Below are 137,113 nucleotides of genomic sequence, written 5' to 3' on the forward strand. Positions count from 1 at the left end.
TGGAAATCCCATAGCGCTGAATTTTTTACATGCATACATGTGCGGCACGGTGTCGAAAGCTTTTGAAAAATCGACGTAGATGGAGTCGACCTGATGACGAGCTTCGACTTCACGAAACAATGTATTTGTGTAGCAAAGCAGATTCGCTGTTGTGGACCGATGCTGGACGAAACCATGCTGGAACTCCGATATGAGTGGATGCACCACATTGTACAAAGCGTTGTGCACTAACTTTTCGAAGACTTTACTGAAGCAGCAGAGAAGTGATATTCCACGGTAGTTCTTCACGTGATTCCGATTACCCGCTTTGTGAATTGGTACTATTGAGGCCTTTTTCCAAACGGTGGGAAAAATTCTTTCCCTCAACGAGCGGTTGAATATGCAAGAGACGGGAAAAGCGAGTGAGTGAGCACAGTGTTTCAGCAGAGATGGAGGAATGCCATCGACTCCAGGCCCTTTTGATGCATCTAGATCACGCAAGGCTTTCAAGACTTCGTCCGGAGAAAAATTGAACGTTGGCATATTAAGATTGTGCTCCTGTATGCGATCGAAGCTTGCACCGTGCAGAGGCGGTGAAGTTGAATTGTACACTGTCTGGAAGAAACTCGCAAACAGATTAGCGACATCACCAGGAGAGCTGGCAGTGATTCCATCGAACTCCATTGTATCCGGGATGCGATTGCCTGTGCGATACGATTTCACGTAATTCCAAAATGCCGATGGGTTTCGCTTAAGATTTGCTTGAGTTCGTTGTATATATTCTCCGTACCTGGACCTCAATAATGCGTTGTAATTTGAGAAACACCGTACCAAGTGCGATCGACCGGATTCGGCGGACAATCTCGTCGGTTGTGATACCTGCGAGACGTGGATGCATTTTGGGTGCGCGGGAGTAACGGATTCCATTGCAGATGCTAATCGTAGTCTTTCCGGCATGGGTAATGATAACGGAGGCTGGTTGTGCTGTGCGACTGAATGAGCACCGATGGTTGAACGACTGCTGACCACTGATGGTTGAGCGGACTGCTTAGCCGCCAGCTGCATCCGCAGGGAGTTCATCCTTGCCTGGAGCTCGAACAGTTGCTTTGTCAATTCTTCTGACGTCGGCGTTGCGGAAATATTGAAGTCCACCACAGTTGGTCGATTACGATGATCGGAAGAGATGTCATGCGAACCGGTAGTGTTTCGTTTCGCTGTTTCGTTGATCACTTGTACTGTAGACGTCATGGTCGAAGTTGGCATACTCGAAATTTGACGATTCGCTTCTACGTTACTCGTCGGATTGCATACTATTTCATTCGTAGTTGGTATTTGTGATGATCTACTATCGGTGAGTGTGGGAAGTGCCTGGCGATCCGGTGATTTCATCGTAGTGTGCGGAATCGGTGTTCTAGCGATACCGGATCGATCCTCGGGTCTGGTGATAGTGTTGCTAGTCGATCTATGCTGTGCTGGTACTAGAGGAGTTTCCTTTGGTATTGCACCAGTCCGCGACGGTAAACATACGGGGATTTGCGACATCCCGGTATTGATGCTCGTAGTCGTAATTGCCTTGTTCATTACCCAATCTTGGGTCCTCTGCGTACTGCGACGTGAGCGGCGACTCTTTACACTACCTCCTTCTCCTACCTCATCCAGTTGGCCTTGTAGTATATCATATTTTTTCCCTATGTAATTTCTCTCCAGTTGACGCTCTTTTTCAAGGCGTTGAAGTTCGTGCCCTTGCTGCTCTACAGCTTGATGTGCTTGATTTACCGCATCTGGAACCGGCGACTGTCGGTGCACGATCGTTACAGCGCACACAAACGAAATGGTGATCATCGTCCGCAATGCTCTCGCCAACGTTTGCACAACCGAAGTGGTAGAAGAATAAACACCGCTCGCACTGAATCATATTGGTTTCGGCTTCATCCGGGCGTCCGCATGCAGGACACAAAGTAGCCACTGTGTTTTCGTTCGAAACCTGTTGCGACATTTCAATTGTCCGGTAGATTTATCGATAAAAATCTTGAAGATTATATTACGGAGACGTTCACGATTCGGACTCTCAAAAGCAAACTCGTGTGTTTGTTTGTAGTAAGCTTCAAGCTGAAATTAGTATTATTCAGAAATTCATAATTGCATGACATAGTTTTAGGTTTCTTACATTTTTAGTCTTCACGTAAACTGTCCGTATTGATTATTGATATAAATTGTAGGTAAAAAAACAATAGTTTGCCAAAGAAAATCTACAATGAATTCAGCGCGAGTACTTTATAAAGTTTTTATTTTGATACAATGTAACTGTCTAGCAAAGCTGACAGTTGACATGACAGTTACGCTACTCAGTGTAACGTGCTTATTTCGAGGGGGTTTCGAAGGTAGATGGATTAACAATTTCGCTACCGTTACTTGCTGACCGGTTGTCGATCGTAACAAGCAGCATTGATCATCACGAAGGATTGGCGACCGGTCAAGTAGGAAAAGGTCCAATCAACCACCCAACTTGGAAATCCCATAGCGCTGAATTTTTTACATGCATACATGTGCGGCACGGTGTCGAAAGCTTTTGAAAAATCGACGTAGATGGAGTCGACCTGATGACGAGCTTCGACTTCACGAAACAATGTATTTGTGTAGCAAAGCAGATTCGCTGTTGTGGACCGATGCTGGACGAAACCATGCTGGAACTCCGATATGAGTGGATGCACCACATTGTACAAAGCGTTGTGCACTAACTTTTCGAAGACTTTACTGAAGCAGCAGAGAAGTGATATTCCACGGTAGTTCTTCACGTGATTCCGATTACCCGCTTTGTGAATTGGTACTATTGAGGCCTTTTTCCAAACGGTGGGAAAAATTCTTTCCCTCAACGAGCGGTTGAATATGCAAGAGACGGGAAAAGCGAGTGAGTGAGCACAGTGTTTCAGCAGAGATGGAGGAATGCCATCGACTCCAGGCCCTTTTGATGCATCTAGATCACGCAAGGCTTTCAAGACTTCGTCCGGAGAAAAATTGAACGTTGGCATATTAAGATTGTGCTCCTGTATGCGATCGAAGCTTGCACCGTGCAGAGGCGGTGAAGTTGAATTGTACACTGTCTGGAAGAAACTCGCAAACAGATTAGCGACATCACCAGGAGAGCTGGCAGTGATTCCATCGAACTCCATTGTATCCGGGATGCGATTGCCTGTGCGATACGATTTCACGTAATTCCAAAATGCCGATGGGTTTCGCTTAAGATTTGCTTGAGTTCGTTGTATATATTCTCCGTACCTGGACCTCAATAATGCGTTGTAATTTGAGAAACACCGTACCAAGTGCGATCGACCGGATTCGGCGGACAATCTCGTCGGTTGTGATACCTGCGAGACGTGGATGCATTTTGGGTGCGCGGGAGTAACGGATTCCATTGCAGATGCTAATCGTAGTTGGAAATGCGATCAATGCCGCATCGAGGATACCATGACCCAGTCTCGAGTGTCAACCGGTCGCTCCGGATCCAGTAAACGCTCTTCACGGGTGGAGTTGAGCCTGCAAATGATGGAGGAGCAGAAAGCCTTGCGGATGAAGAGGATAATGGAGGAGGCCGCTGTACAACGAAAACTTGCCGAGGAGGAGGAAAAGTTTTTAAAACAGAAATACGAGCTGCTTATTGCCGAAGCAGATAATGCGGAAGAAGAAAGTAGTAGGAAGACTGAATTGAGTAGTAGAGCTAGTCGAGCGAAAGTTCAATCGTGGCTGAGTAAACACCAAGCCGGCGCAGCCCAGCAAGTAGCAGCTGTGCCGTCCAGTAACGTGTTGCCATCGGTAATTGGAAAAGCTCACCAGTTTAGTTTTTCCAGATCTCTTCCCATTGCTGAATCGACGATGAATAAGACTGCGATTCTGGCGTCGGATGTGTTAGAACCAGAGATTCCACGTACAAAGATGATTCTAACGTTACCCTCGGTACAAACCACCAGTCAATGTGGTGGGTATACAGGATTGGGCAGTGTGTCTTATTCCATTGTCGTCCCAACGCCGTTAGTTTCCAATCAAATCACATCAGTGACTGGGGGTATTTCTGCGTTGCGTATTTCTACTGCTAAACCGATGCAGGAATCGCAGTATCCGATCTGTAAGCAAGGATTTAGCGGGATGCAGCAAGTGATGACAAATCCTACTTCGTCAAATGCAGTTATGGGTGTGCCGACAGAGAGTCTAGTTCCATCTTGGATAAACCGGAACCCCATTTCTTCATCAATCCAGACTCAACCAATCAACAACATTACAGGTGGTCCAGCGAACATCTACCCTTCGGTGTCATCTGGCGCGCAACAGGATAATGGAAACGTGAAGCTGCCGACAGGAATTTCTAGCTACACAACAGTGCAACCAGTCAGTCAAGTGGGTCATTCAGTGCCGGTACGAGGTCTTGGTCCATCAGGAGAGCAACTGGCTGCGAGGCAAGTAATGCCTAGGGAACTTCCAAGCTTTTCTGGAAACCCTCAAGAATGGCCGCTGTTCTATAGTTCATTCTGTAATTCAACGGAGGCATGCGGTTACTCTGACGATGTTTGAAGGGGTATGCACTGGAAGCAGTCAGAATCAGGTTGTTGATGCCACAGTCGGTACCATTTGTGATTGATACGTTGCAAAGGTTGTATTGTAGACCGGAAATACTAATTCACTCGCTTCTTCAAAAGCTGCGTACAGTCCCGTCTCCGAAAGTCGACAATCTTCACTCGTTGATCACATTTGGACTTGCAGTACAGAACGTAGTCGATCACATGTGCGTTGCAAATTTAAATGACCATTTGTGGAATCCGACCTTGCTTCATGATCTGGTGGAAAAACTTCCTCCTCAGCTCAAAATGGAGTGGTCTCGTTTCAAAAGAAGTAGCACTAGTGTCAATATGACGACATTCAGCACATTCATGTCCGAACTAGTCGTGATGGCTTCAGATGTCATGCTTCCCATGGATGTTTTGAGGACACAGAACACGTCCAACAAAACTGGACGAGAAAAGCAGAAGTTGTTTGTACATTCCGAGGATGTGCAGACTGGGAACGTGGAAATCCAGGAGAAGAAACAGTCAATAGATTCGGTGAAGAAGACCTGTACGTATTGCAGTAACGAAAATCACCTAATCGTGAACTGCGTAAAGTTCGAAGCGCTTAACATGGATGAAAGGTGGAAAGCCATTAGACAGAAGAATTTGTGCAGAAGCTGTCTCATACCGCATCGAAAGTGGCCTTGCCGTTCCAACAAGGAGTGTGGCATCGACGGTTGTAGAGTACGTCATCACAAGTTACTACATTCGATTAGGAACCCTTCGCAGAATAGAATGGAAACAGCTAGCACATCGCAGTCTTCGAATAGTGTCAAGAGCGTCGTCCACCAGAATCTTCACTCTTCAGTTGCGTACTCGTTGTTCCGATATTTACCTGTGACAATTCATGGCAATAGTCAGCAAATCAGTACCTTTGCTTTCCTAGATGACGGGTCAACGTCTACTCTACTCGAATCTGGTATTGCATCGGCGCTAGGTATCACTGGACCAACAGATGATTTTTGTTTGAACTGGACAGGTAATATATCGAGAGAAGAGAGGGGATCGCAACGTGTTACTGTGGTCATTGCCGGGGATAGAGGGAAGTTCAAGCTCAACAACGTGCGAACAGTGCAAGAGCTTCGATTACCGAGTCAGACAATGCAGTACGATCAGTTGCAGAATACCTATCCTCATCTAAAAGGATTGCCGGTTTGCAGTTATGAGGGAGCTACACCGGGCATCATTATCGGGTTAGAACATGTGCGACTTATAACTTCTTTGCGAGTACGAGAGGGCGGAGAAAATGAGCCTGTGGCAGCAAAGACACGCCTAGGTTGGTGTGTCTATGGAAAGAACTCTGACAACGGAATCATGGTGGAACAGTTAAATTTACATCTGGTTGCTGATTCGGAAATTCGAGAGTTACACGATTTGATGAAGCAGTATTTCGTCGTCGAGGAATAGAGCGTGACCATTAAGCCGGAAGCTGAAGAGGACAAACATGCGTGGGCAATAATGGAGACTACAACTCGTCGAGTGAAGATGTCTTTCGAAACAGGGTTGTTATGGAAGTATGATCACTTTTCATTCCCGGACAGCTATCCAATGGCGGTACGAATGATGGCCTTAGAAACGCGATTGAGTAGAGATCATGTCCTTGAAGCTAAAGTGAAGGAGACGATTGCACAGTATGAAGCAAAGGGATATGCACACCGGATCACCCCTGAAGAACTCCAAACGACAGATTCAAGTAAGGTATGGTACTTGCCACTAGGAGTGGTGCAAAATCCGAAGAAACCAAATAAAATTCGGCTTATTTGGGATGCTAAAGCGCGAACGGGAGGAGTCTCTTTCAACGACATGTTGATGAAAGGACCAGATCTGTTGGTGGCATTGTTGTCCGTAGTTCTCCGCTTTAGGCAAAGAAATATTGCGGTGGTAGGGGACATAAAAGAGATGTTCCACCAGATATTTATTAGGTGTGCGGATAAGCAGTCTCAAAGGTTTCTGTTTCGAAAGTCTCCAGAGTTGTCTCCTCAGATCTACGTAATGGACGTAGCCACATTCGGTGCAACCTGCTCGCCTAGTCTGGCGCAGAACGTTAAGAATAATAACGCAGCAGAGTTCACCGAAAGATTTCCAAGGGCGGCGAAAGCTATTATAGAGAACCATTATGTAGATGATTTCCTGGACAGCGTAGATTCAGAAGCGGAAGCAGTACAGCTGGTCAACGAAGTAAAGTACGTGCACTCACAAGCGGGGTTTGAGATCCGAAACTTTTCTTCCAACTCCGTTGAAGTTCTGGCTGAAATCGGAGAGCAAAGAGCGCCACAAACGGTGTCCCTGAATCTGGAGAAATCCTCAGAAATGGAGAGAGTGTTGGGTATGGTTTGGAGGCCGACCGAGGACATCTTTACCTTCGACCTAAGTACAATGAAGGACGAGGTTAGAGCGCTGATTGCAGGTTCAGTTACACCAACCAAACGACAAGTTCTGAAGGTCATAATGTCGCTATTTGACCCATTGGGGCTTATTTCCCATTTTGTCGTCCGAGGGAAAATTTTGATGCAGCTAATCTGGAGATCCGGAACGGATTGGGATGAACTGATATCGGAAGACCTTCGAGAAAAGTGGGATTGTTGGTGTCGTTCTATGCAGAATCTGGACGAGGTGGCGGTGCCTCGGTGTTATTTTAAAGGAATTCACAGTTCTCATCTTGGTAATATAGAGACCCACATGTTTGTTGATGCGAGCGAACTAGCATGTGCTGCAGTTCTTTACCTCCGAATTGCTGATAGTGGTCAACCTCGTTGCGCACTAGTAGCGGCGAAAACAAAAGTCGCCCCGTTGAAGCCTCTGTCAGTGCCTCGTCTTGAGTTACAAGCTGCGATGATTGGAACGAGATTATTGAGTAGTGTTCTGACATCCCTGGATCTTCCTGTGTCGAGGCGATTCCTGTGGTGCGACTCGTCAACCGTACTTTCGTGGTTGAGATCTGACAGTCGTCGGTATCACCAGTTTGTGGCCTTCCGAGTAGGGGAAATTCTTACGTCGACCAGCATGGATGAGTGGAACTATGTGCCCTCCAAACTCAATGTGGCTGATACCGCTACCAAGTGGAAATATGCGCCCAGTTTCGATAGTAAGAGTTCTTGGTACAACGCGCCAGATTTCCTGTACAAGTCACCGGAATACTGGCCATCGAAACCTTCGCCAATTAAGTTGGAGACAGATGTTGAACTTCGTGCAGTGTTCATGTTACACGGTACAATACAGCCACCGCTGATAGACATTTCTAGATTTTCGAACTGGAACCGACTGTTAAGAGCCACAGCATACGTTATACGAGGTGTTCATCGTTTCAAGGGTGAGCAAAGTCCGAAACCAGTTATATTGACTCAGCAGGAACTCAAGAATGCTGAAAACTTACTGTGGAGACAGATACAAGCTGATGCTTATCCCGACGAAGTAGCGATTCTGAAACGTAATCGAACGTTTCCGGAAAGTGCAGTATCAATTCCGAAATCGAGTCCGATATATCGTTTTTCGCCGTTCCTGGATGAGGAGGAAATCATTCGGATGAACAGCAGAATTACAGCGGCGCCGGGGGTTCCATTAGAAGCAAAGTTACCAGTTTTGTTGCCGAAGAAGCATTCGGCGACGGTTCGTCTTGTGGATCAATATCATAGGCGGTTCCTACACGGAAATGGAGAGACGGTGTGTAATGAGTTGCGTCAACGCTTCTGTATTCCAGGTCTACGAGGTTTGATCCGAGAAGTATCCGGAACCAACTCTAAAACCAGATGGCACTTCAACCCACCTTCAGCACCACACATGGGTGGATCATGGGAGCGGATGGTACGCTCCATGAAGACTGCCATGTTAGCAATAGCCGATCATCCACACCATCCGAGCGACGAAGTTCTGGAGACAGTACTCCTAGAAGTTGAAGCTATTGTCAATTCCAGGCCGCTCACGTACATACCGCTGGAGTTTGCAGAGCAAGAATCATTAACACCAAACCACTTCCTGCTCTTCGGTACAAAAGGTATTTCGCAAAACGAGATGGCGATCAACTTAGGTGGTAGTGCATTATGGAATAGCTGGCGTCTTGCGCAAAATTTGGTGCATCACTTCTGGACACGTTGGATTCGTGAGTACCTTCCAACAATCAGCAGGCGCACCAAGTGGTTCGAACCAACGAAGCCACACGAACCTGGAGATTTGGTTTTAGTCGTCGATGAAGGAAAACGATATGGGTGGCTCAGAGGTCAGGTCGTAGATGTGATCAAAGCAGCTGACGGACAAGTACGGCGAGCGGTGGTGCAGACGAAGAACGGGCTAGTGACTCGACCAGCTGTAAAGCTGGCTCCCCTGGATCTCAAAGTATCTGGGTCCTCCGGAACTACACGGGTGGGGGAATGTAACGAAACCACAGGGCAGTCTCGTTTGACAGCTGGGTGAGTTCCGCACAACCCTGTTTTTTCATGCCAAACGTCAAGCGGAGCTTAGCAGAAAACTTCATTTGAAACGTGACAAAGTGCAGATAGAGTTTGAAAACGTGTTACGACTTGATTTGGAAAAAAAATTCGCCTTTGAAAATTCGCAAGTTCAGTTAATTTATTTTGTTTGTGGTAAACTTAAAGTAAAGTCAAGTTAAAATCAGTATAGGTAAACATTGAGCCTCAAACGTTAAAATAACAATCAAGTAGAGTCAATCTATACTAATTCTTATTTATTTATGTTCAGTTATCATCATTTACAAGATAATAGATAGTCAGTGAGGTTTCGGGTAGATTATCGAAAAAAGAACACGACAATGTTCTTTATCGTTATCGTTATCGTTATCGATTGGTACATGTTATCGAAAAAAACATGAAACCAATCCAAATATACTTTCAGCTTTGAAGCTGCATAAAAGCTGCTATCAGAACGTCTTTTCGTCTGCCTGAAAACCTATCCGAACACCGGTTTTAAGGAAAAACTTAAATATGTATTTTCTATCGGTATGTTCCACAATCTTTCGTCAATTTATGTGTGTTACTCACTGAATATAGATTTCTTTCGTCAGTTTATGTATGTTACTCACAGAATATAGAATTCAATGAAGAAGATCAACGATCTGAGAGAAGTATGGATGTCCGATCGACATTATCAGAGCCTCTTTACACAGTACCAACAACTGCGGAATTGGTCGAATCAATTAGAAACGAGAAACTTACAGATCAGACTAATGTATTCAAATAATCATTTTACGTGTCCACGTGGAAATTATCTCTACCCCCTCCCCCCTCACCGTGGACAAGCGTGGACAGTTTCGTAACCCCTACCCCCCTAAAGTTGTCCACGTGGGCATGTGGACAGTCCCTTATCATTTGAGGGGCTTAAAAGGAAAGGGGTGTAAGTGACTTGATCGATTCTCTCTTCATCAACTTTTTCTTTTGTTAATAACTCTGCTGCAAAAACTTTCCAATTTGAGTTTACTATAGAATCCGATAGAAGAGGTTCTAACCTATTGTCCAATATGTAAAATGTTACGATCGCGGTTCAAGAAAAAATAAATCTGTAGAATATCATCATGTATATCAACATGACTTTTTAGAAAAACTTTTACAAAATTTCATTTGTAATTTATAAGAGTTTTTCGTAATAAAGGGCTGTCCACATACCACGTGGTTAGCTTTAGGGAGGATAGGGAATACGAAAATGTCCACACTTGTCCACGGTGAGGGCGGAGGGGGTAGAGATAATTTCCACGTGGACACGTTAAGTAAATATTCAATCAATCTAGAATAGAAAATAGGCGCAATAGAATCATTTCCTTGATTTTTTTAATGGAAAATGCCCACATGGTTTACAGAGGGAGGGTAATAGTAATTGTTCACGCTAATCCAAGAAAAGAGAGGGGGAATCTAAAATCGTACCTTTTATGTCCACGTGCCTACCAATATCTTTGCTTGCTGCACCTTTCTACAGTTACTTATTACCACCTTTTTTTTATTGATTAGCAATCTTTACCCAGCACACATTAAATCGTATAAAATGCAATTATTTGAAACGATATACATACATCCAAGCCACATTTGGGTAATATATGATACGTATAACTGGCATATACATGCAAAAGTGGGGGCGATATACGATACTTGCTGCTCTTCTATGCGATTTAACCGGACAATGTCATATAAAATGAATATATAATCGTATATATTACCGCACATCGCGATATTAGGATGAATGTCTCACCGATGTACGCCTTAATCCATCAATGATATAGAAAATCGTGTTTCCGCATTTTATGCGATTTTAGATATACATGATGATTGATATTTTATACTATTGTAATTTTGTAAAATACGAATTTGTATGCGGCCTAGCATGTGCAAAAGTTATACGATTCAATGGGTAGTTTCATCAAGTTCATCCAAGTAGTTTCATCAAGTTCATTCAATTTTCGACAGATCTAAACGCCTCAGTAGCTGGCATTTCGATTTCCTCGCAATTTTCTCCAGTTACCGTTAATACAATGTCGCCAGCGAAGCCAGTAATGTCTACTCCCCTCAGGAACTTAAATGTCAGGGACACCCATTCTGTGCAGGGAATTGGCTATAGCACTTAGTTTCTGCTATAGCTAGCCTTAGCAGCTGTTGAATGTTTTACAGTGGTTGAGGTTTATCTGGGTTACCTCCATCTGGGTTTTTGATGCCAACGCCGCTTTTAAAACTGGACAATTTGAGCCTCCCGTAACGTGGTCATATCTCGGTAGTGCATAGCATGATTTTGGTGACTTGTTGCATTCTCTAGGTAAGTGTCCGTTTTCCCTACATCTTCAGTAGAGCTTCGATCTATCTACGCTCTGACAATTCCTGGCTTAGTGACCAAAATCCATGCATCTGAAGCACCTCACAACTTGGAGGGTGGGTCACCAAGTCACCGTTTCACCTAGTGATTTCTCAACGAGGTCTTTAAATATCGAACATTTGATAGCCAGGTTCTTTTTTTAGCTCAAATACCATTTTTCTGTTCTAGGTGCGCCTCACAAGATGGTTTAATTGAACATCCTGAAACGTAACTTGCAGCCTCCCGTGCAGAAATTAGGTTCCTCTTGTGATTACTACTTTCAACAGGATAACGACCCGAAGCAAACTGATCTCATCGTGTGGGAGTGCCTGCTCTGTAATCTCCCAATTAACTCAAAACATCTCCGCAATCACTTGAACACCATTGAGCATATATGGTGGGAAATCAAGAGCCGTCTGAAGAATAAAAACTCAGGGAACAAAGTGGAACACAAAACGATTGAGGAGATCTGGAAGAACATTCCGTCTGCAGTGACCAGAAATCTCGCCTCGGGGCTTGCAGGCAGTGCTGGACGTTAAAGGGGGCCATACCAAATAATAGAGCAGGGGTTTTCTGATTTTTTTTATGGCAGAGCACTTTTTATAGCAAAAACATTTGACGGAGCACCTGTATTTTTTAATCAATAGAAGAAATCCTATTTGCATCGACATAAACCAACTGGGAACAACTCTATTTTGCGCGTCGTAGTTAAACGACATCTAACCCGGAGTAAACAAGATAAATCGCTCTATGCCCAGTGAAATTCAATTGAAGAATGTTTTCTTCAATGTGGGTTTTTCAAGTGGGTGTATTTGCTATAACTTTGCGAAGCTCAAAATTTCCCGCGGAGCACCATTTGAAAACCTCTGTATTAGAGGATTGATTTTTTGACGTAGAACTACGTCTTTCATTAAGGGTGCCAAATCAGAAAACAGATCACGTTTTTATGAAATAAAGTTATTTTTAATAACTATTTTTGCCGCGAACGGATTTTGGCGATTTACATACTAAAGGAATCGGAAATTCCGTAAGATTTGTTTAATGTGCCAAACATTAGAATCCCTTAGTTTGTAAATGGTTAAAATTCATGAAAACTTTAAGCGTTTCCATTTTCCCATACATTTGTTCTATCCATTTGTGTGCTTTCCCGAACAGAGCTGTCAATAACGAGCAACTTATCGACGACCAACGGAGGGGAAATCGTAGGATTCAAAGTCTCCGTGAGCAAACGAAAAGTAGAAGAATGAAGGGGAATACTTGCCTAGAGTATAAACAGCGGATCTCGCTGAGACAAACTTTCATTCGGCATCGGACTGTTGAGCAATCCAGTTCACTTTGCTTTCGCTGCGCTTCTATCTAAGATTGGACCCCACCAGTGGTAATCCAACTTGGATATCGTCCTCTGGTTTTTCTGTTTCTGTTTTTCTGTTTATCGCGTTATTCGTATCGTGTTTTTTTCCGCGTAATAAATTGGACGCTTCGCGTAGTGTGTGATGAGTAAGAAGAAGAGGAATGCAGGCTCGAGCCCTGCAAAAAACGAACGCATTGCCAGGGGCAATAAAATGTCGAGGCAAGCGTCATCTAATGATGCACGCAATGTTGGTGCAGTGAAAAGCGCTCGCACTGAACCGAGCCCTCGCGAGTGGGACACCGCATCGAATAACAGCGGAGTAGGCGATTTCGGCGCGTCGGTCGTAGATGTAAACGCCGTTACCCAGGCAGCAACCAAAATCAAGCCCCCCCGCTGGTGGTGAAGGCGGTCGTTCTTGACAAACTCATCAGCGAATTCGCCTTGATGGGTGTTACAGCAGAATACAAGCTGTGTGGCATAATTCAGTCTTTTTTCCAAGCAGTTAACATAGTTTGTTTTCCGTCATCATAAGGGCTTCGTTGGTGCCTTTGAGAATGCATCAATGCATAAAACTGACATTATGGCGAAGCAAGCGTTAAGGTTGTGCGCCAAAAAATTATTTGGGGAATACCAAGCATCTTGAATGTCTTACTGGAATGTTATAAGTTATTTGGGTTCGCGTGCCAGTCGCAAAACAGCCCCCTCACCGTGGACAAGCGTGGACAGTTTCGTAACCCCTACCCCCCTAAAGTTGTCCACGTGGGCATGTGGACAGTCCCTTATCATTTGAGGGGCTTAAAAGGAAAGGGGTGTAAGTGACTTGATCGATTCTCTCTTCATCAACTTTTTCTTTTGTTAATAACTCTGCTGCAAAAACTTTCCAATTTGAGTTTACTATAGAATCCGATAGAAGAGGTTCTAACCTATTGTCCAATATGTAAAATGTTACGATCGCGGTTCAAGAAAAAATAAATCTGTAGAATATCATCATGTATATCAACATGACTTTTTAGAAAAACTTTTACAAAATTTCATTTGTAATTTATAAGAGTTTTTCGTAATAAAGGGCTGTCCACATACCACGTGGTTAGCTTTAGGGAGGATAGGGAATACGAAAATGTCCACACTTGTCCACGGTGAGGGCGGAGGGGGTAGAGATAATTTCCACGTGGACACGTTAAGTAAATATTCAATCAATCTAGAATAGAAAATAGGCGCAATAGAATCATTTCCTTGATTTTTTTAATGGAAAATGCCCACATGGTTTACAGAGGGAGGGTAATAGTAATTGTTCACGCTAATCCAAGAAAAGAGAGGGGGAATCTAAAATCGTACCTTTTATGTCCACGTGCCTACCAATATCTTTGCTTGCTGCACCTTTCTACAGTTACTTATTACCACCTTTTTTTTATTGATTAGCAATCTTTACCCAGCACACATTAAATCGTATAAAATGCAATTATTTGAAACGATATACATACATCCAAGCCACATTTGGGTAATATATGATACGTATAACTGGCATATACATGCAAAAGTGGGGGCGATATACGATACTTGCTGCTCTTCTATGCGATTTGACCGGACAATGTCATATAAAATGAATATATAATCGTATATATTACCGCACATCGCGATATTAGGATGAATGTCTCACCGATGTACGCCTTAATCCATCAATGATATAGAAAATCGTGTTTCCGCATTTTATGCGATTTTAGATATACATGATGATTGATATTTTATACTATTGTAATTTTGTAAAATACGAATTTGTATGCGGCCTAGCATGTGCAAAAGTTATACGATTCAATGGGTAGTTTCATCAAGTTCATCCAAGTAGTTTCATCAAGTTCATTCAATTTTCGACAGATCTAAACGCCTCAGTAGCTGGCATTTCGATTTCCTCGCAATTTTCTCCAGTTACCGTTAATACAATGTCGCCAGCGAAGCCAGTAATGTCTACTCCCCTCAGGAACTTAAATGTCAGGGACACCCATTCTGTGCAGGGAATTGGCTATAGCACTTAGTTTCTGCTATAGCTAGCCTTAGCAGCTGTTGAATGTTTTACAGTGGTTGAGGTTTATCTGGGTTACCTCCATCTGGGTTTTTGATGCCAACGCCGCTTTTAAAACTGGACAATTTGAGCCTCCCGTAACGTGGTCATATCTCGGTAGTGCATAGCATGATTTTGGTGACTTGTTGCATTCTCTAGGTAAGTGTCCGTTTTCCCTACATCTTCAGTAGAGCTTCGATCTATCTACGCTCTGACAATTCCTGGCTTAGTGACCAAAATCCATGCATCTGAAGCACCTCACAACTTGGAGGGTGGGTCACCAAGTCACCGTTTCACCTAGTGATTTCTCAACGAGGTCTTTAAATATCGAACATTTGATAGCCAGGTTCTTTTTTTAGCTCAAATACCATTTTTCTGTTCTAGGTGCGCCTCACAAGATGGTTTAATTGAACATCCTGAAACGTAACTTGCAGCCTCCCGTGCAGAAATTAGGTTCCTCTTGTGATTACTACTTTCAACAGGATAACGACCCGAAGCAAACTGATCTCATCGTGTGGGAGTGCCTGCTCTGTAATCTCCCAATTAACTCAAAACATCTCCGCAATCACTTGAACACCATTGAGCATATATGGTGGGAAATCAAGAGCCGTCTGAAGAATAAAAACTCAGGGAACAAAGTGGAACACAAAACGATTGAGGAGATCTGGAAGAACATTCCGTCTGCAGTGACCAGAAATCTCGCCTCGGGGCTTGCAGGCAGTGCTGGACGTTAAAGGGGGCCATACCAAATAATAGAGCAGGGGTTTTCTGATTTTTTTTATGGCAGAGCACTTTTTATAGCAAAAACATTTGACGGAGCACCTGTATTTTTTAATCAATAGAAGAAATCCTATTTGCATCGACATAAACCAACTGGGAACAACTCTATTTTGCGCGTCGTAGTTAAACGACATCTAACCCGGAGTAAACAAGATAAATCGCTCTATGCCCAGTGAAATTCAATTGAAGAATGTTTTCTTCAATGTGGGTTTTTCAAGTGGGTGTATTTGCTATAACTTTGCGAAGCTCAAAATTTCCCGCGGAGCACCATTTGAAAACCTCTGTATTAGAGGATTGATTTTTTGACGTAGAACTACGTCTTTCATTAAGGGTGCCAAATCAGAAAACAGATCACGTTTTTATGAAATAAAGTTATTTTTAATAACTATTTTTGCCGCGAACGGATTTTGGCGATTTACATACTAAAGGAATCGGAAATTCCGTAAGATTTGTTTAATGTGCCAAACATTAGAATCCCTTAGTTTGTAAATGGTTAAAATTCATGAAAACTTTAAGCGTTTCCATTTTCCCATACATTTGTTCTATCCATTTGTGTGCTTTCCCGAACAGAGCTGTCAATAACGAGCAACTTATCGACGACCAACGGAGGGGAAATCGTAGGATTCAAAGTCTCCGTGAGCAAACGAAAAGTAGAAGAATGAAGGGGAATACTTGCCTAGAGTATAAACAGCGGATCTCGCTGAGACAAACTTTCATTCGGCATCGGACTGTTGAGCAATCCAGTTCACTTTGCTTTCGCTGCGCTTCTATCTAAGATTGGACCCCACCAGTGGTAATCCAACTTGGATATCGTCCTCTGGTTTTTCTGTTTCTGTTTTTCTGTTTATCGCGTTATTCGTATCGTGTTTTTTTCCGCGTAATAAATTGGACGCTTCGCGTAGTGTGTGATGAGTAAGAAGAAGAGGAATGCAGGCTCGAGCCCTGCAAAAAACGAACGCATTGCCAGGGGCAATAAAATGTCGAGGCAAGCGTCATCTAATGATGCACGCAATGTTGGTGCAGTGAAAAGCGCTCGCACTGAACCGAGCCCTCGCGAGTGGGACACCGCATCGAATAACAGCGGAGTAGGCGATTTCGGCGCGTCGGTCGTAGATGTAAACGCCGTTACCCAGGCAGCAACCAAAATCAAGCCCCCCCGCTGGTGGTGAAGGCGGTCGTTCTTGACAAACTCATCAGCGAATTCGCCTTGATGGGTGTTACAGCAGAATACAAGCTGTGTGGCATAATTCAGTCTTTTTTCCAAGCAGTTAACATAGTTTGTTTTCCGTCATCATAAGGGCTTCGTTGGTGCCTTTGAGAATGCATCAATGCATAAAACTGACATTATGGCGAAGCAAGCGTTAAGGTTGTGCGCCAAAAAATTATTTGGGGAATACCAAGCATCTTGAATGTCTTACTGGAATGTTATAAGTTATTTGGGTTCGCGTGCCAGTCGCAAAACAGCCTTCAACTAGGATTGCATTTGCGCTAATATTGACCATAATGGAGCATTACCACTGCTACTACTCGAAAAGGTTGTTATTAACAAAAAGAGTTCATTTCACTTGTTTAGTCACCAAGAAAGTGAATGACGTTCTGGAATTTTGCATGTGATTAGGTTTCGCTTGCCAGTAGCAAAACTTCCTCCACTAAGGGTGACAGCTGCGCTTCTCTCGAGCATGAGAAAGTAATGCAACTTTTTTCGATGCCAGTAATATTAACAGAAGCGTTTCTTTTGAGAATAGCGTAAAATGATGAGAAGTATTTATATTCCTAGTAGTTTCAAGCCACCAATGTATGGCTCTGTATGCATGCTATGGCGAACGCTTGTTTGGTGCTTGGTTTACGTTGTACGAACGATGCATAGAGGTGCGAGTCCTTTGAGGCAATGGGCCTGATTCTCGAATACACTTCGAATACACTTCACGGTGGAAACGGAATGAAACGTATCCGCGATGACAACGGGACGGTGTCGACATCTGGATACGAGATTAGTTTCCCACTAAACTTATCATTATAATATCAAATTATCTTCAGATGAAATTTTTGTATGAGTTTATTATATCACATGAAGAAAACAAAGTTTTCCACTCAGTTCAATGGCGTGCCGTTTATTTCGTTTCCACCGTGAAGTGTATTCGAGAATCAGGCCCAATACTAAATAACATGTAGCATGATATTCGATACTTGCAAGTGTTGTTATTGTTGTCGTTTCCATGCGGTGCCAAAGACATATTGATGTAATTATGAGATGTGGAATAATGGTGCTGGTGCAACATGTATATAATCGAGTCTATTTCAATTGCGAAAAAGGCCACCGGAATAGCGTTCGAGGTATGAAATAAATTGCGACATACGGTCAGCTAGTATATTGTTTTGCGAGGGCATGAATGAATCATCAATCAATTATCATCAACTGATTCTACAATGAAAAATTCATTTCAGAGATTATTCTACTAAGCAGTTGTTTCTAAAATTTCACAACATTATAGAATAATATCCGAAGGTATGAACAAGCGACCCAGCAAACATTAGATCGTATAATTTTGCACGTGCCAAGTCTTACAAGAAATCCGAATAAATCAGAATCGCATATAATATCAATCAAAGTATGTATAGTGTATATTTGAAATCGCATAAAATGTAAAAACTCGATTTTATATACCAATATCAAATTAAGTCGCAATTCGGTATAATAAACATCAATTTTATGATGTATATTGTCGTAAAATATATTTAATCCGCATCACATGCGTATATTACGCTGATGCAGTTTATGTATCGTATAAGCGTATAATTTAAATCGATTCAGTACTGTAGTAAATCGTGTTGCATGCTGAAGAAAATCATGAAACAGTAATCATATTAGATCCTAATAAAGAACATATTACATCATATTGAAATGTCAATGAAATGCTGATGCACTCGAAAGTTTTAACCGCTGTTGAATTAAATTTCAGATAGCCGCGCGAGATAGCTAGTGGATGATAATCCAGACGACCGGAGTTCGAACCCACATCGGAGCAGCTTCCACCAAACATCAATCTGTGTCATTTTAAACATTCATATTCCACTCCCAACATAAGTCAATCAATCAATTATTATTTCTACGAACATAAATACTCATATATAAAAATGACGATTCGAGAGGTTATAATAAACATTTCACGAAAATATTTTGCGCCATTTGTTTTTTTTTTCTATGTCTGTAATAAATCGTATATGAGTATGGCAAAAGGCGTATTTGGTGCTTTGACAATTCATGAATATATTCATATTAGATCGCAATTCAATTCCAACATAATCGCTATTATAGCCGGTCAAAGTTGCATATTCATCCAAACAAATTCGGTAAGCATTTGCATGTATGTATATGGCCTCCACTTTTGCATGCATATGCCAGTTAGGCGCATTATATGCCAACCAAATTTTAGGGCATATGACGTTATATATACGCTTGTTATGCGATTTAATGTTTGCTGGGGACTTATATAAAATAACAGTGTAGTTCTACGTCAACAATGCGGTCGTATCTTGGACACAACCTCCTATAATTTTTTTTATCTGTTAACATTTCTGAACTGATTTCGATTTTTTTTAGAAAAACTTGAACTGTACCAAAATTTTGCCTCGTCTGAATTGGAGATTTTTTGTTTGTTTTTTAAACATGAAGTAGAAATGTGAACATTTTAATTTTTTTCTTATCACGAAGAGGCGATCTGGCGTAGTAGTAAAATCCATATTTCTCACGCTAAAGAACACGAGCTCAATTCTCATTCCCGACATTCTTCCGACATGGAAGTAAAAGCGACGAACCAGCCAGAAGTGTTGAAAGTCACTATAATTCAGACAGAAAAAAAGTTGATGGGTCTGAGCCTAGGGGGACGGACGGGATCTTGACATAGGACATAGGGGTGTGTAGTAATTGCATTGAAATTGAGTTTTTAATTGTTCAAAATCTGTATTTTTTTCTCTTCTGATACATCAAATGGATGCCCTGGAAAAACCGTTTCCTGTATGTGCTTGTATCCTTTAAACGGGTTAGATGACATAACATGGTAGAATTCGGTACCGCATTCTGTTCAAAAATGTACACAAAAATACCATTAAAGCCATTACTACCCTTTTCTTCTGTTTATTCAAATATGCAGAAGAAGACAAAGAGTCATCATGTATCATTTTTAAACACAAGTCTAAATAGTTAAGACCTACATAAATACAAGACTGAGTCAAATAAATCTATGACCACAAAAATATATTATATATAAAAATAGCATTATCTCCTTCGTTACCACGTTGTCCGGAACATTGTTTGTAATAACTTTATAGCCCTGTAAGATATCGACTACTCAAGCTATCATAATCTGATTTACGTGGGTATATCCTTTCGATCTTCTAAATCAGCAGCCATTTAAATTCATTCATTGCATGTTTACATAACCAAACAACATACTCGATATTATGACATACTGAACCACAATTACACAAATTGTTAGTAGTGAGACCTACACGATAAAAACATGAATTGAGCACAAATTGATTAGACAACATACAGTATAATACAAAATTAATGCCTATTATCGGTAAATGGAGAATAATTCATTTTACGCATCAACTCACATTGGGCCTGATTCTCGAATACACTACGAATACACTCCACGGTGGAAACGGAATGAAACGTATTCGCGATGACAACGGTACGGTGTCGACATCTGGATACGAGATTAGTTTCCCACTAAACTTATCATTATAATATCAAATTATATTCAGATGACATTTTTGTATGAGATTATCATATCACATGAAGAAAACAAAGTTTTACACTCACATTGAATACTAGTTTGATACGAAGAAGTTAATTTTCATTAATGATTTTTTATTTGAAAAGTGCTCATTCTGCCTGAAAACTCATCATTATCTTTGACACTTCACTAACTCGTAAAACGTAGTTTTATGGCGTGCGGTTTATTTCGTTTCCACCGTGAAGTGTATTCGAGAATCAGGGCCAATATGAGCTAACGCCCGAAATTAGGCAAAAAGTTTGCGTTGCGTCGGGTAGGAAGCGAGTGGATAGTGCAATCGAAAGAAAACATACCCAATTAAATCGTCAAATTGTTAAGTTTTATTAGTATATTCACTGTTCATGTTTCAAGCAAAAAAATGTGGATAAATTTCCTGTCTAATGATATATAACACAACATATGTCACAATAACCGTTATGCGTTTTACGTTAATATGCGTTTGAAAACTCTTAATGATTCGTTACATTTTACGTAGAGTGACCCCCCTATATAAAAATCAAAGACATAGTCCTATGTCAAAAAATCTTATCACTACATGAGAGTAAAAATATTAGTTTTACGGTGAAGTCGCTTAAATCATTTACTTTTTACCCCGACAAACTCAAAACTATCAAATCAACACGAGGTGTACACTCAATTTCGCGATTGACTATATATAAATTCATAGATATGTATGAGCGATGACTTGTAACTTCAAAAATACTATATTTTTTATACTTTTAAAATATTATCAACGAAATTACAGAGTTTCACAAATCAATGCTAAATTTCGATGTGGCGCTTTGCTCCCCTCATTTTATGTCAAGTGTATTTTTAAAATCATGTCCTACCAATCTTCTTGTAGTGTGTATTTAAGAAGTATACAAGGGGCTTTGATAGATACTTTTTTTTTTTGTTTTGTATACGATACGTCAAATGGTGCAAATTTCTTCTGCGCGATCTTGTTGGTGACATTGGAATTAGAATATTAATTTCATAAAAAAATCTAGAAAAACTATACAACAATGACCGAGGTGTTGAGCAATAGCACTACCGATAAGGTATCGGCGCTAGTAAAAGAGGCGGAGGCATTGAAAGCCAAACTTGAAGAAGAAAGACAGAAATTGAATGATGTTACTTGTAAGCCCTTAAAAACTACAATTGGAATACTTTTTTTTAATCATGAATGTTATTTTTAGTGTCTTCCGTGGCAGAGCGACTCGAAGTGATCCCATATCTCAATATAAAGCCACGACGAGTACTGAAAGGCCATCAAGCTAAAGTGCTTTGTTCTGATTGGTCCCCGGACAAAAGGCACATTGTATCTTCTTCCCAAGACGGGAAACTAATTATCTGGGATGCTTTTACCAATTACAAGGAACATGCAGTCACAATGCCTACCACCTGGGTGATGGGATGCTCGTACGCTCCATCTGGCAATCTTGTTGCCTGCGGGTATGTCGAATTGGATTGCGTAAAGTAGCGTTAAGTGTGTACTTTTTTTATTTTGGCTTTCAGAGGTTTAGATAATAAAGTTACCGTATATCCGTTAACAATGGATGAGGACATATCGTCACGGAAGAAAACTGTCGGAACCCACACGAGCTACATGTCATGTTGCATTTTCCCAAACTCGGACCAACAAATTCTGACCGGAAGCGGAGATTCTACGTGCGCCTTGTGGGATGTCGAATCCGGACAACTATTGCAAAGTTTCCACGGTCACACCGGCGATGTTATGTCAATCGACTTAGCTCCAAATGAAACGGGCAATACGTTCGTTTCCGGCAGCTGTGACAAAATGGCTTTTATTTGGGACATGCGATCCGGTCACGTTGTGCAATCTTTTGAAGGTCATCAATCGGATGTGAACAGTGTGAAATTTCATCCTAGCGGGGATGCCATCAGCACTGGTTCTGACGATAGTACTGTAAGTATAGTGCGAATTTTCTCGTGTATTTGTTTTTGTAATTTTTGTGAAAATTGAACTCTGTTTACACCATTTAAGAGATGTATGCTTAAGTAGGGGATGATTGGGTATAGAACATGTATAAAACTTTGACGGTAATTAGTCATTGTCATTGAAGCAATAACACCTAATGTGGCGCAATATATAAATATCAAATATTCAACTTGCAGTGCCGTTTATTCGACATGAGAGCTGATAAGGAAGTGGCTGTTTTCTGTAAGGATAGCATAATCTTTGGAGTCAATTCAGTCGATTTTTCGGTCAGCGGAAGACTGTTGTTCGCCGGATACAACGATTATACTGTAAATGTTTGGGATACTTTGAAAGCACAACGCGTGTGCTTGCTATACGGACATGAGAACAAAGTATCATGCTTGCAAGTATCACCTGATGGGACAGCTCTATCAACTGGAAGTTGGGATTTCACTTTAAGAGTAAGTTAACAACAAACTCATTTTTTCGCCAGTAAAAAATGTATTCTTTCCTTCTCAGATATGGGCTTAAGTAACCAATGTGCATCTCTATTTCATTATAACCAAAGAACTGTTTATAAAGTCATTAAAGCATTTTAGTATTTCTGAGGTATAAAATGTAACAAGTGAATTAAATGTGCACCCAAAGGGTTGAAATCTATTTATCATAGTCGAAAACTTGATGTGCTTCTCAGTAGATTTTAGCATTCCGCATGTATCGTTCGAAAATAAGGCAGTGCCATATTCATAGTGTAAATGTATTTGATCGAAGAGTAAAACGTGTTTAATAAGTCACAAACATAAAACAATTTCACAAATATCATAGCATAACGTACATCTATCGCGAGTGTATTTACTTCCTGGTATTTATTACCGGGTTAGATTAACTATTTTATTGCTTTCGGTGCCATATTAAATTAAAACAGCACATTTATTTCTACAGTATTATACTAAAAAATAGCGAAACTAACGTATGTCATACTTGAAATTGTTTTACTTTGTTATCTACCAAATTAGTTAAAAACTGTTCTCTTTTATTAAATAAAATAAATCATAAATAGTAAATTACTGAATATCATTAGAAGGCCCGTATTTTTCATGAAAAACTGTGTAGCTGGGAAATAAAAACATTTCTTTAAATGTTCGTTTGTGAAATCGAAAAAGGTTGGCTTTACGGAATCATTCATTGGGGGCATGATCACGAACGCCACTTCACAGTTAAAACGAAATGGAATATATATAACCCTCCATACAGGGTCTTTCAGATTAACCCTCTAACGGGTACTGGCAATTATATTGCCACCAACGATTTTATTTTTTTCTCTTCTTTAACAATAAATTATCACTTCTAACCTTATGTGGTAACCTGTTCTGATATCTAGCAACATGCCTGATTTTCTTGAGCGTGAACAAATCAAAAACTATTCATTTTGGAGCCATTTTTGTGTTAACAACAACAAGACAACACGAGCAGCATGAGCAAATTTCGAGTTCTTTACTCTTATTCGTCCAGTATTAAAATTTATTCAATATAACGTTTGCATTAAAAAAATAACTTTTTTCGGATGGTGATAAAAAAAACTAAAACAGATAATTGAATTTGATAAATTTCCCAAGGAAGGAAATTCTATTAGGTCACTTGCAAAAAAAATGTACGCCTTTGCGAGCAGCCTTTCGGCAGTTAATCAGAACATTCGCCATGATGGGCGAAAACATGCGTGTAGGCGTGTTTTTGAGTTCTTTTTTCGTTTTATTTATCAATTCCTTCTCAGTTTTCGCGGAGTTGTTGGAGTAGATCTTACGCTACAGGTTTGCCCAGAAATTCTCGATGGTACGCAGCTGAGGAACGTTGGGCGGGTTTGTCGACTTGGGTACCACATCAATATTCAATAGCTCCATCTCCTCTAAGGATCGATTTGAGTAGTTGAAAGTATAGAGATCTAAAAAAAATACTCTGTTTATATTTACAGCCCTATTCTGTATTCCGACGGATTTCCATTTCGATCGAAACCGTTATTTCGTTCGAGTTATAATTTCACTTTTCCTATTTCGAACGTTTTGTCCATTTAATGTTCGAAGAGAAACAGATCGAACGAAATGCAAAAACAACTCGAATGGAATACAGAATGAAATTTTATCAAGTCGTTCGAAATATTTCGAATCGGTCGAAATACAGAATAGGGGTGTTAATATAATTATTTATATTCCGACTTTGTATTCGGTACAACAGTTCACTTTCGGTCACATCAAGGCGCGTAGAAGTATATCCTAAGGTGGGCCAACTTGCTAAAACCACTCTTCAGCCATCTTGGAAATCTACTGTGTTTTGTTTGTAAACAAAACACAATACGCTTGTGCCGGAGCTCGCTTGTGATCAGTCTGTCTCTTTCACGCTTCAAGGAAATAATTCCCCTTCTGCTTTCTTCCGTACTGTTTTCATATACCGCTCCCCTAACCAACTTAGTGACGAAACGGCCTCACCTAGTACCATAGATCCGTCTTGGGTCACATCTCTTTTTCTGCCCGCTCATCTATCTCGTCCGCATATCTCCCTCTCGCTAACTGTCATTCATGCTTCCCCGCCTGAATCAAGGTTCGTCCAATTATTCAAGGTACGTCAATAGGCAAAACCCTACATCCCTACTTTTCCCACAATTGAAAGAAACATAATAGCACTCTCAGTATCTTATAAAATCCTTTAGCCGACTGGAATCAATTCGAGGTCTTCTAGACATTGCGATTGAGCTTTCCTTTTGAAGAAGTGTTTTCGAATGATTCCACTGCCTCGGGTGAGTCTTTTTGGCCACTAAGGCCATCAGCATTCTGGTTCAAATGGCATTCCTGGCAGAGCTGCGATTTGTCGTGAGAATCTAATGATGGTACTCACACAAAGATAATCAACAAAATTTGTATTACGATTATCTTTGGTGACCATCCCAAAGCCAGCCCAATAGTGTGAGAAAAGTATTATCACAACACTAACACATGGTGAACTTCTTTGTAGTACTTTCTAGGTGAACGCCATATTCATCACAGAAGGCTTTGAACTCCCCTGAAGAAAACAGGGCCATTATCCGCATGTATGGATTCAGGTACTCCATAACGTGAGAAAATGGTTAGAAGTTCCTTAATAGTTGATGTTGATGTTATTTCGTTCATTTCGACAACCCCCATCAATTGGCTATAGTAGTCGATACGCACTAATCAATTTTCGCCATCCGGAAGAGGACCTAAAAAGTCTACAGCGATGTGTTCCCATAGTCGGCAAGGAAGTGTCTTTCTGTCTTTATTAGGAGCAGAAACAAATATACAACCACGGCATGTCTTCACGTATTTTTCAACGTCCTGATCCATCTTTGGCCACCACACGTTAGTACGCAGATAACTTTCCATAATCCGGATACCCGGATGCCCCTCGTGTGCAATCTGTAAGGGTGGGTTTAGACTAGTGATATATTCATGTGAAGAAATATGATGAGATTTATAGAAATCGCATCAACAGTTTACACTAGCGTGAACTTCTATAATGAATATATTCATATTTTTGGTGAATTTATTCACCTGAAGTAGAACTGCATCCAACTTTAGTGATTTCTCACCAGTGAGAAATTCACAAGCGTTTACATATGCTGAATTTATTCAAGTTATATATACCTCGAATAAGTGTATTATATTTATTCTCACCCGTTTACACCTATATTCACGTGAATAAATCCATCTATAGCTATAGATCTCCCTAATGTAAACCCGCCATAAGACTCGTTTTCGGAGACATTCGGGAATTACAATACGGTCCATTCTCAGCAAAACATCATCTAAACGACAAAGCTCTGTCGATATCATTTTGAAAGACAAAGGAATGTCTTCCTCCGTCCCTGACTCAAGAGCTCCAATTACCTGTTGTATTTCGGCAACGTCTCGACTAGCGCATTCTATTTCATTACACTTCAAAGTCATTGTCGTTGCTAAAGATTATACAATTTCTCTCACTGTCAATTCTTCTGCTTCATCAAACGGTTGGGGTACCAGTCTGGAAAGTCGAGACAAAACATTCGCTATGTTATACTTATGACAGACATACAGCTGTACTACCGTTGTACTTCGAAAATTGTATGTCTGTCACCATGTACAGCGCTAGAACCATGCAAGCAACTCGGTACAAACGCTGTACCTGTACCGACCTGTTTTACTGCTGTACATGGCTACAGTTGTACTGTGCGCAGCGCCATAGACGGCTAGTGGTCGGTAGCATGAACAAATCGAATCAAAACACTTGGTAAACATTATTTTCACTGACTTTCTCTTGAGTTAATAACTCAGATTGGAAACATATTTGTTGTGTTTGATAGTTTAGACGCTAAATAAAAACCTTTTTCATTGAAATATGTGGTGAAATTTGGAAAAAATTCTGATTGTCAGTTTGACATATGGTACAATGTACAACTAAAGTATGTCTGTCATGGTACGATAGTACCTGTACAACGCTGTACCCTTACAGCGCAAGTACAGCTGTATGTCTGTCCCTGGTATTAGACTGCCCTGAAATATGAGTAATTTTGTACTGGAAACTCTGTAGCCTTAGTACCCATCTCGATACGAGCGCATGATCGTGATGTTGGAGCAAATAAGAAAGTCAATGCTTTACAGTCCATGAGAAGGTTGAATTCACGACCGATCAAATATACTGGAAACTTTTCAACGCTCCAGACCAGTGCTAGCGCTTCCTTCTTCGTTTGGCAATATCTTTTCTCGGTGTCCGCTTATAATTTAGATGAAAAACTGATTATTCTAGATATTCCTTCGCTATTCGTTTGGTTAAGAACTGCTCTTAAGGCAAACGGACTTGCATCTGCCAAGACCGAAGTTTTATCTTTTAGTTTGTAAAACCCAGCATTCGCCATGCTCTCTTTAATTGTCCAAAATGCTATCTCTTCCGGTTCCTCCCAGCAAAATTTGACTTCCTTTCTGCGTTAACTTCCTCAAAGGAACCTCAACGGCCGCTAGATAAGGGATGAACTTACCCATATAATTAGCAAGTCCCAAGAAACTGCGCACCTCGCTTTCATTTGTAGGAAGACGGAACGTAATCACAGCATTTCGTTTTTCATCGGAAGGCTTAATTCCTCCAGAATTTATCTTATATCCAAGAAAATCAAACTCCGTGACGCGTATCTTGCATTTTTCCCAATTGAGGACTACTCCCTGGTCTTTAAGTTTTTTTAGAACCTATAATCATGGAGAATTCAGAAATGTATATGTAAAAAGAAGACACAAAAAGAAGAAAAAGTAGACCCACCTTTGATTATTTATTAACACCGTTTAATAGAATTGTATCAAAAATATACCTCACATAATCGTTTGTCGTGCTCCTCTAAAGTCCTGACTTCAACTCCTACGTCATCTAAATATCAATATGCGCCAGCACAATCCAGTAGAATCTCGTCCATAGTACGTTGGAAAATTTCTGGCGGAGATACCAGACCAAACGGGAGTCGTTTGAACCTGTATAAGCCTCGATGCATGATAAAGACTGTGGCATCTCGAGATTGTTTCTCTAACTCCAGTTGGAAGAAAGCGTCCTTCACATCCAGTACACTCCATACGTTTCCTTTCCCAATCTTAGTAAGCACATCGTCAATTACTGGCATCGGGTGCCGATCACGAATTCTAGGTTTGTGGTCGACCAACACTCCGAGGATCTTTAATATTTTTCGGTGTACGTTAATATACGGTGTACAAATCCGTTCCATGTAGGCCATATGAAACGGATAGAACGAGTCCAAAAGCATTTTATTCGTTATGCTCTTCGGAATCTCAACTGGAGGGACCAACCTGCCAGCGTATGAAAGCCGTTGTATGCTGATTGACCTGCCAACACTAGCGAGCAGACGAGTTCTTCTTCAACGACTACTCGTCTTTGATATCTTGACAGACCACATCGACTGCGAAGATATATTAGCGAAACTTCGCTTCAACACAACAATCCACTGGACGTCTGCTGTAGTAAGTTCAAGGAAGTGTCTGATATGTTTGACTTCGGTGTATCAAAAAATGTGTTTAGGCTTAGATTTAGTAGGTAAAAATGTCTGTACGATTTTTTATGTCGAAATAATAAATAAATAAATATCCATATGCTGATGGTTCATGTTGGCTTCGACTATCCGCGAAATAGATGTTGGTGCCCATTCCAGACCGGAAGGCGAACTGCCGATAGTCCAATTTCCTGTTTTCGGACAGAAAGGTAACTATGGCTGTTCGCCATTCTTTCTAGTATCTTGGATGAACAAGAGATTGAGGAAATTGGACCGTAGCCTTTGACGTTGTTGCTGCTTTGGCCGATCTTAGGTATGTATATTACTAGGCTGTGTCTCCAACCCTCGGGATAGTCGTGTGTACTGAGGTCGCTGAGGAATCTACCGTCCACTTGAAAAATAGGGTTGTGTAGTCTCTTTCCGTTCAGCGCGTTAATTCTGCGCCAAAGATCCGTCGAGGACTGGTTCCCGTTGATGGACTTCAGAAAACGAGTCCAACTGTCAATTTCGCCTTCCGGATTAACCGCCGTACCCTGATGTGTTACGCTCGATAACTGTTCATGGCAGTCTCCTTCGTAGGGCCTCCGAGTGGTAGTCGTTTTTAGAGGCGAATGAACTGCAAAGTTTAAAGCCTCTTAAAAACAAAGAAAGAAAGGAGAAGTCGTTCAGCCGCACGGAGGAACTTCCTCCGGTTCCTGACCTCCCCTTTGATATCCTCGGCCACCAATGCAGTGCTTTTTTGCCCGAGTGGTTTCCGTTCTTAGGATGAAGGCTTCGGCCGCCTCCATGATGATTTTGTTGAAAGTGACGAAGGTGGTCGGGCTGTCGCTATTTAGCAGGAAATCGGAGGTTATTTGATAAGCTGCCCAGACAGCCCTTTCGAAGATTCATCTGAGTCTTCCGAGTCGTTAGCGGGGGCGGGTCGTTGAAGCTAACGGTTATCAGGTTCCACCCATCTATTCACCAAGTTCAGACTGGCTGCTGAAACATTAATGGCTGTATTGTTGGTGCCTCTACGGCAGATTTTTTCTAGAAAATGCAATTTATTTTTTCGACGCTGAAAAAGTCCTTTCTATATTCAAATAATGTTACTCGATTGGTTTATTTGTAAAGATTTCATCTTATTTGTACTATTCATAAATTGTGTAAAAATTCCAATGACAACATGAATAAAATTACAATTTTCTCCAAAAATGTAAACAATTAGACTGAATGGTTCATCGATAAAGCTTGTTTCATCAGGCATTTAGTAAAGACACTTGGCAGCGAATCTAGGCAATGTAAATGCACATTTATGGATCTCAGTAGAATAATAGCGCATTTTCATTGCGTCCAATTCCTCAGTTGTGAATGTCTTCAATGGTTCGTTGAATTTTGTGCTCTACAAAAAAAATAAGTCAGCGTTCCAGTATTGAAATTGTTTCTAGGCTAATAGTTACCTCGTTCAAGCTCGCCACATAAAAGCCAATTTGACCAGAGGGATACGAAGGGATCGATACTAAACCATACTTCACCACTGGGAAATGTTTTCTGCAGTGATCAAGTGTGTCTTTCACGTGTTTCATATCTATCCAAAATGTGCCACCTTGAGAGCAAATTATTCCGTTCGGTTTTAATGCTTTCTTCACCAGACCAAAATAAGATTCTTGGAAAAGAGATTCTGCTGGACCTATCGGATCACTGCTATCCGTGATGATAACATCGAATTCCCCCTCACGTTGTTTCATATATTCGAAACCATCACCAATTGTGAGTTTTAATTTGGGGGAATCAAAGCCACAGGCCATGAATGGAAGATATTTTTTGGAAAGCTCAACAACTCGGTCGTCAATTTCAACCTGATGAATTTCCTCGACCAGAGGATGTTTCGCCACTTCACGAGCCACTCCTCCATCTCCACCGCCTACAATCAGCACTTTTTTCGGATTTGGGTGACTGCATAGGGGCAGAAACGAAATCATTTCCTGATACGCAAACTCATCACGTTCCGTACACTGAATGATTCCATCCAATACCAAAACAGTTCCATGGGAAACACTGAAAAATGCATGATTCTCATTAAAATAAGTATAAAATCAACGAAGAATCTACACTCAACGCGTGGCATAGGAATAAAATCTTGTTGTTAGCGGTACTTATTCATTTTCTTTAGCGGCGAGCTGCAAGTCTACACATCAATTAATGCAACACAATATAAAATCCTGCGCTATTTATCTCTAAATAATACAAATAATACATGCACCTTATAGATTTATTATTACAAAAAAAAAACATGTAAGTTGTTGATGACTACAAATAGTTGGTTATTATTTGGACATCGTTATGTAGATTTTTTTTTTCTTATCAACTGTAGCGTTATCTACAAGATTACATATGTACCACATTATTCTGGGCAAGTTTTCCTACATTTTGACGCCAAATATCTTGAGGTCATTAAAATGAGGGAAATACTTACGTGTCAAGTACCTTGATGTCTTGATATTTTGAGCTCTCCTCGTGCAAAACTTTCTTCACTTTAAGTGAAAAACATTGGCCTGGCCACAACTGTTCAGAGATTTCACTGAACCATTCGGAAGAATCCATTGTTCTATGGAATTTCTGTGAAATAGAAACAAAATTGTTGAATAATCATGAACAAAGTTTGCACAAAAAAAAATCTAGTATTCAATCATTAAACGATCATTACCTATGGAATGTCACGTTTCAACAAAATATTATACTTTACTGGTCGACGGAATTCGGTTGACTAATTGATTGCAAGACGATTACAGAGAGTTTCGAATAAGTATATGAATGATATACGAGTAGTAGTGATATTTGGTGTTATTACATGGATGAAAACAAAACCGAGTAGTAAAAAATAAACATAACATCAGTGCTCATATTGAACGCTAATATTCTCAACACATTCGCACTTGTACTCAATGTTTAGAAAACATGCTTTATGGTTTTATTTTAATTAATATAAACATACGAGCGCATTAACATCGACAAACAAAATCTACAGGCATAATTTTTGAGTATAAACACAAAACATAAGTGTTGACAATTTGAAGTAGTATTTGACATATGTTGTGATCCATCAACGTAAGTAAAATAACAGGTATATAACATTGTCTGTGTCGAAGAAGAAAAAGGAGTTAACTCATTCCCGTATTATTTAATACGTCACACATCAAGTGATTTCACTACCCAGCAAACATTAAATCGCATAACAAGCGTATATATAACATCATATGCCCTAAAATTTGGTTGGCATATAATGCGCCTAACTGCCCAGCAAACATTAGATCGTATAATTTTGCACGTGCCAAGTCTTACAAGAAATCCGAATAAATCAGAATCGCATATATTCGCAGTTAGGCGCATTATATGCCAACCAAATTTTAGGGCATATGATGTTATATATACGCTTGTTATGCGATTTAATATTTGCTGGGTGGCATATGCATGCAAAAGTGGAGGTCATATACATACATGGCAAATGCTTACCGAATTTGTTTGGATGAATATGCAACTTTGACCGGCTATAATAGCGATTATGTTGGAATTGAATAGCGATGTAATATGAATATATTCATGAATTGTCAAAGCACCAAATACGACTTTTACCATACTCATATACGATTTATTACAGACATAGAAAAAAAACAAATGGCGCAAAATATTTTCGTGAAATGTTTATTATAACCTCTCGAATCGTCATTTTTATATATGAGTATTTATGTTCGTAGAAATAATAATTGATTGATTGACTTATGTTGGAAGTGGAATATGAATGTTTAAAATGGCACAGATTGTTGTTTGGTGGAAACTGCTCCGATGTGGGTTCGAACTCCGGTCGTCTAAATTGTCATCCACCAGTTATCTCGCGCGGCTATCTGAAATTTAATTTAACAGTGGTTAAAACTTTCGAGTGCATCAGCATTTCATTGACATTTCAATATGATGTAATATGTTCTTTATTAGGATCTAATATGATTACTGTTTCATGACTTTCTTCAGCATGCAACACGATTTACTACAGTACTGAATCGATTTAAATTATACGCTTATACGACACATAAACTGCATCAGCGTAATATACGCATACGATGCGGATTAAATATATTTTACGACAATATACATCATAAAATTGATGTTTATTATACCGAATTGCGACTTAATTTGATATTGGTATATAAAATCGAGTTTTTACATTTTATGCGATTTCAAATATACACGATACATACTTTGATTGATATTATATGCGATTCTGATTTATTCGGATTTCTTGTAAGACTTGGCACGTGCAAAATTATACGATCTAATGTTTGCTGGGTAATTGAAGTTGATCCGACGACAAATACGATAGTGTATCGGATTTTCATTTTAGGTAAGGTTTTATGTCATCTTTCATCAATACTATTGTGATCCCTTTTTGTTTACTTTCAGCAAAATGTCGAGATGCAACGTCCCGCATTGCCGAAAAAAGGGCAGAACTGAAAGTGATAAAGGAAGCAGGATATCTTTTCATCTTTTTCCAACAGTAAGTCGTTCAAATGAAAATAGCAAATGTTTTTTTATACAAAAGTCCTCTTTAACGATGAGATAAATACAGCAATTTACATTTAGTACGACATTTTGCTAATTGGACAGATCTGTAATGCGATACGTTTAATTCGACATTTTTACCTCTAATTGGACATTGTTGTAAATGTCGAGTTCGGGGCCCAAATTATGGCCCCACATTGGAAGTCGCCACCGAACATTGACACTGTACCACTCTCATCAAAAACGTTCAATTACCTGGTGTCTCGGCATGTCGCATTAAATGTAAATTGCTGTATGATATTTATAATTTTAGAATGATTGGGTAAACTGTTGTTTTACCTATTCGAAGAATATTTAGGAAAATTTTTTTGAGTTACTATTAAAAAATATGATCAAATAACCATGATCAAATATACATGCATTCAATCAATGGTCTCAAAATATTTTTTTGCTTTTTTTCTATGCCTACTATTGCATGCACAAAGTGCGGAAGATTATACCTGTTATTTTTCTTACGTTGAACGACGTTTACCAAGTTGTCGCAGAGCAGGAGGTACTTGTCGGTATACGAAAAAATCGTGTCGTGTCGTTATTTTTTAGATTTTCAATCATTTTCCTTTTTTAAATTTTTACTTTTTTAAAGTGAAAAACCCTTGTGATGTGTTTGTTGATATGTCCAATTACAGGCCACAATCGCCTATGATGCGACACTGAGTGGTATTAGTGAACTTGAATAGTAATCTAAGGGGTTGTCCACATACCACGTGGACACAAAAAGTACAATTTTAGACTCCCCCCTCCCTCTCTGTGGAAACTCGTGGACATTGATAAAGCCCCTCCCCCTATTATTATCGTGGATATTCTTGGATTTTTTTGACGTAGAACTACGTCTTTCATTAAGGGTGCCAAATCAGAAAACAGGTCACGTTTTTATGAAATAAAGTTAACTTTAATAATTTTTTTTTGTCGCGAACGGATTCTGGCGATTTACATACTGAACGAATCGGAAATTCCGTAAGATTTGTTTAATATGCTATACATTAGAATCCACTGGTTTGTAAATGGTTAAAATTCATGAAAACTTTAAGCGTTTCCATTTTCCCATACATTTGTTCTGCCCATTTGTGTGCTTTCCCGAACAGAGCTGTCGATAACGAGCAACTTATCGACGACCAACGGAGGGGAAACCGTAGGATTTAAAGTTTTCGTGAACAAAGCAAAAGTAGGAGAATGAAGGGGAATACTTGACTAGAGTATAAACAGCGGATCTCGCTGAGACAAACTTTCATTCGGTATCGGACTGTTGAGCAATCCAGTTCACTTTGCTTTCGCTGCGCTTCGATCTAAGATAGGCCCCACCAGTGGTAATCCAACTTGGATATCGTCGTTTGATTTTTCTGTTTGTTTCGCGTTATTCGTATCGTGTGTTTTTCTCTTCGCGTCATAAATTGGACGCTGTGTGATGAGCAAGAAGAAGAGGAAGGCAGACTCGACCCCTGCAAAAAACGAACGTATTGCCAGGTGCAATAAAATTTCGAGGCAAGCGTCATCTAATGGTGCACGCGATGTTAGTGCAGTGAAAAGCGCTCGCACTGAACCTAGCCTTCGCGAGTGGTGACACCGCATCGAACAACAGCGAAGTAGGCGATTTCGGCGTGTCAGTCAGAAAATGTAAACACCGTTACCCAGGCAGCAACCAAAATCAAGCTTCCCCCGCTGGTGGTGAAGGCGGTCGCTCTTGACAAACTGATCAGCGAATTCGCATCGATGGGTGTTACAGCAGAGTACAAGCTGTGTGGCATAATTCAGTCTTTTTCCAAGCAGTCAACATTGTTTGTTTTCCGTCATAATAAGGGCTTCTTTTGTGCCTTTGAGAATGCATCAATGCATTAAACTGACGTTATGGCGAAACAGGCGTTAAGGTTGTGCGCCAAAAAATTATTTGGGAAATTTTGTATTGCATTTGCGCTTATATTGATCATAATGGAGCAATGCTACTGTTTTCGAGGTTGTTATTAACAAAAAGAGTTTATTTCGCTTGTTTAGTCACCAAGAAATAAATGTCGTTCTGAGATTTTGTATGTGATTAGGTTTCGCTTGCCAGTAGCAAAACCTCCTCCACTAATGGTGACAGCTGCGCTTTTCTCGAGCATGAGAAAGTAATGCAACTTTTTTTGAGGCCAGTAATATTAGGCTGTCAAAAAAGTCCTACGGTATTTTTTTTTAATTTTCATTTGTTCATAAAATTAGTTACAATCATCTGTTTTAAGTCAATGTGCGCCGTTTTGTTCGATGACTTGTTCCCAACGAGATGCCAACTTCATAATACCCCTGTTATAGAAGCTCGCTTCCTTATTGGCAAAAAACTCGGATAGCCAATTTTCACAGGCCTCTTTTGTGGCTAACTTCTGACTACCTAGCTCGTTCGCCATGGACAAAAACAGGTGGTAGTCATTTGGTGCAAGGTCCGGACTATACGGCGGATGCAAAAGAACCTCCCATCCGAGCTCCCGGAGCTTCTGGCGCGTCACCAAAGAAGTGTGTGGCCTGGCGTTGTCCTGATGGAAGACAATGCGGCCTCTGTTTATCAAAGATGGCCTCTTCTTCATGAGTGCTACCTTCAAGCGGTCCAGTTGTTGGCATTACAGGTCCGAATTGAGCGTTTGGCCATAGGGAAGCAGCTCATAATAGATTATTCTTTGACAATCCCACCAAATACACAGCAGAACCTTCCTGGCCGTTAATGAGGGCTTGGCCACCGTCTGAGCCGCTTCAGCGGGTTTCGACCACAACCGTTTGCGCTTCACGTTGTCGTAAGTGACCCACTTTTCATCGCCAGTCACCATCCGCTTCAGAAACGGGTCGATTTTGTTGCGATTCAGCAGCGATTCACATGCGTCGATACGGTCAAAGATGGTTTTTTGCGTCAACGTGTGTGGCACCCATACATCGAGCTTCTTTGTGAATCCAAGCTTCTTCAAATGGTTAATAACGGTTTGATGACTTATCCCCAGCTCTTGGCCGATGCCACGGCTGCTACTATGCCGGTCTTTCTCGGCTAATTCAGCGATTTTGTCGCAATTTTCGACAACAGGCCTTCCGGAGCGTGGCGCATCTTCGACGACCTCTACACCAGAACGAAAACGTTGAAACCATCGTTGTGCGGTGGAAATGGAAACTGTATCGGGTCCATAAACTGCACAAATTTTATTGGCAGCTTGAGATGCATTTTTGCCTTCGTCATAGTTGTACTGTAAAATATGTCGGATTTTCTCTTTATTGTTCCATATTTGCGACACTATAACTCACGAACGACTTAACCAAACAAAACACTGTCAAGGACTATATTATAGCGCTAGGACTATAAAATACCTTTCCAACAAGCTATAGTATGACTCGATACAATGAATACAACTAGAACTACGCGCTTACAACGACACCTCGCGGAAATACCGCAGGACTTTTTTGACAGCCTAATATAAACAGAAGCGTTTCTTTTGAGAATAGCGCAAAATTATGAGAAGTGTTTATATTCCTAGTAGTTTCAAGCCACCAACGTGTGGCGACTTATATAAAATAACAGTGTAGTTCTACGGTCGCGGTCGTATCTTGGACACAACCTCTTATAATTTTTTTAATTAAAAATCACTAAGTAAAAACATCGATTGCACTCTTATTTTATTTTAAGTTTATTTCATGTTAGATTTTGTTTCTTTATTTACGAAAAGAAAAGAAATTTAAGGAAATACATTTTGGGAAGAACTTTCTCAGAAAGACTTGTTTCAAATGTCTTTTCTATTACAACGAATAAGAAGTCCGGAGTGCAAGGAAGTATTCCTGAATCATTTACTGCCTTTTTTGCATCGAAACCACCGTGATGCTTGGTTATTCCAACAAAATAAGGCATCATCTCATAAAAGTCGGAAGTCCTTTACATGGTTCACTAGACTGGGGCTTCAATTTCTGGACTATCATGCTTATTTACTAGCTCAAACCCCAATCGATAACTTATTACGAGTGATCGTACGAAGAATAGATACAGCTAACAGGCAGTATGGGATTTTTATGGAGCTTAAACGTGCAGTTTCCTCTGCGTGGAGCGAGATTCAAATTTCCGCGTGCCGTAGCTGGAATTCTTTTTTTTACGTGATTGATGCGTGCGTGCAAAAAAATGATAACCACACTCGCAGGATTTCTTTTCTTCTCTTTCTCTTCCCAACGGAGCGATGATAGGCATTGCCAAATCGCGTAATTTCAAGAAAATCACTTAAAAAAATCGTGCTATTTCAAGTAAATCACGTAATTTCAAGAGATTCGCGTAAAAAAAGAATTCATTGTACATTGTTTAAATTGATTGAGAACTGAGGATTGCCTACAAATTATAAACTTGTTGTGATTTATGCAAAATTTGTTGTTAATTTTGTAACTTAGCGATAGTTTTCTATCTAGTTCTATAGTTATGAAACACTGGTATTTTCGTTTTTCGGATGTTTCGCTCCTGAAAAAACAAGAGAGTTAAAATATGCCAATCTTATAAACGAAGATAGGTATCATACCCTACTCTATATACATCTTTCCAATCGTGCTCTTACATATCTCTGGAAACTCAAAAAATCGAGTGGTTCTAACGTTTTAACACGTAATGTATTAATTTTTTTTAAAGTTGCTCAATTTGCAATACCTCACGAAAGTGTACGTTTTTGGTAAAAGTAATGTAAAAGGAAAATTAACTCTTCGTCGTATGTCTGCTATCTCCCCCTAATTTATTTTACTGTGTGTATGGTTCGTATGGTGGATCTCAGTCATCATAGAAAAGAACTATAATCAAAAATAAGGACTGCATGTTAAGAGGCTTGTTTCGAAAGACGTAGGAGAGCTATAGAATTTTTTTTATATAAAAACAGCAAATTAAAACAGCGGCCGACCAGTTTGCCGGAATCGGTCACACCAGACCGTTCTTCACTCGGGATGTGCCGCTTGACGATGTGAAGTTGTGGATCACCAACTCTTTCCGCACCTTTTGGACCGAAAGGTGGTTTGCAGAGAGGGGGCAATTCCTCAGAAAAGTCAAGGGCACGATTGTCAGGTTTGACGATGTTAAAGGAATGAGAGAACAACGAATCCTGTCCAGATTGAGGACCGGTCACTGCTCGGTCTCACACGGATTCAATAGAGGACCCTTCCATCTACTCTGCGACCTCTGCCAAATCCACAACTCCGTCGAGCACTTCTTGTGTGGTTGCCCGAAATTCGATGATCTGCGAAACCTGCATGGAATCAGCGGGAGTGTAAGAGACATCTTGAAGGACGATCCAGCAAGAGTAGCAGCGCTTGTCTGCTACCTAAAAGATGCCGAACTATTTTTTAAGATCTAGCGTCTGAACAATGGATCAGTCAAGAAGATCCTTGTTCCTTTCCCTCCACGATGAAGGGGAATAAGAACACGTCGGCATCTTCAACGGCACGGCTTCCTCTCCACTGGCCTGGAGCCATGGTCCGAGGACATCCATGCCATCTGGTCCAACAAGCAAACAGCAAGTTCTTTGTTAAGTCATGTCTCGCAAAAGGATTTATATGTGTTTAATTTTTACGTCCAATTTTTATGTGATAATTTTATGTGCAATCTGTTCCCAACGAAACCTTGCGGCAATGCCGTCGATAAAGAGGCGAACCAGCCCAGGAGGCTGAAAACCTCTCAAATAAAGAATAAAAAAAAGCACATTAAAACACATCTTATTTAGCAGATACATATCTAAAGTTCACAAATAATTGAAAAAATCTTGTTTATCTTTCATAATCATACAAATGATGTATCACTGCTCTTTCAAGTAAAAATAATTCCGCCCAGCAGGACATGTCCATGTCCAAAAAATACGACTGCAAATGGTTAACACGCAACTGTATATCTATGTGTAAATATTATCATTTCTTTGACATTTTTATACAATATTGGTACATAGTCATGATTTGCAGCTAGAGTATGCATTTTGCATGATTTAATTTTAGATGAGACACCAAAAACTGAGTAAAACGGTTCAAGGAAAATGTTGACGGTAGATGACGGTCCAGGATGAGGAACTCCAGCCATCTCACGCACCAACGCAAATGTCGATCGCCTTCACCAAGAAGTTACTAGAATGTTTTTTGCGGATGTCCTAAGGCGTTTGTGATTCCGATACAGCTTAATCTTGCATCATGACAACTTGCCGGCCAATTCTTTCTCCTTATGAGCGAATTTATTTATGCGAAAAAAAAGAACGAGATGCCTTTTTTTCGCATCAAACTTACCACATCCTCCCTATATTCCCGATATCGTTAATGTTGTTATGAATCTGTGGAATAGTTAAATGAACAGCATAAGAAATTGGACACTGTCTAATGAATATGCGTTTGAGTGGCAATTCGGGTACGTTGAACGATCCGATTCTAGCAATACATTACAACATTCTTACAATTCGAACAGCGCTTTTCTGCAAAAAAAACTGGAGAAATGTCCACGTGGACAACAGGAAGAGGGGTATAAGGAATGTTCACGCTTGTCCATGGAGGGGGAGAGGGGTGTCTAAAATCATGATTTTTCTGTCCACGTGGTATGTGGGCGGCCCATAGTCTTATTTATTCGTCATTTTTCTGAGTGTAGAATTGAGTTAATACCGAGGACTTAAAAGATGATCAATGTGAATTCACCGTGTATGTGCTGTTGACAGTTCAGCGCGTGATATGAAATGTAGCAGTATTTGATGATTGTTTACAACGAAGTTAAATAGTGTTGAAAACGTTGCAGTTTACCGTGAGCATAATAAAATTTCAGAATAAAATGGAAACGGACACGGCATGCAGTTCGAAACGCAAGCCGATTTGCCTAATTGTTCTCGGAATGGCCGGCTCTGGAAAAACAACTTTTGTTCGCAAGTTGGCTCAATACAAACAAGATGAAAACAATCCGTATCTCATCAACTTGGATCCCGCCTGTCGAGAGGTTCCATATCCTGCAAATATAGGTAATTATCGCAAAATAAGATACGCCTGTATGATGAAATTCGAAACATAAAATACCTTCCAGATGTACGAGATACTATCAACTACAAAGAAGTCATGAAGCAGTACAAACTTGGACCAAATGGTGGAATCGTTACAGCTTTGAATTTGTTTTCTACTAAATTTGGCAAAGTAATTGAGTTGGTGGAGCGAACGGAAGAGAAGCATAAGTATTGCGTAATTGACACGCCTGGTCAGATTGAGGTCTTCACCTGGTCTGCTTCTGGAACGATTATAACGGAAGCACTCGCTACAGCGTTCCCCACTGTCGTTGTTTATGTAATGGACATTGTAAGATCAACAAGTCCCACGACTTTCATGTCTAACATGCTGTACGCGTGTTCCATCCTTTACAAAGCCCGTCTTCCATTCATCATCGTGTTGAACAAGATCGATGTCCAGGACTTTTCCTTTGCGATTGAATGGATGCAAGATTTCGAGTCTTTCCAGGAAGCCCTTGAGAATGAGACATCGTACGCGAGTAATCTAACCCGAACAATGTCACTCACTCTGGATGAGTTTTACCGGGATCTGAAAGCTTGTGGCGTTTCATCGAAAACTGGTATTGGGTTTGGGAAATTTTTCGAGCTTGTCGAGGAAGCCGCGAAAGAGTATGTGACGGATTACAAGGCTGAGTATGATAAGCTAAGGTTGGAGAAAATGGCTGAACAGAAAAAGAAGGAAGCAGAAGACATGATGAAAATAAATCAGCAGGAAAAGGGACAGGAAGTACCATTGGTAAATGAAATCAGTAGTGGTCGTGAAATGGCAGATATTTATCTTAAACATCCTGGCAACGAAAGTTCTGAAGACGAAGAAGGCCACGAAGACAACGCTACAGTGTGTCCAGGTTAGTATATAGAATAATTCGACAAATGACAAAACATGAGATTTTTTGATTCGAATGAAAGTTTGTATTCCGTTTGGGTTGCAGGAAATATGAGTTTTCCACAGAAATTGGGAATTTTTCGACTCAAGTATAACTTTTGAAAAGATCGTATCGATTTTAGTGAAAGAAATCTTTGATAATTTCTATCTCAAAAACTATGAGTCGTACCAAAATAGTGTCTTAGAAAGAGTTATAGGGTATTGATGTTAAAACGTGAAAAAAATTAATACTCTTTGTTTATTTACTCTAATTTACTTTAATTTGCAATATCTGAAATATGTATTTTTTTTTATTTCTCCATATAAAATAGAAGTCATGTAGAAAATTTTAAAAATGAGTCCAAGATGATAAAACTATTTTTGACAAACATCAAATTTTTATGATTTTTCGAAACTTCAAATTTTTGAATGTTAATAATCTTTTTTAGGCACAAATTATGAATCCTGATGTGATTTAAAACAACAAAGCTCTTTATCAATCTCCTTCTAAATGCAGCCATTCTCGAGATATTCAAAAAAATATTTGTAACTAGCTGACCCGGCGAACTTCGTTCCGCCCAAAATTATTGTTTTGATACGAGTTCTTTAGAACAAATTTCTAAACTTTTTCTATTCATAACATTGTTCTATGGGTCGAATACAACAAAAACAACAAAATGAAGATGGCTCAAAACGGACCTTTCCTTCTTCGGATTTTGCGATTAGCAATACGTTTGGTCTTCCTTTTTTATTTATATAGATAGGAGTGCGTTATTCCGCCTGAAAATCCATTTCCACCTTCAAACAAAGATCAATTATATTGTCGCAAACATTGAATGGACTACCAACGCTTATCATGATGTAATTTTCGAGCATATGGGTATTCAAATTGTGTGCTCCCACATCGGGTTCGATTCCCGTTCTGGCCGGGAGATGTTTCGTCAAAGAAATTTCTTCCGACTTGCACTGTGGTCACGCGTATTCTAGAACTTGCCACTCCAGAATGCATCCAAGGCGTGTTATTCAGCATAGAAATCTCAACTAAGTAGTACTAATAAAAATGACGCAAGTATTACTTACGATGAGAAGGCAAAAGTTCCACTGGGAACGTTAATGCCATCTAAGAAGGGTATACAATTCACCGAATTGTCCGAAATTCCTTTAGAGTTTTCCGAAAATTTTTCAATTTTTCCCTCCATTACATTGAACTACGGGCAGAGACGAATACATCAAAATAAAGATGGCTTAAATCGGACGATTCCTTCTTTGGGTTTCCCGCTTAGCAACACATTCGGCCTTACATTTTTATTTATATAGATTTATTGTCATTTTTATAGTAAATAGGCTATTATAATATACTTGTCGTGTTCATGAATTTTATTAATTTGCTTATAATTTTCAACAACTTTTCCAAATACATCATTATGGTAAAATATATATGTTTAGGAGTCACTCATGTTATGTCAATAAATCGGAAATTCGTTTGCATCAATTGATAGGAAATATTTCTACGCGTCTATCACAATTAGATAGAAATAAACAGTTGAACAAATGTAAATTGTCAAGCGTTATCTAAACGTTCTAACTGCCAAATTTTGATTGGTCCGATTTGCGGACTTCTAAATCAATGTACCTGTGGGAATCCGCTCTGCAAATACATGCAAGTCGGGGGTATTTTTGTTCACACCAAAATGTGTTTCCCTAACACGAACTTTCAAATCAATGTGCCTGGGGGGATTCGCTTCGCAAATACATGCAAGTAGGGGGTATTTATGTTTATTCCCTAAGATGGATTTCAAAACAAAGATGCCTAGGGAATTCCCATTGCAAATACATGCAAGCTGCGAGTAATTTCATACTCGCTTGTCTTTGTGTAGACCGGAATATGGTTTCTCCAAAACGTACTCCTAAACTTAGAAGCCTGGGAAAATCATCAATTCAGATACTAGAGGTGAATGAACTTTCGCGGTTCGAGAACTACGTAAACATGAGAGATGTATAATTTCAGAAGGAAAAGTAAAATACAAAGATCGTTTGACAATTTTTCCGTTCACATATTTTGGTAGTCCTCGGCATCATATCAAACGTAAAAGGACGGTTATCAAATTTATTTGTAACGAAGAACATAATCTATTACAATGCATGAATTGATCCTACATGGCAACTGTTCAAACTTTTTACTTACAAAACAAATCTGTTGAATTCAATTCAATTGGAAAAATTATTTCATTCAATCGATAATTTAATCAATACAAATAAATGCTCACTAAGACAACATAGTAGTCCCACGTCAACCTTTGCGGTTATATCATAGATATTACCATCCCATTTTTTCTCTCTATTATAGTGGCTTTGAACACTTTTGGCTGGTTCGTCACTTTTTTATTTCTATTTTTGGAAGAATGTCGGGAGTGAGAATTGAACTCGTGACCTTTGCGTGAGAGGTATGGGTGTTACCACTACGCCAGATCGCCAGATGTTTTTCAACGTAAGTCCTAAACATATATTTTTTACCATAATGATGTATTGGAAAAGTTGTTGAAAATTCTAAGCAAATACATAAAATTCCATGAATATGCAATCGGCACTCAACCGGCGAAGTGTTCAGTCGCAAAATCGAAGAGATCGCTATTGTTCAAACAAAAAGTAAACCAAAGTCGTTTTTTGAGGGGTCTAAAGCTTGTCCCTGGGATCAAGCCCCCAACAGCAACCATGGATTCGTTGAGGGAGCGCAATTTCTTCATCGACATTCGTGGAATTCGCAAGTTGAGGGATGAAAACATTTTCAACTTCATCGCAAAAAACCTAAAACTAACACCGATCGATGTACCATACAAATTGATAGGATCGAAGGGAAGGTGTTTGTGGAGATGAAGACGGAAGAAGCAGTTCAAAGAGTGGTTGAAGAGTTCGATAACAAGTACTCATTAAACAACAACGGAACAACTCACCGTATACGTCTGTACGTTGAGGATGGAGGTACTGATGTTAAGCTCCATCATCTACCACCAAACATGCCAGAGGAGTGGATCATCGAATACCTTTCGAACTACGGGAACATCATTTCCATCAAACACGAGATGTGTCATTCGCAATTCTTTTCGCAAACACCAAGTGGAATCCGTATTGTTCGTATTCGGATGACGAGTCCCATTCCTTCATTTGTGAACATCAAAGGGTACAGCTCACACGTCACATACACCAACCAAATTCAGACATGTCAAATTCAGACATGTTTGGAGTCAGCTGTTCGGAGAACCGTGCAAAACTTTCACTACAAAACAAATCATCGCTATACTCCAGAGTACTAGCGCAAACGGGAAGCTCGGATAGGCCTGGGGAGCGACCAGCATCCATACCATCATCAGCACCTTCATCAACACAATCATCATCACAATCACAATCTTCGTCGCAGATCCAACCGTCAATACAATCGCAAACCGCAACACAACACTTCAAACGACCGGCCTCACCGCATGATGCAGAACTCAGAGAAAAAGCAGTAAAGACCTCATCGACCGACGTAGGAGAGCCTACTGTTGAAGCAGCACCGGATAAAACAACGAAGGGATACGATGGAGTGAGCACCATAAGTGACCGCTCACGCATCACACCGACCAACAGCAGATCAAACTCTCTCAACAGAAAATCAGAAAAAACAATGGAGATATCGGATGATGAGTCTTCGGCGCAAGATTGCATGCGAGTTCGACGTCATACGAGGAGCAAATAAGAGGGCAAGTAAAAGTTTTAACTGAAATGGATCCAAGGAATACTGTAACGAACTTTACTTACACTTTCGCAACTATAAACTTGAATGGTATAAGCAACACAAACAAAATCAATTCGTTAAGATCATTCGTGCGCACACTAGACTTAGACATAATAGCAATGCAAGAGGTGGTTAACGATAGTATCTGTATCCCTGGATATGATATGATAGTAAATATTGATGAATCAGAGCGGGGTACTGCAATAGCCGTACGAAATGGAATCGAAGTTAAACAGATACAAAGGAGCTTGGACTCAAGGGTCATATGCATTGATCTGGGAAATGATGAAAATAGAGTAAGAATAATTAATTTGTACGCACCATCAGGCTCGAACAACAGATCTGTTAGAGAAGATTTCTTTAATCACAATATCTCCTTATTTTTACAAAATCATCCTCCTCACACAATAATGTTGGGAGATTTCAACGCGGTCACTGATTACAATGATGCGACAGGTATTTCAAACATGAGCCCAATGTTGAAAAGACTGTGCAATAGCATAAATCTTAAGGATATATGGAAACATTTCAATCAGCGAATTGAGTATACTTTCGTTCGAGGTCGGTCAATGTCTCGAATTGACAGGATATATGTTACCCCAGTATGTCTCCCAAATGTACGATACTGCAGGCTAGAATCAAACTGTTTCAGTGACCATAGATCTGTTATTTCCCGGATAGTCCTTCCATTACGTACTCAAACAATCGAGCGCCCTTTCTGGAAGATAAACAATCATCTACTGACCGAACAAAATTTGACGGAACTGCGAGAAAGGTGGAATTTTTGGTCCCGCCAAAAACGAAATTACAATTCGTGGGTTGACTGGTGGTCTTTGTATGCAAAAAGGAAAATCGCTTCTTTTTTTCGTTGGAAAAACTCAATCTGTGTAAAAAAATTCAACGACACAATGGGGTTTTATCACTTTTGTTTGAACCAAACAAATGAACAACATAAGAACCGCGACTGTACCACCGAAATCAACAAAATAAAAGCAATAATGCTACAAAAACAGAAGAAATTTTCCGAATCAAAAAAAAATAAGAACTCTACTTTTCTGGGAGGGGAAGACATTTCAATCTTCCAAATTGCGGACCGAGTTAACCGGCAACGAGACACAACTATCGCATCCCTAGATATCAATGGTCAGCGGACTATGGACAAGGAGCAAATAAGTCGACATGTACAGCGACATTATCAAAACCTTTTCGACGAACAGGACACTGAAGCGGATAACCGCTTCAATCCAAGACGATCGCTAGAAGAAAATGATGAGGAGAACAGTCGACTCATGGATGACCTGACATACGACGAAGTTTTTGCGGCTATCAAAGGTTCGGCAGCAAACAAATCCCCGGGCAAGGACGGCCTTTCAAAAGAATTTTATCAGAAATGCTGGGAAATAATCAAACAACAGTTTCTGCTGGTGCTGAACGAGATCAAGAACGGGCGTGTAACAGAGGATCTACAGGATGGTGTGATTGTGTTGGTTCGAAAAAAAGGAGTGGGGAATGGTATAAACTCTCTTCGGCCAATAACATTGTTGAACGTAGATTACAAAATATTCAGCAGAGTGATGAAGCAAAGGGCTGAAAAAATATCAACGGCGGTTCTTTCTTCTCATCAAAAATGTAGCAATGGAAGTCACACAACCTTTGAAGCCACGTGTGTAATTAGAGATCATATTGCAATTTCTAAACAAGAATCAACGGGTGGAATCGTAATTGCATGCGATCTCAGTAATGCGTTCGACCGCGTCAGTCACACATACCTGTTATCGAGCATGAGAAGAATGGGTTTCAATACACGTTTTGTGAGTCTGCTGGCAACTCTCTCAGTACGCGCCAAGTCTCAATTAATAATCAATGGACACATCACTCAACATATTCACATAAAACGATCGGTTAGACAAGGTGACCCATTAAGCATGCTGTTGTTTGTACTGTACCTGCAACCTCTACTAGACAACTTGGCCGAAATATGCAACGATCCGGGAGAATGTGTTGTTGCGTATGCAGACGACATAACAATTATAGTCCGAAGTCCTGAGAAAATTCAACAAATTTTGCAGTGTTTTGAACAATTTGGTTTGGCAGCAGGGGCAAAGCTGAACATGGAGAAGACCGTTGCTATGGAGATCGGTGCTCAGCTTCCTGCATGGACAGGAATAATAAAAAAGGACATCATCAAGATACTTGGTGTCCTTTTTAAGAACAGCATAAAGGATACAGTCGCACAGAACTGGGAAGCCGTGTATCGTAGTGTGAACGGCCTTCTACAATTAAATCGTCCACGCATAGTCAACATAAAACAAAAGGTTATGCTTCTCAACACATTTATATGCTCCAAGTTATGGTACTTATCCTCAATTCTCCCAATGCCAAATAAGTACGTAGCTTTGTTCACAAAGCAAATAGGGTTCTTTCTGTGGAATGGTGTGCCCGCACAAAGAGTCAAAATGATTGATATTATTCGCCCAAATACGAAAGGAGGATTGGGTTTACATTTGATTGTTCTCAAAACGAAGGCCCTGTTAGTAAATCGTTATCTTAGAACATTGAACGAGGGACCATCTCTAGACTACTATATGCAACTTCCTCAAACACCTTCAGACCTTATCCACATCAAAACTATTAAGGCTGCTCTTCAAGAAATCCCTGATCATATACAGCAAGAACCGAAGGCAAATATTATTTATCATCATTTCCTTAATCAGCTGCCAGCGGTTGGAGTCACCACACGTTGCACTAGAAATTGGAAGCTGATATGGAAGGATATAAACAACAAAAAGTTATCTTCTGACGAAAAATCAATGTATTATCTGCTGGTTCATGGCAAACTACACCACAATGAGCTACTTTACAGACAGGAGAGAAGAGATGACCCGAATTGCCAGGTGTGCGGACAATGCGAAACGATAGAACATAAATTTTCTGGGTGCCAAAATGTGAACATTTTGTGGCAAGAAATTATAAGAAATATTCATGCAATAAGTCAGCAGCAAAATTTGATCTTCGAGAATCTACATTTTCCTAACATAAACTGTGAAAGAAACATAAAATATAAAATTTTGAAAATTTTTATAAGATACATTATGTACAATTTAGAAGCTTCTGACGTAAATAGAAGTACTAATTCATTAAGGAATTATATAGCAATGTACATATAAAACTGTAAATAAAGCACTTTCTAACAAAAAAAAAAAAAAAATATGACGGTATAACACGACAAACATATTAACCCTTTTAGTACCGGCGAAAAGACGTGCCTAAGCGAAGAATACCGGGCCGAATCGGCGAATTTGCAGAGGTTTGCGAAAATGCTCGTAAAAACATATACAGATCCGCGGCACTAATCAGCATAAAATATAATAAAAAGACGTCCGGTACTAAAAGAGTTAAAAAAGCCTATTTACTATGCAAAAGACAATAAATTAGAAATATTTTTTAAAATATCTCGAGAATGGCTACATTTAGAAGGAGATTGATAAAAAGCTTGTTTATTTTAAATCACATCAGGATTCATATTTTTTGGCTAAAAATAATTGTTAACACACAAAAATTCTAAGTTTCAAAAATTCATAAAAATTCGATGTTCCACAAAGTTCGCCAAAAATAGTTTTACCATTTTGGACCGATTTTTAAAATTTTCTACATTACTTCTATTTTATATGAATATTGCAAATTAATTATATATTATATTGCAAAATTTGTTACGACCCACCACAGGCACTGTTCCAGACAAGGATAATACCGAAGAGGCAACGAAGGAATAACTTATTTTTTTTTTATATTGCACTGTAGTTTTAGCTAATTAGACTTAAGTTAATAATTATGTAGTTATAATATATTCAAATAGTTTTAAAATGTATTGCTTGATGGTGGCTCTTTATCCACTTGAGCCTAATTAAATCAATAAAGGGAAATAAAATATATTGCAAATTATTTTTTTTAAATAAAAAAAGAGTATTATTTTTTTTCTCAGTGTATAGTTTTTCATGTTTTAACATCAATACTCTATAACTTTTTCTAAGACACTATTTCGGTACGGCTCATAGTTTTTACGATATAAATTATCAAAGATTTCTCTCACTAAAATCGATACACCCTTTTCAAAAGTTACGCTTGAGTAAAAAAATCCCCTTTGCTGTGGAGAACTCATATTTTCTCTAACCCAAACGGAATACAAACTTTCATTGGAATGAAAAATGTATGTTTTTAAAATCTGCATTCTTAGGACGATTTCATTTGGAATTACTCTATAGTTCAATGTCGCGTCGCCGACCAGTATTATAAATTTTATAAATGAGTCGTTCAGTACACTTTTGAGTATTTGAAGTTGCTGACTTTCTTCTATTATTTTTCAGGTGATGACGAAGTCGAGGAAGCCAACTTTAGTTCCTTTGTAAGAAAGCACAAGCAAATACAACAGATCGCAAAAGAACAAATGGCCAAGAATCAAGAGGAATAAAGTAAAAATACATTTTGACAAACATTTAGCAAATTTTATTTGAACATTTAGCACTAGTCCTAAAAAAGATGAATATCTCCGTTCACTACACACAAAAAATGTGTCAAAATTGAATTTTTGTAACTGGAAAGACTTTAAGCGTTTTCCCGAAATTGTCTATATTGGTAATGAAATTTTCCTTCTGGCTGTCTGAAGTGAGAAACAGAATTTTCAAATCTCTATGCAAGTCTTTTATATTAGCACTATCATCCCTATTTTCAACCTTATTGCATTTTTCTGACTTATGACTACATCCCACGACTTGGATGGAAAGTTTCCGCCTCTGCTCGACTTGCAGTTGCCTGTAAAAATGTTGTATATCAGTTTTGGTTAGTTTAGCTATATGCTCCATCTCTAGTTTGTTCCGATCGAATATGTATTCTTCAGTCGTAATTTCAGCCCAATTTCTGGACATTTCGTTCTTCAATTCAGTGTCCACGATTTGTTTATGTTTCAAAAGTGAATTTTTTATCAACTCAAAATCGGTTTCCGGCATATTGTACAGAATTTGCACAAATCTACTGTTGAAATCTTCGATTCTTTCCTCAATATGTTGATAATTGAACTTATCCTCCTGTGAGTGCACAGTGATGGAATAGCCGAGGATTCCAAAGTTATCACGCATTGTTACCGACACATCGTAGCCCAGTTGCTCCTTTGTGCGAAGAATATCGAACAGTGGTTCTTCGAGGAGCATCTCCAACAGTTCAAGTTGTGCATTGAGTGCTGGAGTAACGGGACCTGCTTGGTAGAAATTCGTGGTCACCGTATTCACGTCGTTCTTGCGGAAGGATTGCATTGTGACATGGTTGTTGCCTAGCGGAATTTCCCGTGCTCTCGAATCAATAAGTAATTTCTGCAATGAAAAGATCATGTTATGTTCACTAATGATATTTTCCATGAGACTGACTTACGTCTGCAATTCTTCCACCTCCTAGATTCACCAACACTTTGGACATTACGTCTATTGCATCCTCCTTCAATATGTTGCCTTGGATTAACGCTTGAATTTTAATTTGTTGGAAAAACTCCTTAGAGAACAGTTTGAGATCATTGACTGTTAGATTTAAAAGATCATTTAAACGGTCCAATACAGTCCAGTGTGTCTCCTGTACAATTTTTAATCGAACATCTCTGCGAATAAAAGTATTTTGCATTACACTTACATAGAGCTATGTACTCAAAGTAATTCACCTGCTGAATTTGCTCGCTTTAATAATGTCATTGTAATAGTGTTTGAATAACTTCTCTTTGATAATATTAAATTCATCGGAAACCACATTCTTCTCGAACTCTTTCATAGCTTTTGTTAATTCGTCGACAATAAGAGGCAGTTTCTCATTATATCCGTCAAACTACGGATACCAATTTATATAATTACAAAATCATTTAACATATTGGAATGTTACCTTAAGTACAATACCCTTCTCAGCGGAATGGACTTCAAAATTCAGACCAGCTGCTTCTGCAGGGTACAAGGCTTCAGATATTTGGAACTTCAACAATGATACGTACAAGTTAGATAAGGTGGCACTGAAACCGGATGTTGAAAATCATTATTCTGCGATTCACAAATAAGCAACGCTTTCAATGTACCTTTGTGGATCTCTCAACGGTAGTGGAGAAATTAAATAGAAGTACATTAACGCCGATGGCAGGTTGAATTTACTATCCAAGCGATACCACAATTCACAGATTTCGTTGTCCATTACTTTTTCGGGGAACTGCGGAATTTCATTAGTTTGTGAACCATCGTGCGAAGTTGCTAATATGGTGAAATTAGTGCTTATATAATTGTTTTTCTCTTGCAATTTCAGCTCGGGAATGTCCGTTGTGTTTTCCCACAAGTTTTTCCACTTTTGTGGCATATCTGTAAGTACAATGGGCGGTTTTCAATCCGTTATTTCTCATAATGATGATATGTTGTTTGTTATTTGATATGTTGCAGTAATTTAATGAGAATCGGTATATTTATTATTTTCTTCTAAATGAAGTTCGAGAAGTTTGAAAAGTTCGTGCATAGATAGAGAGATGGCACTACTGGCGCGTATCAAGGTTAGGTTTAGTTATTAGTACCTCTCGGAAACATACAAACCATCTTTCAGCCAGATCGGTCTGTTTCTTTGTGTTTGACATTAGTTTGAATCGAGGATTTTTTCTTCATCACGATAACGCACCCGCTCACGCCTCAGTGGATGTGATTGCAAAATTAATGTAAATAAGGTTCTGCAAAATTTGCAGTTCGAGGGAGCCAAGTTCGGAGAATAGAGGGAATGTGAAACGAGTTGGTTGTTTTATATCATCGTTATGTTTGTGGTAAAAGAATGTATAGGCATTATAATGCAGCTTATGCCTTACCTTCGATACTGACAGAGAAAAACAATCTCGTACTGTTATATACTCTCTAGAGAACATATTGTGATTGCGTCCCCACGGTATTGGAAAGGCGTTGATATGTCAAACTTTTGCGCGAACTACATCCCGTAGACGAGTCATCGGATTTGTTCTGAAATGCCCTTCCGGTAATCACTGCCGTACCCGACGAATAGTTTATTTCGAGACGTCGATATTATTAATTTTGTACTGACCTTAGTCTACAGGATGCACCAACTAACGTTTGTAATCTAGCAACTAGCAACAAATTTACTGTTGATGCAGCTATTCGGTTCTACCATTTTGAGAATCCCTGCTCTAAACGATATGCGGGTGCGTCCCATGAAGTTCCTTTTGCTTCCATGATGTTGGGCCTGATCACGAACACCACATCACGGTGAAAACGAAATGAAATGCATACAAATTGCGTACAATTCATTTCGTTTTCACCGTGAAGTGGCGTTTGTGATCAGGCCCGTTATTTTTTCTTCTATGGTCTGCAAGTTGCAGCTTAGTTCGTACTGATCCTGCGCCAGATGCAGGACACTGAATCCTCAGTCTGCTTCACAGACAGCGCGATAGATATCGTGATGGGTTTGACTTTCTACGAAGTTTCTTCGCAACTGCTGGACCTGGAAAACGCAAAGCACTTTGATTTCAATGACACCTTTTTCTTATTCAACACGTGGTAAGGTGAATCTCTCTATGAATGACTTTGGATGGTGTATGCGGTACTTAGTGAACGTTACCCTCATTTCTCTCTCGACTGTTTCTAAATCAGTTTTCGTCCACTCCAGCACCCTGAAACTGTACGTGAATAGAGGAACGGCAAACGTGTTGACGGCTTTGATCTTTTTGCCGCTACATAGGTTTGTTCTCAAAACCTGGTTGATTCTGATCAAGAATTGTTCCTGGAGTTACTTCTTGATTTTTGTGTTTGAAATCCCTTTCAGTTGCAGAGATCCCATGTACTTATAGGATTCGCCTTCATCAAATCTTGAATTACTTCACTCTCGTCAATGCGAAATCCTCCACTCTCCACCAATCGTCCACGGTGGAGCTGTGCTGCCTTACACTTTTCGATTCCGAGTTTCATCCGCATTCGCACTGAAGTCGCTTATGCACTGTAGTAGACTATGCAGCTCTTCTGTTGATTCCGCAAACAGTTTCAAGTCGTCCAAATAATGGTTTATTTTTGTCGTTCTATTTATATGGTAGCTATGACTGCTTCGGTTGAGTGCTCGGCTCAAGGGGTTCATCGCAAGGCAAAACCACCAGGACTGAATGTGTCATCTTGGAATATTCCCCTGTGAATATTGGGAATTCTGGATCTCAACATAGTTGTTCCGACGGTGATACTAAGCGAAGTGCTCCAGTTTCCCATTGTGTGTTCCAAAAACCTGATGATCTGATTTGATTTAGTCGTATACTTTTTATAATCAATGTACGCCATACTCAGGATCCTTTAGTTTCGGTTTGCTTGCCCAACGACGACTCCATCAATAATAACTTGATGTTTGCAGCCTCGCGTGTTTTGTTTACAGCCTTTCTGTTATTATTTCGTTAACATCGCAATGGTTTTGATGTTTTCTATTAATCATCGACGTAAGTAGCTTGTACAGACTCGTTAGACATGTTATTGACCTGTACTTCGCCGCATTCGCTGCGTCTTGATCCTTGGGCATCAGATGAGTAATTCCCTTGGTCACGAACTCCGGTGTTGTTTGGGAATTTTCTAGTACCTTATTGAAGCACTCTGCCATTCGCTCATGTATTGAAAAAAACTTTTTCTACGAGAAATTGTGCACAAAAACTGGTCCTGGCGTAGCCCAATCCCTGACAAATCGAATGGCTTCGTTGATATCATGGGCGATTACCACAACGGCAGGCATTGCTTCAAGTTCGTTTCCATATTCCTCTTCCTCTGCCAGCCACGTTCTGTTACATCGGTGTGAAATGGGATTCTCCCAGAAGCTTGCCAAAATTGGGTAACTTCGTCAATCTCAGGAAGACCACCATCGTAACTGTTTCGTTTCTGTTTGGTGCGGCTGTAGAACTACCTATCGTTCATACTGAGCTTACGATGATCCGCCCGCTTTTTCGTACATTCCGTATAATGTCTCAATTTTTTGATAGAGCTCAATCTCAATGATGAGTTTTCATTAAGATCAGGGAGACTTCCCCCCTTGTACTGCGTTAGTCGATCGATTTTCACTCGCAGCGTTTGGATACGACCTTCCAGGAGTCTCATCCAATCAGGTTTAGGTTTTTAGGAGAGTGCGCGGTTCTGTCTATCGTTTTGAAGAAAGGTGTACATTCCTAACGCCCGAACAACAGCTACTGCTTCACAATAAACAATAAATTGCAACTCCTCTAGGTTCTCTACGACTTCAGGCACAGCCAAAACTTCCTGGTTGAGTAATTGAACGGTAGTCGTTAGTCGGTGGGAATACTGCAAAATCGGAGTAAATTTGTGGTAATGGAGCGACCCGTCGTAAATCCGTGTTGATCGGTGCTAATGTACTGCTACAAAGCAACATCCCGTCTATTTCCTTTTTTATGGACTGGGAACATATGGGATAGTTTCCAACGGGTCAGAAGAACACCGGTGACCAGGAACTTTTTAAGGTCAGGGCTCTGCATAGTCATAGTCAACTGAGGATAGTCAGCTGGCTATCTGACTGACTATATCCGTATTCAGTTAGTAATGACTTTTGGCTTCTTCACGCAGTTTCTCCGGCAGAACGACTAAACAGTCAATCGGGCGTTTAGTCGCTATCTCCCTCTACCGACTCGACTATATCATTTCATTCTTCCCAGTCAGATTGTCCCCATTGCATTGTGAAGTGACTTCCCCCAAAACGAATTCGTTCCTCTCTTTCTCTCTCTCATGTACGTGTGCATGCATCGATGTTTGAGTTCAACGTGGTTTGACATACGCTACAGGTGAACTAGGTTCTTTTGTATCGTACACGAAAATTACTCACACGTATAAAATAGCGTGCAGTGTGTGTGCGCTATTTTGCAAATTTTGCACTAACTAATACTAACGTGAGGACGTTTATAGCACACTTGATAAATGTCTAAGTTCATTGGTTTGAGTTCACGATGGGTAGAAAATCAACCGTCCATTGATGGTAGAGATGGGCAAATCAGTTCACTTTGATGAACGGTTCACTCACTAACCGTTCATCTAAGTGAATCAGTTCTTTTGAACCGTTCTTTCGCTCTATCGTTCAGCGGTATTAAGAACAATATAGAATGTTAGCTGGAACCCAACATCAATAGACAGCTATTAATTGATATCATTGGATTGGATAGTGTACGTATGGGATTTATATTTTTGAAATTTAGTGGGGAAAGATAAGCTGCTTCTTCTTTAAAAGTCGGAAACTGTATGTGAAAATATGTTTATCGGTCGACAAAAGTTTATATAATAATTTGATGCGCACAAAATATGTGCAATTTTTCATATTCTCTTTTTGGACAACACACAGGTTCCATGTAACATCATATTTCATAATGTTCATTCAGCAGAAAAATTAGCAGCGATTTTCACTAAGAATCAAATATACAAACAATCACGATAACACGTACACGCAATAGGCCAAACAATGAATTGAAAGTAACGAAAAAACTTTTTGCTCAACATGCCCTCACTAAAAGATTTTATGTTTACATAATCCATAAATCGCCCTGGCTTCCCCCAGATTTTTTTCTGATAATCAGGAAATATATGAATGTTACGAGGAATTGGAAGAATACATGAAATTGAAAATATATTATTTTATACTACGAAAATCTAATTTAATTTTTAACCCAAAATTGAGTATACATTAACACAATAAACCCTGCGTTACATGCATTTTGCTCATAAATAACAATATCGTTTTATTTTCCTTACAAGCATTCTGGTTATATTTATCCATTCCGTCCAGCGCAAATCAGTTCAGCTGCACTCGTTAGTTCGCAAACAGTTCGCTCGCAAACACTTCGTTCTCAAACAGTTCACCCTCAATCAGTTCTTTCCCATACAGTTCACTCGCAAACAGTTCGTTCTGAACCAGTTCGATCACAAACAGTTCACTCTCCATCAGTTCACTCGCAAACCGTTCTTTCGGAATCAGTTCATTCAGAAACCGTTCGTTCGCAATCAGTTCGTGGGGAGAACTACCGTTCTTTGAAAAAGAACGACCGTTCGTTCACTCTTTTCGGCGAACTAGTTCTTCCGTACCGTTCGTGAACGGTTTGCCCATCTCTAATTGATGGGGTAACTCCTTTTTTGCATCAGAAATCATGTTTTCGTTCCTCTTTATATGGACGTTAAAATATGATTGTGTACGCGGATAAAAAAAATAGTGTCAGGGGGAAATGGAAGTGTGGATTGAAGTCAGTTGAATAAATAGGCAGATTTGTATTCATTAGTCGAGTCAGTTAAAATAACCACTGACTGGACTAGTTCACCAGTCATCTTCGCTAGTCAACGCTAGTCAATTCATTTTCTAGTCAACTCACTTTCTGTTGTCGCCGACTGACGAAGCAGTTCTAGTCGAAGCGAAGCTACTGAGAGTAGAGTCGGTCTTCATTTTTCACATTAGAAGATTTCGTGCCCTGCTAAAGGCCATTCATCGCTTGAATGGATTTCTGAACGGACGACACTCGCTTACATACAGATTTGTGTGTTTTCAATAGCCTGTATTCAAAACTATTTATAAGCTATTGAAACATGTTTATCGAGTCAAGCAAAGAAGCAAGCATATAACTCTTCGACACTTTATTTAAAAAAAAAAAGTTTACTATACCACTTCGTTGAGCAGGACATGAATTATCAATGCTCAAAGTCGGAATTGATTCCTCCTCGGAAATACCCAGCACAAATAATACCCTCCCCCACCAATTAGAATCATCAATCGATTGCGGCATTCGGGTATATTTGATATTAAAACTGCTTCATATGGCTTGCTTTGCTTCTTTGTTTTAAAGAGGCTTTAAACTTCGCCGTTCATTCGCCTCTATTCATATGGCGAAATATTCTCTATTCATATGATATATTTCGTATTTTCTGCTATCGAATCGGGTGTATTGAATTATCATCGAAACTTCGTTTTTCACTAAAGCCTCCGTTCAGTTCGGTGGCAGAAAATAAATGAGATTGCTTCATAATTGCAACTGCATGGAATTTCGAGCGCGCGCCGGCTTATATACAGATTTGTGTGATTCCAACAGCCTTTTTTCAAATCTATTTTTATGTTATTGAAACAACTTCTCGTGTCAATAAGTTTTCAACTAGCAATAATCGCTCCTCGGATGTACCTCATTGGTTACGACATCGCCACTGCGCAAAGCTGTGGTCAATCAGTAGCAAGCATATAACTCTTATACATTTTATCTTTTGTATAGAATGATTACTATACCATTTCGTTGAGCCGGAAAAGAATAATTGACACTCAAAGAAGGAAATACACAGCACAAAAAATATCCCCTGCCCATCAACTGGAAACGACGATTGATTCGGCATTCGACATTATAGTGTCTACTCTATATTAATATTCCGTTTTTCGCTAAATGTTCCGTTCAGTCATGCTCTAGAAAGGGAATGGGATTGGGATACAAGAGCATAATGCATAGGCTTGTGAGCGTAAGAATCCGCATGTCACATCGCAATCCCAACTAAATGGATTTCCGAGCGAACGCCAGCTCATGTAAAGATTTGTAAGCAATTTTTTAGATGGATATAATCATTTTTGAGGATATAACTCTTAGACATTTTTTCATATTTTTTCACGAACTTTGAAGCATATGTACATTCATACAATTCTTGCTTTCCTTAAATTGAGCGTACTGAATGTAGCAATCAACATTTGATGCTCAACATTATTGAAATTTCTGTAAATTGTTAAAAATATTTTAGATAAATTTAAATACAATGTCAATTCATACAATGTAATAAAGGAAATATGAAACTTCTTGATTTCAAATGTTTTAAAGAATCCAGGATCGCTTTAACGCTTAATCGCAAACATTAGCTCCGACTTGGAAAAGTATATTTAGAAGGGTTATTTGTACTACACTCACCTATTGTTGCATATTCCGTTCCGAACCATTTCTCTTTCCTATCGAATACGATTCCATCGTATGGTTTCGATGATGAGATCATAATGTTAAAATTCGGCTGGTTCAGGTTATCGATTACTTCCTGTATTTCGGCGGCATCATAATGAAAGTAAAGTTCAGGCCCTGTGATGATATGCTTCGGCGGATAGTGTCGCATGTTGACTACAAGCTCCTCAACGTTATCGCTGGCTACTTTTTCTTTACGAAATCGAAACGACGTAGCTTCGATTTCCTTCAATTCCTCAAAAAGCCATTCCACGGGTCCTTGTTCTTTCAATCGTCGCACTTCGCTGAAAATTGCTTCCAGTACTTCATCTACTTTCTCCAAACCCTCGTCAGTCATGGTCACGGTGATCGAGAATAGAGTGTAAAGAGAGTTTCTGTCGTAGCCAAAACTAGCACCTGTTTGTACGTCTAAAGCAAGTGTCCTGCAAATATAAAGTTGAACTACGAGTTTTACTATGGATGTTTCCGAGCATATTTCACCTTTTTCTTAAATAACTAGTTAGACTATGTTTTCCTTCGTACCCTAAATGATAACTCAGAACATCTACCGGTTTCACTTTATAATCCTATAAAAATTCAAATTGTTGAAAAGTTTAATACGAACTATCAGTTGATTACCTTAACGCTCGACGGCAAACACCAGGTTACATCCAGCTGGCACATGTTCGATTTCGGTTTAACGAAGAACACTTTGTTGTAGAATTCGGGCTTGAATGCATTTCGTTCATTGAAGTTTGAAAAGTCGTCTGCTGGTAAATTATTATTGGGTATGTTGGAAAAATACTTAACAGTCAGCTGCTCTAGCTCATCTAAACTCATTCTTGCTTGAACCGCGAAATACATGCGGTGAGCCGAGTAGTGGCGCTGCTGAAACTGATGCAGAACTTCATACAGTTCATCGTCAGTTATATTATTTTTTAGCGTTTGCAGATTTCCCCATGTAAATAAACTGCATGGATGATCTTCCTTTCCCATCGACGCGAAAAGTTGATCCTGCATCGACGAGAAACTGTTGATGTTGGTTTGAAATTCCGACTCGACAGCGTCTCGCTCGCGGCAGATAGAATCACGTAGCATCAGCGGCGAGGCGAACAAATTCGAGAAACGATCCAAGGCACCATCTAAGTACTGTTCGTCAATTTCGAAGTAGAACGTTGTCTCTTCTAGGTCAGTTACCGCGTTGTCAAATCCTCCGCATTTCTGAAGAAATGGTTAATAACTGTTGTATGAATTCAACGAAACCGATTATACATAATATAATATCAATAACACTTACATTTATATACGCGTCGTATTCGTTCTCAGTAGGATATTTTTTGCTTCCCATAAATATCATGTGCTCTAAAAAATGCGCCAAGCCTTGTACATTACGGGGATCGCTGAAAGATCCTACGTCAATGCATAACGCAGCAGCTGCTAGTTTTTCGCCATCGGGATCTGCATCGCCGCCATCGCTACTTTCACTATCACTTTCGGTGCGTTCACTTTCAGTAGACGTTACGCTCGCTGCGTCATCGCTTTGGCTTTGGCTTTCATCATTTCCATCAACAACGCTGTTGTTCGCTGAATGCGATTGCGACCAAGGCTCGGAAATGAGTAGAGCTTGGAGACCATTTGGAAGGATTAATGACCTGGGAATACAACAGCTCATTGAACAATCGATAAAATAATACAGTGAATGTGTGAAAGAATTTCCGTTATGATATCAAACTGAATCAGTAAACTAATTGAAAAAATATAAACGGATCGCTAAACCACAGAGATACCATAGATTCGTTTTTTTGGAAACGAGAAACTGTTGGTATCCAACTCGAAAAATCCTTGACTGATAGGGAATTGAGCCAAATTCCTATATTATAAATAGCCATGAATTAACGAACGAAAGCTCTATTAAAAACCCGATAGAAGCAAACCCAATCATAATATTAGCCCAACACCTATCCCAAAGTTATTCAAATCTTTGAATCTACAAAGATGACCAATCCAAAGATGATCTCCCAGTACAACAGGACAGATGTCTTATAATATATTGCAGAGTTTACATGAGAAAATAAAAAATAACAAGGGGTTGTGCGTTGCGTCCGAGGCACGACCGCATAGTTGGCGTAAAATATCGTTAGACTGTCTGTTGCATGCCGATCACACAATTATCACAATTATAGAAACAATTATCAATTTTTGACGTATTTGAAATGGAAAAGGTAATTTTCTTCTATAATTTTTACTTTCTGACAGTGCTAATTCAACCCATTTCCATTTTCGCTTCAAACTCAACGATACTCGATGTTATATGCCTCAATGTAAATTTCAATTGTACTAACAGCTTAATACGATATGTAGAGCATATGGGAAATCACTTTTTCGAATATTCCTTCACTTTTCCAATTTTTCTTGCCGAACATATTTTTGGGTGAAGAAAAACGCTACAAAACAGACAGCTTAAATCGAACAATCTGTTCTCGAGCGGGAACACACTTTGATTTTTATTTATGAAAATTGAAATAAATCGTTTCATATATTGATTCATTTTAACACAACCGCTACCATATACAATTTTACACTTACACTTGTGCAAAATGTTTCAGTTATATGATCGCATTATCGCATGATCATGATAGGCCATTGATATGAAAGCAACACTAAGCAACCAACATTAAAGTTCCAAATATCACTCACTTAACTCGCAGTATAAAAATGCCGACTTGCATAACTTCTTCTTCTTCTTTTGAATTATAGAGACTAGTGATGAAACGGATAGTAGTTTGGCCTGATACCGGATATCTGGCAAGCTTCGGCTGGATATTCGGCTCTGTATTTGCGAATACGAAACTTAGAGAAACTACATGTGTGCCTGAAGCTGATATAAGATTACATTTTAGGAAGTAATAAACACATCTTCAAAATAATGAACCATGATTAAACTTTCCGCATAGAATGAATATCCCTCAATAGAGTGTCAAGTTTCCTGCAAGAAATATTGAACACTATTTTTCCGTCAAGTTGAATAACAATTGAATAACTGTAAAATGTTAAGCGTTATCTAAACTGCCTCGTCTTGATTGGCCCGATTTACGGTTTCCCCAACACAACCATCAAAACCAAGCAACCTTGGGGAAATCGGCTTTGCAAATACATGAAAGTCGGGGGTATTTTTGTTCCGACTAAAATGTGTTTCCCTAACACAGACTTTAAATCCAAGGAGCGTGGGGAAATTGGCATTGCAAATACATGCAGGTCGGGGGCATTTTTGTTCCGACTGAAATGTGTTTGCCTAACACAGACTTCAAAACCAAGATGTCTAGGGAATTCGGCTTTGCAAATAAATGTAAACTGCGAGTACTTTTGTACACGCTTGTCTTTGTGCAGATTAGAATATGTTGCCTCAACACGGTCTCCTAAACTTAGGAACCTGGGAAAATCGTGCAGACAATAGAGGCGAATGAACTTTGAAGTTTAAAGCCTCTATAGTATAAAAAGTAGAAGTTGAAGTTGTTTATTCATGCATGGGGTACTTCTGCATCTACATGTTTTTTTGACGTAGGACTACGTCTCTCATTTCTATACCGGGGTGTAAAATCAAAGTTTCGAAAACGAAAGCGTTACGCCGGAGACCGAGATTTTGAGTGTTAATAGCTCTTGAACAACTGAACGAAATGGTAATGGGGTTTACGTTCGATACTTTTATGTTTTATAAAATGACGCTTCCCTTGCTTTCGTTCATTTCTAACTCCACTCTCGCACCGTGAGGACTCGTTTGTTTGGGACCAAGCAGACAGCTCGTTAGTCTTTCGGTAGTAAGGCACACGAAAGCAGCTCGGATAAGCGCACCAGTCTCAGGATAGGTGAAGAAGCCACATCGCTATCGACCGGGAACTTGGCGTGAAATTCATCGCTATTGGAAGTCGACCGAATTGCTGATCCGCAAGCTACCTTTGCAGCATTTGGTTCGTGGAATTGCTCAGGACTTCAAAACCGACTTGCGCTTCCAAAGTTCCGCGGTTATGACGCTGCAGGAGGCCTATTCGAAGATACAAATTTGTGTGCTATCCACGCAAAACGCGTCACATCATGCCCAAGGACATTCAGCTGGCCCGTCGAATCCAAGGAGAGAGTGCTATATTAGCTTAGCATATAATCAACGGCCCTTTTCAGGGCTCCAAATTTGGTGGATTAGAGTTCAGAAAAGTTTTTTACAGGCCAAACTGAAAGGAGAATTTTCGTTTGGATGCATACAGCATCGAAAAAATTCCGGAAAGATCTAATCGTTGCTGAAAAATAATCTGCAAGTTCCCCTGGGAATTGAAAAATACATTCATGCGAAAGAGTTTATTTTAATGTTTTCAATCCATGTAACACTGTGACCAAATATTTTTCAATCAAGTGCTATTAACAGGTGGTTATTAGCACTTGATTGAAAAATCGACGTTGTACGTTGTAGCCTGTACGACGTTGTACAGAACCTTATGGACGGGGTAAAGAGGAAGGTGCGAGCATACGGGCTTGGGCTCGAAGTATGAATAAAAAGAAAATGCCAAAAGTTGTTTAATAGTTTTTATTTTACTGTCTAAAATTTTCAAAAGGATCGGTCTACTGGGCGAATTTCTACAGCGTTTTTTCCGTGATGCAATTTGATGTGACACACCCTTTAGTAGTTTGCGAGCAGCAACCTAACCTTACGTTAGGTTGTAGTTTTTTTTTTGAACAGAAATCCATTTTCTCTTGAAGTCCGCCTCTGATTTGACAACTTTTGGGTTCTTCCGGAGGGCCTGCTTCATAATCGCCCAATATTTCTCTATTGGGCGAAGCCCCGGCGCGTTGGGCGGGTTCATTTCCTTTGGCACGAAGGTGAACCCGTTGGCTTCGTACCACTCCAACACGTCTTTTGAATAGTGGCACGAAGCGAGATCCGGCCAGAAGATGGTCGGGCCCTCGTGCTGCTTCAATAGTGGTAGTAAGCGCTTCTGTAGGCACTCCTTAAGGTAAACCTGCCCGTTTACCGTGCCGGTCATCACGAAGGGGGCGCTCCGCTTTCCGCAAGAGCAGATCGCTTGCCACACCATGTACTTTTTGGCAAACTTGGATAGTTTCTGCTTGCGAATCTCCTCCGGAACGCTGAATTTGTCCTCTGCGGAGAAGAACAACAGGCCCGGCAGCTGACGAAAGTCCGCTTTAACGTAGGATTCGTCGTCCATTACCAGGCAATGCGGCTCCGTCAGCATTTCGGTGTACAGCTTCCGGGCTCGCGTCTTCCCCACCATGTTTTGCCTTTCGTCGCGGTTAGGAGCCTTCTGAACCTTGTATGTACGCAGGCCCTCCCGCTACTTGGTCCGCTGGGCGAATGAACTTGACAAATTCAGCTTATTGGCGACATCCCGGACCGAACTTCTCGGATCACGTCTAAACTGATTAACTACGCGCTTGTGATCTTTTTCACTGACGGAGCATCCATTTATGCCGTTCTTCACCTTCCGGTCGATGGTTAGGTTCTCGAAGTATCGTTTTAGTACTCTGCTGACCGTGGATTGGACGATTCCCAGCATCTTACCGATGTCCCGATGTGACAACTCCGGATTCTCGAAATGAGTGCACAGGATTAATTCACGACGCTCTTTTTCGTTCGACGACATTTTTCCAAATTTACGAAAAAATTACAGTGAAGCATGGCCAACGTGATCTCTACACTCTTATCTGATTATAAGCGAAAGCTGAAGATATAATTCCTAAAAATTAAATTTCTACAGCGTTTTTTCCGTGATGCAATTTGATGTGACACACCCTTTATAGTGACAAAAACGTGTTTTCGTACGTTTATAGCCGACACTTCAAGGTACCGAACGCGCTATTCGTTTTTCCCCCCACCCCTCTACGGCGCCCTTCAGGTGCGCAATCTTGTTATTTAATAGAATGTCAGGGTTTTGATTATTAAATTATTTACAACATTAAAGTTCAGTAAATTCAGATTTAAAAATGAAGGGTTCGTAATTTGAATCATATGTAGAAACTCGATTCTTATTCCGAACAAAACTACAATATTAATTTTAATGAAGATTTCTGCATAAAATATCATTTTTTTCATCAATTTATTGTAGATTCATACCATTTCTAGCACTTAACATGAAAAAAACAAACAAAACAGTTGAAAAAACTACAAAAACTGAAAAAATTAACGACGCTTGTTTTTTACAGAATTTGCTAACGCAAACATTTTATCATTGGTTTCGACTGTCACTTTTTTTGCAAATGTTTAATATCATAAATTATAGGCTGTATCGATACCTGTGAATGATGTTAAAATGAAGACTATAACCCAAAAGAATTTCAGGGTTTTGATTATTCAATTTCTTATAACATTAAAGTTCAGTAAATTTACATTCAAAAATGAAGTGTTCGGAATTTGAGACTGTTCGGAATATGAGAAAAACGGTAGGAGTTGGAGAACAAGTTCCGAAAAAATCAACTCTAGATTTCTCGGCGGAGACATTGATATAAATGCCTCACTGAAATGTGGTCGAAGCTGCTGAATAACAAAAAGCGCAAACTGGTGCTACGCTCTTCCTGTATTAAGGAGTTTACCAATATCATCATCAACCCACATTTTTCGGAAACTGTTGGAAGATTTTTCTTTCACATTGAATGTGAACGAAACAAAAGTGCGCAAAAAAATAGATTCGCTAACTATTGATATAATCCTGAAACCAAACCGTACATTGCAAATCGTGAAGGGTTAAATCCCAATTAATTTTATTTTGAATGAAAAAAATCTTTCAGAAACTATCCGTATCGTAAGCACATGTCTTAATAACAACTTTATGTCCCTTTTTCATGGGTTTAATACTACCTATTACATTATTGCACCAATTATATTTTTGTGTGTGTACCAGAATTGTATTATAATAAGGGCATGTAGTACAATGTAAACAAGCATACTCTGGTAGCTATGTAAACGTCCATTACACCTTAATGAAACATTGAATTTTTACTACATACTTCATATTCGCTAGCGCTATGTTGATACTACCGTCTACATCGTCAAATCAATAATAACTATACCAATCAATTATAATAAACCCAAGAATACCCGTTTTTCTCGATATCAAAGGGGCATTTGATTCAGTTTCTATGGAAATTCTCTCAGAGAAGCTTCATAATCGTGGACTTTCACCAATTCTCAATAATTTCCTGTACAAATTACTGTCAGAAAAGCACCTGATTTTCTCTCATGGCAACTCGAAATCTTCTCGTTACAGTTTTATGGGCCTACCGCAAGGCTCCTGCCTAAGCCCCCTCTTGTACAGTTTTTACGTCAATGATATAGATCAGGGTTTCTCAAAGTGGTCGATCTCGGTTTCCAAAGGGTCGACACAAACGAAAATGAAATTTAGGGGTCGACGAGGTCTAAAAATCGACCCCTATTAATTAACACTTGTTCTTATTTGAAACTTTCATGATACTGTATAAGCTGTATTACGTGGAGCAATTTGTTACAATAATGACTAATATTTTAGTAGAACGACTGAAGCCATGATCAAATTCAAGTCCAAACAAACATAACAGGCTTGCATTTAGGTTGCAAGTTGTTTGCAAAATAAGATGAATTCATTGTGAACAATGCGCTGAGCTACCAAGTTCGGATCATTTTGGTTTACCATCAAATATACTTTGTTCATGGAGGACCTCGCCCAATGTATTATTGCCATGGGACAGAATGAGGATCTCTTTGACAAAGCCAGACAAGTTTGTATATTCTTTTCCCGCCTATGAGTTTCTTCACCCACAAAAGGTCCAAACCTTCTTCTTTTCAACGATAGTTTTTTAGCATATCGCACGAACCCAAAGTATCACAAAACTCGAGGAATTCCTGTTTACCTTCGTTCGCTGATTCTATTTTTCTCGACGAAATGTTCAAGAGCGAAATTCATGCGCTTTTTTGCAAACTATAAACGCTGGATACAAGAAATATATCGTGTCGTGCCTATGTCGTGGATACGACAAAAGTGATCGTTCCTACATTTTTCGAATGAATTAAATGTAGTACTCTTTACAGTTCTGTCAAAAATCAAGATATTTATCTCATAAACTTGATTGTTTCCACAACACTGTTGATTGCAATTTTTACTGTTGATTACTAATTCAATTTTAGCCGCTGCTTAGCAAAAACGAATCATCGGAAAGATCGACGTATATAAGGGACTTCAGATTCCCTCTCAAAAGTGTTGGCTTGATCAATTTATTCATTACTGGTTTAAAAAGATTCATCAGTTCGAATAGAGCTATAGGCTCGTCACTCTGAAAGCTCGTCATAATAGATTGAACTGCAGCTAATGTTAAAGAAATTCCCCAACAATTTATCCTCAATAGCCTCTGCAACAACTCTAAACGTGAAAACTGGCTGTGAAAACAACAGCAAAGCTCCTACGGAAATCTGGATGTGTATCTTTGTACTTAGGAACGTAAGTTTGATTGTGCTTAGACTACGGATACGTTGGTTTTGAAGTACGGCAGCATGTCAAGAACTATCTATACCATCGGTTGATTTTCGATCCATTTTACTCCGCAGAACTTCAGCCGATCCAATAGTTCACGAATACTCCTCACATCTTAACGGAACGTTCTCAAACAGGCTGTACAAGCACTGGAGGAATTCATCAATTTTCCAAACAGTCCTTTTCTATTCCTTCTTTGAATTAATTGTCAAAACTTGCAAACTGCAGCTGCCTATATTCGTGAGCTCGAAGTTTTGGCTGCTTCGGATTTCATGAATTTCTTCATCCAACTGCTTCACTACTCTTCAATTAACAACCGACAATGCTGAGTTGACCCTCATCAAACTTGGTTTAGGTTTAAAAAATATCTCCAATCCGCCGAACAAGTCCAGTGCACGCGTTGAGCTTAGAAAAGCTGAGTCAATGTACCTGGATTCCACCCGTTCCTTTCGTAACATTCCAGTAACGGACGCTAACATTCATCTGTTGCTTTTGTGAAATCTTATTTAACGTTTCGTCGAATCCGATAACGATATCCTTGCAATTTTCGAGTAAACGAAGGATGCCATTCAAAAAGTATGGCTCAATACCGAATGTGATCAGGTAGCTCATTCTAGTTCTGCTGAGCTGCAACTTTGGTACCATTCCACTGTCCGGAAACATATGCGGAAAGAGCTTAGCACTAGAGCACTAGAGCTCCATGGGATCATGTCTACCACTCGCTGAGGAAGATTGCCCAAATGAGCTCACGGCCTTACCCGTGCGTGTATTCTGCGTTTCAGTGGAAATGGACTACTTACAGTTGTCTTAAATTGTATCCACGACTGCGATTTTCGTTGAATCTTCTTTGGCAGCGCCTATTTCCATTTTTATTATTTTTAGTAATTGATTTCTTAATACTTACGTTTTCCAACAGACTGAATTATAAATCAATCGGAATAAATAGTGTAATTTTTTATGTTTGTGTTTAACTCTGACTCTAGACGGGACTCAAATGTCGACGAAAACTCCGTTGACTCTCTGATTGGAGATCAATGTATATAAAACATACAAGAGCACCAATAACCAATAACAATTGAAAACATTCATCCATCTGATTTTCCTGGTTTTGAATGAAAATTCCTGGTTTTACTGCTTTTCTTGGTTGAGTTTCCACCATGAATGATAATACACTCATCGATTAATTTGATTCAAGAGATTACAACGTGATTACACAGTGAAAGTAAACTCAAATGAAGTGATTAGAAATAATTTAAAAGAGCGTAGCGTTCAGGATATTTGTCACCGAAAATTATGAATGTTCGGTTTTCTTGGTTTTCGTTTTGTACGTTGATTGGTGCCTAATGCAAATTTTCTATACAATACTGTTCATTCGCCAGATTAATTTGATGCAAGGTGCAGCTACTTGATGAGTTTCCCTCGACACAGATTTCAATGAGCTTGGGGAAATCGGTATTGCGAAATAGATGCAAGATGCGGGTACTTTTGGACCCGCATGCATTTTTACACTTGGGAATATGTGCAGACTTCAAAAGCGGTATGAACACAACGCTTTGGCTCGGTTATTCAAGACTGCATTGGAAGACATTCCTTGATGTCTTCAGCTAATTGAACTTCTACGTATACCGTTTGGCAAAATTCTGATAACAATTTACTGCCATAACGTCGATTGAACAATATGCGTTCAACTTACAAGTCAAAATCAAAACTGAGTGCTTGGAGTTCAACAAATCGAGCAAATTTGCGGTTCAAGAAGTTCGTACACTTGGGAGCTGCAATAAATTCAGAGGTTAATGTAAGATACATTCATCGTTTAGCCATTCTTTCGTTCACATATTTTGGAAGTCCACGAGAAATGAATGAAATGAACAAGGAATCATGCCATACGACTTTCAGCAAAGAAAGTAATCTTTTTACAATACATGAATTGACCTAAATTGGGATTCGTTCGCATCTGAATTCGGAAATTGTTTCATTTAATCACTGGTTTAATCAATTATTTAATGAATACACTCAAATGTCTACTAAGCCAACGATAGTCCTACATCAACCTCGCGGTTGTATTTTAGGTATAACTCACCCATAGTTTTTGACGTAGGATTACGTTTTCCGGAACATATTTTTATCTTTACTTTGCAATTTTAAAGTTAGTTTCAAAAATTAATTACCTACTTAAGTATTTGTAAGTAATGTGTATTTAAAAATTCTTAGTTACACTTAATAATTACTGAATTTCATGTATATATTTATTTTGTAGAATAAGAAAATAAGGTTAAGTTTTCTCATTTCATCAACCGCAAAGTTTTTGAATTGGTATGTATTATTATGTATGAATAAGAAAATAAAACTAGAGATTTTTAAATCAATTTAGCTATGGGGGTCTTCGGTACCACTTCATTCTGGAAAAGGGGTCTCTCGCCCAAAACAGTTTGAGAACCCCTGATATAGATGATTGTCTAACTAGAGACTGCACGCTGAGACAACTTGCAGACGATGGAGTTATTTCCATCACGGGTACTAATCCCGTCGTTCTGCAAAAGTCGTTGCAAGATACCCTGAACAATCTGTTCACGTGGGCCCTCAAGCTGGGTATTGAATTCTCTACGGAGAAAACTGAAATGGTCGTTTTTTTCTAGGAAGCACGAACCCGCCCAATTCCAGCTTCACCTATCCGGCAAAACGATCCAACACTCTATGTTTTTCAAATACCTGGGTGTATATTTTGATTCTAAGTGTACCTGGGGGAGACACATTGCGTATTTGAAACAGAAATGCCAGCAAAGAATCAATTTTCTCCAAACAATTACCAGAACATGGTGGGGTGCCCATCCAGGAGACCTCATTCAGTTGATATTATCCTCAAAACAACGATATTATCAGTGTTAGAATATGGCAGTTTTTGCTTCCGATCAGCTGCCAGGATTCATATTCTCAAGCTGGAGAGAATACAATATCGTTGCTTGCGTATAGCCATGGGGTGTTTGCATTCGACACATACGATGAGTCTCGAAGTTTTGGCAGGAGTACCCCCGCTTACTCTTCGGTTCACAGAATTATCCTACAGATTTCTCATCCGTTGCAAGATCATGAATCCATTGGTGATTGATAACTTCGAAAATCTACTCCATCTGACTCCTCAGTCAAGTTTTATGTATTTATACCATGAGTACCTTACCCACGACGTGCACCCTTCACCAGGCATCTCCAACCAAGTTTGCTTCCCATACTTCTGCAATTCCTCTGTCACTTTTGATCTGTCCATGCGACAAAAAATCCATGGAATCCCAGATCACCTACGCTCCGATTCTATTCCGCCGATATTTTCGGCAGAATATGGGAAAGTTAGATCTGATAAAATGTTCATTACTGACGGTTCATTCATAAACGGGTCCACTGGCTTCGGTATCTTCAATGAAAATTCCAGTGCCTCTTTCAAACTCAAAGATCCTTGTTCCGTGTATGTAGCTGAACTTGGTGCGATATATTACGCATTAGGGATCATTGAAACATTGCCCATCGACCACTATTTTATTTTTTCAGACAGTCTCAGCTCAATAGAGGCAATCCGCTCAATGAAAGTTGATAAATGCTCATCTTATTTCCTAACAAGAATAAGACAACTATTGAGTGTTTTGGTCGAAAAATTATTCAAGATTACCTTAGCATGGGTTCCCTCTCATTGCTCGATTCCGGGAATGAGAAAGCGGACTCGCTAGCTAAGGTGGGCGCTTTAGAAGGCACACTTTTTGAAAGGCAAATTGCTTATAATGAATTTTTCCACATTCCTTGTCAGTATACGCTCGTAAGTTGGCAGCGCATGTGAAGTGGTGATGAGTTCGGTCGTTGGTTACACACGATTATCCCTAAGGTCTCGACGAGTGCATGGTTCAAGGGATTGAATGTAGGTCGTGATTTCATTCGCGTGAAATCTCGGCTTATGTCCAATCACTACAACCTAAACGCGCATCTCTATCGCATTGGGCTCGCAGCAAACAATCTTTGTGATTGTGGCGATGGCTACCACGACATCGAGCATGTTGTCTGGCCGTGTATCCGGTTCCATGCTGCTCGCTCTCAGCTCTCTAGAGCACTGAGAGCACAAGGCAGACAATCGGATATCCTCGTCCGGGATATCTTAGGTAGCCGTGATCCTGATCTTCTCCTTCATCTATACCTGTTCCTCAGAAACGCCGATGTCAACGTTTAATGATGTTTCCTTCGTTGTGTCCCCGTTTCATATCCCTCCTATCCGATCGATAAACTTTTACTTAGTCGCGGCAATACATACACACACTCTTTACAGATACACGGGCCAAAGGTTGTGCAGTCCACTGATGATTCAACAAGAGCCAAAGGTTGTACCGCTTATGACAACTCTACACGAGCTGATGATTGCGCCGGCTAGTGACCATTCTATCCTGGATTCCTCGAGTCGAGAAAGACGCACCACGCTAGATATGGGGTACAGACTAGGGGGGCGTTGCTGATTAATGGTCAGCAGCATCCCAATAGGAAGTATCCCGTGTCGGGTACACGTACAGAGCATCGAAGACTGCAACATACCAATTATGAGAACACTTGTAATACTAACCTCGAGCCAACCGCGAGTAATCGGTTACATATTACTAACATAGTTGTAAGCAAACATTGTCGAAATATTGAACTCCCGGCCCCGTTAGGCTGACGCCATATGAGCCTTAATAAAAATATATATTTTGGATAAAAAAAACCCAAGAATATGCTGGAAATTGGACTTGTGGTCATAGAAGTGTTATACATATTCCAATACAGATTTTCTGGGAAAAACTAAGATAAAAAGATTTTTTTCAGATCGAAATCAATGTTTATAAATTGCTCTCACTTAATGCGTTGTATGTTGGATTCCACCAAACGAAATGTTGTCAAGGTTCGCCAGTTAACCGAAGTAGGACCAAATTTTTTTCTCTATTATAGTGACTTTCAACACATTTCGGCTGGTTCGTCACTTTTACTTCCATTTTTGGAAGAATGTCGGGAGTGAGAATTGAACTCGTGATCTCTGCGTGAGAGGTATGGATGTTACCACTACGCCAGATCGCCTCCTCAGTAGGACCAATTGCCATACCTTCAGAGTGTTCTTGTATCATGCAGAATATTACAAATGGTTCGGCTGATGTTGCGTACCGTTGCAAACGTTTCTTTTGTAGAACGTATAACGTTCGCGAACGTACACAACGCGATTGAAGATTCCTTTCTCATGAGAGTTAAACACTTTTTACATTCATACATTTCATACTTCACATTAAAACATAATTTGTAATTTGTTACACAAAACGCGTTTCTGGCTGGATAATAACCGAAAATATAAATGATACCGCTTGACACTTGATTTCACTCTGAGTAGCATGAGCAATGGGGTATCGTTATGTATACTCTTGCGAAGCACAAGCTCAAACTTCATTCCAAACGTTTGACGTTCCAATTAGTATCAAGAATCAATAACTGTCCGCACTTACCTGTATTCTTTTTTGTCGGAAAATGATTTATCCGGTGTATCCAGATAACGAATTGCGTTCTCTTCCGTAACGTGAGCGTCTCTGGTGGGCATTTTAAACAGTGTGTTCGATACTAGTTTTGATTCCGGCGAGTGAGCTCGTTTGCGCATCATTAACTTTCCGCCCTGTGCTGTTCTAGTACACCCGCATCTGCCGAAAATCGCGAAGCATGCTATCATAACCAGTAACGCATTACCTAAACGTGTGCCATAATAAGTCAGCAAAAATAGCGTCACAGCAGGAAGAAAATGAGGAAGAGAAAAAATAGTCAATAGTGTTAAAAAACGACGAAATGTGTTTGCGATTTGATTTAGCGAATGAGAAAATTAATCAAACGTTATGAATTAAATTGATGGCAAGCATCGTTACATGGTAGAGATCGCATTTTCGGTCAAAACACTTTTCACGAGCCCGGGAACCGTACGTGTCTGCAATACGCGCGCGTCTTCAGCGAACTAAATTTGTTTGACCAACAGCACGCGCATTGCCCTCTCATAGAGTGACGTCGTCGATTTCGTTCTATATTCTTCGGCGTGGCTGCTAAATAATTCAATCACACATAACTAATCAATCGGCTATTTAACTAAATTTGTCTATTGACATTTTTTCTCGCACAGTGCATTGATACCGTTCCGTTTGAGATTCATTCGCTTTCCGTCAGCATCGGTTCCGAATACTGTTCCTATGTTGAAAACGGCGGCGCTCATGTAATTTCCGACCATTGATCAGAGTACGCTTCAAGCGACGCCTAATAACAAATGCAGTAATATGCAATTTCATGGTCCACACTAGGGCTTTCACGATGTTATAACGATGGAAGTGTTTCGTATATTGGATAGTTTTTTCCTTCCATTCATAAGCTTCCATTTCAAATTAAATCAATCGTTGCATCCGACGCTACTACTACCAGATGAATGGTTTGCACTAGAAAACATTGTACTCTCGATGAAATGGAAATCATTTGAACGTCGATAAAGCGAGATTGGCATTTCATTAGGTTGCATATTATCATGAACAACAGTATCTACTTCTTAGAAACGTTACCTTAAACAGAGAGTAAAATAAAGAGAAACAAGATAATGTTATTACATTATTACATCATAGACGAGACTGATTCTGACTGATTTCATTTAATTCACTATTAGAATTGGCTCTTTTGCAGACATTTTTGGCCAACTGATCATGCAATGTGCATATTTGAGCATCCATTCTTAAACGAATAATAAGGATACTAAAATCGTGCTTTCTTCTATGCTAAAAATGTATACAATAGGGTGGCAGCGAAAATGATCATGTCAAATTTCAAAAACCGACCATGTACATTTTGTTTATTGGCCCAAAAAATGACCTGGGAAAAATGCCAGCTCAATCGAACATGATTTAGGGGTGCCTTAATTCGTTCAAAGTTTTGATTTTTTGACACCCTAAAATCTCCCAAGAGGGGAGAAAATCGAAAAAATGGTTTTCGATGCCAAAATGACTTAAAAATGCATAAAACGTCGAGATCTGGGGTGGCATTTCGCATTTCGAAACGAGTAAGTCGGTTCGAGGGAATTCAAACTCGAATCGAATTGAATTTTGTGTTATGTATCTTTTTCGAGTTATTAACTTCAGTGTACTAGATTTCGAGCAAAATTTGACTGGAAGAGAAACGTCAATTTTTTGGGTTCGTAAATAGCCGTGAACTTTGGCTATTGCAAAAAATGTGCCGGGTATCGAAAAACAAATTCAATTCGATATTATATTAGAATTGTGATGAGAAAGAAAAGATTGCGAAATGTTTTTTGGCGACAGCGATAGCGAAGAAGAGAGCACGCTTATTCCACATAGTCGGGAGCCCTTTATCGCTATGTTGTCTTAGGTTCCCGGAATAAATCGCCACAGAAAACGACTGCAACAGAAACCACCGCTTATAAAATGTGTAGTAGGCTATAAATATTGTGGCGCGGTATTGTATTTCAAAACAAGAATTAACCGGGCAAACGTATCGCCCCAGGCAAACGTAACGCCCCGGGCAGACGTATACCGTCCGACGCTCGCTAGAGCTCGGTCGGACATTGCTAAAGGATCGTATCCTATGTTTCAAACTAACCGGGCAATCAGTGGATCCCAGGTTTGCGTGCGAGACACCGCCGCTTCCGACGGCGGGTCGGCGGTGGACTCGGATTGCGTCATCTTGGCGGCATGGGCCGCCTCGATTCCTTATCCTCGCCAAATGGGGACTTCGTCCCCATTACATTGTCCTCAGAATAAATTTCGAAAAACGAGAACAAGAGAATAAATTTATAATAGAAATGTGAGGCACATGATGTTTTTCCCGCGCCAAATATTTCTAGCCTACTACACTTTTTCTAAGCGGTTGTTTCTGTTGCAGTTGTTTACTGTGGCGATTTATTCCGGTCACCGTTGTCTTAACGGCCGCTTAGAACCTTCCGGTCAGTGGGTCGCACCAAATTTCACTTACTATGGCTGAACCAACAGTTTCATTAGTGTTCAATGAAAGGATGCCACTTTTGGAATGAAGCTTATGCGAAGAATGGATCGATTTGGATACAACATCGTTTAATGAAACAAAGCAATATTTCTTCGACAAATTCAAGATACCCGGTGTATTAACCTTTTGCGGTCGTATTGAATTTGGGCATGGGTGTCGTACTGGTCGGAATTATTTTTACTTGAAAATGTAGTGATACATGCAAGATTATGAAAAATAACCTTTTTTTATTTTTTATATATATTAGGGACATGATTTAAGGGTGCCTCAAAGTGCTCAAAGTTTTAATTTTTTCATCCTCGAAAATCTTCCAAGATGGAAGTAAAGAAAATTTGGAAAATTGATTTTTTTTTTCGATGCCAAATGACTAAAAAATGCATAAAACGTCAAAATCTGGTGTTATCTCGAAAAAAAATTTTGGCTGAAAATCAACTTCGACTTCAGCCTGAGTGGCCAAAAAATCAAAACTTTTAGCGCTTTGAGACACGCCTAAATCATGTCCGATCGTGCTGGAATTGGTCGGTTCTTTAAATTCGATAGTTATTTTTTCCCATACCCTCATTGCCTCTCAGACTAAGTCAAAAAAGGTCTATTTTCGGCCAAAAAATGTTCTTCAAGATGACACCAGATTTCATGCATTTTTAAGTCAAAACTGTACAAGGTCGGTTTTTGAAATTCGATGATGAATTTTTTTCATACATCCATTGCCACCCTAATATATATGTATTAACTTAACAATGTATTTTAATGCGATTTTTTTTCCATGAAATATTTATATTTATCAAGGCTCATATGGCGTTATGTGATATTTTTTATATAAAAAGATTTTGTCGCTTGATACACTTATGCAGTTATTCAAATAACATGAGACGTTTATGAAAACAGTAGTTCTGATAGTCAATCTTTTCCATCACACCCAAGTATTCCCCTTTATTCCGCGCGGCGAGTGAGGTGAGATGGCTGAAGTCACTGCAATCCCGTAGGCGAATGGCGTGACTATAGTTTGTCACTAGGTGAGATTTGAAGTCGTGTCCGCATATGTTATCGACTCGGATATCAAAACGAAGTTGAAAAGTTAAATAGCTTCCACAATGATGCGAGAAACATTGCTATCTCACGTCATTCGCCATGTGGAATAAGGGGGATTACAACGGCTAAATACTGCTGTCATGATTTTTTTTCCCACTTTCCTATGCATTCAACGGACTGTGCGTTGTCTTGTATGGGTGACTACTTTGTTTTATACTGAGTACCATTATCTATAACTCATAGCAGCACCGTATTGATTCGTGAACAGGTTCATTAGACATCGAACTTCGTTTAGGAAAAGCATAAACTGATGCTTGGTTGAGTAAAATATAAGATTAGCTTGGTTTTTTGCTGTGGTGGCTGAGAGCAAACAAACGTCCACAAAGAGGTAATGGTACTCATATACCCATTCTAAGGCCTACGGAAAACGAACACATGTCTCCCACTCATTAGTCCCTGTCCCATAATTTGTGAGAAATAATCTTCGCATCAGGGGTATTCAGCAAATTTTGGGCGAGATCTTTATTCGTACAGCAGAAATAACGTATCGAAATTGTTTTGAATGCTCAATGAAAGCCACTTATAGCGCCAAACTTCAAGCTCGTTTTTCTCGAAATCAAAAAAAAATGTCACATGATCCGGTCTGACTTAACACCGACCAAATGGATGTCAAAACCAAAGGAAATGCAATTGAAATTTTCTTTGATGTAAAGTTTCGTATCAAAATCAACGTTTTACCAACATTTCCCCACACGACGCTTAACCATTTTTTGTCAAGATATTTGTTCTTGTTTCGAGCTGAAAAACACTCGAACGCAGTCTTCCATGTTTCACAAAAAACACTGCGTCCGGAATAAACATGTCCACGCTGCTGTTCACAGTTTTGTGTTTGAGTACAAACATGATTTTTTCGTACCTATGTTAGAAAATGTGACATGTTTGTATTCGTGGTATGTTTGAACATACGATTTAATCCCAATGTTTCACATGATGTTCGAACATGGTGTACAGTTTCTCTTGCATTTTCACCCCAAGCACCGGGGGGTGCGTAGAGTAGAAGAAGCGAATCGGACACCACACCACCACCACTCAACGCGTGGTGTGTTGGTATGTTGACATGGCAAAATGCTTTCCTTTCATGACAATGGGTGATTCATCAAAAATATTGAGCAAATAAAATAAACCTCTTTTTTCTGTTCTGAACAAAATAAACATCGATTGATATGAGAGTTTTTCACATTTGATATCATTATTTAGTTCACGCATCAATTTATATATTGAATTCATGTAACATTCGCTATTATTAGCTATTTGAACAAGTACTAAAATTTAATTATTCAGCAGTGACATGTTAGGCGTGACGCTAACCACTTGACCACGGGAGCAACAATTTTGGCTGGATCTTTGAATACAAATGGCCAATACTGCTTGTTCGCGACGATCGCGACCCGAGCTATAAAACGAGCGGAGACGAGGAGAAGAAAGGATGATGCAATCGCATGCACACATAGCATATGTAGTGCAGTGTAAGTGTAGCTTTTAGTTTTTTCCTTCATTCAGTTTGTGATAACATCGAGAAATTGATGGTGTGTTTTAGCCGCTGAAATTTCTCTGCTGGTTCTGCTGTGTGCCGCTGAAGGTTGCATCTAAAACTAATTTTTGGATATTTATTTTTTTGGTCAGCATTTGTACGACGTCGCCCGCTATGCAGTCGGCTCCCCAGACTTTAATTGCCAACATGCACGCAAAAAAAATAGAAAGCTTCTTTCTATTCAGAGAATGTTTTCTTTGAACGAAACCAAGGATTATTTAATCAGACTTGCAAAATGTGCATGAACGATCTATAAACTTTTACTTAGTCGCGACAATACATACACACACTCTTTACAGATACACGGGCCGAAGGTTGTGCAGTCCACTGATGATTCAACAAGAGCCAAAGGCTGTACCGCTCATGACAACTCTACACGAGCTGATGATTGCGCCGGCTAGTGATCATTCTATCCTAGATTCCTCGAGTCGAAAAAGACGCACCACGCCAGATATGAGGTGCAGACTAGGGGGTCGTTGCTGATTAATGGTCAGCTGCATCCCAATAGGAAGTATCCCATGTCGGGCACACGTACAGAGCACTGAAGACTGCAACATCCCAATTATGAGAACACTTGTAATACTAACCTCGAGCCAACCGCGAGTAATCGGTTACATATTACTAACATAGTTGTAAGCAAACATTGTCAAAATATTGAACTCTCGGCCCCGTTAGGCTGACGCCATATGAGCCTTAATAAAAATATATATTTTGGTGCATGAACTTATAGCCTCCTAGTTCGTGCAATTTTTGAAATGCGAACTAAATTTCAAGTTCGTTTCTGTGAAAAAGTATTCTACGAAGAAATGAATAATTTCTTTCCGTGTATGAAAAGAAACGAAACAAAAGCAATGAATACTGCGACATCGGGTGATATGTTTGTACATGATGTTCTTGAATTATAAACATCGTGTTTGTTTTCACAAGTCTATGTTTGCGTATTATTGTTCGTGTTGGGGATAGACACTCAACACTAGCGAGAATCATGTTCGAATTCAAACAAAAACATGGAATTTTCACATCGCGTGGACATGTGTAAGTGTTTTTCGGAAGACTGCTCGAACGTAATGTTACAAAAAATGATATTAACAATAGTTTGCTTTGTTTACAAATCCTAAAATTGGACATTTCTCTTCAAGACAAATTTTACTCGAAATCTAGTACACTGAAAATATTAACTCGAAAAAGTTACAAAATACTAAAATCAATTCGGTTCGAGATTGAATTATTTCGAAACGAGTTCGAAATGCGCAATGTCACCCCAGATCTCAACGTTTTATGCACTTTCAATTATTTTTTAATTACTGGGGAAAGAAAATGTTCCTCTATAAAAGTTGCAAATTGTATTTAAAAATATGATTCTCAACCGACAATGCTGTATGTCATAAATTGATAAGCGCAATTTTTGATATTTTCTGTTGGGACTCAACCCAGGTTCTATCACAGATCATATATGATAACAGTTTAACCCTTTGCGATCGTATTAAATTTGAACTTGGGTGTGGTGTGATACTGGTCGTAATTATTTTTACTTGAAAAAGCAGTGATGTATAACTTTGCGGGATTATATGCAGTATATTCATAACTTGTGAGATAATGAAAGATGAACATTATTAAATTTTTGTAAACTTCAAATATGTATTTACTAAACATGTGTTCAATGTTCAATTAGTTCCATATAAAGAATGTGTGTCAAATTTTTTCTTCGTGTGATATCTTTCGAAACAGTCCATAAAAATGCAGCCCTGGTTTTCGCATATATAACAAAAATAATTAGTTTGATATCTTCCGCCCTTGAAATATCTATTTGAACATACAGAATAATGCTCTTTCATCTGCATATTGCCGCAATGCATGAAATTTTCCATTAAGCCTTCCCTCAAGCATAGGTAATAACTTTTGTTTATACTGAGTACTGTTATTTATTATTCATAGAAGCCCCATTTTGACTCATTGACATTGATTTTCTAGAGGCGAATGAACTGAAAAGTTTAAACCCTCTTAAATCCAAAAAGAAGAAGAAGAAGACATTGATTTTGACATTAAAATTCGTTTATAAAAATGTGAACTGATGAATTGTTGCGTAAAGTATAACATTAGTATAGTTCCTTGCTGTGGTGGCTGAGAGCTGACAAACGACCCCAAAGAGTTAATCAGAGAATAAATCCCGTAATGTCATTATTGAAATTTCACAAATATAATAGTTATCAAAGGAATGGTTATCAAAAGAACACGTACACACAACAGATCAAACAATGAATTGGAAGCGAAAAAACATTTTTTTGATTTGCTTTCCCACTAGAAGATCGTTTGTATATCCAAGTCATAAATTGTCTCAGCGTCTCCGATTTTTTTCTGATGAATAAAAAGTATTCAAATATTACACATGAATTGAGAAAAACGAGATCATCGAAGCGTCGAAATGCGAGCGAAATTCAATTCATTTCAGGCATTCGATTTTTGTCCACTAATCATGCACATGTGGGTTTTCTGTAACAGTGATTTCATCATTTTTGGGGCACGCAAATCATTTTCCAGCTCTGATAAATTTCTATCGTAGAGACCCATAAACGCTTCCATTATTGAATTAATGCTTGTTAGATTGGGAAAGTTTCTACGATTTAACATTGCAGCAACCTGGAGTGTCGAATCATCGGAATCGAATCTCTCTCTCATCTGCTTAATCGGCCGCATGTATTATAAATTCAACTGAATCGATATTTTAACGCTTTGACGGCCATGGTGTTTTGGCCAAAAAGTACCTGAAACCCCTGGTGTCAGGAACCCGTCTAACATAAAATCCCCATCTGCCATATAAGGGTCCCCATCTGCCATATAAGGGTAAAAACTACCCGTGTTTAGTACTGCACACGAGGCCCCAAATCATGGTAAACGAGTAAAATATCGATAAAAGTTGATGGGTCTGAGCCTAAGGGGCACGGACGAGATTTTGACATAGGACTGTAATTGTGTGTAGTAATTGCATTTGAATCGAGTTATTTCATTGTTCAAAATCTGGGCAAGTGCATTCGAGGAAGTGAAGCGGGCTTCTGAGGAAGACATATATGGGAAACATAATATTGAGATCGCGACTACTCAAGCTATTTTATTCTGCTATGCGTGAGTATACCATTTCGAACTTCTAAATCAGCAGCCAATTACACCCATACCTCGCTTTACGGCCTAGATACGTTCCACGAAATTCGACCGCAAAGCGAAAAGCCGTATAAGGAATCAATTATTCTAATACAAATTTATACAAATTCAATCAGGTCAGTTCTAAATTTGTTCAATATGTAACATGGTTTATCATTCCAAATGCATTTTATCCTTTTATTTTTATTTCATTTGAATCAAAAATTATATTCATTTAAACTTATTTCATTTAAACCAAAAATACATACATAATAAAAAGATAAAACATACAATACATACAAGATACATACATAAAAAACAACAATAATCTATAAACAAAAATGAAATAATTTCATGTTACATAGAATGTGTGTATGTACACATACCTAATTTGTATGTTGCTTAAGTTATTGTCCCGAAAATATTTTTTTTACTCCTGTACAAAAGTGATTTCTGAACCAATCCTCAATTTTTTTTTGTCGTTATAACGGAACATTTCAGATCGTAAATCGAAAACGTGCCTGAATTGAAGAGAGCCGTTATAGCGAAATGCCGTATAAAGAGCGGCCGTATAGCGAGGTACGGGTGTAAATTCATTAATTGCATTTCTACACAACCAAGCAACATGCTCGATATTATGATCCTGAACCACAATTACATAAATTGTTATAGGCACGATAAAGACATTAATAAGCCCGACTTGATTGAACTTTGGGGATAATAGAGTAAAAACATCTTCTGAGAGCATCCCTCCATTGATTCTGCCAACCGATTAATGCCTATTATTTACGAATGGAAAATAATTCATGACACGTATCGACTCGCTATGCGAGCTTACGCCCGTATGTAGGCAACAAAATTGCTTATTGCGTCGAGGAGGAAAGCGAGTTGTTAGTGCAATCGGAAAAACATACTCATTTCAATCGTCAAATTGTTTATAACTATATTTTCTGTCCGTGTTTTAAACAAAAAAAAATGTTGGATAAATTTCCAGTCTAACGATATATAACACAACATATGTCACCATAACGATTTTGAGTAATATGCGTTTGAAAACTCCTCATAAATCGTTACATTTTTTGTAGGGTGACCCTCTATATATAAATCAAAGACATAGTCCTATGTCAAAAATCATTATAAAACAATTTATTTTTTCGAAATTACATTTTTTATAACATTATTTCAAGCTCGTGAAATGTCTTCCAGACATCCAGTCCAGACATAAAAACTTTTCGGAGCATTTCGGGCAGTGATAAATTGTAATTGGTAGAATAATACATGCAGTGATGCCAAACTATGAGATCGATGTGTCCTACAATGTATTGAGGCCAATAGAAAACGAAAAACACATTAGTTTTAACGTAAAACGTATGTTGTAGCACACACGTTTGAAACTTTAGAAGATTTCGCGTGTGCAGTGCTGCACTCATGGCCCCAGCGGAATAATTTTTGAGTGCAGTATGGCACTCATAGCCGTCTAAGTGTTAAGAATAGTCGATCGATGTAGTACTATTATTTCATAAGTATGGTAAATGTCTGTCAAGATCTGTTCAGTATCAAGTTTCACAGCGTTTTTTCCAGTTTGGTGTAAATTTGAAATATTTCGATAAATAAACAGTGTCAAATATGCCTTGCTGAAAAGGACTCAAAAATTTTCGTGACTAATGGCTGGCTCCGGCGTCAGGCAGATGACATAAATCAAACGATATATCTCTCGCCACAGAAACTTCCAACATTGAAAATTATGCTTCCAATGGCGATTGCGGTTTCTCTAATATTTATTAAAAATTGTATTAATTATAAAAAATTTAAATTTAAAGTTTAAACGTAAAACATTTTACCGTTAGTCTCTGACTAAACATAGTACTGTAGAACGCGAAGTTAAAATTGCCCGTGAAATAGTCTAGCAAAGCCATTGTGAATAACGAAAATCGTGGATAGCGCAAAAAGACTGAAAATAAGGTGTTAGCACGAAATGAAGGTATTTCTTTTATTAAAGGCCACATCACTAAAATGGGGATTAGTTACTATTAGAGGGAATGTGAAAGCTATGAACAAAACGAAAGACCTGCCTGCCAAGTAACTAACGAATTCCGGTTCGAATCATAAGACGTATTGCATTTTCTTTGTTGTTAGCGCTTGCAATTGGTTTCTTTGTGGATTGTGATTTTACTTTTGACGTAGGACTACGTCTTTCATTTCTGTACTGGGGTGTAAGTTCAAAGTTTCGAAAACGAAAGCGTTACGTCGAAGAACGAGATTTTGAGCGTTAATAGCTCCTAGACAACTGAACGAAATGGTATGATAAACACTTCGAAAGATAAAATGTTCACGCGTTATATGCTTGTTACTTTTTATCCAGAAACTTGTTTCAATAGCCCTAAAATTGCTTTCAAAACAGGCTATTGAAATCACCCTAATCGGTATATAACCGAGTGCCGCTCGGAAATCCACTCAGTTATGATTGCACAACGATTGAGGTACGATCGCTGGAATGGATGGATGTTTCCCCAACACAAACTTCAACATCATGAAGCCTGAGGAAATCAGCATTTCAAAATAGATGCAAGCTGCGGGTACTTTTGTACTCGCTTGCGTTTCTGGAAATCGAAATGTTTCCCTAACACAGATTTCAAAACCATGGAGCCTGAGGGAATCGGCATTGCAAAAAAGATGCCAGCTGCGGTTTGTATTACTTGCGTTTCTTCAAACCGGAATGTGTTTTCCCAATACAGATTGGGAAACCAAAATGTTGGGAAAATCTGTATTGCAGATACATTCAAGTCGGCAATACTTTTATATCCCCATGCATTTTTACACTCCGGAATTCGTTTTGCTAACACGTCCTACAAAAGCGGGTTCAAATGCAACGCTTTGGCTCGATTAAGACTGCATTGAAAGATATCTCTTTATGTCGCCAGCCTACTGAACTTCTACGCATACCGTTTGATTAGGCAAAATGTTGATAACGATTTGCTGCGATAACTACTACCATAATGCATGAATTGGATTAAATTGAGATTTGTTTGCAATTGAATTCGCAATTCGAATTCGTTTCATTTATTCACTAGTTTAATCAATAATTTAATCAATACACACAAAAGATAGCTCTGCGCAGCAGCGACATCGTACCCAATGAGGAACATCCGAGGTGGAATTATTGCTAATTGAAGAAATACAATTGATTACTAAGCCAACGGCAGTCTCACCTCAACCTTGCGGTTATATCATAGGTATAACCCATCCATAGATTTTTTAACGCGGAATTTGCGTCCGCGGTTAAACTGCACGGCGGAACATCCGCACGCGAATAATCGGGGTTCTACAGTATTTCTCAACAATTCGTAATGTATTTTGATGGAAATATTCTATACGTTATACGAATGTCGCGAATGTGGAATATTGAAGAGCCAACCATGTTTCAAACCGTGACCGGAAAACAACTGCAACAACCGCTCTGAAAAAGTGTAATGTCACATGAAGGCTAGAAATATTGTAACACGGGAAAACATAATCGGTATAAATGTCTCGGTTCCTAGAATAGATCGCAACATAAATCGTATACGTGTCATGATTATGCGCCAGGCAAACGTATGCCGTCCGACACTCTCTAAAGTTCTGCCGGTCCTTGCTCAAGGATCGAATCCTATGTTTCAGACTAACCAGGCAATCAGTGGAATACAGGTTTGCACGCAAAATTGCCTTCCGACGCTATTCCTTATCCTCGTTAAATGGGGGCTGTGCCCCGATTACATTGACCTCAGAATAAATTTCGAAAAACGAAAACGAAATATTAATTTATAATAGAAATTACGCTTTTGACGTAGGACTACGTCTAACCCTTCAATATAGGGGCCCATTTCAATATTTCGATGTGAAAAAGTGTTCAGTTTTTGAACGTTAATACCTCTACAATTAATTGATGGATTTTGATTCCTAATACTCGAATTAACACGAACGGAACATGCCAAGTTTTTAATTTTTCTTACCTTCTAAGCTCTGTATCGTTTGTGTGTATGTTTATTCAGACAGACGCGAGAGGCTGAGTCCTCTCTTCCATTCGTAGATTCGCATAGGGTAGCGTGGTCTTGAACCGGCCTCTCAATAATAAAGGCCATACAATAACGGCTTTGATATTCGCAATGCACATGCGAGTTTAACTCTTGGTTCCCAACTTGCAGCTTCATGGTTTGTGTAGATTTCAGGTTTTTGGTTCTACACATTAAAGTCGGAATGACTTACTTTTGAACAAGGTTTGATAGAATGTTCAATGTTTGTTCTAATTAGTATTGTTGTATGGCGCATTTCATTGAACTAGCCTTGAGCTTTCGAGATTTATTTCAAGGAAAGTAAACAAAGAAAATATTGTGCAACGGTGAACTATATTTTGTATGTTTGGAAATAATAATTGGCTTGATGGGACGTTGATTGAGTGAATATAGCGCCAGTTATTCCACAAAAGCGGAACTGTGATAACTCAATTTGTTCATTTCAGCTTTGTGGTTTTGGTTGTAACTCAAACCATATCCATAAAACTAATTATTGAAACGGTATGTAAACGAAAAATCTTCGATTTGTGAAGTGGTCGTTTGAAAGATATAGGTTCATCTATTGTATAATATAGGCCCAATAATAAAAACATAAAATCACGAACTCTAGAGTACAAATGAACTAATGTCTTTTAGAGATATTATGTATTGAAACCGCTGTAAGTTCTCCAGAGTTTGAAGTAAAAGTCGCTTGGTTGTTGAATTTATTCTGTGTGCTTGTGAATTTTTCCGCTTGGAAAGGACTGGAAAAAATGATGATAAGAGTACGGATCGGGACGACCGTACTGTATAAAAATGTAAATGAAAATATTTGCGGATCGGGACGATCGTATGAAATTTTGTTCATATATAGGAGGTTGTGTTCAAGACACGACCGCAGTGTTGACGTAGAACTACGCTGTGGTTTAATTCAAGTCGCTTGTTTATAACTGCAATTTTATTTTATAATGCAACGAATATTTTGAAATAACTTTTCTATCAGTTTGGTCGCTCTGAAATGTTTCTTTTCATTGTAGAATCATTTGATGATAATTGTTTGAAGATTCATTCTTGTGCTCGCAGAACAATACTTTGCTCGAGATAAGCGCAGCTGTCATCCTTAGTGGAGAAAGTTTTACTACTGGCAAGCAAAACCACATCACATACAAAATTCCAGAACGACATTTTCTTGTTTGGTGACTAATAGCGAATTCTTTTTTGTTCAGTTTCAACCCCAGTGCCGCACTAACTGCTGTCAAAACGTTTTTTTATTCACTCAGTTTTAACCTAGTGTCGCACTAGGTTCGCCCCGAAAGCTGTTAGATTCGCACTGAGATGTTTCGCGGGTTGGCACTCGGGTTCACCAATACAACTATACTGAACTGTCAAGTTCCGAGTATTGTTTTGGAAAATCTAAAAATAATGAACAAGAAAATGGAAAACCTGCTGCTTTTGCTTTTGTATTATTGGAATCGTAATCCAGTTCGGATTCTGATTTTGAAGAGTATATTCGTGTAGACGGCATTCAGCTACGTGTGCTTAGATTGGGACGCGAAATAATGATGGATATTCAGGTGGAATAAACATGCTTTCAAAATCAAAATTATGAATGAAAATTTACTTTACCGTATGGAGTATTTATTTTATGTGATGAAATAAGAGGTTTTTTCCGATATCGCAGGAACATATTGAACGAAAACTGTGTCCAATGATGATTTTATATTATAGTATAAATTATTTGTGGAACAAACAGCAAATGCATCGACAAATGGTTAAGTGAGTGTCAGAACTATATGTGTTAGGTAATCAAACAATATGAAGTAAAAATTTTCATTCATACTTTTATATTTTTACACTGCACTTGGCCCTTCTGATCTGATAGAGAATAATTTACCTCCCAAGCACTAATATCGCCACCAGACGTCGACACTGTACATTTGTCGCCGCAAATATAAACAAATCAGACTATCTAACGCACACCAACAAACCACCGCATTCGTGAAACTGAAGACGTTTTTGACGTAGGACTACGTCTTTCATTTCTATACCGGGGTGTAAAATCAAAGTTTCGAAAACGAAAGCGTTACGCCGGAGACCGAGATTTTGAGCGTTAATAGCTCCTAAACAACTGAACGAAATGGTATGATAAACACTTCATTCGAAAGATAAAATGTCTACGCGTTATATACTTGTTACTTTTTGATCCAAAAACTTGTTTCAATAGTCTTAAAATTGCTTTCAAAACAGGCTATTGAAATCACCAATCGGTATATAAGCGAGCGGCGCTCGGAAATCCACTCAGTTCTAATTGAACAGCGATTGGAGCATGTTGTCGCTGTTGCGGTGAAGCTCTTTATTTTTCATGAAAGCGCGGATGAACGGTGTCACCAAGAGCCTGTTTGTGCACCCTAGGCCAGAAGGGAATCTATCAGGAGGAGAGTGATGCCACAAACGGTTCCCTGGGAAGACATCGCTACACACATACACGCGCGGCTATTAACAGGTGGTTATCGAGTTGGCATTAACCACTGGTGGGCTTCCAGTATCGAGGAAAATGTGGAAATATCTAATCGTTACTGAAAATAATCTGCCAGTTCCTTTGGGAATTTTCAAAATATATTCATGTGAAAGAGTTTAATTGAATGTTTTCTATCCATGTAACACTGTGACCAAATATGTTTCAATCAAGTGCTATTAACAGGTGGTTATCGAGTTGGCATTAACCACTGGTGGGCTTCCAGTATCGAGGAAAATGTGGAAATATCTAATCGTTACTGAAAATAATCTGCCAGTTCCTTTGGGAATTTTCAAAATATATTCATGTGAAAGAGTTTAATTGAATGTTTTCTATCCATGTAACACTGTGACCAAATACATTTGGTTTTGTGGTTTTTCAATCAATCGCAATTAACAGGATAGCTTCAGAAGATTATTCTTCCCCATCAGTAGGATATTTCCGTATCCAATATTGTATGCGCCCGCAATCGATTATTGCTCAGTCGCCGAAAGTTCCAAGCTCAGATAGTTCATTCCCCTCTAGTTTGCCTTCCAAATTGCCATCGTAAACCACACCTTCTCTCGATTCAATCACACACAAAAAGCATACTTAAGCGATATTCTGGTGGTGAGACACATTCATTTTTCGTGAGAACATCGACAAGACAACATCGTTGCCTAACGTGCTGGAGGAGGTGGACGGCGAAGGATCGACACATACACGCGCAGAACTCTTTCCGTTAGGATGCCATTCAGCATCGAGAAAGTTCCGGAAAGATCTAATCATTGCTGGAAAATAATCTGGCAGTTCCTTTGGGAATTTTCAAAATATATTCATGTGAAAGAGTTTAATTGAAGTTTTCTATCCATGTTACACTGTGACCAAATATGTTTCAATCAAGTGCTATTAACAGGTGGTTATCGAGTTGGCATTAACCACTGGTGGGCTTCCAGTATCGAGGAAAATGTGGAAATATCTAATCCTTACTGAAAATAATCTGCCAGTTCCTTTGGGAATTTTCAAAATATATTCATGTGAAAGAGTTTAATTGAATGTTTTCTATCCATGTAACACTGTGACCAAATACATTTGGTTTTGTGGTTTTTCAATCAATCGCAATTAACAGGATAGCTTCAGAAGATTATTCTTCCCCATCAGTAGGATATTTCCGTATCCAATATTGTATGCGCCCGCAATCGATTATTGCTCAGTCGCCGAAAGTTCCGAGCTCAGAGAGTTCATTCCCCTCTAGTTTGCCTTCCAAATTGCCATCGTAAACCACACCTTCTCTCGATTCAATCACACACAAAAAGCATACTTAAGCGATATTCTGGTGGTGAGACACATTCATTTTTCGTGAGAACATCGACAAGACAACATCGTTGCCTGACGTGCTGGAGGAGGTGGACGGCGAAGGATCGACACATACACGCGCAGAACGCTTTCCGTTAGGATGCCATTTAGCATCGGGAAAGTTCCGGAAGAGTTCTAATCGTTGCTGGAAAATAATCTGCCAGTTCCTCTGGGAATTTTCAAAATATATTCATGTGAAAGAGTTTAATTGAATGTTTTCTATCCATGTTACACTGTGACCAAATATGTTTCAATCAAGTGCTATTAACAGGTGGTTATCGAGTTGGCATTAACCACTGGTGGGTTTCCAGTATCGAGGAAAATGTGGAAATATCTAATCGTTACTGAAAATAATCTGCCAGTTCCTTTGGGAATTTTCAAAATATATTCATGTGAAAGAGTTTAATTGAATGTTTTCTATCCATGTAACACTGTGACCAAATACATTTGGTTTTTCAATCAATCGCAATTAACAGGATAGCTTCAGAAGATTATTCTTCCCCATCAGTAGGATATTTCCGTATCCAATATTGTATGCGCCCGCAATCGATTATTGCTCAGTCGCCGAAAGTTCCGAGCTCAGAGAGTTCATTCCCCTCTAGTTTGCCTTCCAAATTGCCATCGTAAACCACACCTTCTCTCGATTCAATCACACACAAAAAGCATACTTAAGCGATATTCTGGTGGTGAGACACATTCATTTTTCGTGAGAACATCGACAAGACAACATCGTTGCCTAACGTGCTGGAGGAGGTGGACGGCGAAGGATCGACACATACACGCGCAGAACGCTTTCCGTTAGGATGCCATTCAGCATCGGGAAAGTTCCGGAAGAGTTCTAATCATTGCTGGAAAATAATCTGCCAGTTCCTCTGGGAATTTTCAAAATATATTCATGTGAAAGAGTTTAATTGAATGTTTTCTATCCATGTTACACTGTGACCAAATATGTTTCAATCAAGTGCTATTAACAGGTGGTTATCGAGTTGGCATTAACCACTGGTGGGCTTCCAGTATCGAGGAAAATGTGGAAATATCTAATCGTTACTGAAAATAATCTGCCAGTTCCTTTGGGAATTTTCAAAATATATTCATGTGAAAGAGTTTAATTGAATGTTTTCTATCCATGTAACACTGTGACCAAATACATTTGGTTTTGTGGTTTTTCAATCAATCGCAATTAACAGGATAGCTTCAGAAGATTATTCTTCCCCATCAGTAGGATATTTCCGTATCCAATATTGTATGCGCCCGCAATCGATTATTGCTCAGTCGCCGAAAGTTCCGAGCTCAGAGAGTTCATTCCCCTCTAGTTTGCCTTCCAAATTGCCATCGTAAACCACACCTTCTCTCGATTCAATCACACACAAAAAGCATACTTAAGCGATATTCTGGTGGTGAGACACATTCATTTTTCGTGAGAACATCGACAAGACAACATCGTTGCCTAACGTGCTGGAGGAGGTGGACGGCGAAGGATCGACACATACACGCGCAGAACGCTTTCCGTTAGGATGCCATTCAGCATCGGGAAAGTTCCGGAAGAGTTCTAATCATTGCTGGAAAATAATCTGCCAGTTCCTCTGGGAATTTTCAAAATATATTCATGTGAAAGAGTTTAATTGAATGTTTTCTATCCATGTTACACTGTGACCAAATATGTTTCAATCAAGTGCTATTAACAGGTGGTTATCGAGTTGGCATTAACCACTGGTGGGTTTCCAGTATCGAGGAAAATGTGGAAATATCTAATCGTTACTGAAAATAATCTGCCAGTTCCTTTGGGAATTTTCAAAATATATTCATGTGAAAGAGTTTAATTGAATGTTTTCTATCCATGTAACACTGTGACCAAATACATTTGGTTTTGTGGTTTTTCAATCAATCGCAATTAACAGGATAGCTTCAGAAGATTATTCTTCCCCATCAGTAGGATATTTCCGTATCCAATATTGTATGCGCCCGCAATCGATTATTACTCAGTCGCCGAAAGTTCCGAGCTCAGAGAGTTCATTCCCCTCTAGTTTGCCTTCCAAATTGCCATCGTAAACCACACCTTCTCTCGATTCAATCACACACAAAAAGCATACTTAAGCGATATTCTGGTGGTGAGACACATTCATTTTTCGTGAGAACATCGACAAGACAACATCGTTGCCTAACGTGCTGGAGGAGGTGGACGGCGAAGGATCGACACATACACGCGCAGAACGCTTTCCGTTAGGATGCCATTCAGCATCGGGAAAGTTCCGGAAGAGTTCTAATCGTTGCTGGAAAATAATCTGCCAGTTCCTCTGGGAATTTTCAAAATATATTCATGTGAAAGAGTTTAATTGAATGTTTTCTATGCATGTTACACTGTGACCAAATATGTTTCAATCAAGTGCTATTAACAGGTGGTTATCGAGTTGGCATTAACCACTGGTGGGCTTCCAGTATCGAGGAAAATGTGGAAATATCTAATCGTTACTGAAAATAATCTGCCAGTTCCTTTGGGAATTTTCAAAATATATTCATGTGAAAGAGTTTAATTGAATGTTTTCTATCCATGTAACACTGTGACCAAATACATTTGGTTTTGTGGTTTTTCAATCAATCGCAATTAACAGGATAGCTTCAGAAGATTATTCTTCCCCATCAGTAGGATATTTCCGTATCCAATATTGTATGCGCCCGCAATCGATTATTGCTCAGTCGCCGAAAGTTCCGAGCTCAGAGAGTTCATTCCCCTCTAGTTTGCCTTCCAAATTGCCATCGTAAACCACACCTTCTCTCGATTCAATCACACACAAAAAGCATACTTAAGCGATATTCTGGTGGTGAGACACATTCATTTTTCGTGAGGACATCGACAAGACAACATCGTTGCCTAACGTGCTGGAGGAGGTGGACGGCAAAGGATCGACACATACACGCGCAGAACTCTTTCCGTTAGGATGCCATTCAGCATCGGGAAAGTTCCGGAAAGATCTAATCATTGCTGGAAAATAATCTGCCAGTTCCTCTGGGAATTTTCAAAATATATTCATGTGAAAGAGTTTAATTGAATGTTTTCTATCCATGTTACACTGTGACCAAATATGTTTCAATCAAGTGCTATTAACAGGTGGTTATCGAGTTGGCATTAACCACTGGTGGGCTTCCAGTATCGAGGAAAATGTGGAAATATCTAATCGTTACTGAAAATAATCTGCCAGTTCCTTTGGGAATTTTCAAAATATATTCATGTGAAAGAGTTTAATTGAATGTTTTCTATCCATGTAACACTGTGACCAAATATGTTTGAATCAAGTGCTATTAACAGATGGTTATCGAGTTAGCATTAACCACTGGTGGGCTTCCAGTATCGAGGAAAATGTGGAAATATCTAATCGTTACTGAAAATAATCTGCCAGTTCCTCTGGGAATTTAAAATTACATTCATGTGAAAGAGTTTATTTTAATGTTTTCTATCCATGAAACACTGTGACCAAATACATTTGGTTTTGTGATTTTTCAATCAATCGCAATTAACAGGATAGCTTCTGAAGATTATTCTTCCCCATCAGTAGGATATTTCCGTATCCATTATTGGATGCATAAAACCTTGTGGCTCCAACGTAACGCTCTCGTTTTCGAAGTTCTCCAAATATTCATTCATTCAGAATGAATTCAGATTCAACTTCAAACAAATGATCTCTAAATCAACGATAGTCCTACGTCACCCTTGCGGTTATACCATAGATATAACCCACTTCCTGTTTTTTTATTACAGAGTCAGTTTGGCACTGACTCAGTTTTAAAAACGAATTCGCTATAAATAAACGAAATAAACTCTATCTGTTAATCTCAACAACCTTGAGAAGAGCAGCACTGCTTCATTATAATCAAGATTAGCGCAAATGCAATCCCAGTTGAAAGCAGTTTTGCGACTGGCACGCGAGCCAGAGCCCCACACAATTGTGTAGCTTAGAACCTTAATGCATTGGCGTCAGTTTGATGCAATGATTGCAATGCTAGAGACATCAGCGAGTGAGTAATTTGGTCGCGTCCACAGCTCAATCCGAAACGAAGACATGTGATGGCGCAAAACAAGAAAGAACAAGCGATTGTCATTTCTTTGAATACAGAACGATACTCAAAGTGTGCCTTCCTTTCTTGCTTGAGACTTTAAACTTCTTCAGTTCATTCGTCTCTAACCTTCAGAAAGGCCCTTGGAAAACATTACTTTATCCATAATATTACTCCTCCAGCCCCATTGCCTTGAGAAAGGCATTCGATCCCTCGCCGTCCAGCTCGCCCAGCAACGATGTTGTTCAGTCGATTTCCTCACGAAGAATGAAAGTTTGCCTCAGCGAGATCTACTGTTTATACTCTAGGTAACTATTCCCCGTCGTTCTTCTTCTTTTCCTTTGTTCACTTTACACCTTACGATTTCCCCTTCGTTGCTCGTCGATAAGTTGCTCGTTATAGACAGCTCTGTTCGGGAAAGTACACAAATGGACAGAACAAATGTATGAGAAAATGGGAATGCTTCCAATTTTCATCAATATAAACCATATACAGATTATGGGATTGTAAAGTATAGCATATCAAACAAATCTTAGGGAATTTCCGATTCGTTTGGTATACAAATCGCCAAAATCCGTTCGCGACAAAAATTATTATTAACGTTAACTTTACTTCATAAAAACGTGACCTGTTTTCTGATTTGACACCCTTAATGAAAGACGTAGTTCTACGTCAAAAATGATAATGATAAGAATGCGGATCGGGACGACCGCATAAAAAAAATGATAATGATACGAGTGCGGATCGGGACGACCGTACTGTGTAAAAATGGAAGTGAAAACATTTGCGGATCGGGACGACCGTATGAAAAAATGATAATGATAAGAGTGCGGATCGGGACGACAGTGCTGTGTAAAAATGGAAGTGAAAACATTTGCGGATCGGGACGACCGTATGAAAAAAAATGATAATGATTAGAGTGCGGATCGGGACGACCGTGCTGTGTAAAAATGAAAGTAAAAAGTCACAGGAGGATTGTGTCCGAGACACGGCCGCATAGTTGACGTAGGATTCCGTTAGGCTATCTGTTGATTTTGGGTATGTTTGAAGAATTACATCGTTAAACACTTTGATAATGATTTGGTGGCCCTGACAAGGGCTATTTTATTTGGTAGTTGGGTATTGTTTGTTCGCTCCACCAGTGTTTACCGAGTGATGATGACAGAAGTATGGTAAACAGTCGTTGGGTGGTGCGTATCAGATAGAAGATGCTGAAGTGGAATGAGATATGATGTAAACCGCCCTCTGTGACCCTAGACGAGATGTCTCCTGTGTTATGTATGGATGAAATAAAGAAAAAAAACTCACCAATGTAATATAAGATAATTACCAATACCGAACACAATTATCAATTTTTTTTTTTTTTTTTTTGCAGACTTATCTCACTTCTTAACTAGGCGAGCCTAGCCCGAATTTTCACCTGCCCCCGGGCTTCTGAATGCCAAAGGGGGACTAGGCTCTGCGGAATGCACGTATCTGCATGCTCGTGCTGTTTCAGTCCTGACCGAGGAATTGTCGGACAAACGCGCAGGTGCTAAGGATGACCGACTTTTGGATGCCGGCCAATTCCTTCTCGATGTTCAACACCTTTAGCGCTTCCAGAAGTGTCTTCGGGATAATTCCAGTTCCAGAGAGAACGACTGGAACAATTCTTGGGACCTCCCTTAGCCCCCACAGTTCCTTGAGCTCCACGGCTAATGGTCGGTACTTGCAGATTTTGCGACCGTGGGTCTCCTCCAGATTCTGGTTCAGTGGAATAGCGACATCGATGATGGTGACTTTGCGGTCGCTCTTGTCGTAAACCATCATATCTGGGCGGTTGTGGTGGATCGAGAGGTCGGTCAGAACAGTGCGATCCCAGTACAGCTTGAAACGGTCATTTTCCAGGACAGGTGCAGGCAGGTACCGGTAGTTTGGTACGTTGTCTTACAGCAGAGCACATTGGAGCGCCAGTTGTCGATGAACAATACGGGCCACGTTGTTGTGGCGCTCGGTGTAGGCTGCGTTGGCCCAAGTCCCCCTTCTTTGCGTGGTAGTGAAACTCTCTCCAGTGCCGATTGAGGATGGTGCATTCCGGCCTCTTTGAATGCTTTCCTCATCCTCCTCTCAAGGTCCTCTAGGTCAGTTTTGCTCCATTTGACTACACCAAAACTGAAGGTCAGCAGGGGAACCGCGAATGTGTTGATCGCGCGTACCTTGTTCCCCGCGTTGAGGAAAGTCCTCAGGACACAGTTCACTCGACTCAAGATCTTGTCTCGCAGCTCCGTCTTGATGTCGGAGTGGCGAATCCCGGTGAGCTGTCGGAATCCAAGATATTTATAGGATTCGCCACGAACCATGTCTCTTATAAACTCGCCGTCATAGACCTCGTAGCCTCCGGATTCGGTAAGTTGTCCTTTCAGCAGGTGGACACAGTGACACTTGTCAAGGCCGAACTCCATACAGATGTCCCTGCTTATTTCTTCGACAACCCGGATAGCTACACCTAGACGCTGACGTGAATCAGCGTAGACCTTGAGATCGTCCGTGTAAAAGGTATGGGTCACTTCTTCGTGGGCGCCGTCACCATACCTTATTTTATAGCCATGACCGTTTCTATTGAGCGTCCTACTGAGGGGGTTCAGTGCCAGACAAAACCAAAGCGGGCTGAAAGAGTCGCCTTGGAATATCCCCCTCTTTATCTGCAGCGTTCTAGACTGCAACACATTTTCCCCATCACTGAGGTGCAGAGACGTACTCCACTGCCTCATCGCATGCTGCAGAAACCTAACGACGACGGGATCAATTTTGTAGAGCTCCAATACCCGTACGAGAAACGAGTGAGGTATGGAGTCATAAGCCTTCCTGTAATCGATATAGGCCATGCTTAGGTTCCGCTGGTTATAAACCGCCTGGCCGACTATGGCTGCGTCGATGATGGCCTGGTCTTTGCAGCCATGCGTATTTTTTCTGCATCATTTCTGCTCTTCTGCGATGATATGGTGTTGTTCGCAGTGGGCAGAAACTTTGGCGGTTATGATGCTGCTTAATATCTTGTACAGACTCGATAGGCACGTTATCGGCCTGTACTTTGATGGGTTCAATGTGTTGCTGTCTTTCGGGAGGAGGAATGTGACGCCACGGGTGGCTAATTTAGGGAGGTTGTGTGGGTCACGTAGCACCTTGTTGAAGCACTCAGCTATCTTTGGATGTGCGACGGTCAGCTTCTTGTGACCCAAAAGTTCTGGACACCATCGGGGCCCGGTGCTGCCCAGTTGCTCAGGTACCGCGAGGCTTCGCGGACATCGTTCTCTCCGACGATGATAGCTGGCATCTCTCCAATTTCACCACAACTCTCCTCCTCCCGTCTTAACCACATTTGCCCGTCGCGATGTTCTACTGGGGTCTCCCAAATACCAGCCCAGAAGTTCGTCACAAACATCGTCTGGCAAACCTTCGCGGTAGTCGGGCTTCTCGTCGCTAATGTGGTCGTAGAACGCTTTCTCGTTATCTCTGAACATCCGATTTTGTTCCTGGCGCTTTGCAGAGTCAGAGTAACGTTTCAGCCGTTTTGTAAGGACGCTCAATTGCTGTACCAGTGTGTCGAGTTTTTCCGTCAGCTAGTGAGCTCCCAGCTGGCGAAGTTCAGTAGGCCGCACGATCACAGCAACTTGGCGACATAATTTCGCCGATCTGCTGCCTCTTTTGTACGCCATCAGTCTTCCAATTGCGGCGCGCTTGTTTAGGATCCGTTGCTCCAATCTCCTTCGCCATGGAGGCTCACGCCTTTCACGGAGATGTTGGAGCAGTCCGCCTCTTGGCCTAATACGGTATCCTAAACTTTTGGCCGTCGCCACAGCAGCACAGTAAACTTTCAGTTGCAGCTCCTCCTTTTTTTTTTTTTATTAATTCGTTTATTTTTACAGGCTCAGTTACTTAAGTTTAAAGGAGCCGAATTCTTAAATATAATTTTAAAACTATATATATATATATATATATATATATATATATATATATATATATATATAAACAATTTTCTTACATCTATGGTTAGTAAGGTGGAAAACCGATTACTCGCGGTGTACTCGAGTTTAGGAGGGTGACATATTTTTAGGAGAAGGATGGGATATAAGGAAATTGTAACAATGTTGATGAACACTCATTTCATAAATCTATTCGTATATCTATAGTGTATTTACATTTCAACTTATTCTACTATTTATAGCAAGGGGACGAATTACCCGCAAAGGAAGTAAAGGAGGGTATAAGGGTGTAGGGACAATCACACACGAAGATCTATAGCTTTAAGGAAAACATATATATGGGACATGTAATCAAGGTCTAACCGTGCCAACACATCTCTCACCGGCACATTGGGCTGTCTTCCTCGGGCCCGAAGGGAGTTTTCTAAATTCGATCTGGCGACCAGATACACCTCGCACGACCAAACAATGTGCTCGATGTCGTGATAACCTTGGCCACAAACGCAGAGATTGCTGCTGGCAAGATTGAAACGAAAGAGTAGTGCATCTAACGAACAGTGATTGGACATGAGTCGGGAGAAGGTGCGAATAAAGTCCCGACTCAAGTCTAGACTTTTGAACCACGGTTTGAGGCTAACCTTAGGGATAATCGAGTGAAACCACCGGCCCAATTCATCTTCATTCCACTTGCGTTGCCAGTTAGCGATGGTATTTTTGCGGACTAAAGAATAAAATTCATTGAAGGCGGTTTGACGCTGATAAATATCGCCTTCAATTGCACCTACCTTTGCTAATGAGTCAGCCCTCTCATTACCCGGAATGGAGCAATGTGAAGGGACCCAGATAAAGGTAATGACATAACAGCGTCTGGATAAAGCACTCAAAATTTCTCGTGTTCTCTCAAGGAAGTACGGCGAGTGCTTTTCCGGCCTCACTGAACGGATAGCTTCGACAGAGCTAAGACTATCCGTTACAATGTAATAGTGTTCAACAGGTCGTGAGGCGACGCTGTCCAGCGCCCAATGTATTGCTGCCAATTCAGCAATATACACTGAGCAAGGATTCTGAAGACTGTGTGAGGTGCTAAAAAATTCGTTGAACACTCCAAATCCTGTGGACTCGTTTATAGTGGACCCATCAGTAAAGAACATATTATCACAATTGATACCCCCATACTTTTCATCGAAGATCGTTGAAACGATCCTCGAGCGTTGGTAATCTGAATATCCATGGATATCTTGCTTCATGGACAGATCAAAATGCACAGAGGAATTGATGTAGTCAGGGAAACAAACACGGTTGGGAATATACGAAGAAGGATCAACCTGCATGGAGATGAATTCATGATATGAACTCATGAATCCGGAGTGGAAATTTAGCTCGATCAGCTGCTCAAAATTTCCGATCACCAATGGGTTCATGACCTTACACCGGATGAAGAACCGAAGAGATAATAATTTGAAGCGATCTTTTAGTGGGAGTAGGCCTGCCAAAACCTCGAGACTCATGGTATGCGTTGAGGGCATACATCCCAACGCTATACGGAGACAAAGATACTGAATTCGCTCGAGTTTAATGAGGTGTGTTTTGGCAGCTGATTGAAAACAGAAACTGCCATACTCCATCACTGAGAGAATAGTTGTTCGATACAACATTATAAGATCTTCGGGATGGGCTCCCCACCAGGTGCCGGTAATTGTACGGAGAAAGTTTATTCTTTGTTGGCATTTTTTACTCAGATACCTAATATGGCCCCCCCCCCCCCCAAGTACATTTGGAGTCGAACCAGACCCCAAGATACTTGAATGACATAGCATGAGTGATCGGTTTACCCAAAAGTTGAAGCTTTGGTTTTGCTGGTCTATGCTTCCTAGAAAAAACCACCATCTCTGTTTTCTCCATGGAGAATTCGATCCCTAGGCCAATGGCCCAGGTTGAAAAATTGTTCAAAGTATCTTGTAAGGGTCCTTGCAGGTCGGATTCGTTTGATCCTACGACAGACACCACTCCATCATCTGCAAGTTGTCTTAGGCTGCAATTTTGTGTAAGGCAATTGTCGATGTCGCTTACATAGAAGTTGTACAAAAGGGGGCTTAAACATGAGCCCTGGGGGAGGCCCATGTAAGAGACCCGACTTACTGCCGAATCTCCGTGAGAAAAGTTCAAATGTTTCTCACAAAGCAAGTTATATAACATATTATTCAATAGAGGCGGCAGACCCCGAGAGTGTAATTTGTCCGACAAAACCTCTATTGAAACAGAATCGAAGGCCCCCTTTATGTCCAAGAATACTGAAGCCATTTGTTTTTTTTCGGCGTAAGCCATTTGAATTTCTGAAGAAAGCAACGCAAGACAATCATTCGTCCCCTTGCCCCTGCGGAACCCATATTGTGTATCTGAGAATAGGCCATTCGTTTCAACCCATCGATCAAGGCGAAACAAGATCATTTTCTCCAACAATTTCCGTATACAAGACAGCATTGCTATTGGGCGGTACGAATTGAAGTCGGACGCGGGTTTTTCGGGTTTTTGAATAGCTATAACTCGTACTTGTCTCCAATCATCTGGAACAATATTATTCTCCAGAAACCGATTGAATAAATTCAACAAGCGATGTTTCGCCACATCAGGGAGATTTTTCAGCAAGTTGAACTTAATTCTATCCGATCCCGGAGCAGAATTGTTACATGAAAGCAGAGCAAGAGAGAATTCTACCATCGAAAACTCGGAATCAAGATCGCACCTACCTTGTGGTATATCTCGAACAATTTTTTGCACAGGAGCGGAATCAGGACAAACCTTCCGTGCAAAATTAAAAATCCATCGATGTGAATATTCTTCGCTTTCATTCGTTGAAGAGCGATTTCTCATGTTTCGAGCCACTTTCCATAATTTTTTCATTGACGTTTCTCGTGACAAACCTCCCACGAAATTTCGCCAATAAGCACGTTTTTTCCCTTTGATTAAGTTTTTAAATTGATCTTCAAGGGCTAAATACGTTTGAAAATTTTCAGGGGTTCCACGTTTCCGAAAAGCTTTAAATGCATTCGATTTTTCTACATAAAGCTTGGAACATTGGCTATCCCACCATAGATTGGGAGGCCTTCGGGAAATGGTGGAACCTGGGATGGGTTTCGTTTGAGCGCGAACCGCGCTGTCATAGATCAAACGAGAAAGGAAGTTATACTCCTCCAATGGAGGTAAACCATCTCTGGAATTGATGGCTAGAGCAATCGCGTCCGCATATTTTTTCCAGTCAATGTGTCTTGTGAGGTCATATGCCATGTTTATAGATTCAGAAGAATTCGACCCAATGGTGATGGACATTTTGATTGGCAAGTGATCACTACCGTTGGGGTCCTGGATTACATTCCACTTGCAATCTAACGATAGTGAATTCGAGCAAAGCGAGAGGTCAAGAGCACTTGGGTTAGCAGGAGGTTTAGGTACACGTGTTGTTTCCCCAGTGTTCAAAACGGTCATATTGAAGCTGTTACCAAGGTCATATATCAACAATGAACGATTGTCGCCGTACTGTTCCCCTCAGGCAGTTCCGTGAGAGTTGAAGTCTCCCAAGATCAATCGTGGCTCAGGAAGGAGTGAGCACATGTCATCAAGTTGTTTGCGGCTAACCGCAGCTCTCGGAGGCCAATACAAGCTGACAATACAGAGGTCTTTGCCTCTGATGTTTGCATGACAAGCAACAGCTTCGATCCCTCCAATAGGTGGAAGGTCAATTCTAAAAAATGAGTGGCACTTATTGATCCCCAAAAGCACCCCTCCGTATCTATCATCACGGTCCAAGCGTATAATATTAAAATCGTGGAAAGAGATATCATCTCGCGAAGAAAGCCAAGTTTCGGACAGAGCAAAAACATCACAATTGAAGTTATGAATTAAAAATTTGAATGTATCCAATTTAGGGATAAGACTACGACAATTCCACTGTAAAACAGTGATATCTCCGACCTCTCTATTTGAATTAGACATCAAGAGAGATAATCATTGCAAGGAGGGGCCATGTTTGCATCAATTGTTGCAAAATTGTCTTTAACACTGGAAGCATTGAGATGACAATGGTTCTGATGGAGTCGGAAACATTAAAACACTTGAAGATTTGATCCAAAAGGTCAGACAACTTTATAAATCCCGATTGGGAAGTTGAACTGGACGGAAAAATAGGGACAGTTGGGGTTTTTGATGTCCCCTCGAGTGCTGGGTCGTTCGAAGATGAAATATTCCCACGGAAGCCAGGAGGAACCTGGTTTTGCTTGTCCGCTGCACTCGATTTTTTAGGCAAGCTAACAGAGGATATAACCGTGGGGACTTCTTCTTGAACTTTGGGAGTGGTCACATTTTTGCGCCGGGGATTCCCTTTGAAAATAAACGGTGTGCCCCCGCTAGCTGTGTCCGCTTCCATTTCATCAACTGGCAACGTGGAAAAGGTATTGTGTGTTGAGATTGGTTGTTGTTGTTGTTGGGTCAGTGGCGAAGCACCCTTCAAAATTTCCGCAAATGTGCGCTTCGAGCGTTCCTTTAAAGAGCGCTTCTGTTTCTCCCAACGACTCTTGTAATTTTCACAAACTGAGAGCTCGTGTGGGGATCCCCCGCAATATGGACATTTATGCTCAGTCGCACTGCAGGATTTCCCCTCATGTTGCTCTCCGCAAGTGGCACAGCGCTCCTTGTTGGCACAATAATCCGAAGTGTGACCAACTGACTTGCATTTGTTGCAAGTCATGGGCTTTAGCACGAAGAGTCGCACAGGTAGTCTCAATTTGTCCACCATAACGTAGTCAGGGAGGGCGGCACCAGCAAAGGTGACTCGAAACGAGTCGGACGGCGTAAATTTAGTTTGGTCCCCATCATGGGAAAGTTTCCCGAGTTGGCGACAGTCCAAGATTTTCACTTCCATTGAGGGGAGCTTCTTGAACTTGCCTTTTCCTTCTGCTTTTATTTGTTCGCTCGTCAGACCCGTTTCAGTTATCACCCCCTCAATTTCTACGTTATGGGAGGGTATAAATGTTCGATATTCGAGAGTGAAATGTTGATCAGCAACAATCTCGTTTGCGTGTTTCCGGTCATTCACGACAACTCGCAATTTGTTCGGTCTAACCCTGCGAATTTCAGATACAGAAGTGTATCTGGCCAGATCTTTCATGATCTGAATCACGTTAAGGTTTTTTCCTTTCGGTTTTGGCCGGAGGAAAACAACCAAAGGGCCAGTTCCAGGTGCATCTTCTGGATAAACTCTGACACGTGGAGCGGAGACAACAGAGGGGGAAGACGAGGACGAGGACGAGGATGAGGATGAGGACGAGGACGAGGATTGGGTTGGATCGGAAGCATCAGAAGGGGGAAGCGAAATCGATGATGGGAGAGGGGGAGTGGAAGTAACAGTGGGTTGAGAAGGGAGGCTTGCAATTTTCTTAGAGGGGGGCTTGGTAGGATGAGCGGATTCGTCCCCAGAAGAATTATCTTCCTTATGAGGGACTCGTTTATGTTTTTTCCCAGATCTTGTATGAGATTCATTATCGGAGATCTCCATCTCTGGAGATCCTCCACTATACTCCATTTTACAAAGATTTCTGTCTTATTTTTAATTTATTATTGCTTTTAACAATAATCTCAAAAAAAAAATAGCAAAAAAAAAATATGATAATAATTGATAATAATATTAAACAATGAACAAATGAATTGAATAATAATATTAATAATAAATATGTGTACCTTAATATAATAGATGTTCCAATAATGCGCTCTACTGCCCTAATCAGGGAGAGACAGAGGCTACGCGCTACGGAGACAACACAATAGCGCAAGAATAGCTTACGGAGCCACGTGGTGATGAATCCCGTTTGCGACAGTCACGCGATGTCGATCCCGTTATGCCGAATCAGTTCAACAGCCGCAATCCGGCTCGCTGCAAGAGCGCTGGTTCCTTTGTTCTTTCGTTCCACTTAACAAAAGGTCAGGTCGAAAGCGGACAGCAATGACCTTCACTCGTACACGATTCACTCGTACCAATAGCACAATAGCAAAAGTGGCAACGCACAATACCGACACTGAACTTCACTCGTCAAGAGTTGGATAGCGAATGAATTATCAATTTTTAGCATCAGTCAAAACATGTTACTTTAATATAGAGAAATTATATTTGAAATGGAAAAGGTCATTTTGTTTTATAATTTTTACTTTCTGAGCGTTTTTTTGCAAATTTTAATTTGACTAACAACACCGAATTATAATTGGACTAACAACACCTAATACTATATATGAGCATATGGGAAATCACTTTCTCGAATATTACTTCACTTTTCCAATTTTTTCTCGCCGCATGAACTTTCTTTAGGTGAACACAACAAAACAGACAGCTTAAACTGAACGACCCGTTCTCGAGCAGGAACATACCTTGGTTTTAATTTATGAAAATTGAAATGATCGTTTCATATATCAAGTCATTTTTAACACAACTGCTACCATATACAATTTTACAATTACACTTGTGCTAAATTTTTCACAATACACGATTGGTCATTTATATGAAATTTCACGAAGAATTATTCGAATCACTCATCCTACTTGCAATATAAAAATGCCCTCGACTTGCATATATTTGCAATACCGATTTCCCTCGGGCATCTTGGTTTTGATGTCTCTGTTAGGGAACACATTTCGGTAGTAACAAAAGTTCCCCCTACTTTTATGTATTTGCAATGTCGATTTCCCCCAGGCAGCTTGGTTTTGATGTCTCTGTTAGGGACCCGCCGCATGTGTCGTCAATTTCGACCAATTAGAAGTGGATATTTCCGTTAGAATAGGGGTTGAGATTTTTCAACTGTCCGATAGTTAGTTTCATGACATATTTTATTTTATTCAATATAAAAAATTGTTATGGAGTGCCGAAATCGATTGACGCAAAAATTTCATCAATCCACCATTAAATGACTGAGCAATAACCGTTTGAAATTGGACAATTTTCACGATGTGGATGATTTTCGATTTTCAATTTGTACCTCAATATGTTCCCGAAAGACGTAATACTACGTCAAAACATTTGCGGATCGGGATGACCGTATAAAAAAAAGATAATAATAAGAGTACGGATCGGGACGACCGTGCTGTGTAAAAATGAAAGTGAAATTATATGCGGACCGGAACGACCGGGCAGAAAAAGTACGGCTCGAGACGACCGTATGGAGAACAGAATTCGACTCGATATTTTGTTAGTTATACCTCATAAATAAGCTTATACATCCCAAAGGTTGTTAAAAAATTTTATCAAAACATTAAAAATATGCACAACATACTGCCATCAACAGATCTTCATAAGATAAATTTGTTGTTCTCATTCGGCAGCCGGCCGGGATGGTGACTGGAAGACGCAGGTGACTGCATTTTTCTAAATCGACAGCGGATCGAATCGACCATGTATGGTTTTGTTTATAGCGGCTCGGGTAATACTTGGTCGATAGCGAATCGACCGCGAAAGATTTTGTCGATAGCGGCTCGGAACGACCGCGTTAAATTTTAGTCGGTAGCGGCTCGAGATGACAGCGGATCGGGATGATTGCGCAGTATCTTGTTAATAGTGGTTCCAGATCAGTCGCGCTCTTGAAAACAGATAGCAAGCCAAATCATTCGCGAAATTTTTAGGCAACAGCTTTTTTTCTACATACAGCAGGTAAAACGGCTCGCGACGTATCTTATCGATAGTGGATCAGGATGATCTAATTCAGTTTGACAGTAAATTGCCGAACGACAGGTACAGCAATAGAATTTTTGAGAAATATTCTATGTAAAAATTATGAAAGGTTGGCCAAATGATCATTTCGTTATTTTACGTTTCACTTTGCACTTCTTCTATTTTTTTGGGATAGGGGGAGGATGTGTGGCATCATAAGCTATAATAACTTTGCCGATATCGAATATTATACCTCATAGTTATATTCCACCGTGTATGCTTATAATTGATGCACATACACACGCACGTTACCCACATCCAGTCGTACAGTAACGCGATGCTTGTTTGGCATACCAGTAACGAGTAAGTGATTCGGCTTCTCAGAGCGGTTGGGTGATTCCTCGGTAATAGAGGTCACACAGAGTTGAGATGAATGTATAAGCAATTACTGACGTTTATTTTCTTTAATTGTTCAAACTTTTATTTCAATGTGAAGTTCGTTACAAAAATTTACATTACGTTTCGATTCAACTCTAATTAATATTCCAAGCTAGCGATGTCTGTAATTCCACTAGCCATATTAAGGAAATTAACATATTCGAGTGAGTTTTTTTTTTTTTTTTTTATAAATTCGTTTATTTTTACAGGCTCAGTTGCATAAGTTTAAAGGAGCCGAAATCTTAAATATATTTTTAAAACTATATATATGAACAATTTTCTTAAATCTATGGTTAGTAATGTGGGAAACCGATTACTCGCGGTGAACTCGAGATTAGAAGGGTGACATATTTTTCTCAGGAAAAGGATGGGGTATAAGGAAATTATTACAATGTTGATAATCACACACACTCAATTCTTAAATCTATTCGTACATCTATTGTGAATTTACATTTCATTCTTCGTTTATAGCAAGCGGACCAATTACTCATAAAGGAAGAAATGGAGGGTATAAGGATATAAGGATAATCACACACGAACATCGATAGATTTAAGGAAAACATATATTTGGGACATGTAATCAAGGTCTAACCGAGCCAACACATCTCTCACCGGCACATTGGGCTGCCTTCCTCTAGCCCGAAGGGAGTTCTCTAAATTCGATCTGGCAACAAGATACACCTCACACGACCAAACAACGTGTTCGATGTCGTGGTAGCCTCGGCCACAAACGCAGATATTGCTGCCGGCCAGATTGAAACGAAAGAGTAGCGCGTCTAACGAACAGTGATTGGACATGAGTCGGGAGAAGGTGCGAATAAAGTCCCGACTCAAGTCCAGACTTTTGAACCATGGTTTGAGGCTAACCTTAGGGATAATCGAGTGAAGCCACCGGCCCAATTCACCTTCGTTCCATTTGCGTTGCCAGTTAGCGATGGTATTTTTACGGACTAAAGAGTAAAATTCATTGAAGGCGATTTGACGCTGATAAATATCGCCTTCAATCGCACCTACCTTTGCTAATGAGTCAGCCCTCTCATTACCCGGAATTGAGCAATGAGAAGGGACCCACACAAAGGTAATGACATAACAGCGTCTGGATAAAGCACTCAAATTTTCTCGTATTCTCTCAAGGAAGTACGGCGAGTGCTTTTCCGGCCTCACTGAACGGATAGCTTCGACAGAGCTAAGACTATCCGTTACAATGTAATAGTGTTCAACAGGTCGTGAGGCGACGCTGTCCAGCGCCCAATGAATTGCTGCCAATTCAGCAATATACACTGAGCAAGGATTCTGAAGACTGTGTGAGGTGCTAAAAAATTCGTTGAACACTCCAAATCCTGTGGACTCGTTTATAGTGGACCCATCAGTAAAGTACATATTATCACAATTGATACCCCCATACTTTTCATCGAAGATCGTTGGAGCGATCCTCGATCGTTGGTAATCTGAATATCCATGGATATCTTGCTTCATGGACAGATCAAAATGCACAGAGGAATTGATGTAGTCAGGGAAACAAACACGGTTGGGAATATACGAAGAAGGATCAACCTGCATGGAGATGAATTCATGATATGAACTCATGAATCCGGAGTGAAAATTTAGCTCGATCAGCTGCTCAAAATTTCCGATCACCAATGGGTTCATGACCTTACACCGGATGAAGAACCGAAGAGATAATAAATTGAAGCGATCTTTTAGTGGGAGTAGGCCTGCCAAAACCTCGAGACTCATGGTATGCGTTGAGGGCATACATCCCAACGCGATACGGAGACAAAGATACTGAATTCGCTCGAGTTTAATGAGGTGTGTTTTGGCAGCTGATTGAAAGCAGAAACTGCCATACTCCATCACTGAGAGAATAGTTGTTCGATACAACATTATAAGATCTTCGGGATGGGCTCCCTCAGAGTGAGTTTTTGATATTTTGTGTTGCATTCTTGGCCATGCTGCCGCTACCAGGGGTATGACTAAAACGTCAAATCCCTCATATTTCCAGTGTACCCAATATGACATTTTGGTTCTGTCAATTATTGTTGTTTGCAACTCGGTCCGGTTATAAAATCGAATAATGGCTAACTTTAAACTAATTGTTAAATGTGAACACCTCCATGTGAAACCGAAATATGAAAATCGCTCATGCAGTTAGAAATAAAGCAGTGCATTTTTTCTTTATTTTTACTTTCTCCGTGATTTCAACGATTTCAATCCTCGCAAATGATATGTTGGTAAACGCCATATTGATTTTGATTTTGGGTAGCCTATATTCAATTGATGTCTAATCCCTGGCCGATACTCGAGGATATTCGCTTAACCATTTGGACACGGGGGAGCGCGATAACGCTCCTCTTGTTATATGCCAAAAGTGCGGGGAGCGCGATAGCGCTCCTTATGCTTTATGTTAACATTTTGATTTGGCACCTTTTAAAGTAGGATATAGGGGGTCTCCGTAGCCACATTGGTTGCGCGTTCGCTTAGTAAGCGATCGATCGTGAGTTCATAACTCAGGGCCCTCATTGACCATCTTTGTGTTGTTACAGAATAGCTACGTCCACGCAACAATCATCAGCGATGGAGATCGATCCACGGTCGAAATAAGATCGATTCATCCATACAACTGCTCTGCTCTGCCAGACACATCGGGCTACTGTTCTATAAATAACTCAACAATGATCAATCAACTGTCTCCGCTGTCCGGTGGTCCAACTGGATAATGGAAGAACAGAAAGAATAACTCTTACGCCTAAATGGCTACTGTGTGAATGTACCATATGTAATGGTATAGAAGGAATACTGGGGAATGACAACTGTGTAATGTGCTAATTATAGATATGATAACCATGTGACATGTACACGATTAAAATTCGGCTCTGTTACAGCTAAAATGCTAATGAGCCTTAAATAAATAAATGGGATAAAAAAAAAGTAGGATATCGTTTTTCGGGAGCACTTGTAAAAAAAGACTTCACGCACTTTGTTCAGCAAACCTTAATTGTGAATAAAATTGTGTATATATAATTTTCTCATTAGTTAAAAAATAATAATGTATATAAATAAAGATGTTAATGTTGATAAATTTTATGAACCACACTTTTCATGTGTTTTTTCTTCATTAACACGACTTCTGAGCTTGAGCTTGGGTAGACTGTACAATTAGTAGTTGCTCTACGTCATTGACCTGAACCAACCAAATTGCACAAAGAACACACAGAATGACGCTTGGGACTAGCAAATCATTCTCGTTGTGCAATTTTCGGTGATTCGAGCTTTAAATGGTCAATAACGACGCCGGCCACGTCCTTACAGTCCCCAGGGGAAGGGAAGGAATGTTAGTATGATTTAACTGTAGGAAACCTGAGAAGGTAACCGAGAGAACTCCTCTCAAACCAATCGGACCAGCGATATATTCCATTATTCAATGCGCGTAGTCTTTAACCCCAAAATGACTTAATGAATTATATAATTAAAGAACACGCGAAGAAGGTGAGTTTAAAAACACACCCGGGAGGAAAAAAAATAAAACTAACACGCTCTCCCGAGAAAAAAACTAACACATTGACATCGGGCACACAAAGAGAGAAAAAATTTCACCGTCTGCGTTAGCGTTTTCTATAAGTTTAACTAATAGAAACCACGTTTGTAACCGGCAAACCGCGTTTTCTATAAGTTTAAGTAATAGAAACCACGTTTGTAACCGGCAAACCGCGTTTTCTATAAGTTTAACCAATAGAAACCACGTTTGTAACCGGCATTATTATGAAATTTCTCCAAATAACGATACGGAGAACTTTAGAGACAACACTTTGCAATCACAACTAACGCTTTGCCACCACTTATAGAGAAACGAACACGAAAAACATTTAAGAAAGGAGCAAACGAAAAAGCGTCTACTCTCGATGACTACTCCCGCGAGACTCTTCTTCATTAACACGACTTCTGTAACCTAATCAGCTATCTACGTTTATTAGAATTTTTTTTAAATATGCACAAACTCATCTCATTTTTGACATATGCTCACAAGATTTGCTCCGCACTCAAAGGGTTAATGTTTGCAGCATCTTCTATTCAACTGTCTGGCAATGAAGACAGTTCGCTCTATCTGCCCGCTGTATGGTGTGTATTAGTTTTCTGTGTTGTATCTTCGCGATCACTATCAAGTAGGGGAACCGCGGGTAATACGGACAGTGGGGGTAATATGGACAGGCGGTTGATTCGTATAGTTACAATTTGAATTTCAGATTTCTGTTGATGAGAACACCTTCTACATGTTATTCTTTAATATTTAAGCCACCCTATGGCAATGAATACTGTTCAAAAGTGGAAAAAGAAAACAAAAACCGAAAATCATACATGATTTCACGTGTGGATGTAATTTAAGCTGCTTCAATATTAAGCATTTTGAGTGGTTTAATATCAAAATTCAATTCGCTGATGGTCATATATCGGTTTTGTGAGAAGCGATATTAGGTATATACGGAAAAGTAAATTCATTTATGAGTGGAAAATTTAAATCAATGAAATAAATGTACTGACAGTTGCCAGTGGGAGTGGATAGACTGTGAAAAGTCTGTTTAATCTATTCCTAAAGAATGCCCTGCGCGTATAAACGGAAATCATATCGCCAAATGTGGACTGTTTAGAAGCTGACTGGAACCAAAACCAAAATAGTTGAGGGTCTGTCCGTTTATACTACTGAAAAGCACGATATCACTTCTATGTGGATTAATTTGATTTTTTCATAATTCAACGGACATTCAGACCTTGGTTGAATAAAATTATTCCTCTCGCGATCGATGAACCTCTACGCTTAATAAATTACAAACCTGTCCATATTACCCCCACTATATGTCCATATTACCCGCATCGAAAAAAATGTTGTAATTTTCGGTCTGTTTTGATTTCAGTAAAAAACAATGAAAAACACTTTTTGTAAAATATTCGGCAATTAGGTAGAAAAACAGTATTGAATTGCAAGAAACTGCAGCAAAGTTTTCGGAAACATGAGTTTCTAAAGATATAATTGAAGTTCTTCCTAACATCTCCGTTTTACCCCCACCTCCCCTATAAACCACTACGATGTTGTGTCATATATAGGGTTAGGGAAAAAGAAATGTCGTATTTTTGATTGAAATTTGACGCTTCACTTAACATACTTAAAATTATCCAATTTATTTCAAATGTGCGCCGTTTTGTTCGCAAACTTGTTGCCATTTGGAAAGCAACTTCATTATCCCTCCTTATTTGCAAAAAACTCAGACAGCCAGTTTTCGCAAGCCTCTTTTGAGGCCAACTTAGTATCACCAAGAGGGTTTTGCATGGACCGGAAGAGACAATCACTTGGAGCCAGGTCCGAACTATACGGTGGGTGCAATAGGACATCCCATCCGAGCTCCCGTAGCTTCTGGCGGGTTATCAAAGATGTGTGAGGCCGAGCGTCTCACAGTAGAGACCTGCCGAGCTGCTCACAGTAGAGAACCGAGTTGAGGGTCTGGCCATAGTTGAGCAGCTCATAGTGGATGATTCCCACCTTCCAATCCCACCAAACTCACAGCAAAACCTTCCTGGTCGTCAATCCGGGCTTGGCGATGGTTTGGGCCGGCTCACCACGCTTCGACCACGACTTTTTTCGCTTTAGGTTGTCGTACGTGATCCACTTTTCATCACCAGTCACCATCTTCTTCAAAAATGGGTCGAGTTCGTTCCGGTCCAGCAGTGCATCGCAGGCGTTGATTCGGTCTAAAAGATTTTTTTGCGTCAAATCGTGTGGCACCCATACATCCAGCTTTTTTTGGAATCCTATCTTCTGCAAATGGTTCCAAACGGTTTTATGGTCTATACCCAGTTCCTGGACAATCGAGCGAGTGCTCACATGCCGGCTTGGATGATTTCAACGATTGTATCGGTTTCCACGACGATTGGCCTACCAGTACGGGGTGTATCTTCGACAGCCACTACACCAGAACGAAATCAATCAACCCAACGCTGTGCAGTGCGAATCGTTGCAGTTTTACCTCGCAGGTAGTAAAAACGTAAAATATGACGAATTCTTGCTTGGTGGACTCCATCTTTGACGCGCTATAACTTGAGACTGAAAAGGACAATCACAACACTGTCAAAACGACACTTGTAGCACAGATTGTCGTCTTTAAATAGCCGTATAGTATGCGATAAGTACAACACAGGATATGTTTGAGTGTTGCCATATATTGACAATATACGACATTTCTTTTTCCCCAACCCAATATGATGCCAGTTGTGCCTTGGATGTTTTCTTTTGGTCGCTTTATCGGACCTATGAATGAGCTCAGTGGAAACATTTTAAATCGGAAGTGAGAGAAGTGTCACTTGTTTGAAGTTTCAATTTTTATTAAACACTTGCTGACCCGGCAAACTTCGTCCCGTCCAAATTTTTTTTTTGTTATCAATACCCCCACAAACATTCACGTTTTCTTACTTACGATCATGGGTCCAATCGCAGAACTGTTCATTGATTCATCCTCTAATTGATCCTTTGCAATTTACTTTTAACATAAATTTCTTAGGACTTCTACCAAAACTCGTCATTATAATATCAGATTATTTTCAGACACAGTTCTCGTTCAAGATTTTTCAACCACTTGCAAATAACATGTTTCTCCGTTGCATGGAATAAACAGCCCTAAATCGGACAATTCCTTCCTCGAGTTTTGCTCTTATGAACACATTCGGCGATCCATTTTTATTTATATAGAGATAAGAAGCTATAGAAGTGAGTTTCATCTCATTAAAATCAATTTCCACTTTCGAACAAAGAACAATTTCGTTAGCGCAAACATCAAATGGACTAACAACGCATGTCACTATGAAATTATAGAACACATGTGAATTGAATTTTTCCAATTTTCCCATTTTCCTTCAGATTTTTTTGAAAATTTTCAATTGTCATGTTTGGTTGAAATATGTGCATTATTTTTATCGAACCCTCTCTCCTTTCCAGAGGAGGAAAGGGTATCATACCATCATAGAAACATTTCTCGTACCCAAAAACCCTCACATCCCAAATTTGACTCCATTTGCTTGATTGATTCTTGAGTTATGCCGAAGTTTGTGTTTCATTTGTATGGCAGCCCCATCCCCTTAGAGAGGGGAGAGGAGTGTCGAACCACCATAGCAACATTTCGTGCCTTCTAAAACCTCCACATTCCAAATTTGGATCCGTTTGCTTGATTCATTCTCGAGTTATTCGAGTGTCAAACCACTATAGAAACATTTATTGCCCCTTATATTATTATTATTCATTGATTCTCGAGTTCTGCAGCATCCCCCCTGAGGAAAGGGGGAGGAGTGTCAAACTACCATAGAAACATTTATCGATCCCTAAAAACTTTTTATGCCAAGTTTGATTCTATTAGTTCTCGAGTTATTCAGCCCCTCTTCCCTTTAGAGAGAGGGGAGGATTGAAACAACCATAGAAACAATTACTGCCGCCTAATTCCTCCACATGCCAAATTTGGTTCTGTTTGCTAAATTAGTTCTTGAGTTATGCAGAAATTTATGCTTCATTTGTATGGCAGTTTATCCACCCCTTAGAGAGGGAGGAGAAGTGTCTATCCACCATAGAAGCATTTATTGCACCCTAAAACCTCCACATGCTAAATTTGGGTTCGTTTGCTTGATTAATTCTCGAGTTATGCTGAAATTTTTGTTCCATTTGCATTTCAGCACCCCCCCCCCCCCTCTTAGAAAGGAGGAGTAGTGTCTATCCCACATACAAACATTTATTGCATCCTAAGACCTCCATGCCAATTTTGGGATCGTTTTGATTAATTTGATTAATTCTCGAGTTATACCGAAATTTGAGGGTCATTTGTATGGCAGCCCCCATTTAGAGAGGGGGAGGAGTGTCTATCTAACATAAAAACATTTATTGCACCCTAAAACGTCCACACGCCGAATTTGGGTTCATTTGTTTGATTTATTCTCGAGTTATAAAGAAATTTGTGTTTCATTTGTATGGCAGCCCCCCTTAGAGAGTGGGGAGGAGTGTATCTACCATAGAAACATTTATTGGCCCTAAAACGTCCACAAGCCGAATTTTGGTTCGTTTGCTTGATTAATTTTCGAGTTGTAAAGAAATGTGTGTTTCATTTGTATGGCAGCCCCCCTTAGACAGGGGGAGGAGTCTCAAATTATCGTAAAAACCTTCCCCGGCCCCAAAATCCCTACATACAACTTTTACGTCGATCGGTTCAATAGTTTCCGAGTCTGATTCTTATTCTACAGACAGACAGACAGAAATCCAATTTTATCTATATAGAAGAAGAAGATGGGAAATCTGTTGGGATAGGTATTATATTTGTGAGGAAGGAGTTGTACGGCATGAAGATGTCGATTAAAAAGCAGCGCTTTGAATTTGAGCGCTGGAAGTTAATGCTTCAATCCACCATCTTATATGCTTCTTGCAAGTTTTTGCATCGATACTCGTGCTGGTAATCCTCTAAATAGGATCGAACCAATTTTTGCGGTAATTCTACCCGTGTGAACAGTATACGGGGAATTATCGATGCCTCATACCACATTTTGGGAAGTACAAATGTATTCTGAGGCGCTAACTTCTGACATAAATTCAGATTCCGCAGGGAATTAATCCAAACTTTTTGAACATTCACGTTTTCTTACTAAGCGAACGTTCGTGGGTTCAATCAGAACTCTCCATTTATTGATCTTTTAGTTGGCCCTTTCCTTTTTTTTTACTATAAATTTCCTATTGTTTCTACCAAAACTCGTCATTATAATATAAATTTATTTTCAGACAAGATTTTCGCTCAAGATTCTTGATTCACTTGCAAATAACAAGTTTCTTCGTTATATGGAATACATGTTTGATGCAGAAAATTAAATTATCATTCATAATTTTATTTTCAAAGAGCGTTATTCCGCCAGAGAATCTATTGCCATTTTCGCTCCATACGAAATCTAATATTAATGTAATTGTAGAACATATGGGAATTCAATTCTCCGACCTTCCTACAGAGTTTTCCGAAAATTTTCCGATTTTCTCTTCGCTATATTGATACAACAAAATATCGGACCATTCCTCGGGTCTTGCGCTTACGAACGCATTTGGCTGAAGTATCGCAGTATTTCTTCTGCACACAAGACAGTGCGGGGATGGGTGGTGGTCCATCTTAAAAAAAACGCAAAAACACAACACCGAAGGTTCTTTCCTGAACCACCAGCATGTTCATAAAGAGTAAACAGTAAACTAATTCATTTTCCAGTCAGATAGGTAGGTATTCACGAAAATTGTAAGGGGTTGTATCTAGGATACGACCGCATATTTTCGACGTAGAACTAAGAAATTATATTATGGTATCCACTTGTTTACCACTTCGAATATTATTTTAGAATGCACCGAAATTTTTGTAATAGATTATGTTCTTCGTAACAAATAAATTTGGTGAACGTCTTTTTACGTTTGATATGATGCCTAGGACTACCAAAACATTTGAACGGAACAATTTTCAAACGATCATTGTATTTTACATTTCCTTCTGAAACTATTGCACATCTTATGTTTACGTAGTTCTCGAACCGCGAAAGTTCGTTCACCTCTAGTACCTGAAATGTCGATTTTCCCAGGCTTCTCAGTACAAAGCGAGTGCAAAAGTACTCAACACCAAAGATAATATACACTATTTGCAAAGTGGATTCCCCAGACACATTAATTTTGAAGTCCGTGTTAGGGAAACACAGGTTAGTGGGAAAAAATACCCCCGACTTGCATGTTTTGAGGAAGCGGATTTCCCCAGGCTCATTGATTTCGAAGTCCGTGTTAAGGAAACACAGCTCGGTGGGAGCAAAAACACCCCCGACTTGTATGTATATTTGCAAAGCGAATTTCCACAGGTACATCGATTTTGAAGTCTGTGTTGGGGAAACCGTAAATCGGGCCAATCAAAATTTGGCAGTTAGGGTATTTAGATAACGCTTGACATTTTACAGTTATTCAATTGTTCATCTCATGAAAAAAGAATATTTTATTAATTGCGCTGAAATATTTCCTATCACTTGATGCAAACATCTTTCCGATCTGTTAAGAAATGTTCGAGTTATAAGCATTCGAAATACGGGTAGGGTTAGCATACAAATCGACAGAACAAATATATGGGAAAAAAAGGAAGTTCTTCCAGTTTTCATGAATTTAAACCGTTTGGAGATTAGCGAATTGTAATGTATAGCACATCAAACAAATCTTGGAGAATTTCCGATTTGATTGGTATGCAAATCATGAGAATGCGTTCACAGTGAAAATAGTTATTAACGTTAGCTGTATTTCATAAAAACGTGACCTGTTTTCTGATTTGGCACCCTTCCTGAAAGACGTAGTTCTACGTCAATAAAATATACAATATTTTAAAAAATATATTTAATATAGTTGTTACAAAATAACTACGTTCACGCAACAATCATCAGTGATGGAGATCGATTCACGGTCGAAATAGGATCGATTCATCCAACTATATCCAACTATATTATATAGCTCTGCTTTGCAAGACACATCGGGCTGCTGTTCTATAAATAACTCAACGATGATCAAACAACTGTCTCCACTGTCCGGTCTAGCTGGATAATGGAAGAACAGAAGGAAAACTCTTACGCCAAAATGGCTACTGTGTAAATGTGTACCATTTGCAATGGTATAGAAGGGAATACTCTAACGCCGAAAAAATGGCAACTGTGTAATGTGCTTATTATAGATATGATAAACAATGAGACATGTACACGATTAAAATTCGGCTCTGTTACAGCTAAAATGCTAATGAGCCTAAAATAAAACAAAAGGAATAAAAATAAAACACTTTTTCTGAGCGGCCGTTTCTGTTGCAGTTATTTCCTGGGTCCGGTCACGGAAATGCCTCTCAGAAAAAAGCGTAATTTCTTTTATAAATTAGGTTTTTGGTTTCTGTTTTTGAAATTCATTCCGAGGTCAATGTAATGGGGGCGAAGTCCCCATTTAACCCTTTCATTACGGCAGTGTGCTCCGCCGAAGTGCTACCCCTGTACGGAGCACTGTGCCGAAAAGTATGCACATCGCGCTGGTGTGATCGAAGAGCAGTATGAATTTCATGTCGTCTAAAGAAGACGCTCGTACACCATGCTCGTCGCGCGGATGTGGTCTATAGACGACACTCATACACACAGGATGTCGCACGGATGTCGTCTATAGACGACGCTCGTAACGAAAGGGTTAAAGAGGATAAGAAATCTAAGCGGCCCAAGCCGCCAAGATGACGCGATCCGAATCGACCGCCGCCCCACCGTCGAAAACGGCTCCGCACCTAAACCTGCATTCCTGATTGCCCGGTTAGTTTGAAACATAGGATACGATCTGAGTTTTAGCGAGCGTCGAACGGTATACGCTTGCTTGATGTATTACGTTTGAAGTGTTAATTTTTGTTTAGAATATATCATTCATTGCAAATCAAATCTAATGCATCACGATCTGAAGAAATTTCCACAATTATAGCTATTTTGGTTTGGACATTTTGCGCGCAAAATCGTCAATCGAAATCAAATCGTATACTCTCGCACGGTGTCACAGACCGTATTGTACCCATGGTGTTTTCCGCGTCAAAATATTTCTAGCCTACTTGTGACCTCACACTTTCTCAGAGCGGTTGGGTCTGTTGCAATTGTTTTCGGGCACGTTTTTTTCCGAGAACCGTTTCAAACACTGCTTGTGTAGCCAACAAAAAGGGTAATGAATGCTCCTAGTTTACACCGGTACTTAGATGAAAAGTAAACTGACCAGACGTCCTGCATTATGCGGGACAGTCCCGCATTTCTACAAAATGTCCCGCGAAAGATGATGTCTCGTGAAACGTCCCGCTTTTGGCAAAAGAAACGAAAATGTCCCGCGATGGACTTTTTTGTTTAGAGAGTGACAAATGGAAACGACAGCAACAAAATTAGAAAATGATTTTCATAAAATTCCCCTATTGATCCGCAGGGACCAACGTGAGTCAGACGAAAAGTTCATCTTTAGTCCCCTAGCTCGGTCAGGGCTTAACGTGTTAAATAAGCCGGAATAACTAGTGTATATGGGACAGGAAGAGACAGGGTTGTTTGATGAAGTATCGTAAATGAAACGCTTGGCGGCCTTACGGAAGTTGGCCGGAACCTCAACTATGGCCGATGAGTTGTATGTCAGCGTGTTTTTTTACCTTTTCGTGGCTTTGGTGGTCGGCTGTCTCTCCATTTTGGTCATTCGCCCAAAAGTTTTCTATCGGTCGCAGCTGGGGGATGTTGGGAAGGTTGGTGGTTTATCTCCAGCCGATCCATCCTCCAGTGATCTTTTGGCATAATGGGCTGATCCCAAGTTCGACCACATCACCTTCGCAACTTCCGGCAAGCACTTCGTACTGTATATCTCCCAGTTTACCATATGACTCGAAAAAACAGCGGCTTGTACATTCCCTTCTCGTTTGTCAGAGAATGACCTTCTTGGAGAACTTAATGTGGGTGATATAGTCGTCGCCATCACTTATCTGGGGAACGTTAAGTATCCGGTCCCTTGCATTCGTTGAATTCTAGCATCAAGAACGTTTTGTCTTTCATTATGAGTACGAAAAGAAGTTTTGCACTTCTTTAACCGGAAAGAAGTTTTTCTAAAAAGTTAACACTAAAATCGATGAAAAATGAATTGGAATTTTTGAGCATTCCATTCGATAATTGGATGAAAATTGTAAAATTTGAATCGTGCTTGCCAGACCTAAATGCTCTGACCGAGTGAGAGATTTTCAGGCGTAAACAAAATCTAAACCATTCGAAAATCACAACTGAGTGATTACAGGTCAGGTTTAATTGCTAGGACACATGTTAAGAGTTTCACGAATAAATGAGACTCTCTAAACTATGGTTTATGTTCACATAAGGTATATACATAACGTTTTGTTTTTTGTGTCCCGCGTTAGACCTCTGACCATCTGGTCACTTTAATGAAGAGAAACAAAGTGTTGAGACTTCTACACAACTGTTATTTTATATGGGAAGCAAGAAATTGAGAAAAATGTGTTCTTGAATTATTGCTGTTTTTTTTTCTTTTTGCAAAGATGATTTCCGTTTTTGCTAAACAGAAAATCTCGTTGGTGGCAAGGCATTCTTATTTTCGCTTTGCTGTTTGTATAAAAGTCAAAATAATTAAAATATATGGACTTTATTCTAAATTACAGTAATCATTAAACAGTGTTACTTCACGCTGCACACTTCATGTGTAATGCCGGCGTCAAAATATTCGGCAAAATATTGCAGTTCAATAATGTTGATTTCAAGCATTTTTAATTTACAGCCCGATATCAGTACAATTGCTACGGCAGCAATTTCAATACTCGCATCGTCATCCAGTTTTCAAACGTTTATGATGGTAAATGAAAACAATAAACATTCGATCCCCATACTCGCCGATTGTTTGGATCGATTGCATTGAATCGAACCTTCACTTCACCGTGTAGCAGCACATTCGTCTCAACATTTGTCGATTGATCGAGTCAAATGTTTGAGTCCAACATTCGAGTGAAACGTTGGACAAATCGTGTAGCGCCCGCGTGATATGAAATGTGATGCGGCCAATCCAATGTATGTTTACTATGGTTAACACGTTTTCTGTATTCAAGGATATTTCTCATGATGTTATCAACTCAAATTGAAACTATTATAGGCTAATAACAGAATAGCGCTTACAACAAAATTCTTCAAATAGGCTGAAAAATTGTTAATTTATTATTTATATTAATAATTATGAACTCACCGTATAAAATTATTCCTAGGCGTTGGAAATTAAACAGTTTACTTCACGAAATGTGTTCGGAACAGAATTCAGCTGAATGTTTTGATTCAGAATCTATCAAAACAAATAGCAGGGATGCCAGTTTTAATGGGATAAACAGATCATTATTAGGGGTGCGTCTCCACGAGCAATTTATTGCACGAGAGTCAAGGTTTACACAATTCGTTCAACGGAGCGCAAACGAAGAGCTCGAGAAAGTGACATATGACATTTGGAATATACATACCACGTGGACTATATAAAACATCCTTTGTGCAAGTTTCTACAACACGATAAATTTTTATGAGTGTTTTCAACCTAGATTATGTATTTTACACACACATTGTATTGTTTTTGTTGGTATGTTCAATTACAGGTCACAATCGCCTTACAGTCTATGTGAATTACATTTAGAATACATCTGTATGTGAAGAAGTTACGAAAATATGGATGTTCTATAGGGTAGCCCTTCTACTTAGGATGAGTAGGAAGGAACCTTAGAACAGATTTCATTCTTTTTCGAAAATATTGTAGTTGTAGTATTTTAGTTTTCTGTAGTTTTTAAAAATATTTATTTGGTTTGTTCACGTGGATATTATCTATAAACCCCTACACATGATTTGAAAACCTACAAGAAGCTGAAAGTACCCACACAAACTTCGAAACAACAACATCGTGCTAAAACGAGGGGTCAAAAGCTTTATGAGCATATTCTAGATGATCCCAACTACTCCATTTTGATGGACGACAAGGAATATGTCAAAGATGACTCCAGAACGCTGCCGAGATCAAAGTTTTACAACAAATCGGTCGAGGAGAGTATACCGACTACGGATACGATTGTTGTATTCGGCCAAAAGGTGCTAGTCTTGCAAACCATTTGCACATGTGGTTTGCGATCTTCTACTTTTATCGCAAATTTATTTGGGTGAATGTTTGAAGAAGAGATAAGCACAATCTGCCTCCTCTATTCTGGTCAGATTTGGCAACGGCACATAAATCCAAATCTACTCTCCACCCTTAGAAAAATCCTCGGTCGAAAACTACTAAATACATTTGGTAATGCAAAATTAGTAGAATGTACAAATTTTGTGTACATATTGTCAACAAACCCGCATCCCTACCAGAGATTAGTATATTTTACTCGATAACATTAGTAAGCTTGGATATTGTCATATCTGAAAACTGGTGAGAAAAGCGCGTATTAACCATTTTCATTGTTCCCATAAGGCAATACGGAGGTATAATAAGGATATAATTCTGATACGTGCATTTTCCGCGAGAAAATGTAGCCGATATTGGGCTTCCGAATCATGGTTCTGCTTGACATATGTGTTTATTAGTACGGTCGAAAATGACTATAGATTGGTAGTATTTACCAAAAAATTCGTTATATTTACTAATTATTTCTCTCAGTGCAGTGGTTTGCGAAAAACAACATTATGTACGTGAGAAAAGACATCAACTTATCAAATTGTCCCCAATTGCGCCTGGGTTATTTCCAAGGGCCTATTCAAGAAGAGTGGTACTTTGTTCCGGAATATGTCAGACTTCAGGAAGAATTGGTCATCAGCGTTCAGCAAGTGCACGAAGGCTACTATGCAGAATTTGATAGGAGGTATAAAAATACAAGGTACGATAATTCTACAGAAATCAGCGACCTGCGTGAATTATTCACTCTACTGTCTGTCAACACTATAATAAGCAAGCAATAATAATACGTGTTTAACCAAAAAATCAACAACCTATTCGGATTTTTTTTATTTCTGAAAGTTTGAGATATTACCATGTTTAACCGCTTACATGTTGTATCGTATCAATACATATGTTAAATTACTGAATATCACTTTTTTTAGGTGTTAGAATATTCCTTTTGTTGCACTGTTTAGTTGAATCGGGCAAGGGAGACAGTTGGTATGAGGCCTTCATTTTTGTGTTTTTGAAATAGTACAAATAGTCCGATGTTCTTGTTGAAAGCAACACAGAGGGTATATGAATGGAGAGGGACTGGATTGCCATCATTTGATGATTGTTGTGTGGACGTAGTTGTATTATAGCAACGAAAAAAAGGTCAATTGAGGGCCCTGAATTTTGAACTCACGATCGTTCGCTTAGTAAGATCGACGCGTAACCAAGTGGCTACGAAGACCCCCTAATGACTAATTTTTTAGTGGAGAGTATAATTTTTGTACATTTTAAAAACTTAACAAGACGATGAGCGTGCGCAAGATGAAAAGAAAAAAGTACAAAAAGTACAAGATGAAAAATTCGGCAAGTAAAAAACGTGAACAGGTTCGTGCAAGATAATTGTCCTGATCACGAACGTCACTTCAAGGTGAAAACGAAGTGAATTGTATACAACGTTATTACGACTACCACCGTGTGTGTAGAATCCGGAAGAATGCATCCGTCGTGACAACTTTGATGAACTCGGTGTTATTATGAATACCACGATACTGTCACGTCACGGGGAAAAACAAGTATATTTGTCACTTGTGTTTTAGATGGTGAAACCTAGTCACGCGGAATAGAGTAAGTTTAATGTCGGATATTTTTAGCTTTTTTTGCTAACATTTTAAATCTTGTCTTGCTTTTTAGGGAAGAAAAGATAAACATACAGCAATTTACCCGCTCGGTGGCAAGAAATCCTGACGTGTCAAGAGGACACAAATTTGTTTATTTGGATTCGTTAAATGTGCTATTAAATGTAATTGAGGACTAAACTACCCCCTTCTCTAAAGGGGAGCTGCCATACAAATGAAAGACAAATTTCTGCATAATCCGAAAAATAATCAAGCAAATGGAGCCAAATTTGTCATGCGAATGATTTAGGGGACACGAAACGTTTGCTAATACCAATCAATCGGGATATCGGGAAGGACATTCATGTGAAACCGCATTGAACTTGGTGTTAGCAAAATGGAAAGAGAAATTAGAATGTAAAGATACCATAATTGCTGTTTTCTTGGATCTAAAACGCGCTTTCGAGACAATTTCTAGGCCCTTGTTGTTGAACACGATTCAGCGCTTTGGAATTACGAGTACTGCATATAAATGGTTTGAAAGTTATTTGTATGACAGAACTCAACGGACTATTTTTAATGATTCAATTTCCAGTCCCGTAGGGAATAATCTCGGAGTACCTCAGGGAAGTGTATTAGGGCCCCTTTTATTTATTATGTACATCAACGACATGCGACGAGTTTTACGATTTTGTGATATTAACCTTTTTGCAGATGATACTGTGTTATTCATTGCAGCTAATGATTACATTTGAATGGAGATTTGCGTTCTTTAAGTAGATGGTTGAAGTATAAGCAATTGAAATTGAATATAAATAAAACTAAATTTATGGTAATCTCGCGAAATCGATCTAATGAAAACGTCTCAATTGTAATTGATGATGAGACCATTGATCGCGTTCGGGAGATTAAATATCTTGGCGTGATTATTGATGACAAACTCAAGTTCAATACTCACATTGACAATGTCATCAAGAAAATTGCCAAGAAGTATGGAATCTTATGCCGATTGAAAAACGATTTAACTATTTGCAGCAAAATACAGCTATACAAATCAATCGTCTCTCCTCATTTAGACTTTTGTTCTTCCATATTATTTTTAGCCAATGATACACAAATATCGAGATTACAACGTTTGCAGAATAAAATAATGCGGTTGATCCTAAAATGTAATAGATTCACTTCCTCATCTTTGATGCTGGACGCTCTAAAATGGTTATCCGTGAAGCAAAGAATTGTCTATTTAACTATGGTGTTCATTTTTAAAGTAGTTAATGGTTTGCTGCCTCGATATTTGTGTGATCGAGTTGAAAGAGGAAGTGATTTCCATAGATATAACACTAGAAACGCGAATGAATTAAGAACACCTAATTTCTTGTCATGTGCTTCACAAAATTCGTTGTACTTCAAAGGAATAAATGTTTTCAACTCGATGCCAAGACATATTAAATGCGCAACAACACTTACAGAATTTAAGAGGCACTGTATTTCACACGTGAAAGCTGTCTTTAGTTAACAGTCGAACGATTTTTTTTAATTTTATGACGAAGATTTTTATTAACGAAGTTTTATACGAACGGATAATTAATGTGGACAATTTTGTGTAGTTTGTTTTAATATTTTCAATTAACCTGACGAAGTTTTTTAACGGATTATATTATGTAGACTATTTAATTTTTTTAAATTATCTTTTTTTTTTTTAATTTGTATTGATCTCTATTATGTCTGTCATGATCTGGTGATGATGGACTATTTTTATTTTTATTTTGTTTTTTTTTATGGTTGTATTATTTGAAAAAAAATAAAAGTAGTCTACAAAAGTTTGAGCGTCGCGCGCGTGGCACAGATATAAAGGATAATAAATTGAAAGATTTTGAGGGGCCGGTCTAGGAATTTTTCGTAAAGGAAATTTCCTCGATTTCTCTGAATGAGGAGATTCATAGTCAATCCAAAACAAGGCTGACTTGTGCTCTGGTGGACCACTTGGCTGCAAGGGCCTCGTCGGGACCGTATCGGCTCTGTGGCGGACATGACTGAGTATTGGCATATCTTTTGACATTGCAATTTTTTTGAACTTATATCTGTGAATAAAATCAGTGCGTTTTTTTGTGTTTGCTATACTGATTTCAATGTTGAGAAAAAATAAATAAATTATCTTTTAGATAACTCGTCTTGCTCAAACCTCTGTAGGGGAAGGAGGCGGGACCATCATCATCATCATCATCATCATCAACGTTTCCATGGTGAATAGACTCTCCTCCCCTCTCTCTGAGGGGGGGGGGGGCTGCCATACAAATGAAACATATATGTCTGCATAATTCAAGAACTAATCCGGATCAAATTTGTCATGTGGAGGTTTTAGGGAGCAAGAAACATTTCTAAAGTGGTTCAACACTACTTCCACCTTTCTGAGAGGGCGGGAATGTATCTATGATGGTATGACACCCCTCCCTCCTCTGGAATGGAGAGGGGAGAACCAGACCAGAAGTATCCAAACCAGAAATATTCCAACTAAACATGACAATTGAGAATTTTCGGAAAACTGTGAAGGAAAAAGGGAAAATTCGGAAAATTAAATTCCCATATATTCTACAATTACATATTGACAAGTGCTGTTAGTCCATCTGATGTTTGCTCTGGCGAAACTGTTTGCTCTAGCGAATCTTTGTTCCAAACTGGTAAAGGTTTTTAATGTGATGAAACGCACTCCTATATCATCTTCTATCTATACCAATGAAAAAAGTATCGCCGAATGTGTTGATAAGAGCAGAAATCGAGGAAGGAATTGTCCGATTTAGGGCTGTCTTTATTCTATCATATTTTCTGTATAAAACATTTATTCCATGTAACGGAGAAATATGTTATTTGCAAGTGGTTGAAAAATCTTGAACGAGAATTGTGTCTGAAAATAATCTGATATTATAATGATGAGTTTTGGTAGAAGTACTAGGAATTTTTTAGTAAAAGGTAAATTCAACGGGGTCGATTAGAAGATCAATCAATGAACAGTTCTGCGATTGGACCCATGAACTTTCTCATAGTAAGACAACGTGAATGTTTGAAGGTATTAATAATAAAAAAACAAATGTTGGGCGGGACGAAGTTTGCCGGGTCAGTACAATATAAATGTTTGCGGTTGGTTAAATGAGTAAACTTGGAATCTGTTTCGGATATGGTTCAGAGCAAAATACTAGCGCGACTGTTCGATACAAAGAGCTTTATTGAACTGATACAAGTTAGAGCGGGAATCAAGATGGTGAATACAAGGTGTGAATGAAAGGGTGAATCAGATGAGTACCCGACTAAAAACTAATGTAACATCTTCCCTTCTTTATAAAATTAATTTTCCATGACAAACTCATCATATTTGCTTGGCAATTTTCTCTCACGTTTTGGTCTCTTCGTCGCATCTGTGTTCTTCTTGGGTGTGCTGATTTCAGTCGGCCTAACTGACTTATCCGTGTCGGTGCGAGATGAAGAATAGAAGGTGGGAAGATTCACAGGTTTTGGTTGTGTTGAACTTTCATTGTGTTAGTAGCCAGGAAGATAGGAAGTTCACATACCAGTTACTCAAATGGTACAAAATTGAATGTGTCAACGAATAACGTTGAAAGAGGATATACAGAAGCTAATTACAGATTTCCAAATCATATTTTTCGCATCATGAAAAAAAACGAAACATATCACGAACTAAAATGTTTAATTATTATGATTTCAGATATAGTATTCTAATGTCTACTATGTTTGGATTCTAGAGCAACTTCATGGAAGTTTGACATTTGTCAGCAATTGTAATTACTTTTTCACAATTAAGGTGCTAAAAATTTCAGTCGTCTAAAACTAAGACGCAAGCGGAAAGTTTTTCGTCTCAAATGTTTATCCGTCAAAGGAACAAAAGATTGTATGACTCTGACTTTGTTCGTTTACGTTTTTGGTCGACGTAACGAGAAGTAAAATTGAATTGAAATTATGTTTCGAACACTTCAAAAACACTGAAATTTCAGTTTCTGTTAAAATGTCGGGCCCTTGTGATTTTGAACGCTAGCATTGATTTAGGAAAAAAGTAGTTCATTTCATTTGTTTATTTTTACTTTTAATAACAACACTTTTCCTATGTAGTGGACTATTATAAGAAAAGTAACATACATAAACAAAATCTGTGACGTCACAGATTTAAAAAATCTTCCTACCTTTCATTTTCCATCTCGGTGTCGGTGCATCAGCGAGTGCATCATCAGCTCGCATGACAGTTGTCAATGGTGTTGCTTTTTCGACGATTTCCATCCCGTTAGTTGCTTGTGGCTCAAACTGTGTTCTCGAAATGGTATGCTGATTGTTCTGTTGTGAACGTTCTGGATTCGGATCAAGAGAGCTTGTTGCTGGTTCTTTACGCGGCTTTATGTTTACCAGGTCTCTTCGGCAGAAGGAACCGTTCGCGCCCACCACATAAGAGCGATCGTTCAGCTTCTCATGTACAACGGCTGGAGTCCATAATTTATTGCTTTCGGGATGAGCTTGGATGTAAACTGGTGAACCCGTTTGCAATACAGGTAAGTTAGGTGTTTTTTTATCGTAATAATACTTCACTTTTTTCTTGTTTTCTAGGATCGATTCTGGAACATTCGGTACGACACGAGGAGAGTATTTTTCGAACGAAGCGGGCACTCCGCACCTAGTGCTGCGTGAGAACAATCTACTTACTGGGCTGCTTCCAATCTTGTTTGGAATATTCCGCCAATGGAGCAGTACGTACCAAATATCCTGACCCGTTTCATCTGCCTTCTGAAGTAACCGCTTCGCGATCTTGACTGCTGCTTCCGCCTTTCCGTTGCTTTGTTGATGATAAGAAGACGATGTCGAATGCTTGAGGTTCCACTTGATAGCCATATTCTTCATCTCCTCGTTCACGAAATTGGTTCCGTTGTCGGTGTTGACGATCTGTGGTATTCCGTGGCGAGAGAAATTTCTTTTACAGGTTTCAGATAAAGTTTTGGCGGACATATCCTTGAGACCATCTAGCTCGATGTAGTCCGAGTAATGGTCGACTGTTACGAGGAACTGGTGTTTCTTGCCTTGATAGAATGCAAAAAATACATCCATCGAGACTATCTGCCAAGGGTAAATTGGGATAGCATGACTCTGCATAGGAGGTTTCTGCTGACTCGGAGCAAATTTTGCGCAGATCGAACATTCCTTCACCACATCCGTAATTTGCGCGCTCATACCTGGCCAGAAGATGTTTTCCCGTGCAAGCTTCAATGTCGATTCGATGCCATTGTGACTCACATGTACCTTGTGGATCATGGATCGCTGAAGTGCACTTGGGATTAGAATTCGATCGTTTCTGAAGACCAATCCATCTTGAGTAGATAGTTCACATCGGTATTTATAGTAAATTTTGGTGCCTGGATGAACTCGGTCGATGGTTGTGGGCCAACCGTTTCGGATGTAATCTACTACTGCTTGTAAAGGTGCATCCTGTTCTGTGGCTTTCATAATTCCATCCAAACAGTTGTCGGATATACTCAAGTAGCTGCTCACGTTGCAGTCCTCGAGCTGCTGGAATATCTTATAGATGTTAAGCTTTAGATATTCGCTGTGTTCCCTTGAATCGTCGTATGGGGCACGAGAGATCGCATCCGCCACAACATTTTCCTTTCCGGTAACAAATTGCAGCTTTAGTTGGTACCGCTGTAAATTTAAAAGCATGTGCTGCAATCTTTTCGGAGCTGTTCATAGTGGTTTGCTGAATATATTGATAAGAGGTTTATGATCTGTCTTAACGGTTACACAGGGGTTCCCAACGATTAATTGATCAAAGCGTACGCATGCAAACAAAATGGCAAGCAGCTTTTTCTCTATTTGCGCGTAATTTTTTTCTGTGTTCGTTAGCGTTCTTGAAGCGTAACCAACTACTCCGTCTTTCTGGAATATGGCCACTCCAAGACCGAAGGAGCTCGCATCACATTCGATTGTCAGAGGCTCACGTACGTTGTAGTATCGCAGAGTTGTTACATCGGGAACAAGAGACTTCATTTTTGAAAATTCTTCATCCTCTACCTGTGTCCATTGCCACGGCTCCTTCTCCGAAATCAACCGTCGCAGCTTCGAAAAATTTGCGCTTAAGTTGGGAATGAAACGGCTGAGGTACGTGACCATTCCAATAAACCGATGTAATTCTGTCCTGGTTGCTGGAACCGGGTAATGCTTGATCGACGAAATTTTGGTGTGATCCGGTTGTAAACCCTCGTTCGAAAGCACGTGTCCAAAAAATTTTACAGAGGTTTCACAGAGTTTGAGCTTTGATTTGTTAAGCTTCACGTGGTTCCCTCTCAGACGTGACAGTAGCATCTCCAGATTAGCGTTGTGGTCGCGAAGTGCTTCTTCAATGGTTGAACCCCGGACATAGATCAAAAGATCGTCTGCTAGACACTCTACGCCATTTAATCCTTGAATTATCTCTTCCAGCTTGGATTGGAAGATTTCGGGCGCAGATGAGATACCGAAAGGAAGTCTTAGCCAGCGGTAGCGTCCGAAAGGGGTCCAAAACGACGTTAGTTTGCTGCTCGCCTCTTCCAACACTACGTGCCAGAAACCCTTACGTGCGTCAACTGTTGAGAATACCTTAGCCTGGTCCAGCTCTGGTAAAATTTCATCCAGAGTAACGAATTGGAGATTGGGCCTTCTCAATGCCTTGTTTAACGGAATAGGGTCCAAGCAAATGCGGATTGACTCGGATCCTGGAGTACCACGTCTAACAATAAGGATGTTACTCACCCACTCTGTATGGTGATATTCCCTCGTGATGATTCCATCTCGTTGCAGCTGATCCAATTCTGCCTTCAGCATTGGTCGAAGAGCGATTGGAACCCGGCGTGGCTGCTGGATTACCGGTGTAACACTATTATCGATTTCCAACGTAACTTCCCCGTTCATTTTCCCATATCCTTCAAAAACGTCTCCGTACTCATCAATGATTTTCTCAGCTTTGATACGATATATTTTCAGCACATTTTGTTCAGTTTCTCCCGTTGGTTGAGCAGGTACCATGCTGACGGAGTTACAAAACTTGATCAAACCAAACGTTGTGCACACCTTCAAGGACAGCAGTGGCCTGTGGCTAACGTCGACGACTTGCAATACGAGTATATACTTCATCGATTGGCACTTGCAAGGTAGTTTGACTTGACCAAGAACGTTGATAGTGCCACCACCAATAGCTTGAAGCTTGTACGGTGACGGGAGTAATTCCGGATCGGTTTCACCAGTCAGCTTACACAGCCAATCGTACCCAATTAAACTGGTATTGGCACCTGTATCCAGCTCGCATTTGACACTTCTCCACTTGTCTTTAATTTTCAGGAACACTTCCGCCAGGACATTTCCTCCTTTCTTAGATTTGTCGAAGATCTTGCCGATTTCCCCTTCCATTTCCGATTCCTCTGACTGCTCACTGTACTCGTTTTCTGAATCGCTGTCATCCGAGGTGTCTTGGTGGTTTATTTTCTTCACTCTGCGTACGCGATTGCGTTTTGACGAACTCAATGGGTTTTTTCGGCAAACTTTCTCGAAGTGATTCTTTCCGGAACAAAGCTTACATTTCTTACCGTATACTGGACATGAACCTCTCGTGAATGCATGCCAGTCACCACAGAATTGACATAAACGGGCCTTCGATGATGACGCTTTGATCTTGTTTACCTCTGACATCGTGTCTACTGAAAGTGTTTGTACGTGTTTAGTCGTAATCTCTTCTACACGACACAAGTCTATCGCTTTTGCCGATGTAATGTCCGTCATCGTAAGCATCTTCGATCGAAGATGTGGCCACTTGGTTGAGGTAGCCAGCTTATAGGTAATCATTTCGTTTTCCAGGGCTGCAAACTTGCCCGGCTTTGCTAGACTCTTCAAACGAACCACATAGTCGTCGATACTTTCCACTGCTGTCTGGCTAGCCGTGAAGAAATCCAGTCTATCCACAATGATGTTTCTTGTACGTGTCACTTTGAGCTTAATGGCTGCAAGTACAGTATCCGGCGATATTCTGTCTGCTGCTGTCAGGTCGACGTTGCAAAACTTTTTGAGTGCCTCCGAGCCAACAACTGATAGCAGAAAACTTACTTTCTTTGCATTTTCTTCAGCAGGCCAGTTGTCCATGCCAACCGCAGTGGCATAATTTTTCCAGTTGTCATTGAAAAATGAGAAATTTTCATCCATATCGCCCTCGAGACATAATGGCGGGAGCGGCACATTTTGTGGTACTAGTGCTACCGCTTGGGGTTCGCGCCGCTGGTTGAGAAGCTTCTCGAAAATTTTGTTTTGGTGTTCCAACAATTTAGTTAGCTCCTCCATCTTGATTTAGAGCTATTACGTGAAGAAAGTTTTAATCGCTTTCTTTTATAAAATGTTATGCGATCTCGGGTTGTGCAATGCCCGACGATTTCGAACGTTTCTCGAACTCTATACCGCGAAAACTTCTGACACCATGTTTCGGATATGGTTCAGAGCAAAATACTAGCGCGACTGTTCGATACAAAGAGCTTTATTGAACTGATACAAGTTAGAGCGGGAATCAAGATGGTGAATACAAGGTGTGGATGAAAGGGTGAATCAGATGAGTACCCGACTAAAAACTAATGTAACAGAATCATTCCCAGCAAACATTAAATCGTATAATTTTGCACGTGCCAAGTCTTACAAGAAATCCGAATAAATCAGAATCGCATATAATATCAATCAAAGTATGTATCGTGTATATTTGAAATCGCATAAAATGTAAAAACTCGAGTTTATATACCATTATCAAATTAAGTCGCATATCGGTATAATAAACATCAATTTTATGATGTACATTGTCGTAAAATATATTTAATCCGCATCATATGCGTATATTACGCTGATGCAGTTTGTGTGTCGTATAAGCGTATAATTTAAATCGATTCAGTACTGTAGTAAATCGTGTTGCATGCTGAAGAAAATCATGAAACAGTAAATCATATTAGATCCTAATAAAGGACATATTACATCATATTGAAATGTCAATAAAATGCTGATGCACTCGAAAGTTTTAACCGCTGTTGAATTAAATTTCAGATAGCCGCGCGAGATAGCTGGTGGATGATAATCCAGACGACCGAAGTTCGAACATCATATGCCCTAAAATTTGGTTGGCACATAATGCGCCTAACTGACATATGCACGCAAAAGTGGAGGCCATATACATACATGGCAAATGCTTATCGAATTTGTTTGGATGAATATACAACTTTGACCGGCTATAATAGCGATTATGTTGAATTGAATTGCGATCTAATATGAATATATGCATGAGTTGTCAAAGCACCAAATACGACTTTTGCCATACTCATATACGATTTATTACAGACATAGAAAAAACACAAATGGCGCAAAATATTTTCGTGAAATGTTTATTATAGCCTCAAGAATCGCCATTTTTATACATGAGTATTTATGTTTGTAGAAATAATAATTGTTTGATTGACTTGTGTTGGGAGTGGAATATGAATGTTTAAAATGGCACCGATTGATGTTTGGTGAAAACTGCTGCGATGTGGGCTCGAACTCCGGTCGTCTGGATCATCCACCAGCTATCTCGCGCGGCTATCTGAAATTTAATTCAACAGCAGTTAAAACTTTCGAGTGCATCAGCATTTCATTGACATTTCAATATGATGTAATATGTTCTTTATTAGGATCTAATATGATTTACTGTTTCATGATTTTCTTCAGCATGCAACACGATTTACTACAGTACTGAATCGATTTAAATTATACGCCTATACGACACACAAACTGCATCAGCGTAATATACGCATATGATGCGGATTAAATATATTTCACGACAATGTACATCATAAAATTGATGTTCATTACACCGAATTGCGACTTAACCCAGCAAACATTAAATCGCATAACAAGCGTATATATAACATCATATGCCCTAACATTTGGTTGGCATATAATGCGCCTAACTGGCATATGCATGCAAAAGTGGAGGCCATATACATACATGGCAAATGCTTACCGAATTTGTTTGGATGAATATACAACTTTGACCGGCTATAATAGCGATTATGTTGGAATTGAATTGCGATCTAATATGTATATATTCATGAATTGTCAAAGCACCAAATACGACTTTTGCCATACTCATGTACAATTTATTACAGACATAGAAAAAAAACAAATGGCGCAAAATATTTTCGTGAAATGTTTATTATAACCTCTCGAATCGTCATTTTTATATATGAGTATTTATGTTCGTAGAAATAATAATTGATTGATTGACTTATGTTGGGAGTGGAATATGAATGTTTAAAATGGCACAGATTGATGTTTGGTGGAAGCTGCTCCGATGTGGGTTCGAACTCCGGTCGTCTGGATTATCATCCACCAGCTACCTCGCGCGGCTATCTGAAATTTAATTCAACAGCGGTTAAAACTTTCGAGTGCATCAGCATTTCATTGACATTTTAATATGATGTAATATCCCAGCAAACATTAAATCGCATAACAAGCGTATATATAACATCATATGCCCTAAAATTTGGTTGGCATATAATGCGCCTAACTGGCATATGCATGCAAAAGTGGAGGCCATATACATACATGGCAAATGCTTACCGAATTTGTTTGGATGAATATACAACTTTGACCGGCTATAATAGCGACTTGTGCCATACTCATATACGATTTATTACAGACATAGAAAAAAAAAACAAATGGCGCAAAATATTTTCGTGAAATGTTTATTATAGCCCCACGAATCGCCATTTTTATATACGAGTATTCATGTTTGTAGAAATAATAATTGTTTGATTGACTTGTGTTGGGAGTGGAATTGAATGTTTAAAATGGCACAGATTGATGTTTGGTGAAAACTGCACCGATATGGGTTCGAACTCCGGTCGTCTGGATTATCATCCACCAGCTATCTCGCGCGGCTATCTGCAATTTAATTCACTGCGGTTAAAACTTTCGAGTGCATCAGCACTTCATTGACATTTCAATATGATGTAATATGTCCTTTATTAGGATCTAATATGATTTACTGTTTCATGATTTTCTTCAGCATGCAACACGATTTACTACAGTACTGAATCGATTTAAATTATACGCTTATACGACACACAAACTGCATCAGCGTAATATACGCATATGATGCGGATTAAATATATTTTACGACAATGTACATCATAAAATTGATGTTTATTATACCGATATGCGACTTAATTGGATAATGGTATATAAAATCGAGTTTTTACATTTTATGCGATTTCAAATATACACGATACATACTTTGATTGATATCATATGCGATTATGATTTATTCGGATTTCTTGTAAGACTTGGCACGTGCAAAATTATACGATTTAATGTTTGCTGGGATGTTCTCTATTTTTTTTTCTTTTGTAAAAATAGTTTTATTTTTCTGTCATACTTGTACAAATTTTGTGTGTTCTAACATTTCGTCAAACTTCTAGATCTCATGTACGATTTATTACAGACATAGAAAAAAAAACAAATAGCGCAAAATATTTATTATAACCTCTCGAATCGTCATTTTTATATATGAGTATTTATGTTCGTAGAAATAATAATTGATTGATTGACTTATGTTGGGAGTGGAATATGAATGTTTAAAATGGCACAGATTGATGTTTGGTGGAAGCTGCTCCGATGTGGGTTCGAACTCCGGTCGTCTGGATTATCATCCACCAGCTATCTCGCGCGGCTATCTGAAATTTAATTCAACAGCGGTTAAAACTTTCGAGTGCATCAGCATTTCATTGACATTTTAATATGATGTAATATCCCAGCAAACATTAAATCGCATAACAAGCGTATGTATAACATCATATACCCTAAAATTTGGTTGGCATATAATGCGCCTAACTGGCATATGCATGCAAAAGTGGAGGCCATATACATACATGGCAAATGCTTACCGAATTTGTTTGGATGAATATGCAACTTTAACCGGCTATAATAGCGACTTGTGCCATACTCATATACGATTTATTACAGACATAGAAAAAAAGACAAATGGCGCAAAATATTTTCGTGAAATGATTATTATAGCCTCACGAATCGCCATTTTTATATATGAGTATTCATGTTTGTAGAAATAATAATTGTTTGATTGACTTGTGTTGGGAGTGGAATTGAATGTTTAAAACAGGAAGTGGGTTATATCTATGGTATAACCGCAAGGGTGACGTAGGACTATCGTTGATTTAGAGATCATTTGTATGAAGTTGAATCTGAATTCATTCTGAATGAATGAATATTTGGAGAACTTCGAAAACGAGAGCGTTACGTTGGAGGCACAAGGTTTTATGCATCCAATATTGGATACGGAAATATCCTACTGATGGGGAAGAATAATCTTCAGAAGCTATCCTGTTGATTGTGATTGATTGAAAAACCACAAAACCAAATGTATTTGGTCACAGTGTTACATGGATAGAAAACATTCAATTAAACTCTTTCACATGAATATATTTTGAAAATTCCCAAAGGAACTGGCAGATTATTTTCAGTAACGATTAGATATTTCCACATTTTCCTCGATACTGGAAGCCCACCAGTGGTTAATACCAACTCGATAACCACCTGTTAATAGCACTTGATTGGAACATATTTGGTCACAGTGTTACATGGATAGAAAACATTCAATTAAACTCTTTCACATGAATATATTTTGAAAATTCCCAGAGGAACTGGCAGATTATTTTCAGTAACGATTAGTTATTTCCACATTTTCCTCGATACTGGAAGCCCACCAGTGGTTAATGCCAACTCGATAACCACCTGTTAATAGCACTTGATTGAAACATATTTGGTCACAGTGTTACATGGATAGAAAACATTCAATTAAATTCTTTCACATGAACATATTTTGAAAATTCCCAAAGGAACTGGCAGATTATTTTCAGTAACGATTAGATATTCCCACATTTTCCTCGATACTGGAAGCCCACCAGTGGTTAATGCCAACTCGATAAACACCTGTTAATAGCACTTGATTGAAACATATTTGGTCACAGTGTTACATGGATAGAAAACATTCAATTAAACTCTTTCACATGAATATATTTTGAAAATTCCCAGAGGAACTGGCAGATTATTTTCAGTAACGATTAGTTATTTCCACATTTTCCTCGATACTGGAAGCCCACCAGTGGTTAATACCAAATCGATAACCACCTGTTAATAGCACTTGATTGAAACATATTTGGTCACAGTGTTACATGGATAGAAAACATTCAATTAAACTCTTTCACATGAATATATTTTGAAAATTCCCAAAGGAACTGGCAGATTATTTTCCAGCAATGATTAGATCTTTCCGGAACTTTCTCGATGCTGAATGGCATCCTAACGGAAAGAGTTCTGCGCGTGTATGTGTCGATCCTTCGCCGTCCACCTCCTCCAGCACGTTAGGCAACGATGTTGTCTTGTCGATGTCCTCACGAAAAAAGAATGTGTCTCACCACCAGAATATCGCTTAAGTATGCTTTTTGTGTGTGATTGAATCGAGAGAAGGTGTGGTTTACGATGGAAATTTGGAAGGCAAACTAGAGGGGAATGAACTCTCTGAGCTCGGAACTTTCGGCGACTGAGCAATAATCGATTGCGGGCGCATACAATATTGGATACGGAAATATCCTACTGATGGGGAAGAATAATCTTCTGAAGCTATCCTGTTAATTGCGATTGATTGAAAAACCACAAAACCAAATGTTGGTCACAGTGTTACATGGATAGAAAACATTCAATTAAACTCTTTCACATGAATATATTTTGAAAATTCCCAGAGGAACTGGCAGATTATTTTCAGTAACGATTAGTTATTTCCACATTTTCCTCGATACTGGAAGCCCACCAGTGGTTAATACCAACTCGATAACCACCTGTTAATAGCACTTGATTGAAACATATTTGGTCACAGTGTTACATGGATAGAAAACATTCAATTAAACTCTTTCACATGAATATATTTTGAAAATTCCCAAAGGAACTGGCAGATTATTTTCCAGCAATGATTAGATCTTTCCGGAACTTTTTCGATGCTGAATGGCATCCTAACGGAAAGAGTTCTGCGCGTGTATGTGTCGATCCTTCGCCGTCCACCTCCTCCAGCACGTTAGGCAACGATGTTGTCTTGTCGATGTCCTCACGAAAAAAGAATGTGTCTCACCACCAGAATATCGCTTAAGTATGCTTTTTGTGTGTGATTGAATCGAGAGAAGGTGTGGTTTACGATGGCAATTTGGAAGGCAAACTAGAGGGGAATGAACTCTCTGAGCTCGGAACTTTCGGCGACTGAGCAATAATCGATTGCGGGCGCATACAATATTGGATACGGAAATATCCTACTGATGGGGAAGAATAATCTTCTGAAGCTATCCTGTTAATTGCGATTGATTGAAAAACCACAAAACCAAATGTATTTGGTCACAGTGTTACATGGATAGAAAACATTCAATTAAACTCTTTCACATGAATATATTTTGAAAATTCCCAGAGGAACTGGCAGATTATTTTCAGTAACGATTAGTTATTTCCATATTTTCCTCGATACTGGAAGCCCACCAGTGGTTAATGCCAATTCGATAACCACCTGGTTATAGCACTTGATTGAAACATATTTGGTCACAGTGTTACATGGATAGAAAACATTCAATTAAACTCTTTCACATGAATATATTTTGAAAATTCCCAGAGGAACTGGCAGATTATTTTCAGTAACGATTAGTTATTTCCACATTTTCCTCGATACTGGAAGCCCACCAGTGGTTAATGCCAACTCGATAACCACCTGTTAATAGCACTTGATTGAAACATATTTGGTCACAGTGTTACATGGATAGAAAACATTCAATTAAACTCTTTCACAAACGCTCAAAATCTCGGTCTCCGGCGTAACGCTTTCGTTTTCGAAACTTTAATTTTACACCCCGGTATAGAAATGAAAGACGTAGTCCTACGTCAAAATGGCACAGATTGATGTTTGGTCAAAACTGCACCGATATGGGTTCGAACTCCGGTCGTCTGGATTATCATCCACCAGCTATCTCGCGCGGCTATCTGAAATTTAATTCAACCGCGGTTAAAACTTTCGAGTGCATCAGCATTTCATTGACATTTTAATATGATGTAATATCCCAGCAAACATTAAATCGCATAACAAGCGTATGTATAACATCATATACCCTAAAATTTGGTTGGCATATAATGCGTCTAACTGGCATATGCATGCAAAAGTGGAGGCCATATACATACATGGCAAATGCTTACCGAATTTGTTTGGATGAATATGCAACTTTGACCGGCTATAATAGCGACTTGTGCCATACTCATATACGATTTATTACAGACATAGAAAAAAAACAAATGGCGCAAAATATTTTCGTGAAATGTTTATTATAACCTCTCGAATCGCCATTTTTATATATGAGTATTCATGTTTGTAGAAATAATAATTGTTTGATTGACTTGTGTTGGGAGTGGAATTGAATGTTTAAAATGGCACAGATTGATGTTAGGTCAAAACTGCACCGATATGGGTTCGAACTCCGGTCGTCTGGATTATCATCCACCAGCTATCTCGCGCGGCTATCTGCAATTTAATTCAACAGCGGTTAAAACTTTCGGGTGCATCAGCATTTCATTGACATTTCAATATGATGTAATATGTCCTTTATTAGGATCTAATATGATTTACTGTTTCATGATTTTCTTCAGCATGCAACACGATTTACTACAGTACTGAATCGATTTAAATTATACGCTTATACGACACACAAACTGCATCAGCGTAATATACGCATATGATGCGGATTAAATATATTTTACGACAATGTACATCATAAAATTGATGTTTATTATACCGATATGCGACTTAATTTGATAATGGTATATAAAATCGAGTTTTTACATTTTATCCGATTTCAAATATACACGATACATACTTTGATTGATATCATATGCGATTATGATTTATTCGGATTTCTTGTAAGACTTGGCACGTGCAAAATTATACGATTTAATGTTTGCTGGGATGTTCGCTATTAGGATCTAATATGATTACTGTTTCATGATTTTCTTCAGCATGCAACACGATTTACTACAGTACTGAATCGATTTAAATTATACGCTTATACGACACATAAACTGCATCAGCGTAATATACGCATATGATGCGGATTAAATATATTTTACGCAATATATATCATAAAATTGATGTTTATTATACCGAATTGCGACTTAATTTGATATTGGTATATAAAATCGAGTTTTTACATTTTATGCGATTTCAAATATACACGATACATACTTTGATTGATATTATATGCGATTCTGATTTATTCGGGTTTCTTGTAAGGCTTGGCACGTGCAAAATTATACGATTTAATGTTTGCTGGGATGTTCTCTATTTTTTTTTTCTTTTGTAAAAATAGTTTTATTTTTCTGTCATACTTGTACAAATTTTGTGTGTTCTAACATTTCGTCAAACTTCTAGATCTAATTGAAAGTTTAATTCAGCTACATTAATTCTTCCGTTGCATTCATTTACAAAACATATGTAACTAATGAAAAGTTTGAGAATTTTCTCTCTTCGTGATTTGTCTATTCCTGCTAAAGCAGGTTTAACCAGGTCCTCGAAATCAAGCCTTCTGCATCCACCTAAGATGCCCGAAATTTTTAGCTGGAAAGCCATCCAAGCCGGTCCAACTCGAACACATGTGCAGAATTTGTGAATGAGGGTTTCAGTACATCGATTTCCGCAATGTTCACAGCTTTCGTTGTCAACTCGCTGCATCACGAAAAGCAATTTTCGGTGCTCAATTTTTTCGTTCACAAGTAAGTATAAGTTAGTTCGCTGTGTTGAAGTAAGCTTTCTCGAGGCAATGTTTCGCCATGTGCGTGGCCAGTTCACTGTTGGACTGTTCCGTTCCACCCTTGGCA

At 39.4% G+C, this 137,113-nt stretch overlaps 5 protein-coding genes, 1 long non-coding RNA gene and 1 other non-coding gene across 8 annotated transcripts; 4 read left to right on the forward strand and 3 right to left on the reverse strand.

Annotated features, from left to right (window-relative positions):
* Positions 1 to 6,032: 6,032 nt before the first annotated feature.
* On the forward strand, positions 6,033 to 15,498 carry LOC129766287 (uncharacterized). The gene is made up of 2 exons (XM_055766808.1): positions 6,033 to 8,930; positions 15,199 to 15,498. The coding sequence occupies exons 1-2, from the start codon at positions 6,033 to 6,035 to the stop codon at positions 15,496 to 15,498; spliced, it is 3,198 nt and encodes a 1,065-aa protein (XP_055622783.1).
* Positions 15,499 to 21,235: 5,737 nt separating this feature from the next.
* On the forward strand, positions 21,236 to 23,297 carry LOC129768899 (guanine nucleotide-binding protein subunit beta-5). The gene is made up of 5 exons (XM_055770842.1): positions 21,236 to 21,465; positions 21,525 to 21,780; positions 21,844 to 22,255; positions 22,465 to 22,728; positions 22,787 to 23,297. The coding sequence occupies exons 1-5, from the start codon at positions 21,351 to 21,353 to the stop codon at positions 22,796 to 22,798; spliced, it is 1,059 nt and encodes a 352-aa protein (XP_055626817.1). The 5' UTR covers positions 21,236 to 21,350; the 3' UTR covers positions 22,799 to 23,297.
* Positions 23,298 to 29,367: 6,070 nt separating this feature from the next.
* On the reverse strand, positions 29,368 to 31,341 carry LOC129768900 (spermidine synthase). Its single transcript, XM_055770843.1, has 4 exons — positions 30,985 to 31,341; positions 30,754 to 30,896; positions 29,738 to 30,335; positions 29,368 to 29,679 (listed from the first exon to the last, which is right to left on the reverse strand). Exons 2-4 carry the CDS (start codon positions 30,879 to 30,881, stop codon positions 29,545 to 29,547), a joined length of 861 nt encoding a protein of 286 aa, XP_055626818.1. The 5' UTR covers positions 30,882 to 30,896; positions 30,985 to 31,341; the 3' UTR covers positions 29,368 to 29,544.
* An 8,201-nt stretch (positions 31,342 to 39,542) lies between these two features.
* LOC129768898 (GPN-loop GTPase 1) lies at positions 39,543 to 49,000 on the forward strand. Its single transcript, XM_055770841.1, has 3 exons — positions 39,543 to 39,832; positions 39,895 to 40,719; positions 48,873 to 49,000. Exons 1-3 carry the CDS (start codon positions 39,649 to 39,651, stop codon positions 48,974 to 48,976), a joined length of 1,113 nt encoding a protein of 370 aa, XP_055626816.1. The 5' UTR covers positions 39,543 to 39,648; the 3' UTR covers positions 48,977 to 49,000.
* On the reverse strand, positions 48,985 to 117,684 carry LOC129768897 (nardilysin-like). Of its 2 annotated transcripts, none has more exons than XM_055770839.1 (11): positions 117,579 to 117,684; positions 71,487 to 71,721; positions 58,785 to 59,139; positions 58,127 to 58,708; positions 57,989 to 58,074; positions 57,464 to 57,930; positions 50,612 to 50,885; positions 50,425 to 50,548; positions 50,210 to 50,370; positions 49,930 to 50,149; positions 48,985 to 49,871 (listed from the first exon to the last, which is right to left on the reverse strand). In XM_055770839.1, the coding sequence occupies exons 2-11, from the start codon at positions 71,702 to 71,704 to the stop codon at positions 49,080 to 49,082; spliced, it is 3,279 nt and encodes a 1,092-aa protein (XP_055626814.1). In that variant the 5' UTR covers positions 71,705 to 71,721; positions 117,579 to 117,684; the 3' UTR covers positions 48,985 to 49,079. The 2 variants fall into 2 exon arrangements, with proteins under 2 accessions (XP_055626814.1, XP_055626813.1); XM_055770838.1 differs by lacking the exon at positions 117,579 to 117,684 and adding an exon at positions 71,895 to 72,034.
* On the reverse strand, positions 56,593 to 56,735 carry LOC129772084 (U4 spliceosomal RNA). The gene has a single exon (XR_008742560.1). It is a non-coding gene; the product is annotated as a U4 spliceosomal RNA (small nuclear RNA).
* Positions 117,685 to 124,233: 6,549 nt separating the features above from the next.
* Positions 124,234 to 127,758, forward strand: LOC129768902 (uncharacterized). The gene is made up of 4 exons (XR_008741758.1): positions 124,234 to 124,442; positions 124,529 to 124,668; positions 124,724 to 124,863; positions 126,587 to 127,758. It is a non-coding gene; the product is annotated as an uncharacterized LOC129768902 (long non-coding RNA).
* The last annotated feature ends 9,355 nt before the right edge of the window (positions 127,759 to 137,113 follow it).

Source organism: Toxorhynchites rutilus, chromosome 2 (genome assembly GCF_029784135.1).
Source record: "Toxorhynchites rutilus septentrionalis strain SRP chromosome 2, ASM2978413v1, whole genome shotgun sequence".
Classification (NCBI taxonomy): domain Eukaryota; kingdom Metazoa; phylum Arthropoda; class Insecta; order Diptera; family Culicidae; genus Toxorhynchites; species Toxorhynchites rutilus.

What these genes read in the sequence shown, in the direction of transcription:
- LOC129766287 (XM_055766808.1), top strand. Translation starts at nt 6,033, where the DNA reads ATGGAGACTACAACTCGTCGAGTGAAGATGTCTTTCGAAACAGGGTTG. An exon ending in GGTCCTCCGGAACTACACGG is followed by an intron (nt 8,931 to 15,198) that starts GTGGGGGAATGT and finishes CGTAACTTGCAG; the next exon opens with CCTCCCGTGCAGAAATTAGG.
- LOC129768899 (XM_055770842.1), top strand. Translation starts at nt 21,351, where the DNA reads ATGACCGAGGTGTTGAGCAATAGCACTACCGATAAGGTATCGGCGCTA. An exon ending in GAAATTGAATGATGTTACTT is followed by an intron (nt 21,466 to 21,524) that starts GTAAGCCCTTAA and finishes TGTTATTTTTAG; the next exon opens with TGTCTTCCGTGGCAGAGCGA. An exon ending in GGCAATCTTGTTGCCTGCGG is followed by an intron (nt 21,781 to 21,843) that starts GTATGTCGAATT and finishes TTTGGCTTTCAG; the next exon opens with AGGTTTAGATAATAAAGTTA.
- LOC129768900 (XM_055770843.1), bottom strand. Translation starts at nt 30,881, where the DNA reads ATGGATTCTTCCGAATGGTTCAGTGAAATCTCTGAACAGTTGTGGCCA. An exon ending in GACATCAAGGTACTTGACAC is followed by an intron (nt 30,336 to 30,753) that starts GTAAGTATTTCC and finishes TGCATTTTTCAG; the next exon opens with TGTTTCCCATGGAACTGTTT. An exon ending in ATGTGGCGAGCTTGAACGAG is followed by an intron (nt 29,680 to 29,737) that starts GTAACTATTAGC and finishes TTTTTTTTGTAG; the next exon opens with AGCACAAAATTCAACGAACC.
- LOC129768898 (XM_055770841.1), top strand. Translation starts at nt 39,649, where the DNA reads ATGGAAACGGACACGGCATGCAGTTCGAAACGCAAGCCGATTTGCCTA. An exon ending in TCCATATCCTGCAAATATAG is followed by an intron (nt 39,833 to 39,894) that starts GTAATTATCGCA and finishes AATACCTTCCAG; the next exon opens with ATGTACGAGATACTATCAAC. An exon ending in CAACGCTACAGTGTGTCCAG is followed by an intron (nt 40,720 to 48,872) that starts GTTAGTATATAG and finishes ATTATTTTTCAG; the next exon opens with GTGATGACGAAGTCGAGGAA.
- LOC129768897 (XM_055770838.1), bottom strand. An exon ending in AATACGACGCGTATATAAAT is followed by an intron (nt 58,709 to 58,784) that starts GTAAGTGTTATT and finishes CCATTTCTTCAG; the next exon opens with AAATGCGGAGGATTTGACAA. An exon ending in CCGTTGAGAGATCCACAAAG is followed by an intron (nt 50,549 to 50,611) that starts GTACATTGAAAG and finishes ATCCGGTTTCAG; the next exon opens with TGCCACCTTATCTAACTTGT.